This window comes from Phacochoerus africanus, chromosome 15 (assembly GCF_016906955.1).
Source record: "Phacochoerus africanus isolate WHEZ1 chromosome 15, ROS_Pafr_v1, whole genome shotgun sequence".
NCBI classification, from domain to species: Eukaryota; Metazoa; Chordata; class Mammalia; order Artiodactyla; family Suidae; genus Phacochoerus; species Phacochoerus africanus.
Window position 1 is genome coordinate 92,990,338 of NC_062558.1, and position 144,179 is coordinate 93,134,516.

The window sequence follows — 144,179 nt, forward strand, 5'->3', positions numbered from 1 at the left end:
AACTCCCAATTCTGAGTTTCATCCTCCTTCCTTTCCGTTGACAGTCCAGTAGTACCTGCTCTGTCCCCATAGTCTCCTCGCGCTCCTCACTCACTCAATTCTTATGAACGTGTGTGCTCAATAAAACTTGGCTTCTGCTTTCAGCACCAGCAGAACTCGCTTCTCACCAGAGTCGCACTTGAGCTTCTACTTCCCAAATCGAGTTCGCTCCTTTTCCTCCATGACGTTTTTGACCTATTTCATTGCTGGCTACGTTTTGCTTTTTAAAATTCTTACCGCCTCCAGCTTCCAGAGCACTAGGGTAGTTGGGGTTTCTACTCCTCTGGCTTTGGCTTTTTTGTCACTAGCTCCCCTTCTCAAGAGTCAGAGTGGCCTGGAGTTCCAGTCTCTGATCTCTACCATGAACTGGGAGCCCACGAAGCTTGGCTGGAGGGAGGGCTTTGTAGATAGATCCTCTCCTGGAATGGGATCCCAGCTCTGATTCGTACCCACTGTGTGGTTGTGTAGTCAATTAAACTCTCTAAGCCTCAGTTTCCTCATGTCAAAATCTCTAGATATGTTATTGTAAAAATGAACTGATATACATATAACATGCCACAATACCTAATATGTTGAAAGTGCTCTATAAAAATTATTTCCTTATTTGTTTTTTTCTATATGATAATGACTTAAAATCTTTCTTTCCAATGAAACTCTCACCCAAATGTCAGCCTTTTATGTCCAAAAGCCTACTGGACATGTCCACCTTCCTTCTTTGTGGCCAGGAATGAGAATGTGTTACAATGTGAGGGTTGGAGGAAAGCCCCAAACAGTAGCTACCATAGCTTCTTTAAAGGCTTACACAGAACAAGGAACAAAAATCCACTCATGTAACTTAAAGTCCTAGGGAGATAGGATAGTGAAAGAATGATGGAAATGTGTAATGGAATCTGAAACTTGATTTAGAAGCCTCTCATCCCCTTCCCCCAAAATAAACATAATACTAAAATCTTTCTGGAGTTTAGCTATTCTCTTACTTCCTTTTTCTTGAGGTTTGCTTCTCTGCACTCTGGCCCACCCTCCTTTTCCCAGTTCCCCCTTAGCTTCTCTTGCACGTGGCATGAGCTCCTATCACTCTTACTCCACTTTTTGACACTCTTCCAGCAACTGCTCCTGCTGTTAAATGGCCAGGCCTTTTGGTACTCCCTATCTATTTCCCTAAAAGGAAGAATCTCATTGATACATCCATCTTTTTACTCCAGGCTATAATTTTCAGCTAGTGAGCAAAGTATGGACTGACTACTCTTAGGTTAGTTAGCCACCCATGGTCCAATCAATAGGAAGTCTGAAGTATGTTGGGACAAGGAGGTTTGTGAAATAAACCAGCAAGGCCATATCATCCTGCAGAGAGATGTATTGGGGCTAGATTGACCCACCATCTTTGTTCTCCAGAAAATGGGACCCTACCCTCAACATCACTCTTTTTTTTCATAGGGCAGACATGAGAGTGTCCTTGTAAATAGAGGAGAAACAGTCTGGACTTGGGCACCACCTGTTTTGAGGAGTTGCATTCCCATGTTGATAGTATTGGGATATTATGCATGAAGTGAGGCCATGCCCAGCTGCTCCCACTATGGGGAAGCACCAGGTGCAGGTAGCTCATTACCAGGAAGCCCAGAAAAAACCTTCTGGGTCATTAAGTGGACAGACCTGATAACACCACAGCCACAGCAATGCTGGATCCGAGTTACATCTGTGACTTACACCACAGCTTGTGACAACATCAGGCCATTATTGAGGCCAGATATCAAATTTGCATCCTCATGCACACTGTGTTGAGTTCTTAACCTGCTGAGCCCCACTGGGAACTCTGGATTTATATCTTGATTGATTCCAGTACTAATTAGCTGTGTATCTTTTGGGCAAGTTTCCTAACCTCTCCATTCTTTTTTTTTTTTCTTCATAATATGATAATAACACCAATTCCATAGAGTAGATGAGAGGATGAAATGAACTATATAAAGCACTCACTTCAGAGTAAGCATCTGATGTTATTCTTTTGCTCCTTTTCTTCCAGCTCTTTAAACACTTTTTATTTTTTTAATCTTTTTATGGCTGCAGCATACGGAAGTTCCCACGCTAGGGGTTGAATTGGAGCTGCAGCTGCCGGCCTATGCCACAGCCACAGCAACTCCAGATCCAAGCTGCGTCTTTGACCTGCATGATAGCTCACGGCAACGCTGGATCCTTAACCCAATGAGAGAAGCCAGGGATTGAACCCAAATCTTCATGGATCCTAGTTAGGTTTGTTACCCCTGAGCCACAACGGGAACTCCCAGAACTTCATATTTAAGGATAGGGAGCAGCCATTGTCAGCATTTGGAATACAGAATGGCTGGCAGATGATGTTAATCAGGAAAAAGAATGGTCCAGGGCAAGAAGCTTAGTTAAGGAATTGGCACCTTTGGAGAAGTCTCTAACCAAGTAAAAGAGGTGAAAGAAGAGCTTCTCCAGACCAGGTGGAGTGTGCTGACCAAGCACACTTGATAGAATCAAAGCAACAATCTGGGCAGTTCATGAAGCCTCTAGAGAAACTGACAAGCAGATCTGGCCAGAAATCTTCAGAGTTGAGCAAAAAGGAAGGGTTTGGTGAAAAGATTCAGGCATTCCTGGCAAGTGTGGCATGATGGAGCAGGGCATGTGTCAGGAGTCCAGGGTCTGAGATCCATGAACTTAGTCCTGGCCCAGTTAAGACCAGCAGAGGGGCTGCCCTGTCAGGAACACCACCAGCAGCTCTGTCATCTCTGGAATGGATGTTACCCGATTTATCAGGTACTGCTGAAACAGTCGCTGACTGCCAGGTTTTTAAAAATGGTTAATGAAAACCAATTTCGAGCACTGAAAAGCAGAAGAATGTTTAAACATTTTTAGGTTTCTGTTTGTTTGACAAAGGTATGAGAAGGAAAAGGCTTCTGTGGTTCCAGTCATAATCTAGTTTAATAAAGTTTTACGTAGGGTCATGCAGGGAAAGAGAACGGATAGGGCATATGGTACGTAGATATCAAAGAGGAGATTTATCATGGACATCAGCTCATGTGGTTACAAAGGCTGAGATATGCCATGATACGCCACCTGCAAGATGGAGAACAAGGAAAGCCAGTGGTGTCATTCATTCCAAGTCCTAAGGTCTAAAAACCAGGGGAGCCTATGATGTGACTTCCAGCCAGAGGCCAAAGGCCTTAGAAAGAGAAAGGGAAGAGGAGGGTGCTGGTATAAGTCCTGGTGTCTGAAGGCCCCCAAACTGGAGGCTCCTGTGTCTTCCCGTGTTGGAGGGCAGGGGAAAATGAATGTCTAAACTCAAGAAGAGAGGGAGGGAATTCACCCTTCCTCAGCCTTTTTGTTCTATCCAGGACCCTCCACATATTGGATGGCAAGCATCCACATGGGTGAGGGCAGGTCTTCTTTACTTAGTCTAGTGATCACTGTCACACACACACACATCACCAGCTATCTGGACATCCGTTAGCTTAGTCAAGTGGACACATAAAATTAATCACATCTGGTAGCTAGAACTCTTCTTAAACAGAGCAGCTGTATCACCTCATTTTCTAGCACGGTACCCAGCAGACAGGCTCCGAACAGTCCACGCTCAGGCCAAATGGTATTTCACGAAAGTGCCAGAAGTTAGGACTGGGGAAATTCCCCGTTGTGGCTCAGTGGTTAGCGAATACTACTAGGAACCATGAGGTTATGGGTTTGATCCATGGCCTCACTTAGTGGGTTAAGGATCCAGCATTGCTGTGAGTTGTGGTGTAGGTCGCAGATCTGGTGTGGCTGTGGCTATGGTGTAGGCCAGCGGCTGTAGCTCTGATTAGACCCTAACCTGGGAACCTCCATGTGCCACAGGTGTGGCCCTAGAAAAGACAAAAAAGAAAAAAAAAAAGAAGAAGAAGTTAGGACTGGGATCGTGGAAGCTGGGACAAGGAAGGGGTGAGGGCAAACGAGTGGCCCCTCTCACTCCCAAAAGTATTTGGAGCAGTTCAGTAGTTATCTGTTTTTCTAAACTATTTGAATGGGCTTGGGTAAGTTTCCTCATATAAAAATTGGTTTAATAGCACTACTCATACAATGAAATGAGGTCATGCATGGGATGTACTTAGCACAGTGAAGGGATCATGGCACTTTCCAGAAAAATATTAGCTGCTATTGTGTTTGGACTCTACTTTTTTTTTTAGGGCTGCACCTGTGGCATATGCAAGTTCCCAGGCTAGGAGTCTAATCAGAGCTACAGCTGCCGGCGTACTTCACAGCCACAGCAACGAAGGATCCGAACCATATCTGTGACCTACACCACAGCTCACGGCAATGCTGGATCATCAACCCAATGAGCAAGACCAGAGATCGAACCTGCATCCTCATGGATGCTAGTCGGGTTCATTACCACTGAACCACAGCAGGAACTCGAGGATTCTACTTTATTTATTTATTTATTTTTTAATTTTTAAATTGTGTGTGTGTGTGTGTGTGTGTTTTATGCCTTTCCTAGGGCCGCTCCTGTGGCATATGGAGGTTCCCAGGTTAGGGGTCTAATCAGAGCTATAGCCGCCAGCCTACACCAGAGCCACAGCAATTCAGGATCCGAGCCAAGTCTGCAAACTACACCACAGCTCAAGGCAACACCAGATCCTTAACCCACTGAGCGAGGCCAGGGATCGAACCCACAACCTCATGGTTCCTGGTCGGATAACCACTTAGTCACAATGGGAACTCCTCGAGAACTCTACTTTAGAGTTTGGTAGAAGAATGGCTTCTAGTTCTTGAAAAACATATTTGGAAATCACTGATTTGGCTCTTGTTAAAAAAACAAATGTTTTGATTATATAAAGAGTACATGAATTCATTTGTATAAAAAATTTTAAAGAAGGGAGTTCCTATTGTGGCTCAGCGGTTAATGAACCTGAGTAGCATCCGTGAGGATTCGGGTTTGATCCCTGCCCTTGCTCAGTTGGTTAAAGATCTGGCGTCACCGTGAGCTGCGGTGTAGATCGCAGATGCAGCTCAGATCCCGAATTGCTCTGGCTCTGGCATAGGCTGTTGGCTACAGCTCTGATTCGACCTCTAGCCTGGGAACCTGCATATGCCATGGGTGTGGCCCTAAAAAAAAATTTTTTTTTAAATAGGCAATAATGACAATATAGCAGTCTCCCATCGTTTCTTCTCTAAAATGAAAAAAAAAAATCTCTGTAGGAAAATGTCACTAATCAACTCAGTTCAAACTTTTAATGTAAAAAAGTTAAAGCAGTGATAGTCCTAGAGCAGAAAGCTAAATACAGAGAGAATTTTATTCCCTGCTTAGATGTGTTCTGCTGTTTTAACAGTTTTCTTCTATGCTGGGAAATCTCTTTCCTCTCCATAAGTCTTTTCAGAAACTTAGTTCCGGAGTTCCCATCGTGGCTCAGCAGAAATGAACCTGACTAGTATCCATGAGGATGCAGATTCCATCCCTGGCCTCGTTCAGTGGGTTAAAGATATGGCTTTGCTGTGAGCTGTGGTGTAGGTCGCAGACATGACTCGGATCTGGTATTGCTGTGGCTCTGGTGCAGGCTGGCAGCAACAGCTCTGATTAGACCCCTAACCTGGGAACTCCCATATGCCGCGGGTGCGGCCCTAAAAAGACAAAAAAAAAAAAAAAAAGAAAAAAGAAAAAAAAGGAGTTCCCGTCGTGACCCGGTAGTTAACAAATCCGACTAGGAATCATGAGGTTGCAGGTTTGATCCCTGGCCTTGCTCAGTGGGTTAACGATCCCCGGCGTTGCCGTGAGCTGTGGTGTAGGTTGCAGACATGGCTCGGATCCCGCGTTGCTATGGCTCTGGCGCAGGCCGGCGGGTGTAGCTCCAATTCGACCCCTAGCCTGGGAACCTCCATATGCTGCGGGAACGGCCCCAGAAAAGGCAAAAAGACCGGAAAAAAAAAGAAAAAGAAAGGAAAAGAAAAAGAAAGAAACTTAATTCCTTCATCCTTTGATATGACTTGTCATATTAGGCTATAATATAAATATTCTGGTTGGAGCCTTTCAACTCTATCCCCACCCTCATTGCTCTGAAAATTTTTGTTCTATTTTACAGCAGTTGCACATTTTTCCATCTGATATTACTATGTAAAAACTATTCTTTAGAGGCAATATATGACTTCCCTGCTCTGTAAAGTCTCTAAGTATTCCAGGACAATACATGACAAGTTACTGAGAGGGATGTTAGTAATTTTACTCCCCAGTTTAAACAATATTAAGCATGTTAATGCTATAAAAGTTGTTAAACAAGTCTACATGATACAGCCCTTTAACAAACAAACTCATTTCTAAGTGCCCTGAATCATGGTTGGATGTGCTTTCTGCAAAGCCCAACAGAATCAAATTATGGGCAGTAAATGCAGCGCCAACAGCGTAATCAATTAAAAGCTTCAAGGACTCCAAAAAACCAGTCTGTCCTGGAGGATCTTTGTGTGTGTGTATCTTGTGATATATATATATATCTTGTGAAAGACAGAAAGGTAATTACTTCTGACTGACAAGGGGAGGTTGGTGGTTGGCCTTACTCTAGGCAAAACTGGGATAAAATGTGTATTCCTAATCCCTTTCTGTACTTTCTCCTTTTCTTTTCTTTCCTTTTTTTTTGTCTTTTTGCCTTTTCTAGGGCCACTCCCTAGAAAAAGGAATTTTTTCTTTGGGATGAATCTTGAGGACATTACACCAAGTGAAATAAGCCAGTCGCAAAAAGACAAATACTTATACCTCCACTTATATGAGGTATCAAATTCATAGAAACAGAAAGTAGAATAGTGGTTTCCAGGGATAGGGTGCCTAGGAGGTGGGAGGAATGGGGAGTTGTTGTTTAATGAGTGTAGACGTTCAGTTTTGCAAGATGAAATAGTTCTGGAAATTGGTTGCATAATAATGTGAATATACTTAACAGCACCGAACTGTACACTTAGAAATAGTTAGGATGATAAGTTTTATGTGTTTTTTTAACTCAACTTTTTTATTTTATTATTTATTGATTGATTGATTGTCTTTTTTTTGCCATTTCTTGGGCTGCTCCCAAGGCACATGGAGGTTCCCAGTCTAGGGGTCTAATCGGAGCTGTAGCTGCCAGGCTACGCCAGAGCCACAGCAACACGGGATCCGAGTCGGCTCTGCAACCTACACTACAGCTCATGGCAACGCCGGATCCTTAACCCACTGACCAAGGCCAGGGATCGAACCCGCAACCTCATGGTTCCTAGTCGGATTCATTAACCACTGTGCCACGACGGGAATTCCAACCCCAATTTTTAAAAAAGTCTTATTAAAAAGACAAGTGTTGGAGATGATGGGGACAAAGTGGAATCTTTATACACTGCTGATGAGAAGGTAAAATGGTACAGTCACTTTGGAAAAATAAATTAACAGTTTCTTAACAAAAACATAAATTTTGCCATATGACCTGGCAATTTCACACTTAGGAATCTACCCCAGAGAAATAAAACATATATCCACAAAAAGGCATGTACAAAAAAGCATTATGCTTACTGACCAAAAATGGACATAGTTCAAATGTCTATCAACTGGTGAAAAGGTAAAATGCATGTGGTGTAGTCATACTATGAAGTATTATTAGGCAATAAAACAGAACAAACTATTGACATGTGCTACAACAGCTTTGAACATCAAAACATTATGCTAAGTGAAAAAAAGCCAGATGCAAAAGACCATAGAATCATACATATTGTATGATTCTATTTATATGAAATGTCCAACAAAGGTACACTTATAAAGACCCAAATAAAGCCAGATTACTGGTTGCCTAGGCTTGGGAATGCAAGTGGAGATGAACCGTCAACAATTGCAAGGTAACTTTTGGGAGCAATGGAAAAGTTCTAAAACAGGCAGTTCTAGCTGTGGCACAACACTGGCATCTCTGGAGGGCTGGGGCACAGGTTCCATCTCTGTTGAGGCACAACAGGTTAAAGGAGCCAGCATTGTCACTGGTGTGGTATAGGTCAAAACTGTGGCTCAGATCTGATCCCTGGCCCTGGAACCTGACATGCCTCAGGGCTACCAAAAATGGAAAAAGAAAAAAAGTTCTACAACCAGATGGTGGTGACAGGTGGTTCTCAAAAATCACTAAAAACCACTGAAATGTACATTTTAAATTGGTGAATTTTACAGTATGCAATGGCTACCTCATAGCATGTAAAGATACTTCAGTGAAATAAACATTAAAAATAAAAATAAAAAAAAACCCTGTACCCCACATCAGGGGAGCCATCCTGAAAGTAGATGCTCCAATTCCACTCAAGCTGCCAGGGCAAGGGTCTCCTGGAGCTGAGGGGAGCTGCCTCAGCTGAGCTCTGCCCAACATGAAGGTTGGTGAGCAAAATAAAGCTCCCCCCACCACAAATCTATGTCCTCAATAAAAGAATAAGATTTCGCATTCCCGCAGATTCTAACATGCCTCTCCTACTTTCTCAAAGAAAAAATGCCCATCATGGAAGAATTCCCACCAGTGAACTGTACTTTATACATGGTCACATTTCAGCCTCCTACCAACCCTAGAATATAGGCACTAGGATACTCATAATATAAGACAGCACAAATGGTTAGATACCCTAACCATAAACATTAAAATACAAAAAAAGTCTGCCTTTCAATTAAGAAAATACTTATTATTAGTCCCATTTTACATATACAGAAACTGATTTAAAAAGAAAAAATTCAGGAGTTCCTGTCATGGCTCAGCAGAAGCGAGTCTGACTAGCATCCATGAGGACACAGTGGATTAAGGATCTGGCATTGCCATGAGCTGTGGTGTAGATGGTAGGCACAGCTCAGATCTGGTGTTGCTGTGGCTGTGGTGTAGGTGGGCAGCTGCAGCTCTGATTCCAGCCCTAGCCTGGGAACCTCCGTATGCCGAGGGTGCAGCCCTAAAAAAGACAAAAAAAAAAAGAAAAAAGGAGTTCTCGTCATGGCTCAGTGGTTAACGAATCCCATCTGGAACCGTGAGGTTGCAGGTTCAATCCCTGGCCTCGCTCAGTGGTTTAAGGATATGGCATTGCCGTGAGCTGTGGTGTAGGTTGCAGATGCAGCTCACATCCTGCGTTGCTGTGGCTCTGGCGTAGGCTGGCGGCTATAGCTCTGATTAGACCCCTAGCCTGGGAACCTCTATATGCCTCAGGAGCAGCCCTGTAAAAAGACAAAAAGACAAAAAAAAAACCAACAAAAAAAAGAAAAAAAAAGAAAAACAAAAAATTTAGAGTTCCCTGGTGGCTCAATGGGTTAAGGATTCAGCATTGTCACTGCTATAGTGTGGGTTCAATCCCTGTCCTTCATGCTGCATGCTGTGGGCATGGCCAAAAAAAGGGGGGGATTATTACATGAGGTCACATAGCCTGTAAGTGACTGAGCTAATAGCCATTGTCTCTTTGGCTTTTATTTGTCAAAAAACTCCATCCATGGCTGTTCTGAAGAAAGGGGACACACTCTATCACTAGATTATCAGGAAATGCAAGAAATGAGAAGAGATTGGAAATGAGGGAGCAATCTACCTTGTAAAACTTAAAAAAAAGATCAGAGGGGAGTTCCTGTCATGGCGCAGTGGTTAACGAATCCGACTAGGAACCATGAGGTTGCGGGTTCGGTCCCTGCCCTTGGTCAGTGGGTTAAGGATCCGGCGTTGCCGTGAGCTATGGTGTAGGTTGCAGACGCGGCTCGGATCCCGCGTTGCTGTGGCTCTGGCGTAGGCCGGCAGCTACAGCTCCGATTGGACCCCTAGCCTGGGAACCTCCATATGCCGCGGGAGCGGCCCAAGAAATAGCAACAACAATAACAACAACAACAACAACAACAAAAAAGACAAAAAAAAAAAAAAAAAGATCAGAAACAGTGACCAGAAAGAGCAGTTGATCAGGAGACTTTGGGCGAGGCCCTTTGTTTGATAGGAGATAACTGTGCTGTGTTGATGCTTGCCTGCTGGGAAATGGGAGAGGGCAATTGAATAGAAAGGATAAACACAGCCACAGTGTCTGGCTTTTGACAAAAAACATCCCATAAAGGTGCACTTATGTGAGTGACTGCTATTTGGTTAATTTCTAAAGTCTCCCCAGCCCACCACTCTAGTTGGGGATGGGAAGAAACTGAGTCACATCTTAACATTAACATCCCACCCACCTCAGAACAAAGCTGTCTGGATTGAAGTTTCTCCTGCCTTTGCAAGAAAAGGAGGTGACATTAGTGTGAATGTAGGTGTTGTAGCTGCACGGCTGATGCAGTCTTCATACCTTAAAAAAGAATAATCGTCTTATTCTGATGGTGTTACAAAGTCTCACGTAACTGACAGGTTTAAGCATATTAAGCCTCTTGGAATAATTTTCAGCTATTTCTAACAGAAAGCTGGGTAGGGGAAAGGGAGAAAGAGAGAGACAGAGAATTCTGTCTGAAAGACTGAAAGTTCATTAAGGCAGGGAAACTGCAAAATCATCCCTGAATGTCATTTAATGCTCGATTCCACAATCCCCTGGTTACTCTGTGGTTTAGCATTTGGGCAGCCGTAATATAGCTGCCCTGAGTTTAGAGCCTAAAGGAGTAAAATTTAATGACAATTATATTACATAGTATTCTGGACACATGAATTGATGCAGTGTTGAGCCAAGAGAGCTATTTTGCCCTTGGTACAGACTATATGGGGCTCATGGTGGAGAATAAAAGAATAATATAAAACTGGCAGCAATTCTAAACAATGTCAATGATAAAATTCTCCTCCCCTCAAAAATCTTTCATTGAGATAAGTTCTAAACTATTGCTGTAGTTCCTCTTGAGTTTTTAAAACAAATTTATTGCCATATAATTTCCCTACCATAAAATTCACTTAAAATATACAATTTAATAATTTTTAATACATTCACAGAGTTGTGCAGCCATCACCACAATCTGTCTAGAATATTTTCATCACCCATTGGATTTTACCAATACATGTGTAAGCTTCTAATTAGTACATTTTTGTTACTAATTCTTTAATAGCTTTGTACACTATATGAAAGTTAATTTGGAGAATTTCCAATTAAATTGTTGGCTTCTGACCCAATGGAATTTAGCTACATGCCTTCATTTTGAAAATAAGTTTCTAATGATTGAGAATTGTTTTAGGTCATTGGGCAGCTTGCCAACCATTATAATTTACATATTCTTACACTTAAACCATAGGTTCAGGAGTTCCCGTCGTGGCGCAGTGGTTAACGAATCCGACTAGGAACCATGAAGTTGCGGGTTGGGTCCCCGCCCTTGCTCAGTGGGTTAACGATCCGGCGTTGCCGTGAGCTGTGGTGTAGGTTGCAGACACGGCTTGGATCCCGCGTTGCTGGGGCTCTGACGTAGGCCTGTGGCTACAGCTCCGATTGGACCCCTAGCCTGGGAACCTCCATATGCCGAGGGAGCGGCCCAAGAAATAGCAAAAATAAATAAATAAATAAATAAATCATAGGTTCAAAATAACAATGATAGATGGAAGCAAGCGTTTTTGTTATCTTTTTTTCTGGTATGAAAATTTTAGATGAGATTAATCAAATATGAAAATATTTGTAAATCAGACTTGAATAATATCTGATGAAACATCAAGCCACGAAATTGCTCCCTGAAGATCTGTGCATATAAATTGAGGAGAAGGCTATACAACAACAAAATGTAAGGAAACGAGACTTTCACATTGAAGAAACAATAAAAGTTCAAAGAATGCCAAGAGAAACAGTGGAAGATTCTGGTCTCACAGTGGTATAAGAAATCAAGTCAATGTTTGAATTCCAAGAACTGAACCCCCATTTTAAACCAATGGATCCCAAAAAAATGCTAATATTTACTATCAGTCAGTCATTTTTATCAGATTTTTAAAAATAAGATGCAAAACTTTGGAGTTTTTACTAAATTACAGAAAGAGTAATTTCTGGTAAAGATAACTTTTTTTAGGGCTGCACCCATGGCACATTGAAATTTCTAGACTAGGGGTCAAATCAGAGCTGCAGCTGCAACCTATGCCACAGCCACGTGAGATCTGATGCAGCTCGTGGCAACCCACTGAGTGGGGCCAGGGATCAAACCCACATACTCACGGATACTAGTCAGGTTTGTAACCGCTGAGCCACAATGAGAACTCCTAAAGTTAACATTTTAATTAATTAATTAATTTTTGCTTTTTAGGGCCACACCCAAGACATATGGAGGTTCCCAGGCTAAGGGTCTAAATTGGAGTTGTTGCTGCCGGCCTATGCCAGAGCCACAGCAATGCCAGATCCGAGCCTCGTCCATGACCTACGCCGCAGCTTACAGCAATGCTGGATCCTTAACCTACTGAATGAGGCCAGGGATGGAACTCTTAAACGCATGGTTCCTAGTTAGACTGTTTCCGTTGTGCCATGATGGGAACTCCTTAACTTTTAAAAATAGTGACAAAATCCCCTTCATAGAGGTTGTCATTAATGGTTTTTAGCTTATCTGGAACCAAATTATTTTCTTGTAGAAACAAAAGATTTGATCAATTAATGCTTTGTACCATCTGCTGGGTCCAAAAAAGCAGCCTACCATGAAAGTACATTCAGTTCATTTCAGTCCATATTGCTGGAGCCTGTGCTATATTCAGGGCATAACTTAAAACAGTGAGACACAACTTAGAATAGATTTACAAGGAGATCCTGCTGAATAGCATTGAGAACTTTGTCTAGATACTCATGTTTTAACAGAAGAAAGGGTGGGGGAAAAAATGTAATTGTAATGTATACATGTAAGAATAACCTGACCCCCTTGCTGTACAGTGGGAAAATAAAAAAAATTATTAAAAAAAAAAACAGGAAGAAAAAGAACGGTGACAGGGAGACATGGAGACGTGTCGCAAACACCAGAGAAGAAAAAAAAGTCCTCCTGCACCAAAACCCCCCCCAAAAAGTGCAGAGAAATCTTGAAAGAAGAGGCCTTTTGTGTTTTTCTAAGGCTTCTCTCAATGCTTTGAGAAGTCTGGAACAGGGAAGGTTAGGGTCTTGGCTGTCCCAGTCTTCAGGCAGGCAGGAGATTCCAGCAACAGTTAGGCTTGTGTAAGTATACTGAGAAAATGAACACAATCAAGTGATCAGCGAAGAAAAAGTTTGGGTGGCTGGCAATGGAGAGGAAAGAGAAGGATTTGTAGGGGCACCAGTGAGGAAGAGGGTTTGGGCTTCTTGGGGGGGGTAGAGAGAAATTCTCCAGGGGAGAAGTGTAGGTTAGGGACCAGGAAAAGGGAACGCGAATGTTGGAAAAGGGTCATTATAATCTCTTTCCTGTCATTATCTCAGGTTTTGTCTGTTGAAAGCCACTTTGATGGGTCCCTACCAACCTAGACTGAAGTCCAAATCATCTGGTATCCTGGCTTCCTCTTCTCGCTTCTTTCCTTCTCTGTACCAGATGGTTAGTGCAAACCCAGCCAGATAGTTACCACATTTGTAAGTGATAATTTTTATTCCTGAACCCCTTACCTGCCCCAGCAGACAGGATGCATAATGTAGAACAAATTGATCTTCTGAATGCAGGCTAGGGTTTACTTTGCTGAAAAACCCTCTGAACTCAATTTCCAACTTCTTCGTCATGTTCTCCAAGAAAAGATCCCTTTATATAGCAAACCCAAGTAGAAGATACAGATGAGATGAGAGTTGGAAGCAAACACCCAGTAACTTTATAAAGTTATACACTAGAAGTTTGGAAAAGATGTTAAGGGCGACTTGGTCCCATATGTCAACAAAGACGGGAATCCCCAACCAGTGATCTGTAATGACAAAAAACTCGAGTAAGTTTGGAAACAGATCAGCTCCTGATATAGTTTTGTTATTAACTTTCTATAGTAAACCTAATCTTGTTTTCTTTGTACTATTCACCTCCTAGTCCAATTATAATATCTATCATCACATTAAATAAATTTAACTTCTCATTCCTCTAAATGCTTATAGTATTTACTGTTTATGTCATTTCTCCAGGACTTATTATAATTTATCTTGAGATATTTAATATAATAATTAATCAGTGAACACCTGTTTCTGGTCTACAGTGTAGCAGTCACTTGCCTGTATTTTACTGTTTTAATGAATAGTATAGGGTCATGCCCTCAAAATGTGGAAGTATGTAGGAGATACATAAATAGGTAATAATAACTCATTGTTAAGTACTATCTCTACTAGATGCTTGAACAAAATACTATAGAACAACAGAGGAGGGAGTAATAGAACTTGTGAATGGAGTGCCATGAAACAACACCCACACTTGTCATTAAATAAATATTTTATCTAGTTTTTGAAGTATGATTATGCATTTGGCAGGTAAAGAAATGGGGAAATTGTTTTCAGAGGTGTTAGTTTCAGGGATTTCTTTTAGGCTTCTTGAGAGGCAAATAAGTCTGGAGGCCTAGACGTCCTTGCTCCCTGAGGTGGACAGACTTTAAGATGACCTGCAATGGGAGTTCCCGTTATGGCACAGAAGAAACGAATCTGACTAGGAACCATGAGGTTTCAGGTCTGATCCCTGGCCTCACTCACTGGGTTAAGGATCTAGCGTTGCTGTGAGCTGTGGTGTAGGTTGCAGACGTGGCTCGGATCTGGCGTTGCTGCGGCTGTGGCATACATAGGCCAGCAGCTGTAACTCCAATTTGACCCCTAGCCTGGGAACTTTTATATGTTTCAGGTGTAGGCCTAAAAAAAAAAAAAAAAAAAAAAAAGACCTGCCATGATTCCTACTTCCTGGTATCAAAGCATTCGTATAATTTCTTTTGCTTGGTTGTGACTAGGGCCTGTGACTTGCTTCTCACCAATAGAATACTGCAAAAGTGACAGCATGTCACTTCTGCTGTTATATCATATGAAGTGTAATGACTATTTTAATAGCATTGATGAAGCAAAAGCCATGTTGAGAAGGCTTATGTGGCGGGACACTGAGGATGGCCTTTGGCTAGCAGCCAACCGGGAATTGAAGACGGCTTCTGCGGACAGCAAGAAACTGAAGATCTCAGTCCAACAGGCCTGCGTTTGAAACAGATCCTTGCCGAGTTGAACCTTGAGATGAGAACAAAACCTGGCCAACACCTTAATTTTGGCCTCATGGGACCCTGAAATAAAGGGTCCTGACCCATAGAAGCTGCGAGATAAGAAATGTGTGTTGTTTTATTGTTTTAAGCTGCCAATTTTCTGTTAATATTGTTTTAAGCTGCTAATTTTCTGATACTGTTTTGCAACAATAGATAAGTGATACACATTTTCTCCTCTTATTCCTTTTATTTCTCTTCTTTATGTTTTGAAGTATCTCCTTTCTTCACTCTCTTCTCTCAATTTTTTTTTTTTTTTTTTGGCTGCCGGGTGGCATATGGAGTTCCTGGGCCAGGGATCAGACACAAGCTGCGGCTGCAGAAACACCAGATCCTTGTTGCCAGATCCTTTAATCTACTGTGCCAGGCCAGGGATCAAATCTGTGTCCTGGTGCTGCAGAGACACTGCTCATTCTGTTGCACCACGGCGGGAACTCCTCTTCTTTCTCTTTCTCTCCCTCTCACTCTTTCTCTCCCTTTCTGTCTCTGGCTCTCTCTTTTTTGTCCCGTAGGACTGAACCTCTTTAAGGGTCAAATTGGAGCTGCAGCTGCTGGCCTAAGACACAGCCATGGCAACTCGGAATCTGAGCCACGTCTGTGACCTACACCACAGCTCATAGCAACACCAGATCCCTAATTCACTCAGTAAGGCCAGGGGTCTAACCCACATCCTCATGGATACTAGTCAGGTTTGTTTCAATTGAGCCACAGTGGGAACTCCCTCCTCTTCCCTTTTTTATAGAAAGGAACTAAGCTGACCTTTCTGACAGTTTTAGCCTAGAATGTTCTCTCTCTTAGTGAAAACAGCAAGGAATGGCATTTTTTTTTTTTGTCTTTCTGTTTTTTCTAGGGCTGCACCTGCGGCATGTGGAGGTTCCCAGGCTAGGGATCTAATCAGAGCTGTAGCCACCGGCCTACGCCAGAGCCAGAGCAATGACAGATCTGAGCCGCATCTGTGACCTGCACCACAGCTCATGGCAACACCGGATCCTTAACCCACTGTGCAAGGCCAGGGATTGAACCTGCAACCTCATGCTTCCTAGTCGGATGCGTTAACCACAAAGCCATGATGGGAACTCCAGGAATGGCATTCTTTACTTAAATTTAGCATTCAAGTAAATGAATTTAGCATTCATCTTTGTCTGGTATTGAGTGAAAAATGGAATTTTGTGCCATACAGTAGGATAGATATTAAATTTAAAATCCTGGATAGTTCTGATAAGAAAATTTACTTATTTATTTGTGGATGGGGAAGACTTTACATATCTCATTTCATCTATTGAAATAATGTGAGATTTCAATTTTGCTTTTATTTCACCTTTATAATGCTTTACACTGAGACTTGACCCCATTTTAGCAGGCTCTGATAGAACACATACCATTCACTTAAAGAGTATTCCTAATGTCTATTTTGGGCAAAATGTATTTTATAAAATTAACGGGTCCTAGAAATGAAAAAATATTTTATAGAGGAAAATAGCCGAATAAATTAGGGAAAAAGAAACCACTCCTTATATTGCTTATAAAGAGAAGAGAAAACAGAACCGAAGTAGGCTGTATTCCTACTCCTAGGAGATGAAAGGACCGCTTTACTTTTTCTTAGGGCTGTACCCTTGGCATATGGAGTTTCCCAGGCTAGGAGTCAAACTGGAGCTCCAGCTGCTGGCCTACACCACAGCCACAGCGATGCCAGATAGCTGACCCACTAAGCAAGGGCAGGGACGAACCCGCATCCTGATGGATACTAGTTGGATTGGTTTCTGCTGCGCCAGGACGTGAACACCGAAAGGATCACTTTATTTATTTATTTATTTATTTATTTATTTATTTATTTTGCTTTTTAGGGTCGCACTCGCAGCGTATGGAGGTTCCCAGACTCAAACGCTGAAAGTACCACTTTATTTATTTATTTATTTATTTTGCCTTTTAGGGCTGCACTCACAGCATACGGAGGTTCCCAGGCTAGGAGTCAAATCGGAGTTCCAGCTGCTGGCTACCCCACAGCCACAGCAACACCAGATCCAAGCCATGTCTTGGAACTACATCACAGAGCACTGCAATGCCGGATCCTTTACCCACTGATCGAGGCCAGGGATCCAACGCGCATCCTCACGGATACTAGTTAGATTTGTTTCCTCTTCGCCACGACCGGAACTCCTGAAAGAGCCACTTTAAAGGCTAGTACATCTGAGTTTGTACTGTTTCCAGTACATCCAAGTTCAAACAAACACTCCAGGAGCAACGACAGACCACACATAAGAAAGGCAAACAATCAGGCTCCTTTAGGAGCACAGACTCAGAGTAGACAAGAGCATAGCTGTCATCCAGCTCCGTGTTATAGAATTCCCCCCCCCCCACCCCACAGTCTTCTCTACAGTGCTCCGTTGAAACCCTCTATCAGTATGTATAATCTGTGTGTCCCTGACTCCAATATTGTCACTGGGTTTGGTGCCATCCTGCTGCTACCTTCAGTGCCCACAGGAGAGTTGGTTCCATTGGGTACTTGTCATTTGCAGTGAGACTGCACCTCTGCCTTCACCAGACTCCCCAAGGAACCATCCATATTCTGGATGCCTAGAGCATTTAAGTAGTACTGTGTTCTCTGCAGCCCTCAGTGCCCCGATGGAGCATGTGTATGGTGCAGGAGAGTGTGAAATATCCCTCTCTATCTTGCCCAAAGTGCTCAGACAAGATCTCAGTTCCCAGCTCTAGGCATATTCTGCATGACCAATGAAGAATGTGAGTAGAAACATCATGTGTTACTTAAAATCATTCCTTCCCAGTGATGACTAAAGCTCTGTTACTAGATCAAGTGTGTCTGCTTCTCTCTTTAAATTATGACATATTTTTAGCACACATAAAATGTCAAAATTATATAGAAGATCCCCAGTCCAATTCCTGTCACCCAGATATAATGAACGTTTATATTTTGAGGTATTTATTTACTTATTTTTGCTTTTTGGGCTGCACCCGAAGCATATGGAAGTTTCCAGGCTAGGGGTCGAATCAGAGCTACCGCCGCTGGGCTGCGCCACAGTAACAGCAACATCAGATCCAAGCCGTGTCTGCGACCTACACCACAGCTCGTGGTGACACCGGATCCTTAACCCACTGAGCAAGGCCAGGGCTTGAACCTGAAACCTCATGGTTCCTAGTCAGATTCATTTCCGCTGTGCCATAACAGCAACTCCTTGAGGTATTTAAGATTACATTTAAAGAACTTTCATTCCTCTACTTCCTTCTGAAGAGGTAGGTCCTCTCTTAAAGTTTTGCGTGACCCTGGCATATGCTTTTATGAATTTATTGCACAATTGTGAAAACATAGCTATGTATAATGTCAGTTATACAATATATATGTATATAGATATTAAAATTTTAGCTACATTGTTTGTGTATTAAAGTTGTACATTAACAGTATGACTTTGTAACTTCTTTGGGCAATAAAAATATTTTTGAGTTTTATTCATTATCATGCACGTAGAGCTTAAGTAATTTTAATTGTTTAAAATATCACAACTGGAGTTCCCATCGTTGTGCAGCAGAAAAGAATCAGACCAGGAAGCATGAGATTGTGGCTTCGATCCCTGGCCTCGCTCAGTGGGTTAAGGATCCAGAGTTGCTGTGGGCTGTGGTGTAGGTTGCAGACGTGGCTCAGATCCCAAGTTGCTGTGGTTCTGGTGTAGGCTGACTAGACCCATAGCCTGGGAACCTCCATATGCCATGGATACGGCCCTAAAAGGACAAAAGGCAAAAACAAAAACAAACAAACAAACAAAAAACCCACAACTTATCCAGTAGTTCATGTCAGTCAGTGGACATTTAGATTGTTTCAGTTTTTTAGTATTACTAATAATGTGTCAAGAATGGCTTTTGCTCTGTGGATCTTACAGTTGAGCAGAAGTTTTTTTGGGTTAAATTCTAAAAGTGAAATTGCTGGGTCATGGTATATGCATTTTCAACATCACTTGATATTGCCAAATTGAACTCCAAGCTGGTGGTGCCAAATTCACTCCCTCGTTCTCTCCTAACATTCAGTATTACCAGCCTTTTTTGATAATCAGATAAATGTCATGTGATTATTATTTTGAAATCTGCATTTCCCTGGTTACTCAAGAGATTGAACATCTCTTACCTAATTATCTGTGAACTTTTTCACATCTTTTGCCAATTTTTCTATCTTTTCTTTCTTTATGAATTTGTAGAAGTTCTTTATATATTCTGGATACTAGATGGGTTGTCTTTTGTGGAAACAGAAGTTTGAAATACTTGCATAATCATAAATCAATGTGATCATGTAATCAGAACTTCCCCTTCAGAGTTTGTGCTTTTGAGATCTTGTTTAAGAAATATCTATCTAAATTTCATTAAAATATGCTGCTGTATTTTTTCTACACATTTTACAGCTTGCACTTTATATTTAATTTTTAACTTATCTGGACTTTGTGTTTTGTTTTGTTTTTCCTTTTTACAGCTGCATCTGCGACATATGTAAGTTCCCAGGCTAGGGGTTGAATCGAGTTGCAGCTGCTGGCCACAGCCACAGCCATGGCATTTGCTGGATCCTTAGCCCACTGAGCAAGGCCAGGGCTCGAATCCACAACGTCACGGACACGATGTTGGTTTCTTAACCTGCTGAGCCACAACGGGAACTCCCTGGACTTTGTTTTTGTATAGAGTAATACTGGAATCAAATTTTATCTTTCTCCACATGGTTAGCAGTTGCTCTACCATTGCTCATCTATATGTGGCTCTGGTGTGACTCTATATATTTTTTTCACTGATATTTTTGTTTCACACCAAACTGTGCTATTTCAATTACTCTAGCTTTATGAGTTCTGCTTTCCTGTAGGATGTGTCCTTCTCTTACTTGCCTTCAAAATTACGTTGTTTATTCTTAACTTTTTTGTATGAATTTTTGGATTAGCCTGATTGAAGTCCATGAAAAATCCTTTAGGGATTTGCATTAAATGTAAAGATGAATTAGGGGGAGAAACTGATATTTTTGAGATGGCTAGTCTTACCATTCTCGATCATCCTGTAGCTCCATTTACTCAGGTCTTATGTCTTCTTCACTAAAATTTGTGTACTCTTTTCCCCCCATAAAGATCTTTGCATTTTTTGTTTAAAAATTGGTTCCTGGGCATTTTTGTAATTATCTGCTGCTGGTTTTTAAGAAATAATCAATTTTGTTATCACGATTTTGTATGCAGCCATGCTGTGTGATCTCATACACCCTAATTGTAACAAAATTTTCATGTCTGCAATCTTTAGGGCACCATGTGTACCCCAAAGTCAAGACTAATTATAAAGTCACAGTTAAGACTGAAAATTACCAGGTGACATCTAGAATTATATTTGTCCTTTTGGGACTTTTTACCTCTTAAGTATCTTAGCCTCTTCCCTTGCTGCTCCCTTCTTCTCTCACACTGACTAAGACTTCCAGTGTCATGTTTGAGCATAGTTTCAATAGTCAAATCATGCAACAAGGTTCTGCAGAGAAAATAGATGTCTGATTTTGGTGAAGTCAAAATTAATGGTTTAATTTTTATAACCAGATAAATATTATCCGTAGCAGAGCCACACATAACTTTTTTCTTTTCTTGTATCGCATTTATTTGTCTTAGAGTTTATAATGTGTCTAATTAATCCCAAAGTTTTTTGTCTGTAGTTGGTTTAGCCTGCTGATTATTGGCTATCGGTTCATATTTTGGAAGAAACACTGAAAGTCTCCATATGCTGTGGGTGCAGCTCTAAAATGACAAAAAAAAAAGATTTTTAATTTTTTCCATTATATTTGATTTACAGTATTCTGTCAATTTCTGCTGTACAGCAAAATGACCCAAACATATACATATATACATATATACATATTCTTTTTCTCGCATTATCCTCCATCATGTTCCATCATAAGTGGCTAGATATACTTCCCTGTGCTATACAGCAGGATCTCATTGCTTATCCACTCCAAATGCAATAGTTTGCATCTATTAACCCCAAACTCTCAGTCCATCCCTCTCCCTCCCTTCCCCCTACCCCCACTTTTTTTTTTTTTTTTGCTTTTTAAGACCTCACCTGCTGCATATGGAAGTTCCCAGGCTAGTGGGTGAATCTGAGCTGCAGGTGCTGGCCTACACTACAGCCACAGCAATGTGGTATCTGAGATGGGTCTTCAACCCACACCACAGCTCACAGCAATGCTGGATCCTAACCCACTGAGCAAGGCCAGGCATCAAATCTGAGTCCTCATGGATAATAGTTGGGTTTGTTACCACCCAGCCATGATGGGAAATCCTTGGTTTTTAAAATAAAGTTAAAAATTAGGGCTTCTGGAGTTCCCGTCATGGCTCAATGGTTAACGAATCCAACTAGGAACCATGAGGTTGCAGGTCAATCCCTGGCCCTGCTCATTGGGTCAAGGATCCGGCATTGCCGTGCGCTATGGTGTAGTTCACAGACATGGCTCGGATCTGGCGTTGCTGTGGCTGTGGTGTAGGCCGGTGGCAACAGCTCCGATTAGACCCCTAGCCTGGGAACCTCCACATACTTCAGGCGCAGCCCTAGAAAAGACAGAAAGGCCAAAAAAAAATTAAATAAATAAAAAATTACAGCTTCTGTGTTTTGTGTTATAAAAGTCTTTCCCACTTCATGAGTTAAAAAATATTGTCTTGGCTTTTCTTCTGGAACTTTATAGTCTCCTTATAGTCTTTATATTTTGGGGGAGAATTAGCAATTATTGTAAGATATTAGGTAGTGGCAAGTATCCAACCTTTTTCTTTCTTCCCAGCTGGCTATTTCAGCATAATCTTTTGAATTATTTATCCTTTTTATGATGATTAGAAATACCACTTTTAGGAGTTCCTGGTGTGGCGCAGCAGAAACGAATCCAACTAGGACCCATGAGGTTTCAGGTTCGATCCCTGGCCTTGCTCAGTGGGTTAAGGATCCGGCGTTGCTGTGAGCTGTGGTATAGGTTGCAGACGTGGCTGGGATTTGGCGTTGCTGTGGCTGCGGTGTAGGCCGGCAGCAACAGCTCCGATTAGACCCCTAGCCTGGGAATCTTCAAATGCCTCGAGTGCAGCCCTAAAAGACAAAAGACAAAAAAATAAAAAAATAAATAAGAAATACCACTTTTACTTTAAATCCTTATTTGCCTTAATGTCCTTTCTAAGCTCCTATTCTTTTCATAGATTTTTTTTTTGGTGTGTAAATTCATGCTCAATTATCACATCATTTCAATTATTATTGTAGTTTAATAATAGGTTTAATGATCTGAGGTTGCTAATTTGGGGTTTAATAATAGGTTTTGCAATCCTCCTACAGCAATCTGGAGAACATCTCAGTAAATGCTTGGGTCAAAAAAGCCTTGCAGTAATCGTTTCTCTTTCTTTCACATACTACATCTAGTCCATCAGCAAATCCAATCTATTCTATCTTCAAAATGTTTCCTGAATTTGACAAATTTGCTACCACTTCGCCCTAGATGGAGCCACCATCAATGCCCTCATCTGGGTTATCGCAATAGCCTCCCAAAGGGGTTCCAGGTTTCTGTGCTTGTGGTCCTGCAGTTAGTCTTCATTCAGAAGGCTGGGTTATATGCAAATCAGATGTCAGCCTTCTGCTCAAAAACCTCCGGTAGCATCTGATCTTAGTAAAAGACAAATACTCAAACAGCTCCAATGAGACTTTTCTGACCTTATCACCTCCCCCCCCCCCCCCCCCCCCGCTTCTTTCATTCATCTTCAGCCTCAGGGGCCTGTTTGCTATTCTTCAAACACATACACAAAAACACTAAGCATAATTTACTCCAGGTCTTTAAAAATTGCTATTCTGCCACCCAAAACGCCCTTGCCTCAGCTGTCTATTTAATTTGGCAGAAGAGCGGGAAGGAAGGGAAAAAGAAGTGAAATATGCTCATGTCGTGATTTTTTTTTTTTGTCCTTTTTGTCTTTTTGCTATTTATTGGACCGCTCCCAAGGCATATGGAGGTTCCCAGGCTAGGGGTCGAATTGGAGCTGTAGCTGCCGGCCTACGCCAGAGCCACAGCAACGCTGGATCCAAGCTGTGCCTGCAACCTACACCACGGCTCAAGGCAACGCCGGATCTTTAACCCACTGAGCAAGGGCAGGGACCGAACCCGCAAACTCATGGTTCCTAGTCGGATTCGTTAAACACTGCGCCACGACGGGAACTCCTCATGTCGTGATTTTTGAAGAGGTAGCAGTTAGACACTCTCTGAACAAATAGAGGATAAAGCCTATTTCATAATAAAGTTAACAACTAAGATAAAAATACAAACTTCCCAAAATTGTCATAAGAAAAACATATACCAACACAAAACAAGCATAGAGCATATAGTGAAAATTTACTTTAAAAAAAAAAATCCCAAATAAGAAAAAAATCATAAAGAATGATAGAACTGACTCATATAACTATTGTAGCTGTAAATGTAAATATGTTAAGACCTACGATTATAAAAGGACTCTAGTTGCATTATAAAACTGCACTTCTCTATGTATATTCTGCACACAGAGAAAGCACTAAATTAAAATTACTCAGGGGTTTTCCCTTGAGGTGCAGTGGGCTAAGGATCTGGCATTGCCACTGCAACAGTTTGGGTCATTGCTGTGGCGTGGGTTCAGTCCCTGGCCCAGGAACTTCCACATGTCATGGGTACAGCCCCCCAAAAATTACTTGGAAAATCTGTAGAGAAAAGGATGAACAAAAATATTCTAGAAAAATACAAATAAAAGATATGATACTAATATCAGATGAGATTAAATTCTGGAAAATAATTACAAAGATGACAATTTATAAAGTACGCAATATACAATAAACTCCTTACAGATAGTAATAACCAACTCATATGTAGAATTTAACCAAAATTGTTGGAAATTGCAGGTGAGGATGGGGGGGGGGACAGTGGCAAAGACTCTCTGCATTGCTTTCTACAGCCTTGAGTCATCATTTAAATACTACCTTCACTTTTTAGACCTATCCAAATGCTGCTTGTGCAGTTATTTACCTTATGCTTTTCTTTAAAGTGACACAGTCCTTAACCGAAATAAATGTATTTAATATAACGACTGGAAAATGTGAGAATTAATGCCTTTCTAAAAGAGGAAGCTGTTCCTCAGCTCTGAGACTGCAGTTCATGTTCCCAAATGGTTTAAATGAAGCCAAAAATCTACCTAATCATATACAATCTTCTGCTATTTCGATGTCAGCTTAAAGGGACAAACAAAACCTGCCTGTGGCTCCTTTGGCCATGGATCTACCAGTTCTTTGTGTAAGCAGGTGTTGGGGACACATAAAAGGAATCTCCCTCCAACATCAGCCAGTGGCTCCTACAATTCAGTGCCCTCTGCCTCTTCTCCCTTCATCCTCAGCCACTGATAGCACCACTTATGACCTATCTGGACTGTAAACTCCTTAAGAGTAATGTCCCGTTCTACTCCTTTCTTCCTCCCCTCCCCTATCAGAGTTTCTGGTATTTATTGAGGATCCATGCATTCGCTTGTTTGTTCATTCACAGCATGTCAGGTAGCAGGGAAACAGAAAAGACGTCACAGCTTAAGTGAAAAGGCTTGTAATAAGTGTAATAAGGACTCAGAAAATAAGCAGAATTTGTGAGCTGCAAAGAAGGGGTACTTATCCTGAGGGAGTAGGGATGGCTCCCCAGAGGAGGCAGAATCTGTCTGAACTGATTCTTCGATTCTTGGAGAAGTTATATTTGTGTGTGTGTGTGTGTGTGTGTGTGTGTGTGTGTGTGTGTGTTGGGAGGCTTGGCCTGGGATCTAAATTTGATTGGAGGAGTTCCTGCTGTGGCACAGTGGATTAAGAACCTAGCATTACTGCAGTTGTGGCACAGGTCAAAGCTGAGGCTCAGATTCAATCCCTGAAATTCCATATGCTGTGTGTGTGGCCATTTAAACTAAAGGGGGATAAACTCAAAATGGCTTACAGACTTAAATGTAAGACAAGACACCATCAAACTCCTAGAAGAGAACATAGGTAAAACATTCTCTGATACCAACCTTACAAACATTTTCTCAGGTCAGTCTCCCAAAGCAACAGAAATAAAAGCAAAAATAAACCAACGGGACCTAATCAAACTGACAAGCTTTTGCACAGCAAAGGAAACCATTAAAAAAAACCAAAAAGACAACTTACAGAATGGGACAAAATAGTTTCAAACGATGCAACTGACAAGGGCTTACTCTCTAAAATACACAAACAACTTACACAACTCAACAGCAAAAAAGCCAACAAACCAATTGAAAAATGCGCAAAAGACCTGAATAGACATTGCTCCAAAGAAGATATACAGGTTGTCAACAAGCGCACGAAAAAATGCTCTACATCACTGATTTTGGAGAAATACAAATCAAAACTACTAGGAGGTACCACCTCATACCAGTCAGAATGGCCATCATTAATAAGTCCACAAATAACAAATGCTGGAGGGGGTGTAGAGAAAAGGGAACCCTCCTGCACTGTTGGTGGGAATGTAAGCTGGTACAACCACTATGGAGAACAGTATGCAGGCACCTTAGAAAACTATACCTAGAACTTCCATATGACCCCGCAATCCCACTCTTGGGCATATATCCAGACAGAACTCTACTTAAAAGAGACACATGCACCCGCATGTTCATTGCAGCACTACTTGCAACAGCCAAGACGTGGAAACAACATAAATGTCCATGACGGATGATTTGATCAGGAAGAGGTGGTATATATACACAGGGGAATACTACTCAGCCACAAAAAGAAGAAAATAATGACATTTGCAGCAATATGGATGGAACTAGAGACTCTCATACTTGAAGTAAGTTAGAAAGAGAAAGACAAATACCATACGATTTCACTTATATCTGGAATCTAATATATGGCACAAATGAAGCTTTCCACAGAAAAGAAAATCATGGACACAGAGAAGAGACTTGCGATTGCCAAGGGGGAGGAGAGGAGGGGGAGGGAGTGGATGGGACTGGCAATTTGGGGTTAATAGATGCAAACTATTGCCTTTGGAATGGATAAGCAATAGGATCCTGCTGTATAGCACTGGGAACTATGTCTGGTCACTTGTGATGGAGCCTGGTAATGTGAGAAAAAAGAATGTATACATGTATGTGTAACTGGGTCACCTTGCTGTGCAGTAGAAAACTGACAAAACACTGTAAATCAGCTATAATGGAAAAAATAAAAATAATCATTTAAAAAAATAAAACAACCCGGTGACATTGCCAAGTAAAAGGGAGCAGGGAGAAGGAGTGAGATGGACTGGGAGTTTGGGGTTAGTAGATGCAAACTATTATATTTAGAATGGATAAGCAATGAGGTACTACTGTATACATAGCACAGGGAACTATATCCAGTCTCCTGGGACAGAACATGATGGAAGATAATATAAGAAAGAATATAAGAAAGGGTAATATAAGAAAGGGCATGTATATATGTATGTATGACTGGGTCACTTTTCTGTATGCAGAAATTGGCACAACAATGTAAATCAAGTGTACTTTAATATAGCAAATTAAAAAAAAATTAGACTGGAATAGTTGAATCCCAGAGCATGGGTTGGGAGTGATGAGTGATGGTGCTAGAGAGTAGTCAGGCTTGGTCATGAAGAATTGCATTAATGCATAACTTCGTGTGACACTAGCACACTACACAACCTAATGCTTCTTCATTGTTAAAACAGTGTTTTTTACACCTAATGCCTCTTCACTGTTTCCCCCCCCCCATGCGTTCCCCCCTCAACCTAGTCTATAATCTCTACCTTCTTATTTTCTGACTGGGAATATCTCATTTATCCTTCATGTACCAGTTGAAATGCCACTTTTTCTGGAGAGATTTTCTCAACCTCTCTGTAATCCCTAAGAACAGAATTTGAGTTGATCGAACAACTGTACTCTCCATATATTTCTATTTTAGCTCTAATTATTTTGCTTGTAGTTATTACTAGTTTTAAATTAGGCTGGAATTGTTTTTTTTTTTTCTTTCTTTTTTTTTTTTGTCTTTTTAGGGCCCCACCTGCAGCATATGGAATTTCCCAGGCTGGGGTTGAATGGGAACTGTAGCTGCCGGCCTATGCCACAGCCACAGCAATGCGGGATCTGAGCTGTGTCTGTGACCTACACCACAGCTTACAGCCATGCTGGATCCTTAACCCACTGAGCAAGGCCGGGGATCAAACCCACGTCCTCATGGATAGCTGCATTTGTTAACCACTGAGCCATGACGGGAACTCCTAAGCTGGAATTATTTTAAAGTGAAGAGCTTTTTAAAGTACATATTTCTATCCAAAGTATTTTTGTTCCTTGAATGACTACATATCTGTATATTAGCATTTGGGAGTGCAAAAGGAACAAGAGATTGTCATTAATGTCTGATTGGAGGTGGATATTGAGTACAAGTAAGATTACACACACAAAAGTAGAGAGTGTATCATGCAAATGGAAAAACAGAAGCAAAGATATGGTTTCTTATTACATCATTTGAGTTAGAATTGATTCCCCAAGTGATTAGTGGGGCTAAAGAAAATTTGATGACATTGGCATAGGAGGAAGGTTGGCTGCACCCATGGTGTATGGAAGTTCCTGGGCCAGTGGTGGAATCTGAGATGCAGTGGCAACACCAGATCCTTTAACCCACTGCCTTTGGGTGGGAGATTGAACCTGAGCCTCCTCAGCAACCAGAGCCACTGTAGTAAGATTCTTAACACTCTGCACCACAGTGGGAACTCCTGAAATTTTCTTCTATTGCTTTACCTGTTTCAAACATTTTCGAGGGGTAAAACTATTTTTTTTTTTGTCTTATCTTTTTAGGTTCACACCTGTGGCATATGGAGGTTCCCAGGCTAGAGGTCTAATTGGAGCTTTAGCTGCCGGCCTGCGCCAGAGCCACAGCAACGCCAGATCTGAGACGTGTCTCACAGTAACACTGGATCCTTAACCCACTGAGCGAGGCTAGGGATCGAACCCGCAACCTCATGGTTCCTAGTCGGATTCGTTTCCGCTGCGCCACTCTGGGAACTCCAAGAGGGTAAAACTATTTATCTGTGCTAGTGCAGTTGAACAGAGGTCTATGACCGGTCTTCCTTTCCTTACTGTGCATATTTTTAAGACTCAGTTCATGTTTGGCTTTCTCATGCAGTCCTTTCCAACTACTGAAACCCAAAGGGCTCTTTTATATTTTTTGATTCCCTCTGGACTTTCTGCTGGTACATCTTCACAAAGACATGATCACTTCTTTTGCAACTACATACTTATATTTCGTAAAGTGACTTTTTGACTTGCAGCTGATACATATAAAACATATTTGCCACATACATAAATACAGAGAACTGACTCTTCATTTCACCCTCCCAAAGAATTATGAGCATATTGAATCCTTCTTACTAAGGGAAAAAAAATCCCATTACTCTTTGGAATATTAGAAGATTAAGGCTGGAGAAATGTGCTTCACTTGAGGACTGTATTATTTTAAATGCTTCTTGTCATTTAAGATGTATTTGAAGACAATGCGAGATTAGAAATTTTGATATTACACATGGACTTTCTTGGAGAACTTACCCTGCAAGTGTGCGTTTTTCTGTGCCTAATGATAAAGTCTCAGATCCACTTGTTTTGATCTGCTTATTATTTGGAGTTTGATTTTGCCCTAGGGTGTACATTCTTCTCTTTTTTTCTTAGGACACTAGTAAAAACCTAGCTGGATGAAACAGTTTCTTTGAAATCAAGTGGTACACTCCCATTAGTACTGCAGTTTTTCTAATCTTTTTTTTATTTGTTTTTATAATCTTGATTAAATATTGAGGAAATTTTACAAAAAAGAGATTTTGCTCCGCTATACCAATTACTTTGCCATAGAAATGTGTGACCTATCCTCCCCCTGCTGGTCATGGTAACAACTACATAGGAACGTTCAGAACTTCAGAACTTTGCATTTCTCACTAGGCTTTTTCATCCTTTGGAGCAGATAGTAATAGCACAGGCTAAAGGACAAAAGGAGGAGGAAAAATGTAGGAATGTTTAGGTTACTTCTCTCAGCTTATTTCTAATCTGTGTGGTGTACTTATTGCTTCTATTCTTTTCCAGTTTCTTGTTCTGAATTTAAACAAAGGGTGTAACAAACCTAGCAAACTTGTATGCAAAACTCTAGTTTGTTGACTATAGTTGTGACCAAACAATAGTTTGGGATCAAGAAAACGGTGTCTTGAAATTCCCGTCATGGCGCAGCAGAAACGAATCCAACCAGGAACCATGAGGTTGAGGGTTTGATCCCTGGCCTCGCTCAGTGGGTCAGGGATCTGGCATTGCCGTAAGCTGTGGTATAGGTCACAGATGCAGCTTGGATCTGGCACTGCTGTGGGTGTGGCACAGGCTGGCAGTTGAAGCTCAGATTCAACCCCTAGCCTGGAAACCTCCATATGTCCAGGGAGCAGCCCAAGAAATGGCAAAAAAGACAAAAGAAAAAAAAAAGTTACATATGAAAAATTTCAAATATACAAACCAAATATTAAAATCAATAAAACTGTATTGTTTTAATATCTTTATAAAATAATTTGTAAGTCCCAGAACTTTAGATAAAAACCTTGGCTTAGTGATTCTCAGATTTTTAGATCTCATGGAGCAGTTAAAAAAAAAGTGGGGTCCAATATAGGGCTGCCAACTTTTTATTTTGCCAAGTGAGAATATTTAAAGCAACTAATACTACTATCAACATTTCATAAAAGCATATTTCGACACCACAAAATTTGGGATAACCATACAGTAAAAATTAAATTAAAGTTGATAACCTTCTATCAGTCTTCCCCCCCCCTTTATTATGGATGGTGAAATTGTAGTCTTGGCCTAGAATTTGAGAATGAATGCCTAAAAAGCCATTTTGCCCAATCATTTCAATTAAAGGGCTAAGGTGAGTGGCACTGCCTGAAATTAATGTTTCAATCAGGGAAGGAAAGCACAGCTTCTCACAACTAGCAGAGTAAAACACCCTCACAGATACCTAAGCATTAAACATGTTGCTAATTAGGAAGCTTAATCAATGTTTGTCTTAAAATCCTTCGTAACTAATGTAAAATCAAATGAGCCCACCTACTATGTAGAAAGGCTTGATGTACATGACTGCACTTGTTATAATTTGTCTAGGAAAATAACCCTAAATCATAAATTACCTTATTATAACTATGTCATAAATGATGTAATCCAAATTATGAGTTTTAATTCTCCAAAATGTTTCGCTCTCAATTACATGGTCTATAATAAATGCTTAATAAGTGTCTGCAAGAAGAGGTGAATGTCACTCTCAATTACAATTTCTTCAAAACATTAGAAACTTCTCAACCTGGCACAAAACCTGACTGCAGAAATCACTGAAACATAAATGATACAAAGAAGAAAAGATGGATGGTGTGGGGGAGTCCCACTTGCTTGATCTCTTAATCAAATGAGCAAAGCAATTAGAAGATTTAGGGTGTTTAAGTGAGAACTGTAATTGTTCATAATGATTTCTGTGTAAAAACATCACTGTAACTCTAAATGCATTTAGACGTTTATTCCATGACAAAGAAAGTAAGACAAACTAAACTCTACTGGGTAGAGAAGATCCCAAAAGGAAAATTTTGGTTGGCTTGCTTGTATGAAGACAACTTAAAGCACTACCTTCTGAACAAAGAAATGTAGCAAAAGTTGGACCTGGGTGAGGAAGAGTTCTAGTTTTCCCTGGGAATGTAAAAATTTTCTCCGAAATCCACACATGGGTCAAAAAAAATAAAAGACCCCAAGAGAAAGAATTTTAATATGACCCTGAAACTACATTTATCTAATTATTTTGGATTTTCAAAATGCTACAGCAGATCTGCATTTCATAATAAGGTGATCATTTCTACTTCCATCCTAAACATATCCACCTAAACCACTGAAAAATAGTTGTGAGAATTGGTACTAGATTTCCCCCTCCTCTTACTAGCTATAAAAATGCATGACTCCTAATACTTTCAAATTCAAAATAAGACAGCTTACTCTGTTCAAAGGATGTCCTTCAATCAGTAACTTTGGGAGTTCAATGATGTATTTTTTTTTTAAATTCAATGAATTTTATTATATTTACAGTTGTACAACCATCGTCATGATCTAATTTTAGAAATTTCCATCTCCAAACAATTAAGTTTTAAAAGCACGATCCTCTCTATTGCTGACTCAATCATGGTCATTTCAAAAAGGGGGAAAAGGCATGCAAAAAATTCACGCTAAGAATCTTAAAGGTAGAATCAGAATTTGTAGTATTTTAGACTTTGTGCTGAAGACATGTCTTAAAGACAAGTTCAAATAGATCATCACATGGACAGCTTAAAAGCCAGTACACACGATTTAGGGGCCAACTTTACCACAATAAACAAAGCCATACATTTACAGAGTATCAGTGGTCATACTTTATATAGGAACACTGATGCTTGGTTTCACTGATTCCTGTGACTTTTAAGGTAATTCTGGATTCTACCAAGTAGAAACTTGTAAATGACTATTATTGACAATTTGGGTGTCTGCAAAAAGAGGATAAAGATGTTAACCCGTCACTTTTGTCAATTTCAAACTATGTTTGTCTATACTACATAGGTATTTTGTCATTTTTGCTTTTTCTTTCAGCTTTTACAGCTGCACCTGCAGCATATGGAAGTTCCTAGGCTAGGAGATGGAGCTGCAGCTGCTGGCCTATGTCATAGCCACAGCAACACTCTGATCCAAGCCGCATCTGCGACCCATGCCACAGCTTGCAGCAATGCAGGATCCTTAATCCACTGAGCAAGACCAGGGATCGAACCCGAATCCTCAGCGACAATGGTAGGTTCTTAACATGCTGAGCCACAAAGGTACTCATTTCCCTTCTAACCCATAAAACCGAAAAAAACTAATTTCTCTTAAAAAATATATTAACTACCCCGTCTTAACTCTTTATTGCTTCTAATTATTTTCCATTTTCATATCCTTTTTTCTGAGTCAGCAATGAAATGCAATGTTTCTAGTCTGAATCTTTGGACACTACAAAGACAAACACTTTTCTTCTTTTTGTGTCTGATTATCAAGAATGAGGAAATAAAAATATTCCCATGCCTTTGATCTAGCCTCATGACTACTATTTCTGTCATGGATGTGTGGTTTTGGGTTCCAGAGACTTGAATATGCTCCAGTTCCTTTAGTGTCCCTGGTTCAAGTGCTTGCTACTCCTTGGAACTCTGAAATATTACATTTTAAGACATCCTTCATGAGGGCTTTAATATCACTTTGGTCTAAATTTCCACTCCCGTTTTTTTTAATGGATCAATTAGATATCCACGAAGATGAATACAAAGAAGCTACTGCCCCTTTATTATTGACCTGGCCCACTTATAATTAAGCAGAATTAACATTCAAAGTTCATTTTGATTGAAAACACAAAAGCCGTATTTTCTCAATGTCATTATCACTATGAAGAAGCAAGCCAAGGTCGTAATGGTTTTTTCCTAGATTGTTATGAGATTAATGTAGTTTAGTAACATCCAATTTACTTTTTAGATTAGCCAAATAATATTAAATGGTGATAATTTTTCTTTGAAACTTAGAAGTACAATCTGCACATACATGATTTTGAGAAAAATTTAATATAACTTCACCATACAACTATATTCTAATGCTATTGTTTTTGAATGTAAAGAAACGGATCCTTATAAGACCAAAATAACCCAAAGGCCATGAGATTGGTTTTTACTTTTTCCTTTTTTTTTGTTTAAACAAAATGTGCACCACGATGGTTCAACAAGTAAGGCAAATGCCTTGAATATGAAAGCTGTAGTTTGCAATGTACCACATCTAGAACCCAGGGGAAGTGAATCATTCTAAGTAAACAATCAGGAAACATCAGGACAAGTTGGTTTGCAGCATCCAAAGTGTCCATTTAAGTGTCTTTTTTCTTAATGATCAGAGGTCCCACGTTGTCGCCAGTTTCTTCATTGTGTTTTATGTGCGATCCATCACAGAGTGGGAACTAGGAAGAAAAAAAGTGTGAAATGTCTAGTTGCAAAATCAGTGTTACATTTGGCAGAGCAGGGGTGATGTAGGGTAATTCACATAAATAACTCAATAAAAAAGATTTTTCTTAACTACTTTCTATAGGTTTTCTGAAATGGCATAGGTATAGAATGAGGAGGAAGAAACTGACTTGTGGATAACACACAGATCATTAATTGCATTTCCCTCTGTGATACTTGATTATAGATGCTGAAAATCTTTTCCTTGTTTATGTACTAGTTACATTTCCATTCTAGTGAACTATGTCCATGGCCTATTTACTGGTGAGAGCCTAAGTTCATTCACTTAAAATCAATCTGTTAATTATCCTTTTGCTGATTATCTTTGCAGCAATCCCCCCTCCCCCCCACAACACTTTTTTATTTTGCTTATTGGTTCATATCCTTAATTTCTTTACTTTCATACACACATGCCAGTATTTCCCTTTTTAACATCCTCCATGAAGACCTCCTTCCCCTAAACGTGATACATTTATATTCCTTTTCAAGATTTCACATTTTAGATGAAACAGACATTTTCATGTCCAGTGGGATAAAACTAAACTTTTAACACAAGTGTTTCCCAGAGTGCTCTGTGAATTAAAAAGTCCTGCAAAATACTGATTTGGTTTCATTCAGTGTTTAAAAAAACACATGCAGCTCTCTTGATTCACAACGTACATTATTTTTAAAGAGGTTCTGCTGTAAAAAACACTATTTTTAACCCCAAACTTCCCAAGCTGACTGGATTATGGACAGTTACTTTGATATCCATTACATGGTGTTCTACAAGACCACAATTTGTAAAATGATGTTCTAAGATCCGGTTACTTCACTACTATTACAGGCAGTTGCCTCCCAAATTGTTATACCTTTTTTCATAATTTTATCCAAATAAATTCTACGTGTAAAAATGCCCATTTACAGCTTCTATATGGTTGTATTCATCAGCCTACTACACTGGGATGATGACTGAGTTTAAAATATGTTTCAATATTTGGCAGGGCTAGTTTAACTTTACATTGGTCTTCTTTGTTAAACCTCCCCTATTTATTCTTTACCTAACTTTATTAAACTTTACCTATTTATCCTTCCAGATAAACTAGAGAATTTTTTTGGCCAAGTCTAATTTTCTCTTTTGTGTTTTTCACATTCAGGTCTCCTGTATTTTCTGGTAAGATAGTTCTTTCCTTTTTTTTGCTTTTTAGGGCCGCACTTGTGGCACATGGAGGTTCCCAGGCTAGGGGTCGAATCGGAGCTACAGCTGCCAGCCTACACCACAGCCCCAGCAACACTAGATCCGGGCCACGTCTGCTACCTATACCACAGCTCACGGCAATGCTGGATCCTTCACCCACTTAGGCCTGGGATCGAATCTGAAACCTCATGGTTACTAGCTGGATTTGTTTCTGCTGAGCCAAAATGGGAACTCCTGGTAAGATATTTCTGCCTTATGTTTTATGCTTACTATAATTAGGTACATATTTTCATACATAACTACTCTTGAAATATATACATACATATATATATATATCACTGAATTTTGCAATTAGATCCTTCCTACTGTATTTTATTTTATTTTTTTTTTAGCCTCACCCTGCATGTGGAAGTTCCTGGGCCAGGGGCCAAACCCAAGTAACAGAAGCGGCAACGCCCAATCCTTAAACTGCTGCACAAGAGAATGCCACCTTCCTACCATTAAATGATAAAAATAAGAACTCAAAGATGTTTTAGGTATCTCCTTGGGATTTTGCAATTATCAGTAAATTATCTTCTTTCCTTATATCGTACCTTTTATTTATACATTATACCTTTTATTTTTATTTCATGTCAAATGATGATGGTTAGCATCTTTGTTTTATTTTTGGTGTCGGGAATGTACCTACACTTTAGAATCTAGTTTCATTGTTTAAAACAGTATAAGATATACTGTTGCACTGAAGGAATCTATTTACAACAGTAAAGTAACAGGAATCTGGTTGGAGGCATAAAATCACTTCATTACTCCATTAAGGAAGTATAAGTTTCAACATCTGAAACTAGACAATGATGGTATATAATCTTAAACTTTGATATTAGAAGTCTCTATACTAAGATTAAAATAATATTTGGTTGATGTTGAAATTCAATTTTAATTTTACTATCTGCATATAATTCTGAGTAAATTAGTTAAAAACTACAGAAAAACTCAAGGTATCATCATATATTTCCTGGTATAAATTCTATCTTGGGGTAGCAATATAAATGTGATGCATATAAAATTTACGTAACTGTCAATAAGCTGTGGTACAGTATATTCGTATTAGAAACAGGTCCTTTTAGCAAAAACATGAACCCAAGCTTTCAGTGTTTACTTGGCATTGAGGGGGAAACAGGCCATAAAAAAAATCAAACTAAAAGTATTCTACAGCAAAGAATAGCATTTCAAAGCGGCATGTGTTTAGTAAACACAGCTGATTTTACAGTGATAATACAAGTTTACATTTTAAAAATCTGTTTTTAATAGCATACACAAAACACATCACTATATGGTTTTATGCACATAGGCTATAAAACATTTTTGAAAAATAAAATATTCATAATGTAAAAAGTCAAATAACTTACTGAAAGAGCATGTTTAACTTTTCTTTTTTAATCTTATTTTGAAAATACCAGAAAGCTAAAATATTTTCTTTTTTTTTTTTTGTCTTTTTGCCTTTTCTAGGGCTGCTTCCCACGGCATATGGAGGTTCCCAGGCTAGGGGTCTAATCGGAGCTGTAGCCACCGGCCTACACCAGAGCCACAGCAACGCGGGATCTGAGCCACATCTGCAACCTACACCACAGCTCCCGGCAACGCTGGATCGTTAACCCACTGAGCAAGGCCAGGGATCGAACCCGCAACCTCATGGTTCCTAGTCAGATTCGTTAACCACTGTGCCATGATGGGAAATCCAGAAAACTAATATATTTTCTTAAATTATTTTCTTTCATAAATAGAAAAAAGAGCAGGAGAGGAGTTTGTAGAGAAATACATAAATGTGATTAAGAAAGTCATACATCTGAAATGAGAATATAACATTTTTTTAAATGGCTGCACCCTGGCATATGGAAGTTCCCTGGGCCAGGGACTGAATCCGAGCTGCAGCTGTGGCAATGCTAGATCCTTTTGCCTACTTCCCAGGGTAGGGGATCAAACCTTGCCTCCACAGTGACCCTAGCCCACTGCAATTGGAATCTTAACCCACTGCACCACAGTAAGAACTCTGAAATTGGGAATATAATTTTTATAATGATCTGGTTTTGCCTAAAAATTGAAATTCACGTTTCATCATAGTCTTAAAAGTAAACGAATAAAAAATAAATATTTCTGTCTTTTTAGGGCTGCATTCGTGGCATATGGAGGTTCCCAGGCTAGGGGTCAAATTGGAGCTACAGGTGCCGGCCTACCCCAGAGCCACAGCAAAGGCAGATCCAAGCCATGTCTGCGACCTACACCACAGCTCACAGCAACACTGGATCCTTAACCCACTGAGCAAAGCCAAGGATTGAACCTGCAACCTCATGGTTCCTAGTCAGATTTGCTTCTGCTGTGCCAAGATAGGAACTCCAAAAATAAATATTTCTTTAAAAAATAATGAGGGTGTTTCCATAGCTCGTAAGGATCTGGTGTTGTTTCTGTGACTGTATGAGTTTGATCCCTAGCCAGGTGAAGTGGATTAAGGATTTGGAGTTGCCACAGCTGTGGTATAGGTTGCAGTTGCATCTTGGATTTGATCCCTGGCCCAGGAACTTCCATATGCCATGGGTGTCCCGCCCCACCGCCCCCACCAAAATAGTAAGTAGATCCTTGCTATGTGTTAAAACTTTCATGCTTCTTGAAAGTATATAAATCTTTGAATGCCTTTAAAATGTAAACTTCGTATTCAAAACCATTTTTTTCAGAGGCAGAGATATTTTTTAAATAGTACTTTCTATATCACTTAACCCTAGGAATTATTGACTTAAGTCACGAACATCTCCCAAATGTCATGTGAAGATCAGGCATTTTCATGTTCATTTATTAGTAATTTCACATTTTAAGTTAATGAAGACAAAACCTTCTCTTTTCCAAACCAAGAGCTAAAATGAGTTATTTCAAGATAGGACTAGCAGTTTTTTAAGAATACACTGTATCTGTTAATGGAATATATTTATTAAAATTTATGAGTCTCAATGTAATATAAATGAAAGAATGATAATTACTTGGCATTAAAACTGGAATGGTAAATTACATAACTTCCTTTTTTTCAGAAAGTATCATTTCATTTTATACCTTTCTATGCAAGAGAAAGAAAACACATAGTAGATATGTACTTTCAAACATAATCTAGGAAGTACAGAAGTTTTTGTATTTAATAGTGTAATGAAAACGTGTATTTTATTAAGTCCTTTTCATTTAAAATTTTGAAATGTGTTAAAAATGTCAAGCAAAGAGCTGACATTACAAAAAACACAATGGGTACATTTAATTCAGTTCATGTAATACCAATACTTAAAAAAAAAAGAATCAGAAAATTGATGAAATAAAAAGTTTAGCTCATAGATGATTCTAACATTTGTCTTAAAATATCAATGTTTGTGTATTAACAAGTCATGTAGCAAAGTTTGTGAATTAAACTGGATGAATTTCCTGTATGCCTAGAAAATATCCTACCATATTTGTTAGCACAATTAGAAAACTACAAATCCTAAATATCTTTAAAATTAGGGAAGAGAGGGCATAGAGAAGAAGCTAGAATAAATGTTTAGGACAAAAAACAAAAACAAAAAAACCAACCCAAAAACCCCCCTAGGAAACCAAAAAACCACACTAGAGACTCTTGCTCTTCACTTGGAAAGCCAGCAAGTTACCAGGGTCTTCATAAAGAATACAAGATTTTAAGTGGTCCCACACTTCAAGTTATGATGCTTTTGTTTTTAGGGTAATTCAAGATGGAAATAAACATGAGTTCCCATTGTGGCTCAGCGGCTTAAGAACCCGACTAGTATCCATGAGGATCCTGGTTCAACCCCTGGTCTCACTGGGTGGGTTAAGGATCTGGCATTGCTGTGACCTATGGGGTGGTAGGTTGAAGACATGGCTCAGATCCTCTGTTGCTGTGGCTGTGGTGGAGACCTAGTCTGGGAACTTCCATATGCTGCAGGTGCAGTTATAGAAAGCAGAAAAAAAAAAAAAGATGGAAATAAATAAATATTTCTCCTTGACTTATGTCCTCTACCTGCAAAAATTATGAAAAAATATTTTTTTAAATCTTCCTTCTCCAAACTCTAATTAGTTTTGGATTATATTTTCTAAGGGAGTTGCCCAGGGCCTTTTGGCTCATTACTATAAATTGCTGAGAAACAAGCTATCTTTGGTCGAGATAAAAACAAAAGGAACGAGATCTTTGAGACTACGTGACAGAATATGACATTTTATACCATTCTTATGGACTTATTTTAATAAAGTAGTAGATACAATAGGAAAATATGTAAGAAAAACTAAGATCTTACAAGACTGTTTTTATGTGGATTGGACAGGCAACGTAAACAATGTTCAGAATACTGTTTTTATAAAGAAATGGAGTCAGTGCAATCCACTTTCAAACCATTAATAAGAGGAAGACTTTCTTTAACTCACATACACATATACCCCAAAACAAAAACAAACCTACTAGTAACAAAAATACCCAACTCAAACCCTGAGTTGGAAAGGAAAGAAAATGAGTCTACACAGTTACATTTGACTTCAATTTCAGTTGATCTCCTGATCAACTCGCTCATCTTTCCCCCCCTTTTTTTAAATTTCAATTTTATCTTTTTACTGAGGTATAGCTAAAGTACAACAATATTATGTAAGTTTCAGGTGTACAACATAGTGATTCGCAATTTTGAAAGGTTATATTCCATTTACAGTTATAAAACATTGGTTATATTCCCTGTGTTGTACAATATATCCGTGTAGCTTATTTATTTTGTACATAGTGATTTGTACCTCTTAATTCCCCACCCCCATCTTGCCTCTCCCACACAACTCAGCAAATGATGTAACCTATGACCTACCTGAGGTGAGTGGGGAGTGGGAACCTAGTAAGACTCTTGCATAATACTCTTCCCCTGACATCAATGTTCCTGAACCTTGTTTTGAAAGTAAGACTATCTCTTCCTTTTTAAGGCTGAGTCTCAAATCTGTGCTTGTACTCTCATTTCCTTCCACCCTCTGTCAACACATTGCTGTCTCAAATACTATCTTTCCTGTAGTTGCTTTAATCATTTCCTTTCTGTTGGCTCCTTTCCTTTTCATTTCACTTATAAACAACCCTTTTGTGAAATACTATGAAACAGGACAGTTTCTCAAACAGCAGAGGGCATACCAATGGGGGCGAAGGGGAATAGGAAGAATGAAGTGTGTTAAAAACATATAGCTTCTGCACATGACTAAGAGTGATTCACGAGGTCTGAGAAAACTGCTCTAATCTTAAGAAATACACAACAGGTTACTAGTGACTATACATTAATCTGCAAACCTCTCCAACCCCAAAATGGAATCACTATGCTGCATACCTGAGACTAACACAATAGTGTAAATCAAGTATACCTCAATGAAAAAAGAATGAATTAAAACCGAATGTTTATATCACAATAACTTATTTTAAAATAGGAGTTTAAATTTTGTTACCTTATTAACTGGTTTGTGTGAGGAAAAAAACTATTGAACATAAACTCAATATAGACCTCTAATCAAAGGTGGCAGTTACAAGCATTCTGTGCACAGGCATGTAAGTGTGTGACTGGCCATCTGTGTGACAACCTTAGGAACCTTAGGAATGTGGGGATTTTCCAAACATGTCTGGAGAATAAGAACATTCACTCTCTTGAATAAGATTCAAAGTGAATGCTGAATCACTTCACATGGGAATAAAAAGTGCCCAAGATTCAGTGAAAATTCAGAACTGACAAATCGGAGATGCAAAGAGGATGAATAATGACATAAAAGATAAGCTTAAAAAGAAAGAAGACATTGAGAAAACTGAAAATGATACGACTGGTCTGGCCTTCCTTTCCTTGAAGCCTACCTTTGAGAAACAGTCATCTCCAGCTTAACCATATAGAAGCTCTAAACTGCATGAAGAAAGAATAACCCTGGAATGTGCTGTTCACTTATAAAGTCTAGCAAACATTTACACCACAAGCTAGTGTCCATTTGTGATTGTTCCGGAAATACTTGAGATCTCAGACCACATTTGCCTTACTGACCCTTGGCCCTCTGGGAACGCCCAACCAGAGCAAACACCTTCTACTTGGCCTCAAAGCTAGGCTGCAGAATTCACTCAAGCAGCCATGGTATTTCTTGCTTTCCATTCACTGTCACATTTACAGAAAATCTGACATATATTCAGTTTTAACATTGCTTTAGTAGTAATTCACACTGTAAGCTATTTGGACACAGCTTTTATTTTAATTATTCTGTTGCAATGACACCAAAAGGTCAATTGCTTACTTGTTTAATCCAACAGTCTTACTATAATAGTCTATTCACCTCCTAGTCTCTTGCACAATTTTGCAACCAAACATTCTTTGAAACTTTTCCTTTCCCACTGTCAAGCCATGATATTCTTAGTTTTATTCTAACTCTGGGGCCCATTTCATCTCCTTTTTTGGCTCTTTTTCCTCTTTACAAAATGCAGAAAATTCCCCGAGATTTCATACTTGGCCCTTGATTTTTATCTGACCAAGGATCTGTTGCATTCTTACACTTGACTCATCAGTTTTGCTGATGGCTATCTCTAACCCTGATGTCTCAACTTTAGTCCCACATTTCAGACTGCCTGCCGTACAATGAAATGGAAATATTCAAATGTCACCTCAAGGTCACTCTTTGAAACTGAACTCCTCGTGGCTGTTCTGGAAAAATCGGCTTTTCACCCTGAATCCCTTCTTTCTGTTGATGGCGCCACTGCTTGGAATCCCACATTCTCAGATACCTCAATGAGCTTTAGTTTTTCTCCTCCAATCTTCCACATAAATCAGTCACTTCATTTGGCTGATCCTTCCCTCAAAATGTTTCATGTATCCGTTCATTTCTTCTCCATTCTCACAGCCAGCACTCTAGTCTAAGTACAGCTTTATCTCTGAAATCCCTAACAAGGACCTTCCCATCCCCTACCCCAGGCTGGGAGGCACAAACTCCTCATACAGGTACTCAAGACTCTCCTCAATTTGGACTTATTCCTGAGGGGAGGGAGGTGCAAGGACCAGACTAGTTTCTTCACTGATCCCATCTTTGTGCATATGAGTCCTTTCCCATAGATTCTGAGAAAGAGTTCCCCAATACTTGGTAGACAGAGCATTCTAATACCACCAGTCTTTTCGGGGCAATTTAACTCCCATGTATTTCACTATGCCTTCCCAGAGAATTCTACCCACAGTGTAACAAGTTCTTCCTTTTATAAAAAGCACTAGTACTGCACATACTATACCTGCTGTTTTACTATATAACTATTCTGATGCATGTATATATAATAGATGCTAAATGAACTACTTAAGATCACTGACCTATTAGAACTCTGACTTAGACATTCCCTAATTTCTAAAGCTATCACTCTTTTATATTTTGGTGAGCAACAAGAGAATGAAACCAGAGTTCCCATTGTGGCACAGTGGAAACAAATCTGGCACAGGGGAGGCTAGGACCCACTTAAGGAGGAAATTCTAAGAGTAAATAAACTGATTTTTCTCTTTTCTTTGGCCAAGAATATGGTTATATTGACCTGAACTCAATGAGGGTACAATGTAATTTTACTGCCTGGTCATTACACATTTTAGTAAATATATTCCTTAAAAGAACAAGGAAAAGAGAGAAAAACAGAATCCATTAAAAAAAGAAAAGAAAAAGGGCTATCTTAATAATGTCTGATGATTTCAGTTTGGCAGGATAGTTTAAAAGAAATGTTACATTAGAGATGGGCTTGATGGAAGGACTTGTTTCTCTTACCTTTTTGGACCTCCAACAGCGGCAGTACACAGCTTTATCTCCCAAATCCTCCATGTCAAAAGCATGTACTACCTTGGGGTTGTCTTTCTGGATGTGAGGGTTTACCATAGATTTGTTGCGATGATCTTTAACATAAAATCTTTTGTAAGCTAGATAACCAATTGCAGCTGTCCCAGCAGCAATGGTAACCGCTGCGATCCACTCAACTAGATCAGGGAAGGAAAACAGGAATAATTATCAAAACCAAAATATACACTAATAATACAACATGAACATTCAGGAAATCCAGTTGTTGAGTTCTAGGCACCCCAATAATCAAAGGTTCTTAATGTTAACAAAATGATCAGGGAGTTCCTGTTGTGGCGCAGCAGAAATGAAACTGACTAGGAACTGTAAGGTTGTGGGTTCGATCCCTGGCCTCGCTCAGTGGGTTAAGGATCTGGCATTGCCATGAGCTGTGGTATAGGTCGCAGACGCTGCTTGGATCTGGCATTGCTGTGGCTCTGGCGTAGGCTGGCAGCTGTAGCTCCGATTTGACCCCTAGCCCGGGAACCTCCATATGCTGCGAGAGCGGCCCTAAAAAAAAAAACCCCAAAAAACAAAAACAACACACTGTGATACACTAAAAAAAAATTCAGATTACAGGAGTTCCTGCTGTGGTGCAGCAGGTTAAAGATCTGGAGTTGTCTCTGTGGCAGCGTGGGTTTGATCCCCAGACCAAAACAGTGGGTTAAGGATTAGGCATTGCTACAGCTGTAGCATAGGTCACGGCTGTGGCTTGGATTCAATCCCTGGATCCCTGGCCTGGGAACTGCCATAAGACACATGTGTGCCTTCCCCAATTCAGATTACAAATAGTCATAAAAAATATTCAGATTACAAGTAAGAACCTCCTGTATAAAATCAGGAGGTGATTATGTTAACAAAGCAATTCATCATAGCTTATTTAAATAACAGGTCCTTTAGTCACTTAAAAATGCATAATCACAAACAGAACTGGTATCCAAAAGCAAGAACGAATAAAACAAAACCAATGCTTAATGGTAAACATTCAAAGGACTATATCCAGCAGGATTCTGGGCTCCAAGTCATTTTTTTTTTGGTTTGTTTTAAATTTCAAAGTGTCTCATTAAAATAAAAATCGGCTAACTTTATAGAAAACATACCTAAGAAAATCAGTTAGATTCTCATTTAATAAATTCTAAATTTCCATTATCCACTGGTGGATGATTTGAATTCCCTACAAATTTCATTTTAAATTTAATGATATCTTTCTGCTCAATTATTTGCTTGACTAATGGGCCATTTATTTATTCTTTTCACACAGCTTTTCAAGGACCCCTTAGAAATTCAAGCACTTACTGGGAACTACATCTAGTCACTTATGATGGAGCATGATAATGGGAGAAAAAAATGTATACATGTATGTGTAACTGGGTCACCATGCTGTACAGTAGGGAAAAAAAAAAAAAAAAAGAAATTCAAGCACTTAACAACTACCCCAGTTCCAGAGAATTCTGGAGAGAAGAGAATGTTGCATAGTCTGGTTGGCCTTGGCCTCAGCCTCAGAAGAGAGTTGTCTATTCCCAGCCTCGAGTGGACTGCAGCAAGAAGTTGAACAGGGGTCAGGATAAACACACTGGACTGTGTCCCAGCACTTCCTGAGTCAGATCTTCAGTGTTTGAAATAAGTTCCCAGACTATCAAATAAAGCCCTAGAGAGATAAGTACAAAAAACACATTCCAAGGCCAAATAAAAACACATAATGAATATTACTGTATGGCTTACTGGTACTACTGAATCAAATTTCTTATTGTACTAATGTGATTAATCACTGAACCTAATAGTACTTTACATAAAATTGGAGCTCATTCTCTGGAGAGGAGCAACCTCTCTCACATTTCGTTCCTTTTATCTTGGTCTTCTCTTCCAGCTTAATTAGTAATTTAGTTTTTATCAAGTGTTTCTAATTAGCATGTTCCTTGGATTCTATTTTCAACCACAGCATTTTTCTCTACAAAAAAATTTCATTCTCCTGCCCATGCAACATTCCTATTCCTCCCTGCTATTATCTCCTAAAATAAACATTAATGTTATATTCTTCCTAGGTGCTGCATGACTGAGAAAAGTTAATCAGTCCTTTGACAGCTTCAAACATTTGTCCTCAATGAAAGATATTTTAAACTACACACCTTGTATAGATTTGCTTTGAATTTTAGTGCAGCCTCATGATATCATTTCTGTGACAACTCCAAGCAGGGAGTTTGCTTTTCTTCAATGTCTAGTTTGATTCATAATCTTTTCTTCAATGTCTAGTTTGATTTATAATCTTTTCTGATGCTTTTTTTTTAAACCATGGAACTCCCTTGAGAAAATATCAGGAGTTATAGCAACCCATTTTTTAGCTAATGGAAAGCCACTCTGAATAGCTAATGTATCTATCACAAAATGGGCTAAAATGCTGCTTGCATACTATATGTTCCATTATGTCTGCCGAATGTTATATTTTCTTTAGCAAAATTTAAAGGGGAATATCCCAAAAGACTGGAGTAACACAACTTCCTAAATACTGTTTTCTTAGTTAAACCTTTTTTTTTTCTTTTGTCTTTTTAGGGCTGCACTCATGACATATGGAAGTTCCCAGGCTATGGGTCAAATCAGAGCTGCAGCTGCCGGCCTATGCCACAGCCACACCAGATCCGAGCTGTGTCTGTGACCTACACCACAGCTCACAGCAATGCTGGATCCTTAACCCACTGAGTTGGTTTGAACCCGCGTCCTCACATATACTAGTGGGGTTTGTTACCACTGAGCCATGACGGGAACTCCTAAACCTTACTCTCAAGGTGAAGTCTGAAGTAATCTCTAACAGATTTGTTTTTAATGATGCCTATATATTACATAAAGGCAGGATTAATTTGTCTCATGATGTAAAAAGAGAATCCTCTAGGAATTTCTACCTGAAACTCATGACCAAAAAACATTCTCAGCCATTAAAACATTCTTTTCATTTCTCATATTACCAACTGAATCCATAGGGTAACTTCTTTTTTTTTTAAACCTTTACCTCCTCTGGATTTTTTTGATGGTGGAAGAAATGACAGAATAATTGACATGGGGCTGAGGGTGTGTGACTCTAGCTAGTACCCAAGAGTAGCTGCTCTGTGGGGAATCGAAATATGCACTCTGTGATCCTACACCCTAAGAAGGGTCACTTATAAATGTCACAATACCATTATGTGTGCTAGGAAAATGGCTTTATATTTGCTCTAATGAGTCTTTTAGAATTACAGAGTCAGATAAGGTCTTATCCCTGCCCGCTTCCCAAATTCTAATTCTCTAACCTCATTAGAGACAAATGTAAAAGTTCCCAAAATAAGAAAAAATGCTGCTGTTTTATCATTTCATTACTGTAGCCTGAATCAGTCTTTTCTGGCAAAAAGCTATAGATACCAACTGGCAACTCTAGGGAAAAGAAAGAAAAGGAAACAATATGGAGACAGACAAGAATGATGATGGATTCAAAAGTCAAAAATTAGAATAAAGAATTGAAAACCCAAGACAGTAAATGAATAAAAACAATAAAACCCAATTAACATTCAGTTCTTGATAGTATATATGCCTATTAAGAACAGATACCATCTCAGGTTGAACAGGGACTTTATCAAGACCCAATTTCTAAAGACATTTCGGTTGGCACCTTTCAGATATTCTTTCAAAACTGGGGTCCAGAAAAATCCTGAGCATTATTTCTGCCTCTTTCAGTTTATCCTTACTTCCCTTTTCTGTAGCCATCTCTCAAGGTACAGTATTCCTAGTTAGATCAAACCTTACCCCACTCAACCTTGGTTAACAACGCTTTCTATCTATATAAATACTATGAATAAGCCCATATAAAGAAAGAAAATACAAAAAATACATTTCTAAATAATCTCTCCCTTTCTCACTCTCCCCCGGCCTACAATTATATAAACTTTGGTTTTTCTCTCTTAGAATTATTCAGAGGTAGACACAACATTCAACTTGTTTCCAAATCCCAAACCCATGTTTGTAACTCACTTCTTGGTTTTTCCTCACTGTGGGAAACATTTTGCTTTAACCCAGGACAGAAAGCTCACGCTGCTTCTTTTCCTTTAGCCCCTTTTCTGCCCCAAACTATCCTCTCCTGCCCAATGTCAACTGCCATAGAATCAGAATGCTCCTTTCACCTGAAGAGAGGGGGAGGGGAGTTGCCTCTCTTCTGTCTCCCTCGGATTGGTAGCTGTGCCTGGTGTAATGCTTTTCTCTTAAGGTCTGCTGTTCAGGCTGTGTTCAATGTTAGTTAAGTAAAAAGAAATAATAGATAACTAATTTGAATTTGCAACTCCATCAGTCCATCCTACTATCCCATTACTCTTACACCAAATGACTTCTCTCTGGCCTCACCTTAACCTATTATATCAAAGTGTGGGATTTAAATACTTCCTGAGATTAAATATAAAACTTTATCATGAACACTTCAGACACACACAGGAAATACTGTAATGAACTCCTGTTTACCCTCACCCAGCTCCAAGTATCAACTCACTGCCAATCCTGTTTCAACTACAGCCCCCAAAGCTCTTATTATTTACTATTTATAACCTATAGGAGCTAACTCCTTTATCTGCAGTATGAGTGGTAATTTCTTCTCAGATTAAAAAAACAAACCCCTTGAATGGTTACTTTATTTTTCCAGGCCATGCCTGTGGTATGCAGGAGTTCCCAGGCCAGGGATGGGACCCATGCCACAGCAGTCAACCCAAGCCACAGCAGTGACAGTGGTGGATCCTTAACCCACTGATCCACCAGGAAATTCCTTAAATGGTTACTTTAAATGACTCAGTAAATTTACTGAATCCAAACAATATTTTTATGTTGAAGTTAAATGGACTGGAAAATTATGAATTCGTTTCGATAAAAGTGACCATATATTGGAGAATAAGAACTTACGAAATTTAGTTTTGGTTACATGCATCATAGTGTTCAGTTTCGGATGAGTAATAAGGTGCAAGGCAGATAGACTAATGCCTATTTTGTAACTTGAGGGTAAAGCAAAATATGAAAAAAAAAGAAATTTGAGGGGACAGGAGGAATAAGAACTGCCTTTAAAGTTTAACTGACTTTTATTTTTTTTTTCTTTTTTAAAGATGAGGATGAATTATGAGTGACTTAGGACTGAAGAGAAGAAAATCACCAGACTTAGGACTGGTGAGACGATTGAAGAATTAAGAGCAATAGGTATCATTACTGAGGCAAGAGCTTAAGGAAGCAGGAGAAAACGGCATCTGGAGGTTATGGATCAAAAACAACCTTGGATAATCTCTTCCTTGCAAACAGAAGGGAGGGGATTAAAGATGAGAGCAGATTCAATGAATTTTGGAGGTATTAAGAAGCAAGAGGTTTAGTAAACTCCTTAAGGTCATCTATAGGGTATGAGGAGGCATCATTAGAGACCAGGGACTTGGTAGCAGTGAAAACCACTTAATGTTTCTTATAGTTTCTAAAATTGTAATATTTGGTATCCAATAAAAAATCAGTTTGGTATAAGTATGTCAATTGTACCTCAACTAGGAAAGAAAAAAAGTGTGGTATTATGAACCAAATAGGTTTTTTCCCCCTGTCTTTATTTAATTTTTTTTATTAAAGTATAGTTGATTTACAATGTTGTGTCAATTTCTGCTATACAGTAAAGTGACCCAGTCACACACACACATATATATTCTTTTTCTCTATTATCTTCTATCATGTTCTATCACAAGCTATTGGATATAGTCCCCTGTGCTATACAGTAGGACCTCATTGCTTGTCCATTCTAAATGCAATAGTTTGCATGTACTAACCCCCAAATCCCAGTCCATCCTACTCCCTTCCACCTCCCCCGCTTGGCAACCACAGTCTGTTCTCCAGTCGACCAGATAGGTATTGAAAGCTATCTCACTGACTGGAATCTTTGGATTTCAATTCCAATCACACCTTAATTGCCTCTCCCGGATTCATGTCCTGACCTGATCCACATTCATTTTATTTCTAACCCTTTCATTATTTTTTTCCTGAATATAAACAAGAATTCTGATGCGTGCACACACCCTTTCACTTTTTATTTAACATGTACTTACATGGTGCTTATCATTGCCAAATACTATTCTAAGCTCTTAACAATTACATAATACACACACACACACACACACACACATATGTATAAACTTAAAAAAATGTAACTGTAATTCACTTATTTAACTGAGAAGAGACATGGCCACCTTCCCCCAAATCAAAAGATCCAAGCTGATTTTCAATCTAAAGGAATTAACAGGTTGGGTTTAAAAACCAAGAGAACAATTTGAGATCTAAATAGTACAAGATGGATATTCTGTCCCTACCTTGCCATATCACTATATTTGAGGAAGGCCTGGTAGAAGTGATTTACAAAAGCTTTGGGCCTTTCCCCTTAGTTTTTATATCAGTCTTTACGCTTTTAGGTGAAATAAAAAGTAATTACTTCTCATAACAAAGTTCAGTACCTAAAGTTCAGGCTAATAATCCACTTCGCCCAGCAATTTCCTGTCCCTTAGAAGATGGCAAAGTAATGGGAAAGTCAACTTTGGATTCCAGTATAGTTAGATCAAAAAAATAACAAACTTGTCTTACTTGCAAGAAAGATTAGCTTATAGTTGTGAACTGGAGACTGCCTCTACAAGGACTGAATCATGAGCCACTGAAGATGCTGACCCTCAACACCCCTGAAAGGAGCTCAGGGTAGAGAATCAGGAATGAGGCACTCTGTGATCTGGGAAAACTGGCCAAACAGGTCTTCAGATAGATATTTTCAGAAGATTTTTTGAGCCCAATTCTTGCATCTCCTCATATCTACAAAAGCACTAAAATCCTTCATGGTGACATTTGCTCCTCATGACTAGCAGAAATCTTCAGGAGACTAGCAGCAACCTTCCGTAAAAACGTGTGCTTGGTTGCATGTACCTCTCCCCTTCACTAAAATCCCATATATACAGAGATTCCGCCCTACCTCTATTGGAATGGTTTTTCAGGGCTATCTGAAATGCAGCCTCCCAGGCCACAGTTCTCATTTTGTCCCAAATAAAACTTAACTCTCAACTTTTAGATTGTGCATATTTTTTCAAGTCAACATAGTCTTAAGAAGTCCTAGGGTTCACCTACTTCACATTTCAATAGTATGCTACCTAAATATAGTGCTCAATTACACAAAATGACTCCAAATTTTAAAAATACACTTATGGGGAGTTCCCTGTGGCCTAGTGGCTAAGGAACCAGCATTGTCACTTCTGCGGCTTGGGTCACTGTTGTGTCTCCAGTTCCATCCCTGGCCTGGCAATTCTGCATACTGAGGGCATGGCCAAAAAACCACCAATAGTTTGGAATCTTTTGGCCCATATCACACAAATGCAAACAGTCTTCCTTCAGTGGTTCGAGTCACATTTATCTTATTTTACACAACAATTTCCTCAGGAAAAAAAAAAAATTTAACAACAAAACAAACAAAAATCAATCCCTACTTTATTTCTTCTTTTTTTTTTAAATAGGGCCGCACCTAGGGCAGATGTAAGTTCCCAGGCTAGGGGTTAAATTGGAACTTTGGCCTACACCACACCTTGTGGCAACACCAGATCCTTAATCCACTGAGCAGGACCAGGGATTGAATCCACAGCCTCGTGGATACTAGTCAGGTTCATTGCCGCTGAGCCACAACAGGAACTCCAATCTCTACTTTAATTGCAACAAGGAAGACTCTACTTAAGGGAGACTAATGATGAATACCCTTTGAAATAACTTTTCCAAGTAATCACCTCCTATATGCCACATTAGGAACTTAAAAACGTCATGGATTACCAACCTCACTCTGTTAGGTAACTTTTGCAACAAAACTAGGGTGCAAGTTAGTAGGGATCTTTTACACCTCCCACTCCAGATGCTCAATATTCACTAAATGAATCAAGAGCGCTATTTTTAATTAACTTCTGGGCAATCACTTTGCCTTTACTTAACTATCATTACACGTTACCAAACCTTGAGGTGTGGCGTTATATACCTGGCAAAGATCACATGTATACTAGATGGTACACATTATTAAATTAACAATTATACTACCATCAAGAATTATTATGAAGTGAAGCCCCACATTAACTGACTTCTAGAAAGTCTAATTTTAATCGAACCTTCTGTGAAGTAACATTTTCAAACTCCAGGTACCAGCACAAGGGAAGCAAGGCTGAGAAAGGTGAAGGATCAGTGAGCTCCAACTCAGTTTTCTATCCTCTCTTGGACTACTGCCACCGAGAGCCAGATGCCAGAGGCATTAAAACAAAAACAAAACCAAAACAAAAAAAACCTGGGAAAACTGAAGACCCCGGATTGGGTTTCCTTCCTTTAAAAAAACGAGTGCAAAAAACTAAGATGTGATTAGTCATGCATGCACCGCTTGATGGTTGCAGGAAATCGACGTTCTCACTCCACGGTGATTTAAGGGTTGAGAGTGGAGAAGAGGGTTTTTTGTTTGTTTTCATCTTTCCTTTTATCCAGGCCCTATGACAAAACAGGCGTCGCAGGGGATAAGAAAAACTAGCAGAGCAAGAATCGTTAGGATTTAGGGTTTAGCTAGTTTGGGGAAATGCGGTCTAAAACCGGGTAGATGCCTGCATGGCCCCCATGCCACTTATGCCTGGGGATCATACTCTGATCCTGCCCTTTTTCCCGTGCGGTCCCGGGAGCCCGAAGGCCAGCGGAACGCTTGCCCTTCTGCATCTCAAGGTTACAGGACCTGCGGGCGCGCAGAGCGAGCGGCAGTAACAGCCCAAAGAGGCGCTGAGGGATCTGCAATCGGTGCGCAGGCCGCCAGCCTTACCCACTCCCATGCCCCACTTCACCTCGTACGCTGGAAGTCGTACTCATGGCGCCGTCGCTTGCAAGGATGTGCACAGGACGCTGAGCACAAACCGGCTCGCGCGGACAGCGGGAGTCAAGGGGCGACAAGCGACGGTCCTAAGGGCACCGACTCCAGGCTGCTACCGCGCAGGCGCCGCGACGAGCGGTAAGCACGTGTGTATTATCCGTCAGGCTAGTGCTGAGCATGCGCAGAGCTGTGTCCCGGGCCTTTGGGAGATCTTGAGTCCGGATTTTGACAGCCGCAGGAGGGGGGAGGAGGGAGAGACCTAGAGAAGTAGCGACCTAGAGAGGTAGCAACTGAGTTTGCGCAATCCTGAGGCGCTTGGTTCTGGAGCCCAGGAAAAGGGCCTTTGGAGTAGGGAGTCCAGGCCAGGTTTTATGTTTCTCCCAGGTGCGCGGATTTCTCTGGACCGAGAACAAGTGCTGATGTAACACTTGCCATAATCAGATATCTAAGGTTTTACCCCACATTTTCTTGTTTAGTCTGGTACCTGCAGGGCGAAGTCCAGTTATATGAAATGCCAGTGACAGACACAGGAACCCACTGTGATGTCTCATTCTAGGCTCTCCCCTCGCTCCCACTGTGCATCCCTTTTTTCTGCCTACCCAATTCTCCATCTATTGAGGACCTTGGACCTTGCCTTAACGCAAGGGACCTTGCCTTAACACAACTTTAAGGGTTGAGGGAGGGGAACAAAAGCTGGCTCTTTTCATTAAGAGAAAAAAAATGATCGCTTAAAAAAGATTATTCCTTATCTTTTGCAGTCTGATATAGGTGTCGGTTTCTTTTTCTTTTTTTTTCTTTTCTTAGCTGTTTAGGGGCACCAATTTTCGGAGGGGGTATAGTATTACTTGAAGGGTGTTTTGCAGGCGCGTCTGCTAAGAAGCTGCCAGTTTTTACTCCTGTTGTATCTGTGCGGCTGGGGATTGTAGGGAGGTAATCGCAGTTAAAGGGTGGTCTCACAAGTCATCCTGGGCGCAGCTACCCTCCTAACTCTCCTAACGCGGGACTGACTGGTCCTCACAACTGGGAGCCTCTGGCATCTTTGAGCCGGACCCCGGGAAGCGTGCAAACGCGCACTGAATGAATGAGGACACAACAGCCCTGCAGGCGTCATACGGCCAGTCAGGGTGGGGACAAGAAGGGCCGCCAGCGTCTTCCCAGCATCCAGGTCGCCTTCCGCTCGCCCTGGCGGCCGGGGCGCACGCCCCGCCGCGGGGGTCCCGTCGGGCGGCCTCTGGGCATGCTCAGTGGCGGCGGCGGCCGCTGGTCGCGCAGTCGGAAGCTTGCGGCGGAGGCGGCGGTGCAGGCGGCGCTGACGCGCGCGCGGCAGCTAAGGGGACTGGAGGACGGCGGGAGGGGGCGGGGGCGCGGGAGGTGGGGCCGCCGTCGCCGTCAAGGCCCCTGGGAGCGCGGGGCGCCGCAGCCGCAGCTCATCCGCTCGGATCCGTCTCCGGGGCTGCGCCGGGGCCGGCGGCGGAGCTGAGGGAGCAGGGAGCCGCGCTCTGCCCAGAGTTGGGCAGGGGAGCGCCCGCGCCTCTGCGGCGTCATGGGCCCCCTCATCGGGCCACAGCGGCTACCAGCCGCAGAAACCCCCGGGCCTCCTCGCGGCCGAGACTGAGCGACCCTCCGTTCTCGGCGCCCCCTCCCTCCGCCCTATTTACCCCCCTGCTCTCACTGCCGCTAACCGCTTCAGCTCTCCGTTATGGCAACGGAGCCACCATCACCTCTCCGGCTCGAGGCGCCCGGCCCCCCAGAAATGCGGACCCCAGCGGCGAGCGAGGCCGCCCCCGAGGGTACCCCGAAGCCGGCTGGCGGCAGGCTCCGCTTCCTCAACGGTTGCGTGCCCCTCTCGCATCAGGTGGCTGGGCACATGTACGGGAAGGACAAAGTGGGTAAGTGGGGGTGGCGCGGCGTTCGTTGCTCCCCTTCCGCCTTCGAGAGACCCCGGCCGACCGAGGCAGCCTGGTGCTCACCCGCTGGGGAGGCGCCCCTCCGCGCCCTCAAGCCGCACCCCCGGTCTCTTCCGCTTTCCACCAAGAGCCTCGCGACCAGTGCGTGCACCAGGGGCTGGAAAAGTGGGGACATTTCTTGGGTGTGGGGCGTCAGGCCGGCAGCGGGAGGTGGCGAGAAGAGGAGTGTCTAGTCTCCCCAGGGAGGGTGAGTATCGACTCGTTGTTGGTGAAAATAAGGAACTTCATCTTTACAGGACGGGAAGTAAATTATCCCCAGAGCACAAGGTCTGTTTATTATAGGCGGGTAGCTAGTATTGCAAAAGAACAGGAATGAAATGCAGATGATGGTAATCTAGTGCTTCTCTTTTGGGTGCAGCTGCATAGCTGGAGGGGAGGAAAAAACAGGTTTTTTTTTTTTTTTTTTAATGTTTGTTTGTTTGGGTTTTGTTTTGTTTTGAAAGCAAGTCCCAGCTTATCCGGGATCTCTCTCCTAGCCTCCTCGAGAGGTTTTTCTGATATCTCCTGCATTTCTTTGGGAGGCGTGGTTCCAGTAATGCTGAAACACAGTGGGAAATAGAGCCTGCTTGTAGCATGGTACAAGGATAAGACATTCAGTTATTCTTGGTCATCTTTGTAAGACTGTATCGTGGCCTTTCTAATACATTTTTTTAGCTCACAGAGTTAAAAGCACAATCTAGGGCCTTTTTATTCTCTTGGTGATGTAAAAATTCAGTTTAGGAACTGTAATTCACCCAGCTTACTCAAACTGGTTCCTAGGCCATGATTACATGGGGAATCAGATGAATATGTGAATAATGCGGCTCTTATACCTGGAAACCACAAAGAACAATTTGGTTTCTTCTGGTAAGATGATTCCGGTTTAGGCTGGTAAGATAATACTGTCATTTTTAGGTGAAATGATTGAGGTCAAGGCTGGTTAAATGACAAGCCTAAAAATCACACAGCTGTGTGTAGAATCAGGAAACCAAGGGTCTTGCCTCAGAGCACTGTTTTTTCCCACCATGTATTGTGCTTGCAGAAAACAAACAAGTATTTTTGAAAATGACTGAGGATTGAATGTATTTGTTATTTCTCAGAGAACATTTCCCACTACATTTATCTTTACCTCTTTTTTTCAAAGTTGTGTTAATGATGTGTGGATTTTGTGCCTTTCTCCCCATTATAAAGTGTTAGCTCTTTAAGTTTTAGACACCAAATCTGTTTATCCCAATAGCCTTGTGCTCAATTAAACTCGGGAAATGTTGAAAGTGAAAATTGACAGTTCTTTCCCAGGGAAGAAACAAGCATGGTACTCAAGGTGTGCTTAGCACAGATGTAAGGAAATAACATTATTAAGGTGCTTAGCACAGAGATGTTCTTGTGTATGTCATGTCTGGTAATGAAAATTTGAGAGTACTTATGGAATACTTACTGTTAAATAGATTTATATTGCATACCTATTGATTTGTATTAATGATTTATAAGGATAATTTTCCTAATAATATTCTAGAGGCCTGAATAATTGTTTCTCTAAGGGTCCCTACGATGGATATGTACAAATGAGAATAAGCAAAATATCCCAGGTAAACAGACACCTAAGAGTGTAACCACTGGTTATCAAAGTATATAATAGTGATCCTGTTCAGAGAGTTAACTCTAATAACAAGTGTACCCTGAATGTGACTTAAAACTGCGTTGTAGACCATGGCTGAGTTAATTTGTCACCCAAATGAACTAATTAAAGAAGTAGTTTAAATTCTAGAGGATGAAGTCCTTAATTTTATTTATTATTACATTTAATTTAAACTTTTTTCAGTTTTGTCGAGGTGCTGCGGAAATGAATCCGACTAGGAACCATGAGGTTAGATTCAATCCCTGGCCTTGCTCAGTGGGTTAAGGATCCAGCGTTTCCCTGAGCTGTGGTGTAGGTCGAAGATGTGGCTCTAATCCCCCAGTTGCTGTGGCTTAGGCTGGCAGCTGTAGCTCCAATTCGACCCCTAGCCTGGGAACCTCCATGTGCCGTGTGTACAGCCCTAAAAAGCAAAAAAATAAAATAAACTTGTTTCAGTTTTGTAAGGTTCTCTTGACTAGGGACTATCTTTGTATCACTACTGCACAATACCTCAAATATACTATACAGGCTACCTAATAAATTTGTTGAATTTAACTATCAATTATTTACACAACCTTGCATATGTTGTTAGTGAAAGGACACCTGAATGATGATAAGCTTCCTTATGGTCAGTAATTCAAAATTCACAAATTTATTATGTTTCTCTACTGTCATAAATCATGTATGGTTGTGAAGTAACATCATGTACATCTTTATTTTGGCTGTCAACTGGAATTCTCAGAATAAACTTAGAAATATTTTGGATTAAAAAAAAAACTTGATACTCATTAAAAAACCAGGGTCTTTCAATTTAGGATTCATATCCTACCTATTTCTAAAAAGCAGTTGTTGGCTTTATTAAATTAAATATTAAAAGCAGAACCAATAGCACAAAGGTACATGAACAGAAAAATAGGTCTTTTTATATTATTATAGCTAATTAATAGTATAGTTTGGATATCAGATATATTTTATGTTCTTCAGTGAATTCATTTCTTTCTTTCTTTTTTTTTTTTTTTTTGCCGTTTCTAGGGCCGCTCCCGTGGCATATGGAGGTTCCCAGGCTAGGGGTCTAATCAGAGCTGTAGCCACTGGCCTATGCCAGAGCCATAGCAGCATGGGATCTTAGCCACGTCTGCGACCTACACCACAGCAATGCTGGATCCTTAACCCACTGAGCAAGGGCAGGGATTGAACCTGCAACCTCATGGTTCCTAGTCAGATTCATTAACCACTGAGCCACAATGGGAACTCCTGAAATCATTTCATCAGAGTTTATTTAAATCTTATTTTAAGAATATAAATATTTGTTTTTTTAAGACTGTAAATTGTACCTAATCTTTAGGGAAAAAACTCAAAACAGTGTAGCAGTACTTTTTTCCCTATTCTCCCTCTCCCAGTGCAATCACCAACACTGGTAACTATTTCTGGTCCCTCCTTTCAAGCCTTTGTTTCTGGGCACATACATAAACTTGTAATGTACTTCTGATTTTTTTGTACAAGTATATCGGCATGTTTTTTTCTTTTGTTCTGTGTTCTATAGTATATCATTTTTGTGCTTATGATATACTTCATTCTTTTAAAAACTTGTATTTTATAGTGTGGATATATCATAACTATTCCTCTGGTGATGAATTTTAGGTTGTCACCATTTTTTTGCTGTTATAGATAATATATTAAACACTCTTGTACATTTTCATATACCTCACATTTTACAACCTTATCTATAGAAATGTTTCACAAAAGTGTAATCACTATCAATTTAAATTTCCAAAGCTTGCCAAAGCATAAAATATTTATATATTTATTTGGATGTACCTGTGGCATGTGGAAGTTCTTGGAGCAGGGATTGAACCTGTGTCACAGCAGCGAGCTGAGCCATTGCTGTGACAGTGCTGGATCCTTAACCCACTACACCACAAGGGAGCTCCAAAAATCTTTTTTGTTTTAGCATTTAACATGTACCATTAATTTATTTCAAAAGTACTTGGAATTTTAAACAAATAGTTGAAATACGGTATTTGTATCCTAATCTAACTTAGGATGTAGAAATGAGATAGATAGTCTATGAAGAAAAGAAGAATTTAAACTGACTTTTTTTTGGGAAAAACTCAACTATTTTGGCTTACTGGTATATTAGCTATCTTCTGACAATAATTGACCTAAAGTAATTTCAACTTTACAGAAAAGTTGCAAGAGCAGTACAGGGAACTTAACCTTTTGCCGAATTTGTTTCTCTCTCTCTATATATGTATTATTTATTTTTCCTGAACTATTTGATAATAGGTAGCATACATCAAACTCCTTTACACAGTAAGACCTCAGTGTGTATTTCTTAATGTACTTTAGTTTTTATTTTTGTAACCATATCACATTTATCAAATATGGAAAAATTTACAGTGATACAGTGCTTTAATCTGTAGTTCATATTCTAATTTTGTCAGCTGTTCCAGTAATTCCTTTTATTGTATTTGGGGGGGGGGCATAGTCTGTAGTCCAGGGTCATTTAGTGCATTTAGTTGTCATGTCTCTTAGAATTCTTTAATTTGTAACTTTTTCAGCCTTTCTTTGTTTTTTATACCATTTTTGAAGAGTACAGACTACTTATTTTATAAAATATTATTCAATTTGCATTTCTTTTTTCTTTTTCCTTTTTTTTTCATGGCCGCACCTGCAGCAAAGGGAAGTTCCCTGGTTTGTGGTCAAATCCAAGCTTCAGCTGAGGCCTAAGCCATAGCCAGAGCAACACCAGATCCGAACCACATCTGACCACATACACCACAGCTCATGGCAACGCCAGATCATTAACCTACTGAGCGACGCCAGAGATCAAACCCATGTCCTCATGGATACTGGTTGGGTTCTTTACCCACTAAGGCACAAAGGGAACTCCTAATTTGGATTTCTGATGGGTTTTTTGATGAAATTCAGGTGCTGTATTTCTGGCTAGAACATCATACAAGTGATTGTCCTTCTTAGGGTATCACATCTGGAAATCCACGCTAATCTATCTGCCCATTATTAGGGATACTAATTTGATCATCTGGTCCAAGTGTGGTCTGTCTTCTCTAGTATACAGTTAGTATTTTCCCCCTTGCAATAATATGCTGTTTATGAAGAGCTAATTCAAGAGCATACAGATATCAGGATCCTCATACTTCACCCCTAGATTAGAAATCTGGTGATGATTCTTGCCTGAAGAAGTCTTTACTGTGATAGTTGAAAAATTGTGATTTTTTAACAATTCTACCACTCCCTCTATTTTATTTTGTCCTTTTTTTTTTGGTCTTTTAGAGCCACGCTAGTGGCATATGGAGGTTCCCAGGCTCGGGGTCTAATCAGAGCTGTAGCTGCCATCCTACGCCAGAGCTGCAGCAGCACGGGATCCCAGTCATGTCTTCGACATACACCACAGCTCACGGCAACGCCGTATCCTTAATCCAGTGAGTGAGGCCAGGGATCAAACTCGCAACCTCATGGTTCCTAGTTGGATTCGGATTAATTTCCACTGCGCCAAGACAGGAACTCCTCCACTCCCTCTATTTTAACAGCATTCTATTTAATAATAGCCCTCCGCTCACAGATACAGAGAGCAAACTAATAGTTACTAGGGGGGAGGGGCAGTGGGGCAGAGCAAAATAGGTGAATGGGATTAAAAGGTATAAACTGCAAGATATAAAATAAGTTACAAGGATATAATGTACAACACAGAGAATATAGTCAATATTTTATAACTTTGGAATATAATCTATGAAAATATCAAAAACTGTTGCACACCTAAAGCTAATACAGTATTATAAATCAGCAATACTTCAATAAAAAGAAAAAAGAAATACACATTGTAAACCAACTATACTTCAATATATTTTAAAAAGTAGAAAAAATAACCTCTTATTACTCGTGTGTGTGTGTATATGTTTTGTGATTAGTTTGAGGTCATGGATTCTTTTTTTTTTTTTTAATTTGGCATATATCAGGTCAAATTTTTTTTTTTTACTTCTAATAATACCTGCAAAGATAACCTTGAGTCTTTCTTTTTTGCTTTCCCTTTTCATTTTTTTTTCATTTTTTAAAAGTTTTACTGAAGTATGGTTGATTTATAATATTGTGTTAATTTCTGCTGTACAACAAAGTGATCATTTATACATATTCACATATCCATTCTTTTTCAGATTCTTTTCCCATATAACTTACCAGAGAATATTGAGTAGAGTTCCCTTTGCTATACAGCAGGTCTCTGTTGACCATCCATTTCATATACAGTAGTGTGCATATTGCCAATCCCAAACCCTCAAACCCATTGATTTTGTAAAGTGTCATACACCATTACAGAACTTGTTTATTTTCTTGATCAAATTGTCCCAGATTTGGTCAGTGGGAAAACTTCCTTCCTTTCTGTCACAAGCTATTTTGACTCATCTCATGCCTTCCCTGGTCCCGGCTCTGGAATCAGCCATTTCTCCAAGGAGCCCTGGTTCATTTTCAGTGGGGAATGGTATTTAGAAACCAAGATCTGGGTGCAAGTTTGCTCATTTCTACTGTGGTGTCATTGCTTTCAGGTTTTATCAATGGAAAAGTGTAAATATTTAAGAAATAATAATTGCATACTGATACCTTGTTTCATTCCAGTTCCACAGAGCTCTTTCCCTTTACTCATTCTAAATTTGTGTTTCCCATTTACCTCAATGAAGACCTGACTCCCACCATTATTATAATCAGTAGTAGTAGTCATTATTATGATTTTGCTTAATCCTATAATCTTCAGGATTTCTATACTTATACTGCTGTAGAAAACAAACCTAGAATAAAGAATTCAAGATGAGATTCCCTTTTTCTGAGGGTACATGTTTGGAAACTTCAAAAATGATTTGGATTGGGATTTTACCTTCTTCTCAGTGATATTGTTCATTTGAAATGTAGTTGGTTTAATTTGTTTCTATTTAAATTCAATTCCCATCCTTCAGTGATACATTTTTGAATTCTTATAAAATTAACATGTTTCCCCAAAGTCACAACTTTATAGAAAGCTATGTCAGGAGTGTCACTCTGTTCCCTACCTCTCTACCCCATTTCTCAGCATCCTTTGTAGGTAACCAGTTTCACTGTTTTCTGATACATCCTTTCTGAGTTTCTTGTTTCATAAATAAGCAAATCTCTGTAATTTTTCCCATTTCTCTTTCTTTCTGACACAAAAAGTAGTGTGCTATATGTACACTGTTTTGCCCTTTGCTTTTGAAAGTTAACATTATATCCTAGAAATGAGTGTGATCAGTTCATAGAATGCTTCCTCATTCCTTTATACAGCTCATTTGTACTCTTGTGCATTTATACCCCACTTCTTTCAGTCAGTTTCCTGAATTTGCTTTTGGACTTTTATTTATTTTCACTGGTTTGTTTATCCTAGCAATAATACCTCACTATCATTATTTAAGCTGGCTTTATAATGTCTTGATGTACAGTAGAATAAACATCCTACTTTTTCAAGATTATTTTGACTATTTCTAGCATTTTCTATTTCCATTTAGATTTTAACTTGTCATTTTCCCAAGAAACCTGATTTCGTAGTGTAAAGGTTTTACATCAGATTTTCCCTGTGTATTTGATACTACTATAAATTGTATTGCCTTTTGTATGTGTGTGGGGGGGGATTTCAAACTTACAAAAAAATTGTAAGTATAGTATAGTAAACTAATAATTGCCATTCATCAGGATTTACCTATTAATATTTTGCCACATTTGCTTTAATACTTTCCACATATGGTAACGATTTTCAGACCCCTTTAAGACAAAATTGCATGTATCATGACCCCTTTCCTTTAAATAATAGTGTGGTCTCCTACAAATAACATTTTCTTACCTAACCATGGTAAAATGATCAAATCCAGAATATGTACCATTTGGCTTTTGCCATTATTCTTGCAATATTCTTTATAGCAGTTTCCCCCATTTAAGACTGTATGTTGCATTTAGTACTTTTGACCCTTTATTTAGTTGCCTGTCAGTCACATGGGGCAGTTTAAAAATTTTTTGTCTTTCATAGCTATGAAGAATATAGGTATATGGATTTTTAGAATATCCTTTAAGTTTGTCTAATTATCAAATGAATGCATTTTTGGTAAGAATACTTTATGAATTATGTTGTTTTCTTGAAGCATCATATCATAAAGCACAGGATGTCAGTTGCATTACTGGTTATGTAACTTTGATCACCTGGTTAACGATATCTGTCAGATTTTTCCACTGTGAAGTTTCACTTTTCTTATTGTAAGTAAATAATATGAGAGGAATATATATTTTTTAGTCTTTTTTATTTTTTTAAGGGCTGCATCTGTGGCGTATGGAGGTTCCCAGGCTAGGGGTCTAATTGGAGCTGTAGCTGCCGGCCTACACCAGAGCCATAGCAACTTGGGATCCGAGCCGCATCTGTGACCTACACCACAGCTCACAGAAATGGCGGATCCTTAACCCTTTGAGCAAGGCCAGGGATCGAACCTGCAACTTTATGTGGTTCCTAGTCGGATTCGTTAACCACTGAGCCATGATGGGAACTCCTGAGAGGAATATTTTGAGACTGTTAAATATCCTATTTCTCATCAAAGGTGTCACTGAATATTTTAAGCATCCATTGACAATATATGACCAACTCACTTATTACTGTTTGTTGGAAAATGGTAGTATTTGAACTCTTACTCCTGTTACATTCTTAGTTGGCAGTCTTCTTTAAGGAATGTAGATTTCCCCTCTTTCTTTCTCTTTCTCCTTTAACTAGTAGAGTGGAGTAATGGATTTTTCAAACTTCAGTGCATGGATCTTATCCATTATGTTGCTGCTTATTTTGAGGCTCGAGTTGTCCCAAATTTGGGCAGTGGGAGCTTATTAAAGCTGGCTCCTGGAGTTCCTGTCGTGGCGCAGTGGTTAACGAATCCGACTAGGAACCATGAGGTTGCGGGTTCAATCCCTGGCCTTGCTCAGTGGGTTAAGGATCCGGCGTTGCCGTGAGCTGTGGTGTAGATTGCAGATGCAGCTCGGATCCTGTGTTGCTGTGGTTCTGGTGTAGTCTGGCAGCTGCAGCTCCGATTAGACCCCTAGCCTGGGAACCTCCATATGCCGCGGGGGTGGCCCAAGAAATGGCAAAAAGACAAAAAAAAAAAAAAAGCTGGCTTCTGTGCCTTTTTAATATTCCTCATATTTTATTTTAAAGCATTTTCTCACTTTGTGGCATAAAAATATGTCCCACGTTCATCTTGTACTTTCCCTGTCCCAGCCCTAGAAGGAGCCATTATTTTCTTCAAGAACCTAGTTCCTTTTGGGGTAAATGGTGTTTAAAAACCAAGATCTGGGCAACAGGTATACTCACTGCTCCTTGAGTATGGTTGCTGTTTGTCATTTCAGTGGATTGGATTAAGAAATTAATAGTTTCATATTCTTAAAATTAGTGTTAATATTCATAACCATCATTTAAAACTAATACCACAGGGTTCTTTGCCTCTGTCTTCCCAGAGATCAATATATTTATTCATTTTGAATATTTAAATCAACTTTGCATTCCACATAGTTGACTATGTGGACTTTAGTCAACTATATGACTAAAGTCCACATAGTCTTGATAAATTATCCTGTATGTGTTGCAGTATTAGGTTTATTGATGTTTCAGTAACACTTCTGTGACTGTACATTTGAGATAATTGTCTGTAGTTTTCTTGTAAGTCTTTGGTTTTTAAAAATGGAGAGTATACAGGTTTCATAAAGTAGGGAAATATTCTCTACTTTTCTGTTTCTGAAAAAATTTGGTAAGATTGGTATTTTTTTCTGTAAATATTTGATAGTTTTTTTTTTTTTTTTTGTCATTTCTTGGGCCGCCCCTGTGGCATGTGGAGGTTCCCAGGCTAGGGGTCGAATCAGAGCTGTAGCCTCCAGCCTACTCCAGAGCCACAGCAACACGGGATCTGAGCTGCATCTGCAACCTACACCACAGCTCACGGCAACGCCGGATCCTTAACCCACTGAGCAAGGCCAGGGATTGAACCCGCAACCTCATGGTTCCTAGTTGGATTCGTTAACCACTGAGCCACGACGGGAACTCTGATAGTATTTTCTAATGAATGCATTTTGGCCTACAGTTGTCTCAGGATATTTATTTATTTATTTATTGTCTTTTTGCCATTTCTTGGGCCACCCCCGCGGCATATATAGGTTCCCAGGCTAGGGGTCTAATCAGAGCTGTAGCCACTGCCCTACTCTAGAGCCACAGCAACGCTGGGCTCCAAGCCGCATCTGCAACCTACACCACAGCTCACGGCAACGCTGGATCCTCAACCCACTGAGCAAGGCCAGGAATTGAAACTGCAGCCTCATGGTTCTTAGTCGGATTCGTTAACCACTGAGCCAGGACGGGAACTCCCTCAGGATATTTAAAAACATGAACTCTGTCTCTGGTAGACATAGCACAACTTAAATTTTCTATTTCTTTGTCAATTTTAATAATTTGTGGCTAAAAGAGTTTAGTTTATCTAAGTTGTTGAATTTATTGTTAGGAAGTTTGTAATTCTCTTATGCTTTTTTTCTTTTTCTTTTTTTTTTTTTTGGCCGTACCTGTGGGACGTGGAAGTTTGTGGACCAAGAATTGAATCAGAGTCAGAGCTGCGACCTACACTTTTGTATCCTATGTAGATGTGGAAGTCCAGAATTTTCTTTTCTTTTCTTCTTCCTTCCTTCCTTTCAGCATATGGAAGTTCCCAGGCTAGGGGTTGCATTGGACCCGCAGCTGCTGGCGTATACCACAGCTACAGCAACTCGGGATCCGAGCTGCAGCCTGCATCTGTGACCTATACCACAGCTCACGGCAAAGCCAGATATCTGACCCACTGAGCGAAGCCAGGGATTGAATCCTCATGGATTCAATCGCATCCTCATGGATACTAGTCAGATTCATTTCTGCTGCTCCACAATGGGAGCAGATTTTTTTTTCTAACCTATTCTCTCTTCTCTTTATGATACCCCAACTGCATATTTTTTAGAATTGATACTGTCTTACAAGTTTCTAGTGCTCTATTCCTTTATTCTTTTTAGATACTTTTTTCTCTCATTACATTAATTTAGATATTTTCTATTGATCTTCCTTAAAGTTCATTGTTCCTCTCTTTGATTGCCTATTCTTTTTTTTTTTTTTTGGTTTGGTCCTTTTAGGGCAGCACCATGGCATACGGAAGTTCCCAGGCTAGAGGGTCTAATCAGAGCTGTTGCTGCCGGCATATACCAGAGCCACAGCAATGCCAGATCTGAGCCACATCTGTGACCTACACCACAGCTCACAGCAACGCCAGATCCTTAACCCACCAAGCAAAGGCAGGGATTAAACCTGCAACCTCATGGTTCCTAGTCAGATTCATTTCTGCTGTGCTGTGATGCAGAAATGAATTGCCAATTCTTAATCCATCACCTGAAAATTTTATTTCAGATATTGTGTCTTTTCAGTTCTAGAATTTCTTTTTAGCTTTTCATTTCTTTCCTGAAATACCTCATCTATTCAGCATTTGTGTCCATTTTCCTATAACTTCTTTTTGCCTACTTATAATTATTTTAAAATCCTCGCTTGCTGCTAATTATAACTACTTGGTCATCTGTGTGTCAGTGTCTTTTGACTATGTTTTCTCTTGAGTATGTATCATATTTTACTGTTTTTTTGGTATGTCTCAATTTTTTAAATTGGATTTTGGGCATCTTACTTAAAGAACAGTGGAGAGTGAAGTGTGCTATTTTTTGTTTTACTCTGCATAGAGTATAAACCCTTTTCTCTGTTTAGGGTGAAGGGCTGATAAATCATATTCTCCCTAGAATTTAGTTGAGCTGGTTCTGGGCTGCAGTGTTAGATTCAATCCATTTGGTATTGACTCAGCTTTCCAAAATGTTTCCTTTTCTTATGACAGTTTTTCGGCTGTGAGGGATTTGGGTGTAGTATAAGGATACTGTTGGCTTACCTTTAGGTCCTGGAATTTATTAACTAGGGCAGTGCTTAGAATTAACATCTTCTCCCTCATGACTTTCTCTGAAAACTTGGAGGGGGTGTTTTGCGTATGGAGTAGTGTGGGAGAATTGCTGGCCCAAGCAATCTGTTTTTGTGTTAGGGTTATTGTCTCTAATCCATCCTGTTATCCCGCACTGTTGTCTGTAGTCTAACTGATTTCTGCTTGCCTGCTAAAATGTATTTGTCTAAAGGCAGGTTCACCTGTAAATAGACTTGGTGCCTGTCCCAAGGTAGGGAAGCTTCATGGTTCTCTTCTCACTTAGGAATGCTCCATTTCTACCCCTGGAACTCAGTTCATCATCAAGGCTTCTTTATATCTAACATCCTTCATTAGCCTGTAGAAAATGTCTGTTATCATGGGAGTGAAGGCCTTTCTTACTCTAATATCCCACCCTTTGGAAACAATTTTTTTTCAATAACTTTTAACCATATTAGACTACTCCTTGAACTCCTCAAAGCTTTTGACTGCTTACCAAACCAATGTTACTCATGTGGGTTAATGTTGCCATTCCTTCTATTCTGTAACTAGGTCTTAAGACAAATAAACTTCATTGCTGTCTCTTAATACTTTCTGCCTCTGTTGATTAAATTCTGTATTTTAGTCATGATTAAAAATTCCTGACACTTGCCAAAAGAAACAGAAACAAGTGGCATATTTTACCAGTTGTAAATAGCTTTATTCGAGCGCTGTTGTGTTCTAACTAGCATCATTTTATGAAATCTCAATGTTTGAAAGTTCAAGATTTTAACATATAAACTTGGGAATGAGTCTTCATGGCATAGAGACAGGACCAGTGCTAGTACCTATGTGATGACTTTAGGAAAAGGTTTCCCCTTTGAGTGGGTAGATTATCAAAAGGTAACCCTTCCTGCTCCAGGCTTGGTGCCTGATTTCAGCCCCCACTTTTCCCATTGGCTAGGTGCTCTCATACTATCTATATAGTTGTATATAGTGCATGTGTCTGAATCAGGAAAAAATTTTAGTTGCTTTCTTATAACAGATAAGAAAAACTTTAAAGAGTTCATATAGGACTATTGTTACCATATTTTGGTTTGTTTATAACAGTGGGATCAATTTATGCTACTCCTTTTCACTTGCTTCATAACATCTCCTGGGAGTTCCCATGTGGCTAAGTGGGTTGTCACTGAAGTGCCTCTGCCTTGTCACAGAAGTGGCTTGGATGCTGCTGTGGCATGAGTTTGGTCCTTGGCCCAGGAAATTCCACATGCCGTAGGGTGTGGGCCCCCCCCCCCAAAAAAAAATTGACATCTCCTGGTCATCTGACTAGGAACCCTGAGGTTGCGGGCTCACTGGGTTAAGGATCTGGCATTGCTGTGAGCTGTGGTGTAGGTTGCAGATGTGGCTCAGATCCCAAGTTGCTGTGGCTCTGGTGTAGGCCCGCGGCTACAGCTCTGATTAGACTCAGCCTGGGAACCTCCATATGCCACAGGAGCGGCCCTAGAAAAAGCAAAAAAAAAAAAAAAAGAATTTCTATAAAACTTTATACATATATTGTATTTATTAGAAAGTCTGAGTAGTGGTTTGAGACAATAAAACCAAGCTATTTAGAATTTGTGTTCTTTTGGTTTGCATGTAACGAGCACTGAAATGGGTTTTTGGTTGAATGTTAAAATTTCTGAAATAAAAAGACACGCTTAAATTTATGAAAGTGATTTATCTGTAACTTTAGGAACAAATCTATCCTATGATGCAAAATACACCATTATTAAAAGCATTTTAAAATATCTGATTGTTATTCTGTAGGTATACTGCAACATCCAGATGGCACAGTTTTGAAACAGTTGCAGCCCCCTCCAAGGGGTCCAAGAGAGCTGGAATTCTATAATATGGTAAGTGAGGTAAGATTTGTTTTGTTGTATTCAAAGTGTTTTTCATAGTTTTCTGATGGTGACTCAGTTAGAAATACATTTGACAGCATGTCCTGGTATACTGTGTATGTGACTGAAACAAAAGCTTCAAGACATAAAACACTTATCTTTACTGATGCAGTCTAGTGTTTTTCTATTTTACTTTAAAAGATCCTTATTTTGATCTACTTAATTGATTTCAATTAATGGATTGTGACCTACATTTTGAAAAACACTTGGCTGAGAGACGTATTTCTCAGAAATGCTGAGTATTTAAATGAGTATTTTTTTTGTCTTTTTTTTGTCTTTTTGTCTTTTTTGTTGTTGTTGTTGCTATTTCTTGGGCGGCTCCCGCGGCATATGGAGGTTCCCAGGCTAGGGGTCTAATCGGAGCTGTAGCCACCGGCCTACGCCAGAGCCACAGCAATGCGGGATCCAAGCCGTGTCTGCAACCTACACCACAGCTCACGGCAACGCCGGATCATTAACCCACTGAGCAAGGGCAGGGACCCAACCCGCAACCTCATGGTTCCTAGTCGGATTCATTAACCACTGCGCCACGACGGGAACTCCTAAATGAGTATTTTTTTTTACCACATGATTTCTTAGAGCCTTCAGTGTGCTGATGGGTACTGTGAAACTCCAAAGGACGGTAGCAGGGAAGGGGTACCCTTAACATCTAATTATACCTATTACTAGGAATACTTTTTAGAACATTCACAATGTTTTCAAACCACCACCTCCATCTAGATACAAAACATTTTCATCACACAAAAGAAAACCCTTTACCTGTTAAGCTACGATGCCCTATTCTTCTTCCCCCTAGTCCCTGCCAAGCACCAGTCTGCTTTCTGTGGACTTACTATTCAGGATATTTCACACAAATGGAGTTTTTGAATATATGACTTTTTGTGTCTAGCCTGTTTTGTTGAGCATAATGTATTTAAGGTTCATAGTTACCTTAGTACTTTATTCCTTTTTATGGCTGAATAGTACTCCATTATACTTATATACCACTTTTTGAAGGACTTTTGGGTTCTTTCCATCTTTTGGCTTTTGTTGATAGTTCTGTTATGAACATTCATATGTAAGTATTTGTTTGAGTACCTATTTCTAATTCTCTCTTTTTTTTTCTTTTTTTTTTTGTCTTTTTGCTTTTTCTAGGGCCGCTCCCGCGGCATATGGAGGTTCCCAGGGCTAGGGGTCGAATCAGAGCTGTAGCCACTGGCCTACACCAGAGCCACAGCAACACAGGATCCGAGCCGCGTCTGCGACCTACACACAGCTCATGGCAATGTCACATCCTTAACCCACTGAGCAAGGCCAGGGATTGAACCCGAAATCTCATGGTTCCTACTCAGATTCGTTAACCACTGTGCCATGACGGGAACTCCATCTTTTCACTTTTCTTGTTAGTGTCCTTTAAAGCATAGACTTTTCGTGTCATATTTAAGGTCGTGAAGGTTAATGCTTTTGTTTTCTTCTAAGAATTTTATAACTCTAGTTCTTAAATTTAGGTACAAGTAAAACAAAACAAAAAAACAACTCATACTATTCTAAATACTTTACCAATATTAACTCATTTAATAGCAACCTGTAAGCTGGGTGTTGTTATTAACCTCATTTTATATACATGCACACTAAAGCATAATTAATTTAAATAATTTGGCCAAGGTCATTCAGATAATTAATGATGGCTCTAGGGTTTGGACATAGGCAGCCTGACTAGAATATGCTTTTAACTGCTTCTTTGAGGAGAGTATTTTATGTTATTCTGTAAAAGTCTTACACATAATTTATTGTATGTATTCTAGATACCTTATTTTTTTGCTTATTGTAAACAGCATTTTTTTTGAGTCCTAATCTATAAGAATAAAATTATTTATTTATTTTTTTTGGCTTTCTTTTTTAATGGCCGCACCCATGGCATATGGAAGTTCCCAGACTAGAGGTGGAATCAGAGCTGTAACTGCCAGCCTGTGCCAAAGCCACAGCACTTCAGAATCTGAGCCTTGTCTGTGACCTATACCACAGCCTTTGGCAACACCAGATCCTTAACCCACTGAGGGAGGCCAGGGATCAAACCCACATCCTCATGGTTACTAGTTGGATATGTTACTGCTGAGTCACAACGGGAACTCCAGAAAAAGATTCTTATATATAAGAATGAAATAGATTTTGTATAGTATTCTTACATATAGTAATCTTGCCAGACTCTTATCGTATTTATTTGAGATCTCTAACACTTCTAATAGTTTTCCCTATAGATAGTTCTATCTTCTATGATGAGAGATTTTGTTGGTCTTTTTCTTTTTTTTTCTTTTTCTTTTTTTGGCTGTCTGGAGGCACAATGGAGTTCTTGGGCTAGGGATCAGGTCCAAGTTGTAGCTGCTACCTGAGCCACAGCTGCAGCCGGGCTGGGGATTGAACCTTTGTTTCAGTGCTCCAAGATGCTGACGAGTGCTCCCACTGCCTCAGAATCCACATGCTCCTGTCAGGGACTTCTAGTTCAGTGCTGAATTGAAGCAATGGTGGGGGCATCTTCCTCTCATTTAGCAGAAGTGCTTCTAACATTACTCCATTGTATGACTGTAAGTTTTTGAGAAGTATTTCTTCCCAGGTTAAGGAACTTTCTGTGTGAGTCGAGATTCTGTCAAGGAATCTTTACAAAGGTGTGGTCAGAATTTAAGGCCACCTGCCAGAGATATGCTGTACCATCCCTGGGCTTGATCAGACAAGGAGAGGGTGTGGTTACTGGAACTTTATGAGAAGACCTGAACTGATAAGGAGGGAACTAGAGAACAAAATAACTGACCTCTACTCTTCTGCCCTCCATTCTCTTGTACCAATAAGAAACAATGGCAAGAAGGCAGGGAACCCCTGTTGATTCAAATCAGCTTCTTGGGGAGGGGGAAGATATACAATATCCTTTCTATTTTTAAGAATTCAAAATACATTGGGTATTGGATATTTTTCAGCGCCCATTTCTTTATCTATTGAAATGGTCATATGAGTTTCCTTTTTTAGACTTTTAGTGTGATAAATACCATAATAGATTTCTAACATTACCTTTCATTTTCAAAATAAAACCTACTTGGACTTTTAAAAAATAAATAAATATGTGTTACTAGATTTTTGTTTGCTGGTGTTTTAAGATTTTTTTCCAGCTATGCTCATAAGTAAGATTGAACTAGTATTTTATTCACATAGTGTCCTTTTCTTTGTTGTTGTTGTCTTTTGTCTTTAGGGCCACACCTGTGGCATATGGAGGTTCCCAGGCTAGGGGCTGAATAGGAGCTGTAGCCGCTGGCCTATCCAAGGGATCTGAGCCGCGTCTGCGACCTACACCACAGCTCATGGCAACTCCATATCCTTAACCCACTGAGTGAGGCCAGGGATCGAACCTGCATCCTTATGGATGCTAGTCAGATTCAATTTCCCTGAGCCACGACTAGAACTCCCTTTTCTGGTTTTGATAATAAATTTCTTTCAATTTTATAAAATGAGAGATTTTTCTTTTTCTTCTTTATGGCAGAATTTGTATCAAATAAGGATTTTGTTCCTTAAAGAGTTGTTAGAATTTACCTATAAATTCATCAGAGCAGCCTGTAGATTGTCTGTGTCTTTTTCTTTCTTCTTTTCCTCCTTTCCATCCTTCCCATCTTTTTTTAATTCTCATTCCTTTTTGGGAAAAGGATGTATTTTTTAACTAATAGTTCGGTTTCTTAAATGCTTTGATTTTTTTTTCCTTTGTTAATGTGATGATAAAATATAGACTATAGTTTTATGTATTTAATAACCTGACAAAATTCATCCTAGGATGCTAGTCTAGTTACAAACTCCCTTTTTATTTCTAGTAAGTACTGTTTTTGTGGGGTTGTTTTTTGTTTGTTTTGTTTCTTTTCTCTTTTTCTCTCTCAGCTTGGTGAACACCATTCTTTCTTCTTTCTTTCCTTTTTTTTTTTTTTTTTTTTTTTTTGCTGTTTAGGGCCACGCCTACTGCATATGGAGGTTCCCAGGCTAGGGGTTCAATGGGAGCTATAGCTGCCAGCCTACGCCATAGCCACAACAACACGGGATCTGAGCCATGTCTGCGGCCTACACAACAGCTCAGGGCAACACTGGATCCTTAACCCACTGAGTGAGGCCAGGGATCAAACCTGCAACCTCATGGTTCCTGGTCAGATTCATTTCTGCTGCACCACTGTGGGAACTCCGAACAGCATTCTCTCTTTACTCTCTGTTTCAGTATAATAGCTCTGTCCTATCTATGCCTGGTTCCTAAGTTCAGAGAACTTTGGTTCAAGTGTTCAGAGTGGACCTGTCTGAGCCCAAACGCACTGCTCAGCTTAACACTTTGGGTTTCCTCTTTATTTTAGATCCCTATAAATTTCCTTTTTAATCTTGGGACCCCAGCTATGCAGTTAAGAAAATATCATATTTTATCCTACCTTTCTATGTAGAAAGTTTTTTAGGTTTTCTTGTTTGCATGTTGCAGTAATTACCAGTCTTCTACTTAAAAAAAATATTTAAAAAGAAGAGAAATTTTATTTTTCTACTCTCCCAGTTCTTTTATTGTTTCATTTATAAATATATCATGGACTTCTTCAGGTACGTATGTAGAGATATACTTGGTTCCTCCATCTCCTTAGGTCATCATGAACACTCTTTACCCTCACTGTCATTGTGCCAGGAGGAGAGGGATGAAAAGGTCACTCTACTCTCGTAATTACCTTGGCCCAGAAGTGACTAATATCACTTCTGCTCACATTTCAGTAGGGGAAGCTGGGAAATACAATATGTCACATGGCTATTTGGTGAGTTTCTGCCATACTTGAGTTTATTCTGTAGAATTATGTTGTAACTACTAGGTAAGAATATGGTTTGATGTAGATAATTAAAATTCTGAGATTGAGATTTAATAAACATTTTACATGAGTAAACTTTAAATGGTTTTGGATAATTAGGTAGAGAGAGCTATTTGGTGAGAGTTAATGGATAAGATATCTTGCAAGGTGTTTTTTATACAAAAATATTTTCTTCTAGGAAAAGAATTGAGAATCTAGTTCTAGAATATCTGGGCATTTCTAGTATTTGCAAGAATTATTACTGGTTATAAATCAAAAAGTTAAATGAGCAATAGTTAGACTTAATAGTTAGAATTAAATAATTCTAGAATTAAATAATTAAATAATAGTTAGAATTAAATAATACTTTTTACAAAGGAAAAAATATCACAGTTTCCTTACATATATAAAATAAATACATGGGAAAGATTTTGTTAAACTCATTAGTTAATATGGAGCTGGGCAGATGTTAAAAGTGATTCAAAAGAGAAGTCAAAGAAGCATAAATTTATATGGCATAAGACAAGTTGAAATGTATATAACAACGCTATAAACTCTTCCCTTCCATGGGGTTTGGAAGGGAAGTCAGTTGAACCTCCTTTGGCCAGAATTTATTGACATGTCTATCAAAAAGAATTCTTTTGCCAATGAGATCCTGCTGCATAGCATAGGGAAGTATATCTAGTCACTTATGATGGAACATGATGGAGGATAATGTGAGAAAAAGAATGTATATGTATGACTGGGTCACTTTGCTGCACAGTAGAAATTGACAGAGCACTGTAAATCAGCCATAATGGAAAAAATAAAAATCATAAAAAAAGAATTCTTTTGCATTTGCTAAGAGTTACCTATAACTTACTTTGTTGTGAAATAGTTCAAGACAGTGAAAAGCTAGATTTAGATAACCAAGAAGACTGTGCTCCAAGTAATATGTAGTTTTTCATTGGAAACATAGTAATTTTTAAAAATTTATTTATTTTGCTTATTCCAGGTTTGCTTCCAATGAAGACTCATACCAGATAAATTATAATTCATCAGTGCTGTTTTGTTTTGTCTTTAGGGCTGCACTCACAACATATGAAGGCTAGGGGTCGAATTTGAGCCATACCTGCCCACCTATACCACAGCCACGGCAACAGCAGATCCGAGCTGTATCTGTGACCTACACTGCAGCTTGCAGCAACACTGAATCCTTTAACCCACTGAGCAAAGGCCAGGGATCGAACCCCCATCCTCATGGATACTAGTCAAGTTCTTAACCCACTGAGCCACAACAGGAATTCTTAGCAGTAATATTTTATTTGAGAAATGTAAGGGGTAGTTATAAAGCATTGTAAAAAACTAATGTGCACATGTTATATTTCTTTTTGTTTCAGGTTTATGCTGCTGACTGTACCGACAGTGTTCTTTTAGAGCTGCGAAAATATTTGCCAAAATATTATGGCATCTGGTCACCTCCCACTGCACCAAATGGTAATCTTTTCTTTAAAATCCATTTTTTTAGTCTTAATTCATGAGAATTGCTTTTTAAAAGGCTTAAATAAGGTAAGCCTGGTATTATAAAAATAGGATATATGCATTTTTCTTTCTACTCTCTTCTTCGTTAAAGAAAACTTATTAATACTTCTCTTTTTCATAATCAGTTTTTCCTAAATGGCATATACAAATTAATGACTAATCACAAATGAATGAAAAAAAGTATATATATATATTAGTACTTAATAGTGTATTAATTTACAGATGTTCTTTTTTCCAAACATAATTTCTTTGTGTAATTTCCTATCTTCTGTCTCACTCCTTCATCCCCACCTCCATGCCTTCAATATCAGTCTTTTAAAAAAATAGTGGTAAGTTTTAAGTCAGAGGACAAAATAAACTATGTAGGGCACAACATTTCTCTCTTAATATCAATACTTGAAGCAGTGTTTGCCACATTAAGGCCTTTGACAGAGCAGACAGAATTCAGGCTGGCAGCATGACTGCTTAACGATTGAAGAGGTTCATGAGTAAGGGAAGAGTTTCAGACTTGAGAGAGTTTAAGAATAACCCATAGGCTTGTTAAAATGAACTTTTTTTTTTGTCTTTTGACTTTTTAGAGCCACACCCACAGCATATGGAGGTTCCCAGGCTAGGGATCTGATCGGAACTGTTGCTGCTGGCCTACGCCACAGCCACAGCAATGTCAGATCCTTAACCCACTGAATGAGGGCAGGGATTGAACCTACAACCTCATGGTTCCCAGTTGGATTCATTTCTGCTGCGCTGCAACGGGAACTCTCTAAAATGAAAATTAATAGGCTCAACTCCCAGACATTTTGATTATGCAGATCTTTGTTGGAGTTAGTGATTGTTAAGTAAAAGCTTCAGGTTTTTTGGATGAAGATAGTAGTACTTGAACAATATTTTGAAAACAGGAAGAGAAGGGGCCTCCAGTTTGAGCTTGTTCTTTCCCTCAGTTCTTTGTCTTCCTTCTATTCTTTTACTACTGTGCAAAATTTCATTAATAGGGAATCCTGGTACCTCCCCATGAGTATCCTCAGTGGCTCCCAGGGTATTTAGGATACATGGGGAGAAAAATGAGCTTTGCTCTTCTCTACTCTTACCTTTCCCTACCCCTTCCTTCTTTTCTTTTCTTTTCTTTTTTTTTAATTGTCTTTTAGCCCCAGTCATATGATTTGAATCCACATCTCTGGCCTCAATTAACATATGGTGTAAATTATTTCAAAAATCGTCATGATCACTTTTGCTTTATAAAATTTCCATTGTAATGTAAGACATCTAGAGTCCAATTAAGTTTGCTGATTGCTCTTTAATTTAGAGCAAATCATTACTCCTCAGAAAAGTGAAAGATTAACAAAGGTTAATCTGAGGCTAGATTAGACATCTAGATAGTTAAATGCTCTGTTTAAAAAATTGTTTAGAAGGGATAGAATAACTGAGCAAACAGCACTATTATTTTGAAAAGTAGAGTATACAGGAAGAATTTGGGTAAAAGAAGAAATAGTTAAAAGTAACATTTTTATAGTTTAGGATTACTAGCACATGATTTAAAAATAAAAGTCTTACTAGAAATTAATACCTTTCTGGTTTTCAATACCAAGTAATCTTGAGGGACACCTGTGTTAATGTATAAAAGCAGTAACTTTGTTTTTTTGTTTTTGTTTTTTTCTTTTTTGGCCACACCCATGGCATGCGGAAGTTCCCAAACCAAGGATCTAACCTATGCCATAGCAGTGGCAACCTGCTGTGCCACCAAAGAGCAGTAACTTTGAAGTAAAAAAACTTGACTTCTACATTGGTTATTTCCAAATTTTATAAACTTGGCTAACTCTTTAATGTTTTTGAGCTCTATCTTTTCTTTTTGATGTTTTTTTAGGGCTGTACCAGTGGCATATGGAAGTTCCCAGGGTAGGGGTCGAATCAGAGCTACAGCTGCCCTGCCTATACCATAGCCACAGCAATGCCAAATCTGAGCCATGTCTGTGACCCATACCACAACTCCCAACAATGCCTGGTCCTTAACCCACTGAGCAGGACCAGGGCTCAAACCAGTGTCCTCATGGATACTAGTCTGGTTTCTTACCACTGAGCCACAAGGGGAACTCCTACTTTTTCTATAAGTTAAAAATAATATCACATAGAGTATGAAAATGCATGTTATTTTATGTGAGAATGCTTTGTAAACTAGGCTTTCTTGAACATAAATGGAATATTGGTGCTACTGAAATGAGAAGGTGAAGCGTGGAAAAACGAGAGAAAAAAAGAAAATGTAAATAGAAGGGGAAATGTGAACAGGGAATAGGAAGTAATACATGTTTAGAGTGCTCTTGTAATACCAACAATTGCCTCGGTATTTCCTATGCCTTTCCAGTTTTTTAGCTCCAGAAGGGATTAGATAAAATTGTTGTACCATGAAAATTGTTTAGCTTTGATTGTGATAGAGTTCATGGAATCATCTTTCTGCTTTTATCATTTTGATCGTAAATGAAACAAATGAAAGATGGGAAACTCTTTGACATCTTTAGCCCAGAGTATCCTGAAGACAAATATTTTCTTAAATTTTAGTAGAATACTATTGTTTGCATTACTGTATTTTACGTAGTATTCAACTAATGACATAATTTCTTTCCCAGCCTTTTTTTCTCTTTTTATTTGAGCATCTTTTCTTATGTGCTCAAAGTAGAGTTTTATACAGCTTTGTATAATTCTTATAATCCAAAGTAGTAAAATGTAGAAAGTACTGCCAATTTTTCTTCAAATAGGTTTGAGCAAATTGAAAGTTTTAAAATGTAACCTCCAATCTAATTAATTGGTAGGTTTCTGGATCTAGCTACTAGTCAAGTTTTAGGAAGCATGGATTGAAATAAGCTGTTCCCTTTATCCCCATTTATGCCACATTTGGAGGCTTGAGTTCTCTATAACTACTTCTACATTCAGCTTCTCTTGCTCTCAGAAATGGCTGGTGATTGATGTGAAAAACAAGCAAAACTTCCTCTGTTTTTCCATTTGTCTTTGTAGATGCACAGGGATTCACCACCAGGCTTTTTCTCCTTTGGGGAGATTCAGAAATGAAGATGGTAGCCAGTACCTGGATATGGTGGAGATGAGAATGATGAAACTTGGAACCCAAATGCTAGTGATTCCATCAGAATTTTTTGTCCTAATAACTTCTAAGACTTTAAGAAAGTAATTTTGCTATCTATAATTTGTATACACAAATACATGTATGCATATATGTGTGTATATGCAAAAATCTGTCTTTACTTACAAGTTATATCAAATAGTCATAATTATTTTCCAAATATCATGTTAATATAGTTTAATTTATTTCTTTGACCTTGGTCAAAATGAACCTAAACTATTCCATATAGAACATATTCTTAGTCCATCAGATTTTTGGGGTGAGTTTTATTTTTTGCTTTTTTGGGCCTCACCTGCAGCATGTGGAAGTTCCCAGGCCAGGGGTTGAGCTGGAGCTGCCGCTGCTGGCCTACACCATAACCACAGCAACATCAGATCTGAGCCAAGTCTGTGATCTACACCACAGCTCATGGCAAGACTGGATCCTTAACACACTGAGCAAGGCCAGGGATCCAACCCACAACCTCATGTTCCTAGTCAATTTGTTTTTGCTGCGCCACGACGGGAACTCCAGATTTTTCGAGTGAGTTTTAGAATGTATTTTTTGTTCCCTAGAGATTGAAAAATACTGCTCCACTCTATACCCAGAGGGGCTTAGCTGAAAAAGTGTGCCTGTTATCCAGTCTATAGCATTGCCTTACAAATGAGGCTCTTCTGCGGTAAAATGCCTTTGATCGTTTAAATTATTAAATCTCCAGATTGACCTACTTTGAATTAAGCTTTCTTTTACTAAAATAATTTGCCAATAGCTTTTTTTTCAGAGAGACTTGGTATTAAGATTTATTTCTAGTGATGATAAACCTATAAAGAAATTAGTATAGGAGTTCTCTTGTGGCTCATCCGGTTAAGGATCCAGGTGAGTCACTGCATCGGCTCCTGTCACTGCTGTGGCACACGTTCAATCCCTGGCCTGGCAACTTTCTCATCCTGTGGGTGTGGCCAAAAAAGAAGAAAAACATCAGTATAGATCTCAGTGTTCAGGTCATGGCTCATTTTACTTTCCATGGCAAGCTGCTAGATGTATAACATCATATTCTTTTTTTATTTTGGGTTGTCTTTTTTGGCTGTGCCTGCGCCATGAGGAGGTTCCCCAGCCAGGGATTGAACTCAAGCCACAGCAGGGAAACAATGCCAAATCCTTAGCTACTAGGCTACTAGGGAACTCCTTTTTATTTAAAACTACATCTCTAAAGCAGATTTTGTTTTTTTTTAATAACTTGGAGGGAAAGAGAAATGAGAATATCAAAATATTTTCACTTAAAAAAAAAAATCAAGGCCAGAGAACTAAAAGGATACACTAAGCCAACTTTCAGTAGGCCTTTAAGTATTATTAACTTAAGGCTAATAATCAGTAATTTAGCCATTATTTGTAATTCCAGTCATATAAAATATATCAAGAAACAAAGTAAGATAAAGCAAAACACATTTGCTTAGTCAAAATAAATGTCAGGTAGAACCAACGAGCCTCAGGTCTGTTTACTGAAGGAATGACTCAATTTATTACAGAGTGAGGAAGTCCAAGACCAAAGTCCTGGGCAGTAGGAATGAGAAGGGCAAATTCATTCATTCAGCAAACATCTGTTGCATTCCTACCATAAAAAGAGTTTGCATGTATTCTGGTTCCCAAGAGAAGGAGGAAATAAGGGTTTCATTTCAGATTGGCAAAGTCTCTACTCTAGCTTTTGTCATTCGTCTTATTAAAAAAGTTTATTGTTTGTTTTTAATCGCTACTGAATATACTTACACTACTTACCAAGTGTAAATAAAAAATAACTGTACACTGAACTACAGATGCTCTGATAGCTAGTTTACTGTCTCTATACTCCAATATATAGCCTTACCTGAGTAAGACTTTTAGGGTTTCTTGAGTTATGGAAGTTGATGATAAATCGATGAATACTAATGATTTAGTGTTTTAAGATTCAATTAGTCTTTTCTGATATTTGAAATATAAACCCTGTTACTGAAGTTTTTATTCAGCATTGGGGGTGGGGATGGATCTGTTTCCTTCCCTTTTTGCTCAAGGTAGTTGGAAATGGGAGGAGAGACTCTGTAGGGGACCTTCCTAATCTTCTCTCCCCTCCTGTGGTTCTTTTAAAGCATGAAGTAGGTGGGTTCCAGTTCTTTCAGGATATTTCCACTTGTCTCACTGCCTTTCACTGTCAGTAGTTTCTTGGTTGTGTCCTGACCTTTAATTTTCTCTTATCCTGTTGAAGATGTCTGTCCGTGAGAACCTTGTTTAAAATGTGGCACGCTCCTTGTTTTTGCCAGTGCCGATCTTTTTGGCTGCAGTTCATTTTTTGTCACTCAACTTCACCTAGTTCTACACAGTTTTAATCCTCCCACTCCCCATCTTCCTTTGACTAGGGATACAATTTACTTAAATAAATTTATTTTATTTAAATAAGTAGCAGTTTCGGCTGTGGCACAATGTGGGGTGGGCATCATCGTCTCTGCAGTGCCAGGATGCAGGTTGGATCCCTGGCCTGGCATAAAGGATCCAGCATTGCCATAGCTGCAGCTTAGGTTGCAACTGCGGCTGGGATCTGATCCCAGCCCAGGAACTCCATGTGCCTTGGGCAGCCAAAAAAGAAGAAAAATAAAAAAGTAAAACCTTATTACTTTGATAAATAGAAAATATAATCACTTCTATCTTTGAGGGAAAGTTTTCAGGTGAAATGCTTATTACATTCATAACTGAAAATTATCATCTCATTCAGAACTCTTTTTGGGAAGATTCATTCACCAAGGAGGGGGGGAGAATTTCTTTCCTTCCTTCTTTCCTTCAGTGCACGTGGACCCTTGTTTTCAAGCTAAAACTGTAAGTAGGCCAGCTACAGTGTATGATAACTGGGGTATTTATATATATATTTTTACTCAAATCTCCATTTATAATAGTTTTGGGGGGAAGATATGTACAGGATGCTAAAGTTATTTACAAATGAACTTCTGAGGAATTTTTGTGTTTTAAAATGCAAGATACTTGTTTTCCTTTGGGATTAGTAAGACTAGAACATATATTTGTACTGTGACCATCATTTGGATTTATTTACCTTTCTTAACCATGCTTGTTGTCCTGTATCCTTTGTGGGAAGTTTTATTCTTATTACTAATTTTCATTGAAGATTTTAAACATTATTAAAATACTTAGATATCTGTGCCGAGGCATTGATGCCATAAATTATATTCGAAAGAGGAAGGTATATGGGACAGCTTTTAAAATAATCTCATTGCCTTTTTTATTTTAATTGAAGTATAGTTGATCTACAATGTTGTGTTAGTTTTGGGTGTACAGCAAAGTGATTCAGTTATACATACATTTTTTTCAGATTCTTTTCCCATTATAAGTTATTACAGAATATTGCTATACAGTAGGTCCTTGTTGGTTATCTGTTTTATATATAGTACTGTGTATATTTTAATCCCAAATTCATTTATCCCTCCTGCCCCTCTTTCCCCTTTGGTAAATCTGTTTGTTTTCTATGTTTTTCTATTTTCATTGCCTCTTTAATGTCCTTGGATGCCTTATATCTAATTCGCATCTTTTGCTTATGGTTGAATATTACTCATTCCACCTCCTGCAAGAGTTTCTCTGTGATAGTTACATCTGTTATAAATTTGTTGTTCAGTTGTTTTTTTTTCTTTAGGTGGAGCAGTAATAATTGTTGACTCTGGATTTTTTTTTCTTAGTTTTAAAGATTTTCTTCTTTTTTTTTTTCCCTTGAGTAGTAATATGTTTTGTTATTGCCAATTTTTCTTTGATAACAGATTTATACTTAAAACTGGAAGATGTGACCCATAAATTTAATAAGCCCTGTATAATGGATGTAAAGATAGGGCGAAAAAGCTATGATCCTTTTGCTTCATCTGAGAAGATTCAGCAACAGGTCAGCAAGTACCCATTAATGGAAGAGATTGGGTTCTTGGTGCTTGGCATGAGGGTAAGAGTAATTATTAGTATAATATACACATTTCTCATTACATGTTCTCTTTTTTTGAATATTATAGATGTCATGTATATTTTGAAATTAGGTTATCTGTAACTCCCTAATGTGGGCAGAGATTTTTATTTCTTTTGTTCACTGGCATATGGGCAGTGTCTGAAGTTATTCTTATGCATAGTACATGATTAATGAATGGCTGAACCTCAAGGCTTGGATTCTGGTAATTTTGTTTTTTAAAGAAGATTTAAGTTTAGTGCAAAATAAATAACATGATATGTGAATGTGATATTATTTATGATTTTCCCATAAGAAAAGTGCTAAGTTTTTATATTCAGTAATTTTTATATATATTTAAAAAAGAAAAGGGAAATTAAAAATTAGGTCATTGTTTCAGACTGATTTAAAACTTGCTTTCTTTGCTCATGTCTTTGTGGATTGGCAATATGAGTTGGGCTCAGATGGGCAGCTCTGCTGATCTCATCCAGGGCCCGTCTCGTGGCTGCACTCATCTGATGGCTCAGCGGGGACTGGGTGGCCTGAATGACCTCACTCTCATGTCTAGGAGTAGATACCACCTGTTGGCTGGGTTTTTCTCTTGTGGTCCCTTAACATCCAGAAGGCTAACTGGAGCTTTTTTATGTACTACATTCTAGGAAGGCAAGAGTGAGAGCTACAAGAGCTCTTAAAATTTAGCTTAGGAAGTCACTTTCTGTCACTTCTATGGGGTTTTATTAGGTTGAAGTCTATCACAGGGCCAGTCCATACTGATCGGGAGGAGAAACAGACTCACTGATGGTGGGAATAGAAAAGTCAACAGTATAAATGGCAGCGTGTACAAGGATGTTGAGGCTATCTTTGCAAACAGATGCCACAGTTAAGTAACGTGGAATAAAATCTTCTAAACAAATGGTGTCCCTTCTGCATGTGTGGAGGTAAAATTTGTATATATGATAAATTATTGCTTCTATGTAAGCATGATGAATAGTTTTGCAGTTCATGTAAGGTGATATATAGTCTTCCTTTTGAGTTTTAAACAGGAGAGTTAGTTGGAAGCATTATAAATGAATTAATGTGATAGTTATTACAGCATAATTGACTTTGGTATTCTGATTGTAAATAAAACCAAAGAAATTGTTGATAAGTTATTTCATTTTGGAAAACTCTAATTAAATGTGAGTGTATAGTAAAGGGGAAAATGATAATGGAATAATGGTAAAACAAGGAATAAACATCCCACAGGAATCTGACTGGGCAGCTGTTTAAATGTTTACTGCTTTCAAATCTCTCACCCTCCCACTTTCCTTCTCTCTTTTAGCAGATAACTTTGTCTTCTGCTTTAGAAAAATAAGCCACCATCCAGGATTTCTTTTAATTTCCTGCTAACAGATGTACATACCTAACCTGCAAGTGCTTTCATTTCCTCTTTATTCTTTCCTGTCACATTGAGGAATTTTTCATCCTTCCGAGGACAGTACTTCCCTATGTTTTCTGGGTCACATTCCCTCCTACTTCTTCAGGAGCCTAATACTGTTGATTTTCATGTCTTTTTTTGTATCTTCAACTTCTCTCTGTAGCTTTGTTTTCCTTTTTATTTAATATATGTTCAAATCCCTCTATATAAAAAAAAAAGTCAAAACCCATCCTTATCTTGCTCTGCTTTCTAGCAGTGGAATTAACTTGTTTCCCCCTTTGCAACCAAACTAATTATAGTTGCTTCTGTTGCCTTATTTCCCACTCAATACTCTTCAGCCCATTCCAATCTGGCTTCAGCTCCATCATGCCACTCAGTTGCCTCTTCACTAAGGTCCCTAATGACATCTCCATGTCACTGAATTCAAATAGCATTTTTAATTACTCCTCTTCACTTTGAAAAGCAGCCTTCAGCACTGACTAGGTTTTCCTTGAAACATTTTTTTTGTGTGTTCTACACCCTCTCCTGTTTTTTTCCTAAGACCACTTTGCAGTCTTCTTCATTACGTCATTTCCCTCTATTTATTCTTTAAATATTGAGGCATTCTGCTTAGTTTTATTTTACTGTCTCCCTCTCTTTTATTTCTACTTAAGCCGTGTCTTTTGTTTTCATCAGTTTAGTTTCACTTAAACTGATAACTCAAACTTAATATCTTTAGCCTCTGGTTTTCCTTTGATCTAATCTATATAGCTAACAGCCTATTAAACATTTTACTTAGATAAATTAAAGACATTTGGGACTAATATGTAAAAATCTGACACACATCCCTCTTGCAGAGTAACAACCACAATAGTAGCAGCAAATCTTTTATTATTCTCTGTGTCAATAAATGGCATCATCATACATTCAGTTGTATGAGGGAGAAACCTTATGGTACCATCACCTCTCAGAGCCATCTGTCAATCCTATTGATCTTAATTCCCAGGCACCTGAGTCTCATTATAAAAATGATTCCTCTCCAGACTAGTCTCTCTCTCTTTTTTTTTTTTTGCCATACCTGTGGCATAGTTCCTGGGACAGGGCCTGTGCCACAGCTGCAGCAGCGCTGGATCCTTAACCCACTGTGAGAACTCCCAGAGAAGTCTCTCTTATTTTTTTAGGTATATTATTTTATTTTGTCCCCCCCACCACCCAGGCAGTGACAACATGCTTTTTCTGTCAATTATTTATATATTTAGGTCAGTATGTAAGTATGCATTGTCTGGCCCCAGGTTATATGGAATTCCTGTGCCAGGGATCAGATCCGAATCGCAGCTGTGGCAACACTGGATCCTTTTAACCCACTGTGCCAGGCGGGTAATTGGACCTGTGTCCTGGTGATGCAGAGATGCCACCGATCAATCCTCTTGTGCCACAGCAGGAACTCTCAACATGATTATTTTAATTATTACCCTTAAAAGGGGGAGGGAGGATTATACTGCATTACCATATTCACTCACCCGTCCCTTTTGTGGATGCTTTTTCCGCTGTGGCGAAAATGTATGCCCTGGCTGGCATTAGGAAAAAAGTATAGGCCAGGATCTTCAATCAAAGATCCACGGCCCATGGTCAGCATTTTTCGTTTTGAAGGTCACGGCCTAAGAAATGTGTTCCAGGAGGAAAGGGCCCAGGTGTCACAATAGTTTCTTGGTGAATAAGAAACCATTGCCTAACCTAAAGTCATGAAGATCTACTCCTATTTTTCTTCTACAGTTGAAAATCTTACACTGAGATACATGTACATTTTAAGTTAGTTTTTTTGTGTGTGGTTTGAAAAAGGGAGTCACACTTTATTTTTTTGCCTATGAATATCCAGTCGTCCCAGTGCCATCTTTCCCCCATTGAATGCTCTTGACGCCCTTGTTGAAAATAAATTGACCATAATATGAGAGTTTATTTCTGGACTCTCAGTTCTGTTCTATTGACCCATATTGTCTATCTTTATGCCAGAACAGCACTGTCTCTTTTTTTTCTTCAGCTCTATTGAGGTATAATTGACATAAAATTGTAAGATGTTTAAAGTGTACATTGTGGTGATTTGATACACTTAACACATTGTGAAAGGACTCCCTTCATCTAATTAATTTACACGTCTGTCATCTCACATATCTTATTTGTATGTGTGAGAACATTTAAGTTCTTTTCTCTCAGCAAATTTTAGTTATGCAATACAGTGTTATCAATTTAGTCACCATATTTTACATTAGATCCTCAGACTTTATTCATCTTATAACTGGAGGATTATACTCTTTTACCAACCTCTTCCTATTTCCCCCACCTCCTCCCAGCCCTTGGTAACCACTTTCTATAAGTTTGTTTTGTTTTTTTGGCTTTCATATATAAGTGGTACTGTGCGGTATTTGTCTTTCTTTAGCTGGCTTATTTCATTTAGCATTGAACAGGGAGTGCAGATATATACATGATAATCCTGTTTCCATTTCCTTGGATATATACCCAGGAGTACAGTTGCAGGATCATAATAGTGGTTCTATTTTTTTTTATAATGATTTTTATTTTTTTCCATTATAGCTGGTTTACAGTGTTCTGTCAATTTTGTACTATATAGCAAGGTGACCCAGTTACATGTACATGTATACATTCTTTTTTCTCACATTATCATGCTACATCATAAGTGACTAGATACAGTTCCCAGTGCTGTATATTTTTAAGATTTTAAAGAATTTCCATACTGTTTTCCATAGTTGCCGCATCAGTTTACATTCCTACCAGTAGTACTCAGAGGTTCCCTTTTCTCCAAATTCTCTTGTTATTTTTTGCCTTTTTAATAATGGCCATTCTAACAGGTACGAAGTCATAGCTCATTGAAGGTATTTTTTCAGAACCACTCTGTCTTGATTTAATGTAACTTTGGAGTGAATTTTGAAACCATCAATTGTCAGACTTCCAACTTCATTGTTCTTCTCCAAGATTGTTTTGACTATTCTGGGTCCCTTCAGCCTCACATGAATTTTAGGATCAACTTGTCACTTTGTGTGGAGACGTATCAGCTGAAATTTTGTTAGGAATTATGTTGGATCTGTAGATCAATTTGGGTTCCCCTATTTTTGTTCTCATAGTTTCCTTTCTATAGTAGTTAGTTTACAATTACCTGTTGTTTACTTATCTGAGAAGAGATAATATTGAAGTATGAAATAATAAGTGAGAGTGATAATGTGAATATAGGTTTAATTATAGTTCTAGAATACTAAAATTGGGAGACATACCTTGAATTTTAATTTTTTCAAATAGTTTATTTCTTTTGTAGGTGTTAAATTCATTAAACTTTTTAATCACAAAGGGTTTATAGACTAATAAAGATAGACTTGGATAATTTTAGAATCGATGTTCCAAATTTAAGAATTTTCCTCTAAGACAGTAATGCCTTTAAATTAAAACAACATAAAACCCTTGATATTACTGAATAGACTGAAGTTTATCAAACATAACAGTTTTAAAGTATTTTTCCTCTTATGTTTGACCAGCAGTAGAAGAGGTTTGGTGGGTTGAAGAAATGCTGATTCAGGTATTCTTTATTTTTAAATGAATATCAGCAATTACATTTTTATTTCCTTGTTCCCAAGGTGGTGTAGATAATGACTTCCTTTGGTTTAATGACAAGATTTATCACGATCTGTGTTATAAAAGAGAGCAGAATAGGAACTAAGAGTCAAGGGAGGAGGGGGATAGAGTGACTTGGGGATAGCATTTTGAACTCACAGGGAAAATAATACTTAGAAAACCAAGAAGAAGAAGAGCATATCATGAAATAGGAGAGTACGTAAGTTGACCGGAGCATACTATACATATAGCTAAGTGGGGTATATGTGTATTAGCTTAAAGTGTCAGACTTAAAATATCAGAGAAGTTAATATATTAGCAGTTTCTCTGGGATTTACTGTTTTATTGAAGTAGCATCCTTATGGGTAAACTATTGTGTACATGGTTGTTTAAATTTTCCCGTTTTGTATTGATTCTGAAAACCTGCTGTAACTAGAGGGATTTATTATATTTATTAACCACAAGTAATTGAAACACAATTTGTAGAAATTCACCTGAAATTTCTTTAAAATAGGTAATTTAAGATTTTAGATAATTTTTTAGATGTTCCAGTATGTTTTTGGCAATAACTTAAATTTTCAACAAAGAAATGTGTATTACCCTTAGGGGAAAAGTCACATATCTTAAGTACTGATTTCGTAATTACTGGGGGAAAAGATTCTTCTCTTTTGATCTTTATTGACCACATTGTCTAAAAATCAGACTCTTTGTATATCTCTTTTCTCTCTAATAGTATATGACAGTAATCCTTCAAATTTCTCTTTCTCATTAATAGGAATTGATTTAATAGGAAATGTGTTTTGCTAAAGATATTTGAGTTGGTTTGCTCTTGACATGAGTTCATGTGTATGTATGTTTTGGTTTTCTTTTCTTTTTTTTTTTTTTTTTTTTTGGCCACATCTGTGTTGTGTAGAAGTTCCCAGGAACCCACAACACAGCAGCAACCTGGGTCACTGCAATGACAATGCCTGATCCTTAACTTACTGTGCCACGAAAATGCCGAGTTCATGCAAAATAAGGAACTCATATGGTGAAATATTATCCAGGATGTGCTGGACCTTTTTTTTTTTCCTTGTCATTCTGTCCTCTTCATGTCCTCCAGCTTTCCTTTCCATTAATAAAAAAATTTACCATTTTTGCTACCTATTTAGGTATTTTTAAGGTGATACTATAGCTTTTGATTACATATATGTTTGCAACTGACCAAGACTAGGGGTTGGGTAGAGACTGGAGAAATTCTCAGATCTCTTTCCATTTTAGCCTTAAATAGTAAAATAGAAGTAAATAGAGGCACTTGAAACAAATGCAACATTGTAAATTAACTATACTTCAATAATAAGTAAATAAAAAGTAAGTAGAGGAAGAGGAAAATATCAATAAAGGAGCCCCATTGAAACTATTTAGCTTTGGTCTATATATGAAATTTAGATTTTTCAAAAAAAAATTAATTTAGCCCAGATAACACATCCCTGAATAGTAGCATGGTGACAGTTTTGAAAATCTTCTTTTGGGGGTACATTTCCTAGTTTGTAGTTTACGTGATTGGATATTTGAAAATTCTTCTCATTTTTTTGTGTTTAATATATTTATTCAGATTATTAATTTTCTTAATTTCATCCTTTTTTTTTTTAAATGCAACTTTAATTTTTTTTTTGGCTATGTCCATGACATGTGGAAGTTCCTGGGCCAGGGATCAAACCTGCACAACAGTTTGCGACCTGCGCCACAGCTGCAGCAACACCAGATCCTGAACCTGCTGCACCACAAGGCAACTTCCAGTTTCATCCTTTTTTACTGCAACATAAATGACATATAACATGGTGTATATTTGAGTTATATAACATGTTGATTTTATACATTTATATATTGCCATATGATTGCCAGGTAGCAGTAGCTGATATCTCTGTCACTTTGAAAATCCTTTTAAAAACATTTCTGAGTATAGAGAACGCGAATGTTGTGGTTTTTTAAAACCCATTTTGGATGATTAACTGGTCTTATAAAAATAGTTTTTCCTCCAGTCAAATGTAATTTTGGTATTTACAAAATGCTTTCTTCCATTCATTGTAACACTTTGTTCAGGATAAATTATCTTTCTTTAATAGGCAATAAGTGTGTGTAAGAACACAATTCTGTTTTGAACTTTTTGTTGTTGTTGTTGTTGTTGTTGCTATTTCTTGGGCCGCTCCCGTGGCATATGGAGGTTCCCAGGCTAGGGGTTGAATCGGAGCTGTAGCCACCGGCCTATGCCAGAGCCACAGCAACGCGGGATCCGAGCCGCGTCTGCAACCTACACCACAGCTCACGGCAACGCCGGATCGTTAACCCACTGAGCAAGGGCAGGGACCGAACCCGCAACCTCATGGTTCCTAGTCGGATTTGTTAACCACTGTGCCACGACGGGAACTCCTGTTTTGAACTTTTTGAATAAAGTGGAGCATTTGAGGTAGATGGTAATTAGCCGTATCAGAATGAAATTTACAGAATATCAGTATCTAAAGCAATATATTCTTTTTTAAAATAAAAAAATTATATTCAAGTGTATTTGATTTACAGTGTTGTGCCAATTTCTGCTATACCGTAAAATGACCCAGTCATACGTGTATTCCCTTTCTTATATTCGCTTCCATCATGGTCTATCCCAAGAGACCAGATATAGTCCCCTGTGCTATACAGTAGAACCTCATTGCTTACCCATTCTAAATGTAGTAGTTTCATCTGCTAATCTCAAATTCCTAGTCCATCCCACTCCTTGTTCGTCCCCCTTGGCAACTACAAGTCTGTTCTCTGTGTGAATCTATTCCTGTTTTGTAGATAGGATCATTTATGCCGTATTTTAGATTCCACATGTAAGCAGTATCAAATGGTGTTTGCCTTTCTTTTTCTGACTTACTTCACTCAGTATGGTAATCTTTAGTTGCATCCATGTTGCTGCAAATGGCATTATTTCATTCTTTTTTATAACTGAGTAGTATTCCATTCTAGATATGTACCATATCTTCTTAATCCATTCATCTGTTTATGGACATTTCCATTGCTTCCATGTCTTGGCTGTTGTGAATAGTGTTGCTATGAAAGTATAGGTGCATGTATCTTTTTAAAGCAATATATTCCTTTTTTTTTTTTTTTTTTTTTACTTTTTAGGGCTGCACCTGCGGCATATGAAAGTTCCCAGCTAGAGTTTGAATCTGAACCGTAGCTGCCGCCTATGTCACAGCCACAGCCATGCCAGATCTGAGGCATGTCTGCGACCTACACCACAGCTCATGGCAGCACCATATCCTTAACCCACTGAGCAAGGCCAGGGATCAGACTTGCATCCCCATGGATTCTAGTCGGGTTCGTTACTACTGTGCTACCACAGGAACTCCTAAAGCAATATATTCTTAATGTTTCTTAAAAATACTTAAAATTGATGATATACATTGTTGTATGGTTCAAACTCCAAGAGTTTAGAAATATATAGAGTGAGAAGTCACCCCCCACACAGGATACTATGTTATAGTTATTTTTTTCCCCCTAAGTGTCCTTCCAGGGATATTTTAAACATATACAAGTAAACACCGCATATATGTATTCTTTCATTGCAAAGCTTATTCTGAACACTGTTCTGTATCTTGCTTTTTTCCCATTTAACATACAGAGATTTTTCCGTAGTGGCACAGTATTATAATTTAACTGGCTCACTTTGATGGATCCTTTGAATGTTTCCAATCTTTTGCTATTGCAAATAATGTTACAAATGAGTAACTAGGACCTACCTCATTCCACCAGAGTGCTAGGGTATTTATGGGATAAGTTCCTAGAGGGGAATTGCTGAGCTTATATGGGTTTATAATTGTGGTAGTTATTGGCAGCCTGCCTGATATAGAGTAATGGTTTTGAACCAGGGGCAATTTTGTTCCCTATGGAGTCATTGGCAATGTCTGCAGACATTTTTGGTTGCCATAATTTTGGGGAAGGCTGTGTACCTGGTATCTTTGAGAGCTGTTTGATTTCTGTGAACTCTTCAAGTACCTCTAAATTACCTTTTCTGTTTGTCTTTTGACTTCTTCATAGCAAAAACACTGAACATTAAAAAAAAAGTATATGATGCAGATTTCTGAGTTTGAGTTAGAAATGCCTTCCTTAATTATCCGTTAGCTAAGAATAATTCCATCTTTGCGGGAGAGGCACTTTTATCATTTTGTTTTGTTCACTTTGATCTTCAATGTATTTAACATTTATCCTGCTGTAAGTTATAAATACAACATTTTTTTTCCAGATCACTAAGTAATTCTTATAATATCATTTAATAATCTTTTTCTACTAGTTTACAATACCGTTATCACATATAAACTTCTCTTACGTTTTTGATTCTAAAATATATTTTAATGGAATTATTGTCTTGAAGAGATATCTGCACTCCTAAGAAGATGGATTCTTTATCAAAACAATGGAATATTTTTGAGCCACAAGAAAGAAGGAAATCCTGCCATGGATGAAACCATAAGGGCATTTTGCTAAGTGGAATAAGCCAGCCAAAGAAAGACAGATACTGTGTGGTAGCACTTAAATGTGGAATCAAAAAAGAGAAACCCCTCAAACAAAATTGGCTTCATAGAAACAGAATAAAATGGAGGTTTCCAGAGGCTTGGGGGAGGGGGAGATGGGGAGATGTAGGTCAGAAGGTACAAAGTCACTTATAAGGTGAATAAGTTCTGAGGAGCTAATGTCCATAGGTGGTGACTATAGTTAATAATGTAATATTATATACTTGAAATTTCCTGAGAGTAGATCTTAAGCATTCTCACCACATACACATACTAAAAATGAGTTAACTATGTGGGGTGATGTGTTTGTTTATTTTCTTGATCTCAGCAATCATCCTACAAAGTATATGTATACCAGATAATCACGTTGTACACTTTAAATATGTAAAATCATACTTATCATTTATTTCTCCTTGTCATTTATTCCTTATTGAAAGAAATATAAATAAAGTATGTTTTGATATCTGACAAGATGCAAGTTTAGTCCCTCTGCTAATCTCATTTGGATTTTTCCTAGCTATTGTTTTTCTGTATGAACTTTAAAGTTAGTTTATATGATTAAAATAATTATTGGTGTCTCATTTTATTTCTGGATTAGTTTTACCTTTTTTTTTTTTTCTTCCCCTTTTAGGGCCACAGGTGTGGCATATGGAAGTTTCCAGGCTAGGGGTCCTACACCACAGCTCACAGGCAATGCTGGATCCTTAACCTGCTGAGTGGGGCCAGGGGTCAAACCCACATCCTCACGGATGGATACTAGTTGGGTTAGTTTCTATTGTGCCATGACGGGAACTCCCTCTGGATTAGTTATATCTCTTATGATGCTGAATCATGCTCTCTGAGAACATGGATATGTGTTTGTGTATATGTCTTAGGAATGTTCTAAAGATGTCTTTATTTACACCTTAGTCTTTTTTAGTTTATAACTATGTTTTATTTCTTTTTTATTGTTAATTGTAAATAGAGTCTTTTGCTTCATTTTCTAACCTGTCATTTATATTATGAAAGTTTATTTTACTTTTCAAATTCTTATGCCTTTTATTTCTTTCTCTTACCTATTTGTATTTGCTAGAAACTCCAGGACAATATTAGATAATAATGGTGATAAAAAACATTGTGGTAGCATATTTTTTGTAGAAGTTTCTTGTATTTTAGGACAGATGCTTCCTTCTGTTTTAAACTTGATGCTAACTTTTGGTGGATTAAGCTAATTTTTTTCATGTTGGAAATACTGATCTATCCTAAAGAGTTTTCATCAATAGTGCATGTAAATTTGCTAAATGCCTTTTTAGCATCCATTGCTATGACAATATGATTTTTTTTATCATAAATCCATCAGAATGAGTTATATGAGTAGATCTTCCCATGTTTCACCATCCTTGCATTGCTAGGATAAATCCCCTGTAGTCAAATTAGTTTTTAATATGCATTGCTTTTTCTGACAGGTTTACCATGTTCATTCTGATAGCTATGAGACACAAAACCAACACTATGGAAGAAGCTTAACAAAAGAAACTCTAAAGGATGGTAAGGATTAAAAAACCATACTTCAGTGCTTTTATTTACACAGTTATCAAAATAATTTAAGATTTTCCATGTGGACATGGAGAACAGACTTGTGATTGCCAAGGGGGAGGAGAAGGGAGTGGGATGGACTGGGTGTTTGGGGTTAGTAGATGCAAACTAGTGGATTTGGAGTGGATAAGCAATGAGATGCTAACTGTATAGCACAGGGAACTATATCTAGTCACTCGTGGTGGAATATGATGGAGGATAATGTGAGAAAAAGAATATATATATGTATGTGTGTGTGTGTTTATGACTGGGTCACTTTGTACTGCAGAAATAGACACAACATTGTAAATTAACTATAATAAAAAAGGTTTTACATGTGCAAGTTTAACGTACAAGTTTCTGGAACTATGTAACAAATAAACAAGTGGCATTACAAGTAGTTTATATAAATATTAACATAATATGTTTCTAAAATATTTATGGCCAAGATAAATATTTAGCAGTGATATCATAGATATCCAAAAATAATATTCTAATAAAGTTTATTCTTAGCTCTGAGATGGGGAAGAGCTTATGAGTAGTGTAAATAGTTTGAAGAATTTTTTTAAAGTATAGTTGATCTGCAATGTTGTGCCAATTTCTGCTGTACAACAAAGTGACCCAATCATACATATACATAAGTTTGAAGAATTTTCGTTTCATGTATACAAAATAAACATCCCCAGTGTTTGCTCTTAACAATTGGTATTTGCCCTGAAATACTTAACCATAACAAGATAATACTTGATTGGCCCTTTATTAAAATATTTCTCAGGAGTTCCCGTTGTGGCGTAGTGGTTAACGAATCCGACTAGGAACCATGAGGTTGCGGGTTCGGTCCCTGCCCTTGCTCAGTGGGTTAATGATCCGGCATTGCCGTGAGCTGTGGTGTGGGTTGCAGACGCGGCTCAGATCCCGCGTTGCTGTGGCTCTGGTGTAGGCCGGTGGCTACAGCTCCGATTGGACCCCTAGCCTGGGAATCTCCACATGCCGCAGGAGCGGCCCAAGAAATAGCAAAAAAAAAGACAAAAATATTTCTCAGTTTAATATGAATATATTTTTTAGCAATTTCTGTCCCAAAGCTGGGAAACAACAAAAATTAAAAAATATATACCAATAAATTCCCAAATACGATAAAATATGTATAAATAATTTTAAAAGAGGCCTAATCTGACAGGTTAGAAGATGTGAAAGTCTCAATTTTGAATAATATACTGAACTTGAAGTAGTACTAGTCCCCAAAGCAAGCTTAACTTTTGTGAAAAGATTGATTTAATCTATATTATAGAGAACAAAAAATTAAGTACAGTTATGGTTTTGTATTTTGGTGATGGGCTCTTGGCATCATTAAAGCAATTATGATTTGACTGTGGGTTCTAGATTAGTTCTTTTTTGCTTTTTAGGACCGCACCTGCAGCACATGGAGGTTCCTAGGCTAGGGGTTTATTCAGAGCTACAGCTGCCGGCTTACACCACAGCCACAGCAACGCCAGACCCAAGCCACTTCCACAACCTACACCACAGCTCATGGCAACCTCACTGAGCGAGGCCAGGGATCGAACCCTCAACCTCATGCTTCCTAGTCAAATTCGTTTCCACTGCACCACGATGGGAACTCCCTAGATTAGTTCTTGAATGTGATTCTAACAAAAAGGAATCTTAACTATGAACTTTCTCATAATAGCAAAAGAAGCAAATTTGGAATCTTGTTACTTAAGAGAATATATAGAGAGAGCACTAAACTAGAAGTATACATGTAATAAATTTTTTTGTCTGAGTAAAGTATTTCACTAGTAAGAGCATCTTCTGCAGAAATTAAGTTGAACTCCAAGATTCTGTATTTGACTAGAATTCTTATCTTTGCATTTAATTGCAAGGGCTAATGGGAGAAAAGTGAAGAATTGTATCTGAGATTACTTCTCAAATGATAACTATTTCCTAATTTCATTATAATCCAAATATTTTCCTTTTTATAGGAGTCTCTCGTTTTTTTCATAATGGATTCTGCTTAAGAAAAGATGCTGTTGCTGCCAGTATTCAGAAGATTGAGAATATTCTGCAGTGGTTTGAAAGTCAGAAGCAGCTTAACTTTTATGCAAGTTCATTACTATTTGTTTATGAAGGTTCATCTCAGCCAACTACTACAAGATCAAATGACAGAACTTTGGCAGAAAAGTTTTTGTCCAAAGGACAACTCTCAGACACAGATGTACTGGAGTACAATAATAATTTTCACATGTTAAATTCTACAGCAAATGGAAAAATAGAGGCCTCAGTGGGCAAAAGCTTATCCAAAATGTATGCTCGTCACAGAAAAATGTATTCAAAAAAGCATCATAGTCAGACTTCGTTAAAAGTTGAAAATATAGAGCAAGACAATGGGTGGAAAAGCATGTCACAGGAACACTTAAATGGAAATGTACTTTCCCAACTGGAAAAAGTTTTCTACCATCTTCCCACTGGTTGCCAAGAGATTGCAGAAGTAGAAGTTCGAATGATAGACTTTGCTCATGTGTTCCCTAGCAACACTGTAGATGAGGGATATGTTTATGGGCTGAAGCATTTAATTACTGTACTGCAGAGTATTTTAGACAATTGAATCCTTTGCTGCAGTCTTTTAAATGGGTGGGGCAATCATAATGAAGAGCAGCAATTAATATCTCTGCACTCGTAATGCTATGTAAAAAATTTGTATTGTGAGTCTACGTTTTATTTGTCTTTATACTTTTGGTAGAAGGGTTAACTTTTTTATAACCTTACTCAGGAAAACTAATTATTTGTTCATTAGAAATCTATGAAGAATAAAGAAACTTAGGAAAGTTAAGCAGGGAATGTGGTGGTACATGGCTTAAACATCATCCATTTGGCTCAAGCAAAATGCAAACCATTATTCAGTCATTATGAGTTTAGTTAGCTTTCTGTAGCCAATTTATCATGAAATCTGTCCACTCAACTTTGACAATGAGCCATATCTAAGCTTACTACATTACTAGACTAGTTTCAAAAATCTAGAAAGCACAGATTGATATCCTTAGTATTGCTATGTATGAAGTTGTTAAAACTGGAGAAAATTCTACAGAAATAAGTACTCTTGAGGTTTTATATTAAAAGTTCAGACCAGCATATCAAAAGGTGCTTCTTAGTAAAATGATTTAAAATTTATTACATTCCAAAAGATTTTCCCTTTAATTTTCATTTATGTACGTATTTCAGAATATCATACTTCATGAAAAAGATACTAGAAACGAACAACAACAACAAAAGTCTTGAAATTAAGGGCACTGATAATCTTGTCAGGGTTAGAAGAAGAGGGAAGTTATTTGCAGGGAACAATGTTTTTCTTTTAAGATCTTTCATTTATGGGAAACTTAGAATATATACTTACTACATTGTGACAAATATTACAAACCATATAATATACCCTTTACTCTGACTGCAGTTTTAAAAAGGTGGATGATTAAAGCTATTATTTTTCCTTTAAATAACTTTTGAGAGTTTTTTTCTCTTATAACTTGTATTTTTATGTCCCCAGTTAGTTAAGCAGTGGTTTTTTCTCTTATAACTTGTATTTTTATGTCCCCAGTTAGTTAAGCAGTGGTATGAATATATGTTGCTAAAGAGTGTTCTCAGAATTCTCATAAGCAATGAAGGACAACATCCAGCATTCTGAGTGTTACGAAAAATACCATGTGTAATGTAAAACTTCTGTGTGTCTGCAGTGCATCATGCAGAGTTTGGTGCATATGTAAATTCATGCTTCTCTTTCATTCTTACAATTTTATATCATAGAGAATTTCATGGAATGAGGGCAGTGCTATTTTTCTTGGAAAAATTAGGTTTGTAAGTATTATCTGTGTTTCACATCCACCACCTTTTAAAAAATAACTATTTGTTGTCGAAAACATTTAAAACTTTGAAATTAAATTTGCAAAAATGTCAGATGTTTATGTTTTCATTATTTGCACTTTGATTCACTAATAAAACATCTAAGTAGTTAACAGTTTTGCCATATTCCTGAAAATTGAGCTGTGAACTCTTAGACAGTTCCCCCTTTTTATCCCCCAAATTAAACTTTTATTTTTAAATTTTTTTGTGTGTCTTTTTGCCATTTCTTGGGCTGCTCCCACGACATGTGGAGGTTCCCAGGCTAGGGGTCTAATCGGAGCTGTAGCTGCCAGCCTATGCCAGAGCCACAGCAACGCGGGATCTGAGCCGCGTCTGCGACCTACACCACAGCTCACGGCAATGCTGGATCTTTAACCCACTGAGCAAGGCCAGGGATCAAACCTGCAACCCCACGGTTCCTAGTCAGATTCATTAACCACTGAGCCACGACGGGAACTCCCCAAATTAAACTTTTAAATTCATGCTCCTTTTTTTTCTTTTTTCTTTTTTTTTTGTGTGAAGCAAAGTATCACAATTTTGTGTTTATCTCAACTTCCAAACCCTCTCTGAATGTACTTTCCAAATATCTGAGCACAAAGAGAATACCAAAAGCTGTATGAATTCTGTGCTTAGTGAATTTATTAAGCCCGAATACTTTAAAAATTCATATGCATTTGTTACGGCAAAATTTGATTGTTTTCAATCTTTTATTTAGAGCCAGTGTAGCTATTTTCCATAGGGACTTCGTATTTTTCCCAACTGCCTAAGTGGGTATTGCTGTAGCTTTTTTTGTGGGGTTGAATTTCAAGTCTTAGAAATTTTTTTAGTTTTATTTTTTTTCTCTTACAGTGTAGACTTTTGTTGTTGTTGTTGTTTTTGTTATTTGGATAGTGCTTCAATAACTCTTCAGCTCAGATGATTAAACACTATTTTGAATCTTAAGACATTTTTTTGTATGGGATGGTATCAGCCTATGTACAATGAATTTAATAAATTGAAGTATTATCAGATTCTCTGCGCATTTTAGCTTAATAAAGTGTGAATTGGCCGTTCCAGATTTCCTTTTATCTATATTTGGAAATATAGTTTTGTAAAATCAATGTCTTTTTTGATACAATAGATAATGTTTTGTTTTAATAAAACAAGTGCTTTTATCTTTTGTTTTTCAGGGAAGGGATTCACATTGGTTCTGTTTGTTTACATTTTTTTTAATCACTGTTATCCAATCCTATTTTATGTTACTTTATAAGTAAGCTTACATGTAACAGAAGTATCTGTTTGTGTTATCTACATGTGACCATTTTAGTATCTAGTCCAGTCATTTAACATTATGCTGAAATTTACCACTGTGGGGATGGATGATCACTGTTCACCAAGCATATTTAAAACACTTAAATGTTTAAGAAATAATAATAAGGATATAGTTTGGGTTAATAGGATTATCATAGTTTTTTTCCCCCACTAGGAAACATAAACAATGAGTTTAGTGTATTTCTTAGGGAATGCACTCGTGAAAGGACTTTAAGAAATTGTGGATAGTGAATAACATTTCTCTAATAAAAATTTAAATTGTATATTAGTTTTATAATAAAAGTATTTACATTAATTGATATTTTAATATGGATGGAAGTTGCATAGATTCAAATAAATTAAAAATTGATAAATGCTAAATATTTTATCTAAATAGTTTTTCAAGAAACAGTTGTGAAAATGTGTATATTAAATGACTTAACATGAAGCGTGTGGTATTTTCAACTCAGTATTCATTACTTTATGTGTCCGGAAAGATTGTACTTACTATGCCCTCTTTACACTACAATTTGCTGTTGTGAGGTTTTAGATTGTGTTCAGCTGAATAAGAACTTTTAAAATGATTATAATTTACTCTTATGATGTCCAAGATGATCTTCGTATCTCCTTACCACCTATATATCAAATTTATAATGTAACCTACGATAGAATTAATTTTCAGAGATATTTTGGTTGCAATTTTCTTGTTTCATGCAGCTGAAAACATTTGTTTCTAGGATTGGGAATATTAAAAGATGATGTAGGATGAAAGAAAATGGTAAAACAATGAAAGAATATTATTTGAAATTTTGGCCACTATTTTAAAGCATTGTCATCATTTTGGTACCATTTGCTCTTAGTACTTTGGCATTTGATACTTTAAAACTTGATTTGCTTAAAAGTTCTTTACAAGGCTTTGTAATAATCTTCCTTATCCAGTGCCTTTAACCTTGATTTGATATATTGTAGCCTTGGTTATCCTTCTGTTACATACTGTAATGTCTTCATAGCCTAGACTTAAGTTTAAAAAAAAATATTGTCAATTTGGTCATGTAAAGCGGTAGTTGTCTATACTTTGGGAAAACAAGCAATGTTGCCTATTTTAACCCCAGAATATACAGTTATGAACCAATCAGACTAAGCCCTGACCATTTCCAGCATTCTGTCTAGATGGGGTGGGTTCTGGCTTAATTGAAATAGAGATATGGAGAAATACATATTTATTTAAAGATAATAAAATTAATTAGCATTTGAGTTTGTGTAAAGATAAGGTAATTGAGATAAAGCAACTAACAGTATGTTAACGAGGTTAAAAATAATACTTTGCAGTATTGTAACCTCTTTTTGACATTTGAGTTTATGGATAGCATTAAAAGGCCTTAATTTTTCACTTTTGCTGGTAAAGGTACATTTGCTTAGACTGTTCATTTAGAGTAGTGTTCTTTTTTTTTTTGTCTTTTGTCTTTTTTTAGGGCCATACCTGCGGCATATGGAGGTTCCCAGGCTGGGGGGTCTAATTGAAGCTGTTGCTGCTGGCCTATACCAGAGCCACAGCAACCCCAGATCCAAGCCTCGTCCGTGACCTATACTACAGCTCACGGCAATGCTGGATCCTTAACCCACTGAGCGAGGCCAGAAATTGAACCCGCAACCTCATGTTTCCTAGTCGGATTCGTTTCCGCTGTGCCACGCCGGGAACTCCTAGAGTATTTTAACGTAATATTACTGTGAAAAGCATTCCATCACATATTCATGAGCAAATTGCTACACGTTTTAAAAATTGTACTTTACAACTTAGTACAAATGTTTTAGGCCTCAGTCTTCAAATCACTGATATTTTAAATTTGGCAATGGATATGAAATTACTTTTAGTCTTACAGAATGATTATATTGTTAAAATGCTTGTTAATATCTTAGGAAGGTTGGAGTTTCCATCTTTTTGGAGTTAATGTTTAAATTTTTTTTACTTATTTTGATAATGTAAGAGGAAATCGTATTCATGCAATTAAATTAGTAAAATTATACTCTAAAGAAATTTTTTTAGTTGTTAAAATTTGTCATTACTGGGCTTAAATTTTGGCCTCATACTCATTTACAATATATATTAACACATTTGATTATGAAGTGAAATAGTCTTAAATACGATGTATGATGCACCTGCATATAAATGAAAACGGTGTGCACAAAGACACTTTACTATGGGAGCTGAACTGGAGGATTTTTGAAAGCATGTGATATTGCACCTAAAATTGTGTTCTTAGTGACTATGCTAAATTTATTGTACTTGATGGATGAATGTATTTAGTCAGAGTTACTTTTGTTTAAATGTCTAAGCAATGTCTTTTTTTAAAATGTATTTGTAATTTGTACTATTGATGGGGGGTGTTCTTGGACTGCAGGGGTTGTTGTTAATGTGTGATTTGTGTTTTTATTTTATAGAATCATCTAATGTGATACAATGATTTTTATATAAGTGATATTTAGATAATTCTAATAACTGTATATTTGACACCCTATTAAAATGTTTTGCATTGGCGCTTTTTTCTTTAATTGTAATATGCTAACAAACTCATGATAGTTTGAAAATAACTTGTTCATTCAACAAACATTTGAGTACATACTATGTACCAAAATTTATGGAAATCATCAGAGATTCAAAGATGATTTAAGACAGGATGTTAATAGAAGTGTGAGCATGGAAATGAAAAAAATAGGTCCAGCTATTTTTTATGAATATTTTTTCTATCTTAAGGATTAAAATCTTTGGAATCAACCTCATAGGAGAAGTATGCTATAAGAGAAATAAATTGACTTGGCTGTGAAAATGTATACTGTAATTTAAAAACTTGAGAAATAGGTAAGATATTTTGGCATGTATTTGAAATTCCATGAATCAGTTAATTAATAACTAATTATTTTTGTCACTCATTTATTAAAAATGGAGGGCTCAGTCCAATATCTCCCCCTTATCTATTTGGCTTTGGGGATTTAAAAAAGTTGAGTTAAGGGATCTAGTACTTGTCTTCAAGATGTATACTACTTGGTAGAAGAAAAACATAAATGTGGGAAAATGTTATTGGGGCTGTGACTGACAGATCTAACACTCTGGACTTAACTTTGCCAAAGCAGTCAGTGGGTTTATCCCTAATTTCTAGTTTCTAGGTCTATAATTCTGTGTAACCTTAAGTAGGATAATTAGTCAGACTCGTGCTCAGTAACTATGCAAATACATGCTATGTAGCTTTTCACAGCTGTTTAATTTTTTTTATAGCTTTTGTAAAGACCTTTTTTTTTTTCTTTTTTACAAAGGGCTCAAGTATCTGACTCTTTGAAATATGATTTTCATATGCTTTTGATTTAGGCTGTGAATAGCAGCTAGCACTTGCAGCTTCCACACAACAGATCTATAAATAACTGCAAGTATCACATTGTTCTTAAACTATTTATAGTAATCCTTTTAAAAGGCATTGCACAATTTCTTTCATTTTCAGGAGAAGATATTGAAGGTAAGTGATGACTGTTTTCCTCACACATAACTAATTTTAGGCCAGGAGGTGCTAGGCTGTTCTGTAGTCATTTCCAGAGTCATTGTTATTTCTGTCTCTTTCCTCAAAACAGAGCAAAGCAAACTCCTACCAAGTAGCTGCTCTCCCTCCTTATTGCAGTAATCTATTCATAGCCCCTCTAGTGATGGGCTAAATATAACACCTGGCTTACAGTCATACTCCCCACCCAAATTTCTGAGGTTATTCTTGGTGATGTGCATGTATATATAGATGATTTTCCCAGCACCCTACCCTGTTCATAACCACCTTACTTGGGATTTTTGTTTTCACCCCCACTTCAGCCACTCATTCTTATGGGGACACCCTAGACATTACTTATTACTATCCCACTCACTACCTCCTAAATTTATAATTCCTTCTCCCCAATATGTTTATTTTTTATTATTTTTAATAGTCGTTTGTTCCTCTTAATGCCCTACCCCTATCTTGCCCCTCCATCCTTCCCTCTCCACTGGTAGTAACTAGGTGGTTCTTTGTGTATGTGATTCTGTTTGTTTTGTTATAGTCATTTGTTTTGTTTGGACTTCACATGTAAGTGGTAACATATGGTATTTGTCTTTCTCTGACTTGTACTGAACATTGCATGCTCCAGGTCCACCCATATTGCACATGGCAAAATTTCAGTATATACCACATTTTCTTTATCCATTCATCTGTTGATGGATACTTAGGTTGCTTCCATATCTTGGCAAATGTAAATAATGCTTTTATGAACATTGTGGTATATGTATCTTTTCCAATTAGTCTTTTTTTCTTCAGGACTAGACTGAATCATATGGTAGTTTGATTTTTAGTTTTCTGAGGAACCTCCGTACTGTTTTCCATAGTAGCTATACAAATTTATACTCCCACCAACGATGTACAAATGTTTGCTTTTCTTTACATTCTACGAACATTTGTTGTTTGTGTTCTTTTTGATAATAACCATTCTGACAAATGTGAGGTGATATTGCAATTTTGATTTGTATTTCTCAGATTAGTGATGTTGAGCATCTTTTCATGTGCCTGTTAGCTATCTTATGTGTGTTCTTTGATAAAAGGTCTATTCAGATCTTATGCATATATTTAAATTGAGTTGTTTGATTTTTGATATTGAATTGTATGAGTTTATATATTTTGAATATTAACCCCTTATCAGTCATATCATTTGCAAATATTTTCTCCCATTCAAGAGGCTGTCTTTTTGTTTTGTCGATGGTTTTCTTGGCTGTGCAAAAGCTTTAAAATTTAATTAGGTCTCATTTGTTTAGTTCTGCTTTCATTTCCTTTGCCTTAGGAGACAATTTCAAAAAAATATTGCTGTGATTTATGTCGAAGAGTGTTCTGCCTGTGTTTTCTTCTGGGATTTTAATGTAAGTTTCTAGTCTTATATTTAAGCCTTTAATCTATTTTGAGTTTGTTTTTGCATAGAGCCTGAGAAAATGTTCTAATTTCATTCTTATACATGTAGCTGTCCAGTTTTCCCAGCATCGCTTATTGAAGAGAGTATCTTTTAGGTCACTTTTTTTTTCTTTTCTTTTTGCTCCACCAGAATCTCTGGTGCATTGATCCTAACTTTGTACTTTCCATCATCTTCATGTCCTCATTTTCATCCTTACACATCTGAGTTCTAGAGCCCTTCACTATAGCTTGCCCCACACACAGCCACAAAGGCTCTAGCCTCATTCCTTCCATCACATTCACCAGGCCAACCCCCACCCCTGATTGCTTTCCATTTTCTTACCAACTTAGATGAGCTGAAAATGATTGGAGAAAAATATAGCCATCTAACTAGTTTCACTTGAAATTTGTGACTTCAAGCTCCAAGTGGCCTGTCAAAACTGTTACAGCAATCCTCCAACACTTCCAAGTCGATTCACTCCACCATTCTTTCAGGGCCTCATGGTCCCCTTTCTTCCAGGTCCCATGCCTTCTCCCTCATCTCTTATTCCATGATTTTAGTTTTCCACCAAGAGATGGTAGCAATCCAAAGAACTTCCACATCACTTTACCTTTAGATATACCAATCTACCTTTTTCTAGACCCTGTACATTTTTTTTTCTTCTCTATTGTTATACTGGATGAGTATTGCTGATTTCTCTGATGTCAACTCTTCCACTGCTGCTCTTAGATCTGATACATTCTCACATTTAAAAAAAAAAAATCCTTAGTGGAATTGTGCCTCTTCCTGAAACTTGGATTCATCCCTCTCTACTGTATTATTCTCATTGGTGTACATGTAAGATCTATTACATGTACTGCCTCACTCAAACATCTTTTACTGACTTCCTCCTTGTCCCTACATCTACCACCATATTCTCTTTTTTCCTTTTCAGCAAAATCCCTCAGTTTATCTCCAATTCTTCTCCTATTCTATGTTAGCACACAACAGTCAAGCTTTCACACACACTCTTCAATAGAAACAGTTCTTGTCATGGTCACCACTGACCTCTATATTGTTAAGTCTCATGTTCAATTCTCAGCCTTCATCTTATATAAGGTGAGTAGCGTTTGACACAGTTGATCATCCCCTCATTTATAAGTGTCCTCTTTCTTCTTTTGGTGTTATTAACATCTCATTCTCTCGGTTTTTCTTCAACCTTCTACCTTTTCAGCCTCTTGCTGAATCCTTCTCACCAATCATTGCCTCATAGTGTACTCAGATATTAGTTCTCTTTTTTTTTAAATAATTTTTATGTCAGATTTCAAAGCTATTAGACTTGATAACTCTTTCAAATGAATAAAAATGGTAAGGAGTTCCCATCATGGCTCAGTGGTTAACGAATCCAACTAGGAACCATGAGGTTGCGTGTTCTATCCCCGGCCTTGCTCAGTGGGTTAGGGATCTGGTGTTGCCGTGAGCTGTGGTGTAGGTCGTGGATGTGGCTTGGATGCCACCTTGCTGTGGCTGTGGCATAGGCCAGTGGCTACAGCTCTGATTAGACCCCTAGCCTGGGAACCTCCATATGCCGCAGGAGCAGCCCTAGAAAACGCAAAAAGAAAAAAAAAGGTAAAATATACTATATAAAACCACATTTGCTGTCTTATAGATAACAATTACAATATAATTTGCAAAATCAAAATCGAAGATCTCAATAAAGGAAGGATATATCATGTTTTTGGATTAGGAAACTCAATATAGGATGTCAATTGTTTCTAAATTGTCTTTTCATCACAATCCTAATTAAAATCCTAGTAAGATTTTTTTTTTAAATTTCTTTGAAACCCACAGTCTATTCTGAAGTCTTTATGGAAAGGGAAAGAAAATAGAATAAATAGCTAACACTCTTTTGAAAGAAAAAATAAAGTTGTGGAATTAGCAGTACAGATTTTAAGACTCACTTTAAAGCTACAGAAAACAAAGATGCTTTGGTATTGGATAGTGGGTAAACATAGGTGAACAGAAAGTTCAGAAGTAAACACAAGCATATATGATAAATTGTTTTTTTTAACAGCTTACTTATATAATTGACATACAATGAACACACCTATTTAAAATGTACAATTTGATAGGTTTTGATATTTGTACACATTGGAACTATCACCACAATCAAGATAATAAACATATCAACTCCATAAGTTTCCTTGTGCCACTTGGGTACCCTTCCTTCATCTTCTTACCATGCCCTCTTCCCCACTTCATCCCCAGGCAAACACCAATCTACTTTTGAGGCACAACACATTAGTTTGTGTTTTCATCCTTTATGCCCTCTATTTGTTTGTTTGTTTCTTTGTTTATTTGATCTAGCTTATACTACTCAGTATAATCGTTTTGGGATTTATTCTGTAGTTAATTTCAAGATCACCAAGATTTTTATCATGGATAAATCCATCCTCAAAGTCCACAGATGCGCAACCCCATATGCTTTTTTTTTTAACCCCTTATGTTTTATATGTGACTCAGTATTTATTGAATGAATCCATAAAAATCGAATTACCTACCTTTTTAAGTGACACAGCTTCTTACTGCAACATGAATATATATATAATAACATTTTTGTAAAGCACTTTCATACTAAAATTTAGTCCCATTATAAGTAGATTAGAGAGCTCTGGCCCAAATAGTTTAATAGCTTTGCCCAAGGTGTCAGGGACTTGGGTACAAACCCAAACACACAAACGTAATTCAGGAGAGTCAAGTTCTAGCCACAAGTGGGAGCTATTAGATTATTTAGACATGCTAAGGCATGCTAGTTTGGTTTTTTCCCCTAAACTAAGAGAGAATACTAATCACATTGTGAGAAAAGTAGAATTTCTGTACTTCAGTGCCCTCTCTAATGAAAATATTTTGACTTTTTATAGATAATACTTCAATGCATTCTCATCAAACACAACCATCATAAAGAAAAAACCTTAAATAGAAATTGAACAAAAACAGAAAAATTAGCTCATATTTCCATAATCTGTAAAAGTTCTACCTTAAATTGAAGATATAAACTTATGTATAAAAGTGTGTAATTTTGGCATCATTGCAGCTATTTTTAGCCTCTTCTTGCAATCCATTTCTTATCTCCATTGTGTCAAGTTCGTGAAAATGAGGAGTGCAGAAGGAAAAAGAAAGTGGCAGAGAGTCTTTAGAAGGAATCTGAGGGATCCAAATTTGAGGTGAGACTAAAACGTTTAAAGAGCTAAAAGGTTTATGAGACACTCAGAGCCACACTGTAGGTTCTATAAGCTGGATCAGCTCCCTCCTGTGGGCCAGGCCTGGTGGGTGCAGCAGAGGCAGGCATGGCCTTCCCTCAAGTGTGCACAAATTATAAGGGAGGCAGATGCACAAAGTCAGTACATAAGGCCACTATTGTCCATTTTACAAATTAGGAAACTGAGGCTCAGTCTTGTTAACTAAGTGCATCCAGTGTCATGTAGTTAGTAAGTGTCAGAGCTAAGATTTGGGTCCAGCCTGGTGGAGGCCCGTGCTTCTCTTATATCAGTCAGCTCTCTCTCCACATTCTAGAGCACATCACTTACCTTTTATTAATAAGAAGTTAGAAAAGTCCCATGAGTCAGACAGATAGCTTTTCATTCTGCTAAAAATAATTAGATAAAACTGAAAAACTTCACTAATACTTTCTCTCTCACACCCCTCCTGTTTTAGGTGTTCAGCATAATGATTTGATATATGCATATATTGTGAAGTGATCATCACAATAGTTAATATCCCTCACCACACATAATTACAAAGTTTTTTTGTGTGTATGATGAGAACTTTTTAAGATTTACTCTCAGTAAGTTTTAAGTATGCAATAATACTTCAACTATCCAATGCACATAGGATTATTAACTATAGTCTCCATGCAGTGCATTATATCCCCATGAATGCCCTATTTTATGACTGGAAGTTTGTAATTTTTTACTTCACCTATTTTGCACCCCTTGACTCCCCACTTCTGGCAGCCACCACTCTTAATCTGTTCTCTGTTTCTGTGAGTTTTTTTTTTTTTTTTAAGATTCCATTTATAAGTGAGTCAGGTGGTATTTGTTTTCTCTGACTTATTTCATCCAGTATAATGCCTTCAAAGTCTGTTATGGGCAACATGGATATACTCTGAATGTTAAAGAAGATGTTAAAGGGCCATAAATAAATATTGGATTGTTTATATTTGAGAGTACAACATAACTCAGGAAAAGAGAGTTTAAATATATACTTAATTGCATTGGGTCAGGTTATATAAATGAGTTAAAAATTTTAACTTGTAGCTGAGCAGAGAGCTTTCTTATACTATATAGACAAAATATATGAATTCTCTCAAGATATGCTATTTATGGAAATGTTTATTTTGGCGTTTTTCTGTTTTACCATTTTATTGAAGTTAGACCTTTTTGTAAATCTGTGACTTAAATTTGTTTAAATTTGTCAGCCATTACCACAATCCAGTTTTCCATCACCCTCCAAGTTTCCTTCAAGTGCATTTGCAGTTTTTTCACTGTTCTTAGCAAGACAGAGAGAAAACAACACACACACACACACACACACACACACACACACACACACACACACACACACACACAGCATCTTACTCTAAAAGAAAAATCACCTAGTACCACCTAGTGGTGTTTAAGTAGATAGCAAGTTGATATCTTGAGTTCCTCAAATCCTCAGGTTCACGTTTCCTTGCTTTGTTTTGTTTTTCTATGAGATCACTAAATAAGACACAAATATTTATGGTTTATAATTGAAACTCTACTTGAAATATCTACAAAGTTATCTAAAACACTAGATAAATTTTTAAACTTTAATTAAAAAATTAATGATATTCTTCAAATGAGAGTTTACTTGGAACCTCAAAATGTTTAGCTGATAAATGCTTAACAATTTTGTTTGGAGCAGGGATAGAGGACTACTTGCTCCCCTTCTTGATGAAATTAACTTTATAAAGAAAAGACTGGAGAAATAAGCAAAAAATAGAAAGAGTGATTATCTTTGGGTATTTGAAAATGAGTAAAAATTTCTGTTTGGTTTTATTTTTTTTCTTGAGTATGTATTTATTTTAATTGAAAAGCTTTATTTTTAAAAGTAAACATCAAATTTCAAAATATTGCAAAAATTCCCAGCAAAGTCAATAAAAGATGGTAAATTTCCATGACTATTCCCTTCTGGATTCTTCCCTAGCAGTGTCAATAAGTACATCGCTTACAGGGTAAGATTGAAGGCTGTGGTTTACTGAGCAGAATCCTGCCTCAACTTCGTAGTATGAATCTTTGCTGGTGACGCCAACCATTACTTGACTTCATTCAATGTCTCAAGATTAATTAAATTGTGATCAACTGTGTAAGATTCATATGGTGAATTGCACATAATTCTGAGAGCATTCCTGTGAAACTGTGCTTTACTACAGAAAAATTATTCAGAGCAACAATAATTTCAGTTATGTAATTACATATTAATTGAATAATAATAGTGAAATAATAATAATATCTAATATAGATTCTAATACTGGTATGATTAGCTATTATGGTAAGGAAATACATCAATGATAGCTTGAGGAAAGAAATATATAAATTTCCCCCAAGATAAACACCCACAACTCTCTGCCAAAATAAGAAAATTTGTTTGCTTCTCTCTTGATGATAGCAAGCCATGTAATTTGAGAACAGTATCAAGCACTGTTTTCCCACATATCATCCTGGCAAAATCTTAGGAGCTATGCTCCTCTCTCCCTCCCTTACCCTCACCCCCTCTTTCCATCCCTCTGTGTGTATGTGTGTACATTTCTCTTCACTTCTGCCTTCACTTGCATCAAAATTCTCAGAGGAGGTTGAACCAGGAATCACTAGTTTCCTGAGGTTTCAAAACAATTTTGCCCTGCTGAGTGATGGTTTTTTTCAGAACCAAGGACAGCACTCAAGACTCCCATTTCCCATACTCTGTTTTCTAGCTATCCCTATGGGACTGGTATGATCAGATTTCCTGGACAATCACAGGTTAAGCCAGATCTCTCAAACACCACTCTAAGAAAATAATAATAATAGTAAAATAATAGCTTATTGTGTTCTTAATATATAGTATACATGTATCTTTCGGCTCATGCTAGAAGAGGCCACAGCTATGAAACACATTAATGGAGACTGTGTCAGAAAAGGGCTGAGTCTAGCTAACATTCAGGGGAACAATTGCTGGTTAGAGCCTATATGGATTGTATCCTAATGGTAATTTAATGTAGCATGCAGTCATAGCTAGGACTTACATAGCAGTTATCATGTGCCAGCTGTTCTAAGCACTTAATATGTCGACTCATTTTAATTATTACCCAAACTCCTAAGGGATAAAGATATTACTATTACAATTTTATAGATGAGGAAACTGAGGAGAAACTATGTAAAGGACCTTGGCTAAGGTCACACAGTAAGTATCATAGGGGAGGTTTGTACTCAGGCAGTTTAGCCCTAGTGCCTGTGCTCTTAAACACCATGATATAGGATTTTCCCTGAAATTTTTTTTTACATTTTTATTTTTTTCAATGATTTTTATTTTTATTTTTTACCATTATGGCTGGTTTATAGTGTTCTGTCAATTTTCTACTGCACAGTAAGGTGACCCAGTCACACATACATATATACATTCTTTTTTCTCACATTATCATGCTCCATCCAAGTGACTAGATATGATTCCCAGTAACATACAGCAGGATCCCATTGCTGATCCATCCAAAGGCAATAGTTTGCATCTATTAACCCCAAATTCCCCTCTCCCTACCCCTTCCCCTTGGCAACCACAAGTCTGTTCTCCAAGTTCATGAGTTTCTTTCCTGAGGAAAGGTTCATTTGTGCCATATATTAGAGTCCAGATATAAATGATATCATATGGTCTTTGTTTTTCTCATTCTGACTTAAACTTCACTCAGTATGAGAGTCTCTAATTCCACCCATATTGCTTAAAATGGCATTATTTTGTTCTTTTTTATGGCCGAGTAGCATTCCAACATGTATGTATACCACATCTTCTTTTTTTTTTTTTTTGTCTTTTTGCTATTTCTTGGGCCGCTCCTGCAGCATATGGAGGTTCCCAGGCTAGGGGTCGAATCGGAGCTGTAGCCACCGGCCTACACCAGAGCCACAGCAACGCAGGATCCAAGCCGTGTCTGCAACCTACACCACAGCTCACGGCAACGCCGGATTGTTAACCCACTGAGCAAGGGCAGGGACCGAACCCGCAACCTCATGGTTCCTAGTCAAGTTCATTAACCACTGCACCACGATGGGAACTCCTACCACATCTTCTTAATCCATTCATCGGTTGATGGCCCTTTAGGTTGTTTTCATGTCTTGGTTATTGCGAATAGAGCTGCAATCAACATATGAGTGCATATCTTTTTCAAGGAAAATTTTGTCCAGATATACACCAGGAGTGGGATTGCTGGGTCATATGGTAGTTCTATATATAGTTTTCTAAGGTAACTGCATACTGTTTTCCATAGTGGTTGTACAAATTTACATTCCCACCAACAGTGCAGGAAGTTCCCTTTTCTCCACACCCTCTCCAACATTTGTTATTTGTAGACTTATTAATGATGGCCATTCTGACTGGTGTGAGGTGGTTCCTCATAGTAGTTTGGATTTGCATTTCTCAATAATCGGTGATGTTGAGCATTTTCTCATGTCCTTGTTGGCCATCTGTATCTTTGGAGCAACTCTGGTCTCTTGCCCATTTTTCAATTGGGTTGTTGGCTTTTTTGCTGTTGAGTTGTATAAGTTGTTTGTATATTTTAGAGATTAAGCCCTTGTGAATTGCATTATTTGAAACTATTTTCTCTCATTCTGTAAGTTGTCTTTTTGTTTATATTTTATGGTTTCCTTTGCTGTGCAAGAGCTTCTGAGTTTGATTATGTACTATTGATTTCTTCCCTAAAATTTAAGTAGCATATTGCAATTACACATTTTCCTCTTGGGTTTAGTTCCCTAACATATACTTCTCCTTCTTCTAGTTAATATTCCAAGACTCTGAGGAGTGGTGGGAGGGAAAGATTGGGGATGGGCTTTGAGAAGTGACTTCCTTTGGCAAAGGGATTCACTCATGTAAAGGAGTTACAGTGTCTTTAAGAAGGTGGGGTCCAGCCTCATCAAGCAGGGACAGAGAGAATGGTTCATTTGTCTGAGGGGGTTCTTTTTCGGGGGTGGTGTTGGAGGCTTGGGATAATCAAAATCTTCTAAAATTTGCCATATATTCTCAGTCAGACTCTTGGTATCCCACTCCTTTGTGATGGATGCTGTAATTGCCAGGCAAGAAAGCATGAGCCTGTCAAATCAGCAACCAGGATTTTTGTCCCCAGCTATCTCAGACTTGGTGCTAAATAGTAATAGTCTCTAGTTCATTCTAGCTCAGAAAATTGAAGGAATTGAACTTTTCTCTATTTACACTTTTGTGTTTTGTTAGAAGCATCCACCCAACAAGTAAACTAATGCCTGGAATCTCCCGAAATGAATTATTTTGAGAGTGGTTTAGGGGAACTGAGCTACTCTTTGGCCATGGAGTAGTAGTCTTGCCCTCTTTGTGAATCCTGATGAACATTCTTTTTGTGGGACATAATTTATAGCTTCCCTTTGTCCTTTTACCGTTTTTGCATATTTTGTACCTACACAATCCTACCGAACCTCTCCCAAGACTTCTGAAGTAGATGTGGGGACCACTGAGGGGAAATGCCTGTGTGCAAACACATTTCAGAATGTGGGACCCAAGAAAATGTATATGTCACATGAAAGAAGCTGATTTCCACTGGCTACACTTAGATCCATCCCTACAGGATAATGGATTCCTTACTTGGTACTGGGCACTGACTCTAGCAGGCAGCCAGTGGCACCCCAGTAAAGAGATAGTATTGCCACTTCTTGCATGCGTCTCCCTTTTATGCACTTTTTTTTGGAACGAATATAAACTTTAGATTGATTTTACTTGTGTATCTATATTTCCTTGAGTGCTATGGGGTACAGCAGAGAAGAGATAGAATAGAAAGTGATGTTTCATCTTGTTCAGTCAGTGGGATGGGGGTCTTGTGCCTGCTAAATTTGACCTGATCACAATGACCTTGAACTCTAGTACAGGCCTTCTAAGAGTAACAGTTCTTTGCTTTGTATCACAACCCCCTTGTCTCTTGGTTTTTGTTTTTCTCCCCATTCATTCTCATTTTCCTATTTGTTTTTGTCTGTCACGAGTCATAGGTGTTGATAAGTCTCTTGATTCTTTCAGTGTGCGACAGAATATTAAGAATTTGCCTTGAAAGTTGGAGACTAAAGTGTTTCCATATAAAGAAATTAAGCTTTTATAAATTGATAAGCCAGAGCCATCCTGTGTCTTGGGAAATAACAGGCAGGGGTTTGTGAGAAGAAATTACAATATTTCAAATCAATTAGGGAGACTCACTCATTTCACAGAAAATATTCTTCTCTATATTCAATTACACAATTAATTTATTTGTCAAATGCCCATCCATTTTCCAGGGACTGTATTCTTGACACAAAAGAGGCATTGAAAATTTTTGTTACAGTGTGCAGGGAGTTTTATAGTTTGTTTTTTTTTGGTGAGAGTGAAAATAATTGAAAAGAAAAAAATTAATAAATCATGGAATATCAAAAACAGAAGTGCAACTACATATTTTAACAATATGAAGGTGACCGCCACCAGTCCCAAGGGTTTGAACTATCAGTTCCACTTTATAAGAGCACTGATAGCATTAATTCAAATGCTCCATAAAACATACATGTTTAAAAAGCTCCAAGTAATTAAATACTGGACTAAATAAAGTTAAGAGTTTTCTAAAGGAAGGTTTGCAGCCATGCTTTTTTTTTTTTTTTTTTAACTTTCCAAGCTGCTTTTGGCCTGTTTAGGAAATCCATAGCTGAGCAGAAAAGGATTTTTTTTTTTTAATAACTAAATGAATTATCTGAGAACACCTCAAGGGAGCTGGATCCCTCAAGGAAGTCCAAGAGTTAAACAACTCACTTAAGTGTGTCACTTGTGACAGAGTTTGCCAGCTCTCTACTCCGTATCCATTCTCTGCTCCTTCAACAGCAATGGAAATCCCAGTATACATATCTCAGATCTTCAGAGAGCTCTGAGGTAACATGTGTAGTCATGTGACCAAGTTCTGGTCTGTGGGTTGTGAGCTGTGGTCATGTGTGCATCCTTCAGGCCGTGTGCTTTTAAATGTCCTTTTCTCTTCCATTTTCTTACTTCTTTTTCTGACGGCTGAAATCCAAATATGGACTATACAGTTGCCCAACAAACCAGCCTTGTATTTCATTATTTTTATTTGCTTATGTCTGAATATGAATGAGGTGAGCATCTTTTTTCATATACTTATCAGTTGTTCAAGCACAGCATTTTAACTCAGTGAATTGGGAAAGGGTAACAAACCACATCTAAAGAGATAAGAAGAAAAGGAATAATAAAGGTTTCTATTTTTAACCTTCTTAATTCCTAACCAGGGCATGTAGCACAATCAATTTCCTTCTAAGTACTGCCTTAACTATGTCAAACAATTTTTTGCATGAGTGGTGTCTCATTTGCATTTAGTTCAAAGTAGATTTTCCTTTCCTTTAGGGCTTTTTTTAGCCCCATATGTTGCTTGGTCATACATTATTTAGTGCCCAAACATTTGGAATGTCTTAACAGCTATATTTTTGGCATTGATTTCTAATTTTACTGCACTGTGATTGGAGTAGTCTGAATTGTACATTAAACCTTTGGAATTTACTGAGATTATTTTGAAGGCCTAAAATGTTTTACTTTTATAAATGTTGCATGTGTATCCCGAAAGTGTATATTCTTCATTGGCTCTGTGTGTGTGTATTCCAACAATTATTTAATACATTTAATATATTTGATAAACCTATTACAGTATTAATTGTTCATGTCTTTGAGATCATCACTCATTCTTGTCTGCTTGTGGTATCAGTTTCTGAGAGGATAATGTCAAAAATCTATAATATAATTTTAGAGTTATAGTTATTCTTCTTGGAATAATGTTTTTCACAATTGTTTTGATGAGCATCTTATACTTGTTTTGGTCCTTGTCAAAAAATTACCAGTTGGGAGTTCCCATTGTGGTTCAATGGGTTAAGAACCTGACTAGTATCCACGAGGATGAAGGTTCAATCCCTGGCCTTGCTCAGTGGGTTAAGGATCTGGCTTTGCCATGAGCTATGGTGTAGGTCACAGACAGATCTGGCATTGCTGTGGCTGTGGGGTAGGCCAGCAGCTGCAGCTCCAATCAACCCCTAGCCTGGGAAATTTCATATGCCACAGGTTTGGCCATAAAAAGCCAAAAAAATTTTTTTTTTACAAAAGGTAATTGCATTTATGTCTTGGCCTGATTGGATTTTTTTCAATGATTTAAGCATTTGGAGTTCATTCTTATTTTGAGAGAATAATTTAATTTTAGTTATTATTCCCATCTCTCCTGCTATGCTTATCCATTCCTTTTTGCAACTTTAAAAGGAAAGGTGGAGTTTTCAGGGAGGTTTTTTTTTGGGGGGGGGCTTTTTAGAGCCACACCTGCAGCATATGGAGGTTCCCAGGCTAGGGGTGAAATCCCAGCTGTAGCCGCCGGCCCATGCCACAGCCGCATCTGCGACCTACACCACAGCTCATGGCAATGCCAGATCCTTAGCACAGTGAGGGAGGCCAGAGATGGAACTCGCATCCTCATGAATGCTAGTTGGGTTCATTAACTGCTGAGCTACAACAGGAACTCTATTATCGGGGAGTTTTAGTCAGAGTACCTAACGTCACTAGAAGACTCAGGTGAGGATGTGGAGACTGTACAGAATGAATGAATAGTTAGCTTGGTGCTGGCAGTGCTGTGTATATCTGGGAGGGGAGTCTGGAAATGTAAGCTGGATCCATGATGGTGAGAATCTTTGAAATAGGCTCTTCATTTTATTCTCCTGACTTTGTACTGTTCTTAAATACTCTGTTGTCTTGGCTTTGATTCTGATTCCTTAATAACTGAACAGGGAAAACATTTATTTAATAATGTTGTTTTCAACGGTGTCATATAAACTGCTTGTGACTGTGACATGATTTGAAGATCTAAAATGATAAACTCCCAATGTCTAAAAAAGTATCTCCTTATCACTCTCAAAACTATGTCTTTGGTGAATGTCTAAATCTGTCTAAGTGATGTGCTTGAAGTCTCTGGATGCCACAGTTTCACTTCTATCAGTATGTAGTCTTCTTCTGGATCCATGATTCCCTAATTTGGCAGGAGACAAATTTGAATTATAGCTGCCTAGCATTACAGAAATATAAAGCTATACACATCATTCAGTTATTTTGTCTTAGTACTTACCAGCTTATATTGCACTATAAGTAGTTATTTAAATCTCTGTGTTAAAAACTTATAGTTTTCCCCTAGTATTATTCATCTTTCTCATCTAAAACCCCAGATTTTAAGCCCGAATTTTTGGTTTGGGTTATGGTTACTCAGAATAAAGACCAGATTTTCCATCCTCCTTTGTAGCTAGATATGGCCAAATGATTTTGTTCCACCTATTGGGATGTATCTGAAAGAAATGTTTAAAAGAAGGGGGATCTGCCTTCTCATATACTTTCTTTTATTTGTTGGGTGGAGGAAGATCTAATAACTGGAGCTGTAGTGTTTATCTTGGACATTAGGTGACCTTTATTTATTTATTTAGGGCCACACCTGCATCATATGGAAGTTCCTGGGCTAGGGGTCAAATCAGAGCTACAGCTGCTGGCCTACGCCACAGCCACAATAATGCCAGATCTGAGTCACATCTGGGACCTGCCCCACAGCTTGTGGCAATACCGGATCCTTAACCAAGTGAGCAAGGTCAGGAATCAAACCCGCATCCTCATGGATAGTAGTTGGGTTCTTAACCCGCTGAGCCACAATGGGAACTCTGAGGTGACCTTTAGAATAGAAATCCTATAGGGACCAATAGCAAGATGATTGAGTCTGACCTCTTACATCTTTGATTGCTTTAACAGTTTTGATCTGACTACCTTTGGGCTTCTTGACTGTGAGAGAGAAATAAACTTCTGTTTTTGTTTAAACCAGCATGATTTTGAGTTATTTTGGCACTCACATTCTAATGTAATTTTAGCTAATACACTCTATAGTTTTTTGCATGTCTAGCATTCACTTTGCATTCTTTAGGAAACACCATCTCCGTTTTCTTGGGGAAGGGCAGGTGAGGCTTGCCTCACCAATCATAGCCTTCCATCTAGTGGGCCTCAGTGATTGGTTCCTGGATGGTCACATGGTCCATACCAGACTAGTGGGTTGCAATCTGGGACTTTTGTTGTAAATAATAGGAAATAGAAGCTAAAACTTGGAGGACATGAATCTGAGGCTCTTATTAGCACAAAGGAGGACCTGTCTGAAAAAGACATCAACATAGGGGAAATACTGCCATGAGGTTTTCTCTTTCTCTCCCTCTCTCTCTCTCTCTCTCTCACACACACACACACCCACACACCCACCCACACACACCATGCAACGGATTATAACATCCCTTGAGCATTTTGATCTAGCCATTCCTGAAGCTAAATATTCCTGGACTCTAAGTGCTTGATCCAGTAACTCCTCCTCACCCGCCCCCGGCTTTTTTTGCATTTCCCAGGCTAGGGAGTGAATCAGAACTGCAGCCACTGGCCTACACCACAGCCACAGCGACACAGGATCTGAGCCATGTCTGCGACCTACACCACAGCTCAAGGCAACGCTGGATGCTTAACCCACTGAGTTGGGCCAGGGATTGAACCTGCATCCTCATGGTTCCTACTTGGATTCCTTACTCACTGACCCATGAAGGGAACTCCCCCCCACCCCACCCCCGCTTCCTTTTTAATTTAAGCCATTCAAGTTGTCATTTGCGACTAAAAGATTCCTATTACTTCTCCTATGTACTTAGTTACAAAAAGTTCCATGTGTGCCATTTTTTAACTTTAATTCTCAAAACATACCTATCAATTAGGTAAGAAAACTAAGACTGGATCTTATTCATTGTTGAACTTCGCACAGTTCAGCCATTTCTTTAAGAGGGCAAATACTTTACAATGGTATGACTAACTGCTGCCAGACATCTAACTAGTTTTATTTCAAAGGCTAGAACTCATAGAATGCTTATTATTATTTCCAAAGTAGTCACCTTGAGGTCTTTACACATCTTTCAGTAAATGTTACTGCTATTGCTCAGTATATTTTGAGAAATGGTCTTATGAATTGCCTTCAACATCTCTGGCCTTTTTTTTCTTTGTAATTCACTAGTGATAAAGCTTCATTGTATGAAAATGACTTGACTTCTGCAAACATCCAACCTTCAGTTGAAATTGTTTGATAAGTTTGGATAGAAGGAGGCTCAAGGGTAGTAGAAGAAGAAAGGAAACTGGAAAGTAAGTGAAATTTTAATATGTTTTGCTAAAACTCATTAAAATATACAAAATAGGCATTATTAACTCCAGTTTACTTAAGATAAGCTGTATAAATGGCCTGAGGATACACAGTCCATCCACGTAGCCAGGAACAGGACACAATCCCAAGATATATTTCACTCCAAGGGCTTATTTTTCCTTTCCACTGCTTTGCCTTCTTCAGGCTGACTTTATTTGGAATAAAACCCACTATGAAGCAAGGAGAATTACTTCCTTGGGAGTTTTGTCATATAAGGGTCAGGCCATAGAGCAAACATCTCTGGTGTCACAAGGGGTAAGTGTGAAGTAGGGCTTATTGGGGGAGATTTAAAAAGGTAGGGGAGTTCCGGTCATGGCTCAGTGGTTAAGGAATCCGACTAGGAACCATGAGGTTGCGGGTTTGATCCCTGGCCTCATTCACTGGGTTAAGGATCCGTGAGCTGTGGTGTAGGTTGCAGATGTGGCTCGGATCCCGTGTTGCTGTGGCTCTGGCGTAGGCCAGCGGCTATAGCTTCGATTAGACCCCTAGCCTGGGAACCTCCATATGCTGCTCGAGGGCCCTAGAAAAGGCAAAAAGACAAAAATAAAATAAAATAAAATAAAATAAAAAGCTAGGTCCATCGTGTGTAGGTGCTTAGTGAACTGCGGAAAGTGTTCCATGGAAAGGATCCTGCTATGGTACCTCTTTACATATGTATGGAGAATGCTGTGGTCCTAATGTTTGTGTCCCTCCGAAGTATCTAAATTGAAAACCTAATTCCCATGGTGATGGCTTTAGGAGGTGGAGCCTTTGGGGGATAATTAGGTCTTAAGGGCAGAACCCTCCTGAATGGGATTAGAGCAGCTATAAAAGAGGCTCCACAGGGCTATCTGCCCTTTCACTATGTGAGGACACGGTGAGAAGTCAGCAGTCGGCAGCCTGGAAGCGGGGCGTCATCAGACTGACCATGCTGCTACCTTGATCTTGGACAAACAGCCGCCAGAGCCGTGAGCAGTAAGTTTCTGTTTATAAACTACCCATTCTGGTATTTTGTTATAGTAGCCCAAAAGAACTAAGACCACAAGGGAGGGGAGCAGGAAGCACATGGTTGATCATGTACCCTGAGGGTTTTCAGGTGGCAAGAAGTGGCTTTACTGGAAAAAGGGAGTGTCTGGAGCCCAGGGGTCAGTAGTTTAGGGAGCTCACATACTGGTGCTATAAGAGCAATTTACCTTGAGGGGCTTCAGCTGAGCCAGCTCCTTCTAGCCAAGCTCCGTTTGCCAGACCACCCAAAGGGCGGACAGTGAAAAGGGGGACAGGAGAGAGCTATCAAGACCATCCAGCAGGCTTACAGTTTGTCTTTTTTCAACAAGTGTATAGTTTCATGACGTGGCTATTTTATTTGAATGGATATGTTTGTATTTTTTGGTCTCATTCATTTTCATCCTAGCTCCTCTTATTACTCTACTCCACATTGCACAGTTGTATGAAAATGGGAATAGCTTAACCTGATCTGCCTAACGCACAGTACTATTGGCAAACAAGATATGATAATGTTGAAAAATAACTTTATTATATATCTCCTATTCACCAAGGGCTCAGATATTTGCTGAGTTGTATGTTTTCCCCATGGGCTCGGAAACTCTCCTAGGACTTCCCTATTTGGGACTGGAGAGTTGCTTTGGCTGATGGTTCTTATATGTGCTTGCCCTGGCCTGCCTTCCTCTATCCCAGGTACCTACTTAGGAGCCGACCTCACCTTCCACCAGTGTGTGCTTGGCAGTTGGGGGAAATGGTGCCAGCAGTCAGAACTTAGGCCAGGGTGTGTCTCCAAACAGTAACAGATTCAATTCTCTTTTGAAAATGAGTTGATGGAGAGGATACTTGGGGCATATACTTTCCAGGGCTCTCAGTTTGCTACCTATTTGAAAGGAAGTCTCCTGGGAACTTTAACAGAGAAAAGGAGTAGTATCTCAAGGTTATTTTGAGTACTGATGGTGATAATCAGTAGCTGGAACATCCCAGGGTAACAGAAAGGTCCAAGGCTCTCTGCTAGTATCATGTTTTCTCTACCTGCTCTTTTGAATCTCATCCAGAGGCTGGAATAGAGACAAGAGTCAGCTGTCTTAATGGATGCACACGTTGTTGTCTATAGATAGAGGTTGTTATTTTTATTTTTATCTTTTTTGCTTTTTAGGGCTACACCTGCTGCATATGGAAGTTCCCAGGTTAGGGGTCAAGTTGGAGCTTCAGCTGTCAGCCTATGCCACAGCCACAGCATTGTGGGATCCTTTAACCCACTGAGCGAGGCCAGGGATTGAACCCAAATCCTCATGGATACTAGTTGGTTTTTTAACCTGCTGAGCCACAATGGGAACTTCCAGAGGCTATTTTTAAAAAGGACATTTTAGCAAGCCTTTGGGCAGGAGGCTTTCCTTTTATCTGCTTCTTCTCTACCACTCAGTGACATCAGTTTCTGGTGGTGACTGTGGAGTGGGGCACAGTCACATTCTGCAACTGAGTGTCTGCTAGTTCAAGAAGTGGCTGGACATTTTCTGTGACTGCAGCATTTGATGGTTATGCCTTTTATAAAGAAATGGATGGGCCAAGCTGCTTCTGGCTTTTAATAGGGACGATGGAAAACAATACCAGAAATACAATGAGGAGAGGGGTCTAGAAGCAGATAGTTGGGAGATAAAGGGAGGTCAGATTTGACCCACTCACAGGCACAACTGCTCTTGGTTCCATCATTTCCTGGCTACGTGATCCTGCACAAATCACTGAACCTTCCTCTGCCTCATATCTGTCTGAACATGGGAATAGTAATAATAATATCCTGTTGGTTTGCAACTTAGGATTTCTCCCTGTGAAATTCAAAATTGGCCCCCATACATGAGGGTAGGTAGAGACAGAAGAAAGAGGCAGATCACACTAGATTGGTAGGTGGCAGGTTTAATAGGCAAGAAAACTTACACATGAGCCTTTTCTTGGGTGACCACATGACAAGTACCTGCCCAACAGAACCCTATAAATTACATAGGGGCCTTAAGGGGTCAGTCATGTGTACTGTCCAGATGGTCCCAACAACCCCTTCCTCTCTCAAGGCTGTGTCCTTGACTGCTAGTGTGGGAATAGTAGGAAGTACATTCCAAGACAGGGGAAGGGGTGAGGAGCCTTCCACTGCTCAGGTCCAGCTCAAGGGCCAACCTGCAGTCACATCCTCTCAATGACCTCCTCCAGCACATCTACATCTACATCATAAAGTCCTAGAGAAGATTCTTTTTTTTTTTTTTAGGGCTGTACCCATGGCGTATGGAAGTTCCCAGGCTAGGGGTCTATTCGGAGCTACAGCTGCCAGCCACAGCCACAGCCACAGCAATCCAGGATCTGAGCTGTGTCTGTGACCTACACCACAGCTCACAGCAATGCTAGGTCCTTAACCCACTGCGCGAGGCCAGGGATAGAACCTGCAACCTCATGGTTCCTAGTCGGATTCGTTTCCACTGCACCACGACAGGAACTCCTGTAGGGAAGATTAAATGACTGAAATGTATTTCTAGAGTGTCTGCTGTGTGCAGACATCAAAGTAAGCAATGAAAATTGTAATTTTTTGATGATGACAATAATTTTTTTTATTATTGGTCTTTTTGCTATTTCTTTGGGCCGCTCCCACGGCATATGGAGGTTCCCAGGCTAGGGATCCAATCGGAGCTGTAGCCACCGGCCTACGCCAGAGCCACAGCAACTCAGGATCCAAGCCGCATCTGCAACCTACACCACAGCTCACGGCAACGCCGGATCGTTAACCCACTGAGCAAGGGCAGGGACTGAACCCGCAACCTCATGGTTCCTAGTCGGATTCGTTAACCACTGCGCCACGATGGGAACTCCAACAATAATTTTTTTTTTTTTTTTTTTAGTGGTTGCACTAGCATCATATGGAATTTCCCTGGCCAGGGATTGAATTCTAGCCACAGCTATGACCTATATTGCCACAGTGGCAGTACTGGATCCTTTAACCCACTTCTTTGGGCCAGGGATCCAACCTGCACTTCAGAAGCTACCCAAACCACTGCAGTCAGATTTTTTTTTTTCTCTCTTTCAGGCTGAACCTGCAGCATATAGAATTTCCCAGGCTAGGGGTCAAATCGGAGGTGCAGCTGCTGGCCTATGCCACAGCCACAGCAACGCCTCATCCTTAACCCACTGAGTGAAGCCAGGGATTGAGTCCACATCTTCAAGGATACTAGTCAGACTCATAACTTGCGGAGCCACAGTGGGATCTCCTGCAGTCAGATTCTTTACCCACTGTGCTACATCAGGAACTCCTTGATGACAAAAGTTATAATTATTAATGATATAATAGGAGAGGTTGTGTGTTTGGAGGCATATGGCAGAGTCTATCAGTCTGTATCCAGTTAGGAAACAGAAAACAAAATAATTTAAACAGGGCTATTTAATATAAAGAAATACTAAACTATGAGGAAAGAGAAACTGTAAATAAAAGAAGACTTTCTAGGAGTTCCTGTCGTAGCTCAGTGGTTAACAAATCTGACTAGGAACCATGAGGTTGCGGGTTTGATCCCTGGCCTTGCTCAGTGGGTTAACGATCCAGCGTTGCCGTGAGCTGTGGTGTAGGTTGCAGATGCGGCTTGGATCCTGCGTTGCTGTGGCTCTGGCGTAGGCCGGTGGCTACAGCTCCGATTGGACCCCTAGCCTGGGAACCTCCATGTGCCACGGGATCGGCCCTAGAAAAGGCAAAAAGACCAAAAAAAAAAAAAAAAGACTTTCTAAGGTCTTATATAAAATGGGACTATGTATGTATGTGTGTACACACACACACACACACACACACACAGTCCCTTATATAAAATGGTGCAGTATTTGCATATAACCTCTGCACATTCTTCCCTTATACTATAATCATCTTCAGATTACTTGTAATACCTCATACAATTTAAGTAACATAAATATAATGTAAATGGTTGTAAATACAACGTAAAAGCTATGTAAATGGTGACTGGTATGTAGCAAATTCAAGTTTGCTTTTTGGAACTTCCTAGAGTTTTTTTTTTTCTGAATAGTTTTGATCCCCGGTTTGGTTGAATCCATGGAGGTGGACCCCGTGATTACAGAGTCCAACTGTACTTCCCTCCATGTTTAATATTCCAAGGAGTTCCTCTCACTTATAGCACTACTGGGCTAGTTGAGATTTTATTTCTTGGGATTTGGGGATAAGGATTTTTTTCTTTTCTTTGATTCCTTTTCACATGAGTCATGCAGAAAAAGCGTAAGGATACGATACATTTTTTCTCAACTATAGGCTTTTTCTCTAGGATGAAAGATATAACAAACAGCAGAAGTTATTTAGAAGGATTCCTTTTTTTGACACTTTCATAAGAAAGTAGCAAGTTAGTTAAATTTCCCTCCCTCCAGATGTGACTAAATGTTCCTTATGGATTCTGGTCCATCTTTTTGATGAAAAGGATATCAAAGAGGTAATTGTATTTCCTGCTGTCTTATAAAGGTATCTAGCAATACATTTTTGTGCTAAAGTCGGACAGTCATACAGAGGAATAAATTTTTATTGCAAGAGGAATAAACTTGGAACTTGTTGGAATAATTTAACTTTCAAATGTGCAGAATAGACCCTAAGGGTCCAAATGATACATTTCAGTTGGTAACATAAATCAGTGATCTTTCATTCATATGAGCAAATCAATATTCCTATAGGTGAAAATATATTTTCTTTGCCAGTTAATGTGTTTTCTTTCCCTCACTTTTATGTGAGGTTGGGTGATTTCCAAATATCTGATTAAATAATATCTTGCTTAGAATGTCATCCTGTGGGATAACATAAGAATATCAATGCCTTTGATGTAAGGCATATTAAAAAATGGCAGAATTGAATCTCTAGTGGCCCTTGATAAATATTCTATGTGTACACATAATGTATTGAGGTCAGTTTTTTCTAAATACAAGCTGCAAGATGGACAATACATAATCATTCTTAGTTAAAGGAAAGGGCAGAAGAGCCCTGTTATAATTTATCTCACTATTGGAAAGCATTTTATAGAGTGCATATCAGGTGACTTCTTCAGAATGCAATACTATATAGCTCTGTGTTACTATTGTAGATGAACTGGGTAGAAATGTCCATGTAAACTGAATACATTTGAAAAAAATATTGTAAATGAATTCAGTTGAAATTTTCCAAGTGCTTGCTGGCATTCAAATCCTCCTAGAAGTCTTGCTTTAATGAGTAGCTAAGTTTATGAAACCACAAGCTTAAGGGTATTATGGTTGCATATTATACACACACACACACACACACACACACACACACACGATGATCAGTGAGCTCTGGGAGACCCCTGGTGGTCTAGTGGTTAAGCATCTGGTGTTGTCACTGCTGTGGCACGGGTTCAGTCCCTGGCTCAGGAACTCCAGCAAGCCACAGGCATGGCCAATAAAAGAAAAGACCAAACAAACCAAAACAAACATTAAAAACCTCAGTGATTCTGCTAGAACCACATTTCAGTTTTGACTAGGACTGTATACCAACCAAATCAGGGCAAAGTTCTTACCAGCCCAGGAGCATCTCCATATTGTTCAGCTAATTTTACTCTGTGTGGAGGTCATTTTTCCTTGTAGATGAGCCCTGCTGGTGAGTAGGAGGCTCATGGAAGAAAATGAGAATGAGTGGGAGCACATTCACTATGATGGGGGACACTCTTGATGGCATATCCACACCTCCCTGATCTTCTCCCACTGAAAACAGCATATAGATGTTTACATGCCAGGAGGCAAAAGTGTTTGCTTGTTACATGAACATTCCTTTTTGCACAAGAATTCTGTAAAAGTTTTGAAACACTTTTTATTTTTCAAGAGTCACTTTCCCATATGTACTATCAACACCATTGATTTTCTTCATAAACCCTTTCTTGCCATAGACAGGAAAATTAAAAAACCAACCACTGTGTGAATTATAAGCAGTTTCAAATACATGAAGTTAGGTTTGATGCATGTTGATTGTATGCATGTTAAACTCTGATGGGAGATAATTTGTAACATTAGGAGGCTGTTAGTTCTATATTGGGCATCTGAGTTGTTTCCTGGTATAATGATTCATGCTGTCTTTTTCCTCATTGCTGCTGTGCCAATACATTCTGAAGCTCTTCACAAATACATTGCCGACACAATTTGTGTTACAGAGTTTTGAAAGGTGCATTTACTTCTCTGTAAGATTTCTATCTGGAGTTCCATAGGGAGTTCCATAAGGAGTATTTATCTTTAAACTGGAAAAAAATCTGGACACATTTTTTTAAAATGACCGCCCCCCCCCCCCCCACTTTTCCATATATCTACCTGCTGTGCAAATGGAGTTTGTATAAAGCAGGCTGATATGAAGTAGGATTCTGGAGTATTTTTATTTATTTATTTATTTATTTATTTGGTCTTTTTGCTATTTCTTGGGCCACTCCCGTGGCATATGGAGGTTCCCAGACTACGGATCTAATTGGAGCTATAGCTGCCAGCCTACGCCAGAGCCACAGCAACGCAGGATCCGAGCTGCATCTGCGACCTACACCACAGCTCACGGCAATGCCGGATCCCTGAGCAAGGGCAGGGACCGAACCCACGACCTCATGGTTCCTAGTCGGATTCGTTAACCACTGCGCCACAATGGGAACTCCTGGAGTATTTTTTAAATAAGCAATCCTTTTGAAAAATATACCATTGATATCTTGTGCAATAATTAAAGATACAAAATTCACACTGGAACACATTTAGCAAAATAACATGCCCAAGGCATGGATTTTTATTGGTTCAGATGACCTAGCTATAGGCAGAGCCTTAAAAATGAGGGGTGTGTGTGTGTGTGTGTGTGTGTGTGTGTGTGTGTGTGTGTGTATTAAGGAAGGGAGGAAGCAAGAGTTATGAGGATCAGCTCTTTACCCCCAGATGCCGGTGAATCTGCCTCTGCAAAGGAAAGATAATTGGAGAGGTTTTTTTTTTGGTTTTGTCCTCCATGATTTCTTTATTTTTATATTTCTATCCAGTGAATCCTTGGTCTGGAATCTCCATCCTCTAGTTTGAACTTCCTGATGCCATTGGCAAGGTTTGGAAAAGGGGCACTCTTCACGAATTTCTTCCCTTCTTCCAGGTTCCAACTTCTTGCTTATTTTAGGGCTTGTGTACCCACTTCTTGATAAATGATGAAATCTAGAATTGAAACTGACAGCATTAACGGCCTGAACCTAGCCAGAGCACAGATTGGGACTTGAACCCACACTGCCAGGACTCGATTACAGCCTAAACCCAGATTGGGACTCGAACCCAGCCTGAACCCAGATTGAGACTTAAACCCAAGGTTTTAAATTAGAATCACTCACCCTGTGTCTGGACTCATTGAGGTTCAGGTTCTCCATGTCTCCACACAGAAGAAATTCAGCGAGAGACAAGGTGATAGGCAAGAAATAGATTTATTAAGATAGGACACTTGTGAGAGATGCAAGCGGGCAGGCATGGAAGCTCTGCCCTGAGGATCTGGTGGGCTACAATTTATCATTCGAGGGGAGTAGGGGTTGGAAAAGCCTGCCTCTTCCTTTCTGGGAGTAGCAGCTCCTCCTTCATATCTGGTGTATTCACTGCAGTAGGGTGGTCCTCAAATTCCTGCCCTTGGTCTGGATATGAATGCAGGCCTCATCCCATCCCCCACCCAATGACCTAAGGCAACTCTCAAGGCTCCACTAGTGAAGCAAGCCTGCCTTGTGTGAAGGCTTTTTTGAGCAATTTATTAATTTACAGTGATCTCCCAATGTCCCCTGTTTCCCTCTAAATATGATCCTTTATCAGGACTGCTACAACAATCTGTGCCTACTCCATCCTTATCAGCATAAGACTATATGCAGGTATATTTTGGCTTGATGCCAGGTGGTCTGGGTTACTTCTGGAGGAGCCCGTCGTTGAGAAGGAGATAAAAGGACCAGGTGGTAATTAAAATATAAAATCTCTTTGGTTGTCTTTGTAAGAACCTCCTTCTACCTACACTCAAGTCTATACCTTGGCACTTGCATGTAGCAGGGTTATGTTTATAAGGCATTCAGATAATTGGAGGGTCACAGCATGTTCATAGCCTTTTCAGTTTAAATAGACAGGAGTCAGTGCGCCAAGGGAGGGGCCGTGAAGACAGGGCCATTGCAGGGCTACTTAGAGATGGAAGTAGGAGCAGATGGGAGGTGCTCCTGCTTTGGGCGGCTTGGGAGACAGCAGGAACCGGAGCCCAGAAGACAGACTCAGTGACTTTCCCTCACCTTCCCCAATTTGGGCAGGTCATTCCTCTTCTCAGGTGGGAGGAAGTGAGGGGAAGAGGAACAAAGGGCTGGCACAAACTTCTCCCCTAATATTTAGGGTAAAATTCATCCTATTAGACAAGCCAGTGTAGGAATGAAGAGAAAGATAAGGCTCCCCTAGCTGTCTGGAGCAGAGGTCCAGGTCAAACCTGGCTGACCATCAGAATAATTTGAAGTTTTAAAAAGTTATAAATTTGGGGGCCTCAGCAGAATCAGATTCAGAGGTGCGAAGATGGAGTCCGGGAGCTTGTATTTTTGAAAATCTGACCAGGAGGTTCTGATGATTGGTGAGGTCTTGAATTTCAACCCTGGGAACCCTGTCTTCCTAAAAAAAAGCTTTTTCATAAGCCAGAAGTACATTTTGTCGGCTGGGAGGAAATAGTCCAATACACATGAGTGAAAAAACCACTACAAGAAATTTAATACCATAGAAAATACTCACTGATTGAGATTATCTTTACATTTTTTGTCTTGAATTGCTTGGCAAACTGTCAGTGTTTGCAAATGTTGTAAATGTTTGCAAATAACATGGACCTCCTTGTTACCAATGTTGCCTCAACCTAGTAGAAAGGAATTTGTTATACAACGGTCATATTGTTTGTATAACCAGGAGAAGGACTGAGGCTCCGAGAGAGTGATGTAACCATTCTTAGAGCAATGACATCCATCCTGGGCCTGCTGATGTCAGAGCTGGTGGCCCAGGAATGGTTTTGCGGTTTCATTCTTCCTTGGGGCACTGAGCCATGTTTTCAGCAATCAGCTGTCAGAAATATTTATACCACCGGGAAAGCGTTAGACATTTCTATAATGGTTTTCTTCCCTTTTTTTAAAGGAAAAGTGAAGTTGTTCGGTTTCTGTTTTAAGTTTAAATAGCATCACATTGAGATATTTCTCTTTCGTTTTTATTGGACTGGGAATAAGCTGTTAAGGGAGAGTGTAGGGTTGTAGATTCTAGGAATTCTCACAGTGGTGTGGTGGGTTAAGAATCCAACTGCAGTGGCTCTGGTCACTGTGGGTTTGATCCCTAGCCTGGTACAGTGGGTTAAATGATTCAGCATTACAGCAGCTACAGAGTAGGTTATAGCTGTGGTTTGGATTCAATCCCTGGCCTAGGGAACGACCATATGCCACAGGTGTGGCCATTAAAAAAAAAAAAAAAAAAAGAGTCCAGATTCTAGAGCCAGCTGCCCATTGCCTGGATTCAGTCCTGGCATCTTTAAAAACTTTCCCCTTCTAGCTCCTAGAGCCTAGTGGCTTACGGTATCAAGGATATAAGGAATGCAAGAAATCCCTGGATGTAGGGAGGATCCCTAGATTCTTCCAATCTGGTTGGCACAGGGTATCAGGAGGAAAGTGAATTCTGGTGTCAGTTGATTCTGTCTCACTGGAGTAGTGATGGAGATGAAGCTCAGTGCCTGGTACATCAAACGTGCTTGATTGATGCCAGTCAATTTCATAGTGATGCCTGGATAAATTCCCCTGATAGCTCTCAGTGCTTTATTTGTTCTCAGAGGGTCACATATATTTTATCTTTAACCTGCAAAGAGGATAGACTGCATTGGTAGAGGTGGAGCCATGAGGAAGAAAGGGCTAGTTATCCCCAGAGTTTCCTCTCTCTGGATCCATTGCCTGGTGGTCCATTCCTGCTGACATTATTCTGGCTGGGGAAAGGGTGTTAGGCAACACAAGGTACACCTGCGTCTTTGCTTGAGGCACGCTTTTACCTCTGCATCACCATCCTGTAAATTCAGGTTAATTTTATTTAGTGTCTATCACTATCACCTGGGGAGATAGGACTATTTAGTCCACTAAACTGCGAACCCCAGGCATTTCCTAGGGACAGAATATCTTAATGTGAATTGTATTTTGTGCAAGGTAAATTTCAGCATCAAAATACAATAGTCCACACTGTTAATTCAGTGTTACATGCTCTTGTTGAAATTTAAATTACTGTTATTGTACCGGCTACCCCCAGACAATGAGGAGCAAAACTTTTCAAGGCTATAAATATGCATGTAGAAACCTCATATCTGACTACAAGGTCCAGCTCTGCAAACGTATTGTTCTCATTGCCAGTTTTGTGGGGCCAATTTAATAAGAATGAAGGTCAGGCAGATGGATCACTACTACTTGGACTAATTCTCATAGTCTTCAGTGAGTGAGTGAGTAATGAGTGCAAGTATTTGTGTTTTTATAGGCTTTACCCAGAACAGTACCTCCTACTATTACCCTCAAGCATTCCAGAATTGACCTTCGCTAAATTGTAACTGAAACAGTTCAAGCTGTTTATTTCTGAAGGCTGACAAATGTTATGCTGGCTTTGAACACTAGGTGGCAGACGTGCTCTTGGTAAGATTTGATGACCGCTTTTGGAGCCTGACTTTGTCCCAAAAGGGATGATACTGTTTCTTAATTCAAGAGTCACCTTCTCACACACAAAGGCCACACAGGATGTTCCCATCAAAACAGACAACTCTTTTTGCAACCACAGAGACCATGTTTTTACATTATTGATGGCTTGGCTGCAGGTCATATTTTTGAGGCCTTTCAATTCATTTCAGTAATGGGATGGAGTCACACGGACCTCAGCCTCTCATTCATCAACGGAGAGTATTAGGAGAAAAATGAAATCAAATTTAAAACCTGAATGTTATGTTTTGTACCAAAAGTCTTTGCCTAAAAATCTTGGGGTCTCAGAAGAGGCTAACAGAACAGACAGTGGGATGTGATTTTCTTTCATGATTGTGGAGAGAGAAAATTTTCGTTTGCATATCATAGAACTTCAGACGTAAGTTGGCCCTTGGTGATCATCTGATGAATAGAATCTTTGAGAGGAAGTCAACCCTGACTGTGGCAGAAACTTACCTGGGTGCTTGCAAAAAGTGCAGGTGCCAGGATGCTGGAGACAGCATCCCTGGAGGAGGGAAACTGGCACAGGCATCTTCTATCTGAGAAGCTGCATGGGTGATACTGGAGTGAAAGCTCTATCCTTGGAGTAATATCTGTCATTTCTTAAGCATAAAGTAAACACATTTTCAGAATCAACTTTCCAGGGTGACAGCCCACAGTGGTGGTTTCATGAGCAAAGACCCAAGGGCCCCAAATCCATTCTCTTCTTCAGCATACATAGTAGGAAATTTTTTTTTGTCTTTTTAGGGCCACACTCACAGCATATGGAGGTTGCCAGCTAGGGGTCGAGTCAGAGCTACAGCCACTGGCCTATGCCCCAGCCACAGCAACATGGGATCCAAGTCACATTTGCGACCTGCACCACAGCTCATGGCAATGCTGGATCCTTAACCCACTGAGTGAGGCCAGGGATTGAACCTGAGTCCTCATGTATACTAGTTGGGTTCATTAACCACTGAGCCACCATGGGAACTCCCATAGCAGGAGATTTGAGCCTTGATTTCAGGGAGATAGCAGTGAGTGATGGCTTGAAGCGAGGTCTTAATTCTCTGCTCAGGAATTGAACCTGGGCAGCCTGGGTGAAAACCAGGAATCCTAGCCACTGGAGTACTTAGAGGATAAAAGCAGAATTGCTTTGATCCTTTCCCCCTGTTGAAAGCAAGAATATTTCAAAGAGGCAAAGACTGTGAAAACAGGTATAAAGTTTATTTTAAGAAACACAGTACAACATGTGGGAGAGCACACAGAGAAGTAGTCTACTTATCTAAGGCAGAAACAAAGCAGTCATACACACTCAAAGGAGGAGTGTGGGTACAAGTGTCCCCCTCAAAGAGGAGTGGGCTGGAGAGGTAATTTAGACCACTTATATGCGACAGTTCTTCTGGGTCTTTGTTTTCCTTTGCCCAATTATCTTGATTTATCTTTTACACACAGCCAGGCCCAGGGCCGCCCCAGATCTGTGTGTGCATCTTTTGGCCAAGATGGATTCTACAGGAAAGCATGGTGGGAAGCTTATCGAGACTTATTATGTCTGGCATCCCCTCATTTTCTGATCCCAGTGCATGTGTAGCTGGGGTTACCCTGACCCCGAGGATGGGAAGTATGTGATCTCTTGGTCTTTTGCCCAAGCAGGGCTTAGCCCCTTTCTGCTCCTGCCATTGCTGTTGTTTAATATGTCTACAGAAGACAAGTACCAGTTATTTGCCTTGTGCCTGTTGCTATTTTTGTCTTGAAGTATAGTTAGGTGGCTGATGGTAAATGTCTATTCCTCCCATTTGTCTCTGGCCTCATTCTCACTGGTTCCTTCTCTGTGTCTTTTAGGCTGAAGTTTGACGGTAATATGGGGTGTCGTTCCTCATCAACCTTTGGTTTTATAGTTCTGAGTTGTTTATTATATTATCCAAAAGCAGTTAATACAGTACTGGACAGTATGTACTAGGTTGATCAAAACTGAGAAAAGTTTAGGATTTTGGTGTCCTCTTGGAAGGGCAGGATTGACTATGGGGAAGCACAGAAATTTACTGATTGCCAGAGCATACCAAGGCAGGAGAGGGATTCTGATAAGCAGATTTGGAGGATCCCCCAAAACAGATTTTGTGTGTTTTCCAATTTTGCAGTATACCGCTCAGGCATAGTTCTCAGGATGGAGGAGTCAAGCGTATAGTAAAATTCTTCCTTGGGCAGGAATTAAGAAGCTATATCCAGTGGTGTCAAAGGCATATTCTAGTCTCTGAACACTCATGGAAATGAGGTCAGGTCTCCTGGTCATGAACACAGGGCTTCTCTTTGTGAAGATCTTAGGGTAACAATAGAATAACTACTGAAGCAGTTTCTTAAGACACCACAATGTAGATTAAAAAGTACAAATGTTATCCTTCAGCCCAAATGTACAAGAACAAAATCTACTTGATGACTGTTGATCTGTTGATCTCTTACTGTAGTGTTACATAAGCACATCTTGAATAACTAGTCAATTTGAGACAATTTTGTCTAAAACTAGTCAGTTCAGTGAAAAAAAAAATCAGTCGAACATTTTATTTGGCATAAACATAGGATAAACCTAAAGTACAAAAGAATTCGGATTGACTGTAGCTTTCACTCTTAGCATTGGAATGACATGGTAGCCAGTCTAGGCTTTAAAATACCTAAAAATATGATCGTGTATTATTCACTTTAAGATGGTTAATTTTATGTGACATGAATTTCACCTAAATAAAGCACATACACACACACTCACGGATACGCACACATGATAACTAGAAAGAGCAATGTTTCCCAAAGTTTTGGGAGAAAACTTCCTATTTATCAATTCTAAATTAGCCGTCTACCACATTAGTTTTTATGACAAAGTCACTAGAGTCTTTCCCTGTATTGGTCTTTATTACACTCCGGAAAAGCAAACGTAGAATTCAGGATATGGAATCAACCGTGTGCTAATGACCTTTGGTAGTCCCTGTTTGCCCACGTAGTTAATCAAAAACAGAAGTATATGCTTTGGAAACCAGTCTGTTAGCCTTCCAGTATTTACAGTGATCATATTCCAGTTCCTAATTAATGGGCAGGTTATAGGCACAGTAAAAAGAGTCAGGATCCACAAGAGAGGCCTTCAGCCAGGGCAATTAAACAAGCACTCTAGTTTTGCAGCCCAAGCCTTTAAATTTTGCACATGGCACTCAGGCAGGGCTCAGGGTTGGAGAGATGAACCCCAGTGCCTCTGGACCATAGATTCTAAAGTTCTGCGAAAATAGAAAGAAACATACATTTCCCAAACTCCATATATATACTTTACTTTTTCTTTCTTTCTTTCTTTCTTTCTTTCTTTCTTTCTTTCTTTCTTTCTTTTCTTCTTTCTTTCTTTTCTTTTCTTTCTTCTTTCTTTCTTCTTCTTTCTTCTTCTTTCTTTCTTTTTCTTTCTTTCTTTCTTTCTTTTTCTTTCTTTCTTTCTTTCTTTCTTCTTTCTTCTTTCTTTCTTTCTTTCTTTCTTTCTTTCTTTTTTGCTTTTTAGGGCTGCACCCACGGCATATGGAGTTTCCCAGGCTAGGAGTTGAATCAGAGCTACAGCCGCCAGCCTATGCCACAGCAACTCTAGATCTGAGCCGAGTCTGCAACTACACCACAGCTCACGGCAATGCTGGATCCTTAACCCACTGAGTGAGCCAGGGATTGAACCTGCAACCTCATGGGTCCTAGTTGGGTTCATTAACTGCTGGGCCATGAAGGGAATTCCTCTTTTTTTTTTTTTTTTTTAATACAGACATTTTTGGAAATCATACTTCTTTCTCAGGGGAAAAAAATCTCATAAGTATTCCTTTGGAATTTAGTCAAGTATTTGTAACTGTTAGTTCTGAGATGGGATTGTTGGCAACTGTAAGTATTCTGACATTATGCCTTCATGCTTCTCCTCTTCAAGGTCACAGGAAGACTGGTTCGGGGCTCACCATTCTCTCTAGAAAGAATAGCACACAGAGCTCACAGGGGTGCACGATGGTATGAAAAACTGGCTTCTCACTCTACCAGGCTGAACTCATTTAAAATCAGGAGGTCAGTAGTCAGATAAGATGAACCAGATGCCTAAAGTCTCCTCCCCTTAAAAAAAACCATAAGAGTGATTTACTTTTTTCATGGAGAAAACAAATTTCTTTCCTATTTTTGATTTTCAGTGACTAATCAGTTATAAATAAATTAGATAATGTAGGTACTATCAATTTTCTCATGATTGATTGGATAAAAAGACCTTTGCTTGGCAGTCAGACTCCTTTGCTTAATGAAAGGTGCTTTCAATGATGAACTGACTGAAATACCGCAAGTGACAGAACAGGTTGAGCTATTTGCATAGCGCCTCTGTGGCTTTGCCTGATAAATGTGAAATGCTTTATCTGGGTTTCCAATAAGTAATTTGCCTATATTGTAATGAAAATGATAATGAACTATCCTGAATGCTATGCAAATGCCCTGTTCATCATGAATTATCCAGATAATTGCTACAGTTTTTTGCATTTTGTGAACTGTGTGATCAGGCCAGCAGCTGCTTTACAAAACAGAAATTTGCTGATGTAATTTGACTGGGAAGTTGGAAAGCTGATGATAAATAGTGAAAAGATCTCTCTCCCTTAAATACCCTATAAACCATAAAGCCCATTTAAGCCAGAGAATTAATTTGAGCTTAGTTTTGAAGTGAGTCAGAAACAAAGTTTTGGAGTTCCCACTGTGGCTCAGTGGTTAATGAATCCAACTAGGAACCATTAGGTTTCCGGTTCGATCCCTGGCCTTGCTCAGTGAGTTAAGGATCTGTCATTGCCATGAGCTGTGGTATAGGTTGCAGATGCGGCTTGGATCCCACGTTGAGGTTCCTCTGGCGTAGGCTGGCAGCTCCAGCTCTAATTCGACCCCTAGCGTGGGAACCTCCATATGCTGTGGGAGCGGCCCAAGAAAATGGCAAAAAGACAAAAAAAAGAGAAAGATACAAAATTTTGTATGTTTCATATTATTTTATTAATTTCACCTATGTGCAGGTTGCTGTTATATATGTCAAAATTGTCCTACAGACGTGTTCTATTTAGTCTTCATGTTGTGGTCCCCTGGAAGTTTCTATTTACTATCATTTTATTTTTCTTATAGTAGAATAAAAAGGAAAGTGCAATTATGTCTTATGAATATTTTTCCATTAAAAGTAGAAAAGTAAAATCTAGACCTAGAAGGCCATGTCTTTACTAGGAGAATTAAAGCGCAGTGTGTGTGTGTGTGTGTGTGTGTGTGTAACTGAAGAGTAGTCTATATGCAAAGGGGGTCTTTGTCAAAAGAGTAAACTTACACCACCATTCCATAACAAACCCTGTCTGTTCCTTAACATTTTCTACCTGGACCATATATGTCGTTTGGGTTTGAGAACAGTATTTTAAACAGGAATGGGCTTTTCTTTGGATGTTTTGTGCTTTTTTTTTTTTTTTTTTACCACTTTCTGTTTTCTTCTACTTGTTTGTCTCTTTGATAAAAAAAAAACAATCATTAAAAAAAAATGCCTCCATTTATTATTGTTTTGTCTTCCTACTGCCTATGCTGTATATAGTTGTCCAAGGTCCTGAAACACTGCTTAAGCACTGGTTCTTAATTTTGGCTGAATATTGGAGTCGTCTGGGGAGTTTGAAGGAAAAAAATTCCCCTCAACCTCATAGGTCTCATCTCTACAGATTCTGGCTTAATTCATGTTTAAAAAGCTCATCAGGAGATTGTAATGTGTGATGTGTGAACTGAGGTGAGAGCTGCTGTCAAGGGCCATGTTGTTTCAGTCTGATACTGCTGTTTAATTCTCCCTCTGGGCATAATTTGATATTACTTGTTAAAATTTTTCTTCCCTGGTGAAGATAATTTTTGATTTTTTTTCGTAGTTCTAGGACAAACAGAACTTTGTTTCATGACACATAAAGAGACGTTTTGGCTGACCTGTTATATTTCTGTCAGATATAAGTGTTTTTATGATACTTAAAAAAGCACTTCTGGTATTTCATGGAATAATGTCATAATTATATAGAACCTAATTTCCAGCTCAAGTGTTGCTGAAGACTTGAAGGAAATGGGGAAAGGAAAGTGCACAATTAAAAGAATTTTATTTTTTTGTCTTTTCTAGGGCTGCACTCACAGCATATGGAGGTTCCCAGGCGAGGGGTCCAATCGGAGCTGTAGCCGCCAGCCTGTGCCAGAGCCACAGCAATGTGGGATCCAAGCTGCGTCTGCGACCTACACCACAGCTCACAGGCAATGCCAGATCCTTAACCCACTGAGCAAGGCCAGGGATTGAACCCACAACCTCATGGTTCCTAGTCGGATTCGTTAACCAGTGAGCCACAATGGGAACTCCAAGAATTTTTTCTTATCGTGGTTGAATGTCAATTTCTGCTGTATAGCAAAGTGACCCAGTTGTATGTATACATTCTTTTTCTCACATTGTCCTCCATCAGGTTCTATCACAAGTGATTAGATATAGTTCCCTGTGCTATACAGCAGGATCTCATTGCTTATCCACTCCAATGGAGTTGTAGTAGTAGTTTGCATCTACTAACCCCAACCTCCCAGTCCATTCCACTCCTTCCCCCTCCGCTTGGGCAACCACAAGTCTATTCTCTATGTCCATGAATGAATTTCTTTTTCCTTCTTTCTTTCTTTCTTTCTTTCTTTCTTTCTTTCTTTCTTTCTTTCTTTCTTTCTTTCTTTCTTTCTTTCTTTCTTTCAGTCCGTCCGTCCGTCTGTCTGCCTGTCTGTCTGTCTGTCTTTTTAGGGCTGCACTTGCAGCATATGGAGGTTCCCAGGCTATGGGTTTAATCAGAGCTGTTGCTGCTGGCCTATGCCAGAGCCACAGCAACACCAGACCTGAGCCACGTCTGTGACCTGCACCACAGATCACGGCAACTGCCGGATCCTTAACCCACTGAGCGAGGCCAGGGATCAAACCCACATCCTCATGGTTCCTAGTCAGATTTGTTTCTGCTGTGCCATGATAGGAACTCCCATGAGTTTGTTTCTTTTCTGTAGATAGGTTCATTTGTACCATATATTAGATTCCAGATATAATTGATATTGTATGCTATTTGTCTTTCTCTTTCTGACTTATTTCACTAGTGTGAGAATCTCTCGTTCCACCCATGTTCCTGAAAATGCATTATTTTGCTCTTTTTTTATGGCCAAGTAGTATTCCATCGTAGACATGTACCACATCTTCTTAATTCATTCATCTGTCAATGGGCATTTAGTTTGTTTCCATGTATTGGCTATTGTGAATAGCACTGCAATGAACATAGGGGTGCATGTATCTTTTTGAATGAAAGTTTTGTCCAGATAAATGCCCAGGAGTGGGGTTGCTGGATCATATGGTAGTTCTCTATATTTGGTTTTCTGAGGTAACTCCATACTCTTTTCCATAGTGATTGTACCAATTTACAATCCCACCAACAGTGTAGGAAGTATTCCCTTTTCTCCACACTCTCTGCAGCATTTGCTATTTGTAGATTTATTAATAATAGCCATTCTGACCAATGCGAAGGGGTACTTCATTGTAGTCTTGATTTGCATTTCTCCAAGAATTAGTGATGTTGAGCACTTTTTTATGTGCCTGCTGGCCATCTGCACGTCTTTGGAGAAATGTCTGTTCAGGTCTCCTGCCCATTTTTTGATTAGGTTGTTTGTTTTTTTTGCTGTTGAGTTGTATGAGTTTGTATATTTTGGAGATTAAGGCCTTGTCAGTTACATCATTTGCAACTATTTTCTCCCATTCCATAGATTGGCTTTTTTTTTTTTTTATGGTTTTCTTTGCTGTGGAAAAGCTTGTCGGTTTGTTAGGTCCCATTGGTTTATTTTTGTTTTTAGTTCTACTGCCTTGGGAGACTGTCTTAAGAAAACATCTGTATAGTTGATGTCAGAGAACATTTTGCCTCTGTTCTCTTCTAGGAGTTTTATGGTGTCTTGTCTATGTTTAAGTAAGTCTTTAAGCCATTTTGAGTTTATTTTTGTGAATGGTGTGAGTTCATTATAGTTTCACTGATTTACATGCAGCTGTCCAGTTTTCCCAGTATTGCTTATTGAAGAGACTGTCTTTTTCCTATTTTATATATATATATATTTGTCTTTTTTTTGGTCTTTAGGGCCACACCTGTGGCATGTGGAGGTTCCCAGGCTAGGGATCTAATCGGAGCTATAGCTGCCTGCCTACGCCACAGCAATGCCAGATCCCTGGTGCATCTGTGACCAACACCACAGTTCACAGCAATGCTGGATCCTTAACCCACTGAGAGAGGTGAGGGATCAAACCCAAGTCCTCATGGATGATAGTCAGGTTTGTTAACTGCTAAGCCATGATGGGCACTCCCTATTTTATATTCTTGTCTCCTTTGTTGAAGATTAATTCACCATAGGTGTCTGGGTTTATTTCTGTGTTCTCTATTCTGTTCCATTGGTCCACATGTCTGTTTTTTGTACAAGCACCACACTGTCTTGATTGCTGTAGCTTTGTAATATTGTCTGAGGTCAGGGAGAGTTATGGAGGCAAATTTTTCATCTTTAAGAAAGAATGAGGATTTTCTGCTGTGATGTATTGGTTTAGGATACACTGTTGTCTCTGTGGTGGTGTGAGTTTGATCTGTGGTCTGACAAAGTGTTTGGTGTTGGTGCAGCTGTGGAGTAGGTTGCAGCTGAGACTTGTGTTCTGTCTCTGGTCTGGAAAGTTCCATAATGCTGTGGGTATGGCAGAAAGAAAGAGAGAGAGAGAAAGAAAGAAGGAAAGAAAGAAAGATGGAAAGAAAGAAAGAACAGTAGAGTGAGATATGAAGGTCAGGGAAATACCAGTGTCCTGATCCCACTTTCATGAGGTCACTGGCTCAGTCTTTTTCTCTGCACCTGTGATCATGAGACAGGCAGTTTAGCCTTTTGAGCCTTTTATGAAAGCCTCTGATGTTGCCCTAGAAGCCCTTTTGATATTATCCCTGACACTACTCTGTACAGTACCTGAGAGAAGTCATACTTTTTATTTCTGGCTTGGATTTTGTTGGAGTTAGTGTTATTTGATCCTTGTCAAGATTATATACCCTGGAATCTTATCAGCAGGGTTTGCTCTCCTAGAGTCACTAATTACTACCTGTGTTGATATTTGTAAAATGCTTAGTCCTTCTAACCTCAGTTTCATCATCTTTCTTTCTTTTTCCTTCTAAAATTTATTTTTTTACTTAACACATAGCACAGTTCCCTCTTACAGTGTGCGTTTCTATGAGTTTGGACAAGAGCATGGAGTTATGTGATCATCACAACAGTAACTAGATACAGAACAGTTTCATCAGCATCCCCTCCCCCCAAAGTCCCTTGGGGACTCCCTTGTCCTGCCTCTTCATAGTCAAATCCTCCCTCAACTAACTTACTTACTTACTCCCCTCATTTCCTCCTTCCCTCCCACCCTCCCTCCTTCTTTCTTTTCTTTCTCTTTCTCTCTTTCTTTCTTTCCTTTTTTTCTTTGTAGGGCCGCACCTGTGGCATATGGAGGTTTCCAGGCTAGGAGTCTAATTGAAGCTACAGCTGCCAGCCTGTGAGATAGCCACAGCAACATCAGATCCGAGCCGTGTCTGCAAGCTACACCACAGCTCATGGCACAACACTGGATCCTTAACCCACTGAGCGAGACCAGGGGTCGAACCGGCAACCTCATGGTTCCTAGTCTTATTTATTTCTGCTGCACCACAATGGGAACTCCTCTTTTTCTCTTCCTTCCTTCCTTTCTTTCATTCTGTTCTGTTCTTTTTTGTTTTTTTTTTAGGGCCACACCCATGGCATATGAAGGTTCCCAGGCTAGGGTTTGAACCAGAGCTACAATTGCTGGTCTATGCCACAGCCATAGCAATGCAGATCTGAGCTGGGTCTGTGACCTATACCACAGCTCACGGCAATGTCAGATCCTCAACCCACTGAGCAAGGCTAGGGATCAAACCTGCAACCTCATAGTTCCCAGTCATATTTGTTTCTGTTGTGCCATGACAGGAACTCCCTTTCTTTTCTTACTCAATGAATTTTATTACATTTATAGTTGTACAATGATCATCACAAGCCAATTTTATAGCATTTCTATTCCAAACCCCCAGCCCATCTCCCCACCCCTAACCTGTCTCTTTTGGAAACCGTAAGTTTTTCAAAGTCTGTGAGTCAGTATCTGTTCTGCAAAGAAGTTCATTGTGTCCTTTTTTAAGATTCCACATGTAAGTGGTAGCATATGATGTTGGTATCTCACTGTTTGACTAACTTTACTTGGTATAATAATTTCTAGGTCCATCCATCCTGCTGCAAATGCAGTTGTTTCTTTCCTTTTAATGGCTGAGTAATACTCCATTGTATATATGTACCACATCTTTATCCACTCCTCTGTCTATGGACATTTAGGTTGTTTCCATGTCTTTGCTATTGTATATAGTGCTGCAATGAACATTGGAGTACATGTGTCTTTTGAGTCATGGTTTTCTCTGGATAGACGCCTAGGAGTGGGGTTGCTGGATCAAATAGTAATTCTATTTTTAGTTTTCTAAAATCATAAATTGCATTACATTCCCACCAGCAGTGTAATAGGGTTCCCTTTTCTCCACACCTTCTCCAGCATTTATTGTTTGTAGACCTTTTGATGATGGCCATTCTTGTGTAAGGTGGTACCTCACAGTAGTTTTTTTTTTTTTTGGTCTTTTTTTGTTTTTTTAGGGCTGCACCCATGGCATATAGAGGTTCCCAGGCTATGGGCCTACACCAGAGCCACAGCAACACAGGATTCAAGCCCAGTCTTTGACCTACACCACAGCTCAGGGCAACACTGGATCCTTAACCCATTGAGTGAGGCCAGGGGTTGAACCTGAAACCTCATGGATGCTAGTCAGGTTCACTAACCTCTGAGCTATGATGGGAACTCCTCATAGTAGTTTTGATTTGCACTTTTCCAAAAATTAGTGATAGTGAACATCTTTCCATGTGTTTTTTGGCCCTCTGTTTGTCTTCTTTAGAGAATTGTCTGTTTAGATCCTCTATGTATGTATGTATGTATGTATGTATTTATTTTTGTCTTTTTGTCTTTTAGGGCTGCACCTGTGGCATATGGAGGTTCCCAGGCTAGCAGTCCAATCGGAACTATAGCTGCCAGCCTACGCCACAGCCACAGCAGTGGAGGATCCAAGCCACATCTTCGACCTACGCTGCAGCTCAGGGCAACACCGGATCCTTAACTCACTGAGCAAGGCCAAGGATCAAACCTATGTCTTCATGGATGCTAGTTGGGTTTGCTAACCACTGAGCCACGATGGGAACTCCCCATTTATTTTTTGATGGGGTTGTTTATTTTGCTTGTACCAAGCTGCAGGAGGTGTTTATAATTTTTGGAAATTAATCCCTTGTCAGTCACTTCATTTGCAAATATTTTCTCCCATTCTGTGGGTTGCCTTTTTGTTTTGTTTAGGGTTTCCTTTGCTGTGCAGAAACTTTTAAATTTAATGAGTCCCATTTGTTTATTTTTGTTTTTATTTTCATTAATCTAGGAGGTGGGTCTGAGAAGATACTGCTGTGGTTTATGTTGGAGAGTGTTTGGCCTATATTTCCCTCTAAGTGTTTTGTAGTATGTGGTCTTATATTTAGGTCTTTCATCATCTTTCGAATGATGGTTCCTACTCCATAAAGTTGTGAAGAGGAATAAATGATAAATAAAAAATACAAATACGTAAAATTGAATAATAAATAAAATTTAGAAATAAAATAATCCATGACCTAGCACTCAGTACACTGTCTAGCACATAGTAAGTGCCCATTCAGTGCCCTGTGTTCTTATTCCTCCTCCCCTGCTTCTCTAGCCCAGTGACCAGGTAGTGTTTTACTTCTCTGCCAGAGTAAAGTCCAGAGAAAAATAATAATTATCATAATAAGAGCATCTAACATTAATTGAGCAATTATTATGTGCTAAGTACTTTTCAGGCATTATTAACTCAATTCTCACATTAACTTTCTGAGATGGTTAGTATTATATATTTCATTTCAAAGGTGAGATACCTGAGGCTCAGAGACATGAAGTAATTTAATAAAACAACATGCTAATAAATGATGGATATAGGATTTGAACCCAGGCTCATCTACTTTATCTTGCTCTAACATATTTAACCTAGAGTTGAACAATATGAATTTCCCTAGTAAATCAATTCCTTGTTTCACCAGGCAACTTAGTGTAATAAAATAGATCTCCTTTTTGTTGCCATGGAAAGATGAAAGTCCCTTGATGTGTATAACACCTACTTTTTCTTGTTGACTGATTCTCTGTCAGGAGTGGCCTACATGGAATCTGGGTTTCTTCTACAGCAGTTGCCTTCCTCTGGAAATGAGATTGCTTCTTCAATGCTACCAAAAGTCTCCAGATTTAAATTAATTTAATTCCGGCTTCCACATGTGTCTTATGCTCTAAAGTTCCAGCAACCCAGAACTCAGGCAACTTCAGCAATCCATATTCCTGCTTCAGCCACTCTCAATCAGAACAGCAGTTTCCTCATTTAGTAACATGGCCTCCAATAGAATAGTATTTGGGGAGTTCTGTTGTGGTGCAGAGGAAACAAATCTGACTAGGAACCATTAGGTTGTGGGTCCGATCCCTGGCCTTGCTCAGTGGGTGAAGGATCTGGCGTTGCCATGAGCTGTGGTGTAGGTCGAAGATGTGGCTCAGATATGGCGTTGCTGTGGCTTTGGCATAGGCTGGCAGCAACAGCTCCGCTTAAACCCCTAGCCTGGGAACCTCCATATGCTGCAGATGCGGCCATGAAAAGACAAAAGACAAAAAATAAAAATAAAGTAGTATTTGGAAATGAACACATATTGTCTTCTAGATATACACGCTTGATGTGGACCTTAGACTAAGGTTTATCTGGGAGAAGTTGATGGATAGAGTCACCAGGAGAGCAGAAGAGATTTCTTGGTTCCAGCACTGCCAGGTGGTGAGAAATCTGGGCCAGTCTTCCAGAGTGGAGGACCTGTGAATTTACAATGCTGTTGGGAGGAAACTCTCATGAGGAAGTTAACTGCAACCCAACGGCTTTTGTACTCCTAGGGGAAACTCACCCCTTTTACAAATTATCTTTTCTCCATGGGGGAGCAGCTAATACTCCCATCTTTTTGCAAAATTTAGCAACCTTCCAGAGTGGCATTGCCCAACCTTTATTCTTTCCCAGAGTCTCCTACTTCCTTTATCGTGCCTGTTTTCTTTGTTTAAAACTTGTACATTTTCTTTTTGTCTTCCTCTTTTATTTTATTTTATTTTATTTTATTTTTGCCAAACCCATGGCCTATGTAAGTTCCTGGGCCAGGGATTGAACCCACGCCACAGTTTTGATCTGCACCACAGCTGAGGCAATGCCAGATCTTTAACTCATGCACCACACAGGAAACCTCCTCCATCTTCCTCTTGACCTCTTACTTCCTTGAGTTCTGTTGTTGAATTAGTGTATTAGAAAGCTCAGGCTGCCATAAGAAGATACCCCATATTGGGTGTCCTAACCAACAGAAATTTATGTTCTTCCAGTCCTGGAGGCTTGAAGTCCCAGATCAAGGGGCTGGCAGTTTCTGTTTCTGGTGAGAGCTCTCTTTCTGGTTTGAAGACAGCTGCCTTCTTGCTCTGTCCTCACATGGTCTTCCCTCTGGGTGCACCTGGAGAGAGAGCACTCTTTGTTATCTTATGACACCAGTCTTATCCAATTAGGGTCCCACCCTTATGTCCTCTCTTGACTTTAATTACCTCCTTAAAGTCCCTATCTCTAAATGTAGCTTCACTGGGGAGTTAGGGCTTTAGGCTATGAATTTTGAGGGGACACAGTTCAGTCTGTAACAACGTGGGTTCTCTCTAGGGATTTATTGCTCATTCTTTCCCGTGGAAGGGACTGCAGATAACAGGCATACCACTGAGAATAGTTCAAAATCTCTGGGTTTTTTGTTTGTTTGTTTTGTTTTTTTAGGGCCACAGGTGGGGCATATGGAAGTTCCCTAGCTAGGGCCCAAATTGGAGCTGCAGCTGCCAGCCTACACCACAGCCACTGCAACACCAGATCCTTCAACCCGCTAAGCAAGGCCAGGGATTGAATCTATATCCTCATGGATGCTAGCTGTGTTCTTAACCCACTGAGCTACAATGGGAACTCCTGTTTTGTTTTTTCCTTTTGTCTAGCATGATTCTAAGGCTTTCTGGACCTTGCAGTGTTATTATGCATGGTGCCTTTTCATCTGGAATTCCCTAGGTCTGTGAGAATTTTATCTTGAAGGAACAGATCGCTTAAGATATTTATGCTAATTTACTTCCTTCTATTTTCTCCAGCTTAAGCACTATTTTTGTTCATTTGTATTTGTGTGTGTGTATGTTGTGAGGGGTGAGATAAGTTCGTTTTATATACAACCCTGCTTATTGCTCAGAACCATTTGATTGAGATCATCTTGCTTTCTCTCAGTCCAAAATAAAGTGGAGGATTTGGTCAGATCTTCTTTGAACCAATTCCAAAATTTCCTGCCATGAGCCTCTAGGAATAAAGTATATTTAAAGAGAAGCCATGATCAAGTATGCTTGACCTTCAGTCCCTTTGGAAGCTCTGCCTCTTGGGATTGTAATCCAGAAATGTGACCAATTTACAGCAATGTTTCTTAGTCTTTGGGACAAAGTAAGAGGTACTTGAAGGGAATATAAAGGAACCATGAACTTTCTGCATTTAAACCTCAGAGCAGGAGTTTCTGTCGTGGCTCAGTGGAAATAAATCTGACTAGGAACCATGAGGTTGTGGGTTCGATCCATGGCCTTGCTCAGTGGATTAAGGATCTGGTGTTGTGGTGAGCTGTGGTGTAGTTTGCAGATAAGGCTTGGATCCTGCATTGCTGTGGTAGTGGCATAGGCCAGCAGCTACAGCTGGGATTTGACCCCTAGCCTAGGAACCTCCATATGCTACAGGTGCGGCCCTTAAAAAAAGACCAAGAAAAAAAAAAAAAAACCCTCAGAGCACAATGCAGATAGTGAGACTACTCAACACTAAAAATTTGGGGGTTCCTGGTGAAGCTCAGTCTTGCACCTGTGTTGCCATTTGACAGTCTCTTTCTCTCCACAGGGTTTTACTTTATGGATATTTCTGCTCCTGAATTTATATAAAAAACCCTTAACTCTAAATATAAGAAGAGGTATGCCACTGCTGATGTGTTTGCTTCTGATTGTGGAGACATTTCTTGTGTTGGCAAGTTTTGTAGAGGTTAAGGACACAGACACTGGTTTCAAAATCTGCAACGGCAATTTATTAGCTGTGTAAACTTTGGTCCAGTTAATTAAACTCTCCAAGCCTCCATTTCTTATCTGTAGAATGGGGATAATGTTCATACTGTGGCTACCTAGTGACATGATTGTGAGAATGAAATAAGAGAATGTATATTAAACATCTGGCCCAGGACATAGCATGTCATGAACACAAAATGAATTGCAAACCACTCCCCTTCCCCATTCTCCATCAATATCATCGTCCTGAACATCAGCTCTGGAGGATGCAAGATGATGGGAAGCAAAGCAGGTTTAAAGGGGCACGTGTGGGGAGAAAGAGTGAGCCTCCAAATGTAGCAAATTATGTTGATGATAATAAGTAGCAGTAGTTACCATTTATTGAGTACATTTATTTATTTATTTATTTAATCTTTTTCAGGGCTGCACCTGCAGCATATGGAGATTCCCAGGCTAGGGGTCAAATCGGAGCTACAGCTGCCAGCCTACGTCAGATCCGAGCCGTGTCTGTGACCTACATCGCAGCTCATGGCAACGCCAGATCCTTAACCCACTGAGAAAGGCCAGGGATCAAACCCGCAACCTCATGGTTCCTAGTCAGATTCGTTTCCGCTGCTCCATGACAGGAACTCCTGTTGAGTACTTTTAGTTACAGATAATAATAGAGATGTACTTTATACATAGACTATGCACATTTAATTCTCATAATATTATAAAATATGTGTTTCTTCATGGAAATAAAGCTTAGAGAAGTTAAACACATTACTCAAGGACACACAGCAAGAGATAATTTAAGGGTGTGTGCTTTCTGCTCTTGAACATTTTTTTTCTTTCACCTGACTTCAGTGTTATATAGCAAACTTCAATGTCTATATCAACCTTTTTCTTGTGGGAGAAAACTAGGCAGAGGAGCATATGGAGAAGAGAAGGAAGAGACAATACTGCAGGAGGAGAGTGGAAGAGAGGAGGTAAAAAGGACAGGAGCAGATGAAATTAGAGGATGACAAAATGAATGCATAGAAGAAGGTTGGTGAGGCAAAAAAAAAAAAAAAAAAGAAGAAGGCCGGTAAAAAGGGGATTCATTTGTGGGGTTTCTTCAGTTTTCAAGTTTCTTGGTTGTGAATTCCTGGTCAGTCAGTGTATTTCTGGGACATTTGCCAAATTTTAACGACACCACTAGGCCTTGAGTGTTAGAGCTGAACTGGCACTGTCACTCCTTCCCTTCCTCACCCTGTGGACTCTGGCTGTTGAGTTAGGCCCCGCAACATGATTAGAAGTGTAACAATGAAATCAAGCTGACCACTCACAAGGTTTTTTTTTTTGTCTTTTAAAACAGTGGAATGGGATTGTAAAACGAAGAAACTCAAGGCAGACATGTCACCTAGGGGACAAGCTAGGGGATGCAGGTCAACCCAAGAAGTTTAACATCTAATGAACATGAATGATCCTCTAAATGGATTTTCAGGGACAAGGCCAGTATTACTTCTAGTGGAT

General features: G+C 39.0%; 2 protein-coding genes across 6 annotated transcripts; one reads left to right on the forward strand and one right to left on the reverse strand.

The window, feature by feature from the left end:
* Nucleotides 1-32,819: 32,819 nt before the first annotated feature.
* On the reverse strand, nt 32,820-51,237 carry CISD1 (CDGSH iron sulfur domain 1). 2 transcript variants are annotated; one of them, XM_047761634.1, is made up of 4 exons: nt 51,061-51,237; nt 43,643-43,743; nt 42,143-42,348; nt 32,820-33,125 (listed from the first exon to the last, which is right to left on the reverse strand). In XM_047761634.1, the coding sequence occupies exons 2-4, from the start codon at nt 43,680-43,682 to the stop codon at nt 33,036-33,038; spliced, it is 336 nt and encodes a 111-aa protein (XP_047617590.1). In that variant the 5' UTR covers nt 43,683-43,743; nt 51,061-51,237; the 3' UTR covers nt 32,820-33,035. The 2 variants fall into 2 exon arrangements, with proteins under 2 accessions (XP_047617590.1, XP_047617591.1); XM_047761635.1 differs by lacking the exon at nt 43,643-43,743 and having other exon boundaries at nt 51,061-51,234.
* Nucleotides 51,238-52,466: 1,229 nt separating this feature from the next.
* IPMK (inositol polyphosphate multikinase) lies at nt 52,467-95,158 on the forward strand. Of its 4 annotated transcripts, none has more exons than XM_047761352.1 (6): nt 52,467-52,975; nt 66,437-66,531; nt 72,767-72,863; nt 79,800-79,972; nt 90,961-91,042; nt 93,046-95,158. In XM_047761352.1, exons 1-6 carry the CDS (start codon nt 52,786-52,788, stop codon nt 93,666-93,668), a joined length of 1,260 nt encoding a protein of 419 aa, XP_047617308.1. In that variant the 5' UTR covers nt 52,467-52,785; the 3' UTR covers nt 93,669-95,158. The 4 variants fall into 4 exon arrangements, with proteins under 4 accessions (XP_047617308.1, XP_047617309.1, XP_047617310.1 ...); XM_047761353.1 differs by having other exon boundaries at nt 52,468-52,975; nt 66,437-66,522; XM_047761354.1 differs by having other exon boundaries at nt 52,832-53,240.
* The last annotated feature ends 49,021 nt before the right edge of the window (nt 95,159-144,179 follow it).

Excerpts from the sequence above, each read along its gene's own strand:
- IPMK (XM_047761352.1), top strand. The coding sequence starts at position 52,786 with ATGGCAACGGAGCCACCATCACCTCTCCGGCTCGAGGCGCCCGGCCCC. Across the intron at positions 52,976-66,436 it reads GTACGGGAAGGACAAAGTGG|GTATACTGCAACATCCAGAT; the intron begins GTAAGTGGGGGT and ends GTTATTCTGTAG. Across the intron at positions 72,864-79,799 it reads ACCTCCCACTGCACCAAATG|ATTTATACTTAAAACTGGAA; the intron begins GTAATCTTTTCT and ends CTTTGATAACAG.
- CISD1 (XM_047761634.1), bottom strand. The coding sequence starts at position 43,682 with ATGCAACATTCTCTTCTCTCCAGAATTCTCTGGAACTGGG. Across the intron at positions 42,349-43,642 it reads CAGAATTCTCTGGAACTGGG|TTGAGTGGATCGCAGCGGTT; the intron begins GTAGTTGTTAAG and ends TCCCTGATCTAG. Across the intron at positions 33,126-42,142 it reads GCTGTTGGAGGTCCAAAAAG|TTCCCACTCTGTGATGGATC; the intron begins GTAAGAGAAACA and ends TTTTCTTCCTAG.